The sequence below is a fragment of the Emys orbicularis genome, chromosome 3 (genome assembly GCF_028017835.1).
Source record: "Emys orbicularis isolate rEmyOrb1 chromosome 3, rEmyOrb1.hap1, whole genome shotgun sequence".
NCBI lineage: Eukaryota > Metazoa > Chordata > Testudines > Emydidae > Emys > Emys orbicularis.
The window spans coordinates 103,579,229-103,716,518 of record NC_088685.1 but is presented as its reverse complement, the minus strand read 5'-3'; the positions used below and the strand labels follow the sequence as shown (position 1 = coordinate 103,716,518).

The window sequence follows — 137,290 nt, the reverse complement described above, 5'->3', positions numbered from 1 at the left end:
CCAGCCCTCAAGTCATTGCAACTCTGCCTACTGAGTGGTCCTGAATGAGAATACTGGGAAAGACTGAATGTCTTGAGAACCTGGAGTTGGGGTGCAGGGAGGTAAACAGCTGATTAGCTTGAGCTGCTGGGTAGCTCTATGGGTAGCAATGCCAGCAAAGTATTATTGAAATAGCTTTCATAGGCGGTTGAGATTTTCTCTATCTGTTGCTTCCCAGGGCTTCTGCAGCTCCCAATGCCAAGGATATCTTGAGATGGGTTGGGCCCTTAAGAGTTTTTGCTTAATCTTTTTCCAATATTTTTCTTTTTCTTTGATGTATACATGACTGTATGTGACAGGAATTGCTTCCCATACAGTGTTTAGCCTCTCTTAAAATTCCAGCTTCAGCAAAAGATGAAACTTGTTTTGACTAGCTTGGGGATTTTGCGTTATACAACTTTTGGATTGTTAAAGATTTAAAGAGGCCAATTTAAGTGGAGTGTTATGTATTGGAGGGAAGAGCTATCTGGGGAATTTGTACCAATTTAGTTTGTAAAACACTCTGGAGGTTCTCCCCCATATCCAGATAAAACTCCAGAGTATTAATACTTGAATGGAAACTAGACCTCAAAACTTATTCTTCCCCTCCCCCTGCAACTTTTATAATAACTCTAGTTGATTTAAAGGAATTTGAAAGATCCAGGCAGAACATATTTCAGAAGGAAAAAGGTAGAAGATTAATTTTGTGCTTCACCCACTTACAAAGACAGTGTTAGATTAAAATGTTTAAATAATATTTTTAAACCATATGCCTAAACTAGGAGGGCTCTGAAACCCCAGACATATTCAATAAAGACCACAAGACTAAATAAAAGAGGACAACTATTTTTTGGGGGGAGGGGCAGGAGGGAGGGAGGAAGCAATCTTCTGGTAGTTTTTGTTTGTTTCCACTTTCCTTTAAAATAGAAAGTGTCTAGAAACTGCATGTGGCTCCAGAAGCTCCCATATAACACTATGGGATGTTGATTAGTGCACAGAACAGTGACTGAATGTTGTCCATTAGATATGAATCAAATGTTGAAAATTACCCTTTCTGAATGGTCTTGAAAGGCCACCCTTTTCTGCAGCCAGAAAATATACTTGAAGTTGTATTTTTATGGTCCAGGGAGGAAACCACAATAGCATTTCTGCATATTGTATTTCATGTGTATCCGAAAAGGCTTTAGTTTTCTTGTGTAATCATTTCTGTTATGATCCCAGAAGAAGGCTCAGTTCCCTGAACTCTTCCTGACTTCTCTTGCTTATGTCCTTGCTGTATGACAGACATACCTTCTAATCGAAAAGATTAAAATGTTATAAGGACTTAAATTGTGGTAGAGGCATGTGGCAGCATTAAGAGGACTGGGCTAATGGCAACCACTTCAACTCCAAGAAACCAATTTATTTCAGAGTCTGCTTACCCAATGAATGAACATAAGGTAAAATATATTAGTCCCAAAATCCATTTATTTAACCTAACCAAATTACATCAAATCAAAAACATCATGGACCTTTTATTTAAGCTCTGACAGCATCATTGGTGTGTGGACCAAGACATGGAAGTATTGGTTTGTACGCCTTTATTTTTGTTGTTCTCTTGTTTCTTAATCACTTTTCTTGTATCTCAGTCTTGGCCCTCCAATTCTGCCTCTGTCTCTCTTTCCACAAGTGATTATCAGAAGGGCTTGATGAAGGAAATTGACTGAACCTGTTCCTGTCCTGTTCATATGTGCTTTCCTTGTGTTATTGTAATCACAGTTTTTACACTGTAGCATCCTGCTGTGACTGCCCAGAAGGGTAGGGTAAATCAGCGTCACATGGTGCCATAGTAGTCTGCTGGCCATTGAAGGTTTACTTTAGGATACAGATGAGATTTTTCTTCCCGAACAAAATGTCCTGAGCTTAATTCCCCACTTAGTCACAAAGTGTCTAATTAGTGGAAGTAAAAGAACAGCATTATCAAACACCATTGGCTAGAAAATATTGCTTAATTCCTGACCAGGGCTCTGGAAAATAATTTGAGTCTTGCAAATTCCAAATTGAGAATGCAAATTCACAGGGAAGTTTTCAACATAGCTATTTTAGGAGTTACTCTGGGTAATCAGAATTAAACTCTTCTCTATGAATTTGTATTAAGGAATAACTTCATACTGTTCTGAACAGTACTATAAGAGCTTGCAAGTTGTTAAAGTACTAATAATACTAATTTGCTCTTAATAGATGCTAGAGTGTATGCTGTGAGCAATGGAATAAAATACACAAACTAACTGGGTAAAGCAAAGATGTGAACCAGTCTGGGTTGGTGTGCAGGTGTCATGGCAGTAGAGTGCCAGTTGGCCAAAGCTGCAGCCCAAAAACACCACTCCTTCCAAGGTGGGGGAAAACCTTCTCTACTGAAACAATTAAAGTACCAGTGCCCAACTTGAGCAACCAACTGGTATCTGCTCTGGAGTGGGGCGGGGGGGAGAAATCTATCTAGTCCTTCTTTTTCCTCAGGGAGAGCTGGACAGTCTGTCCCACTCACCAAATGGTCAGTCTGTTGATGGACCCTTCCATTCTCCATGAAAGCATCTTGTCCCGCTTGCTGACTCTAGTCCCCAGGCCTTTGAATCAAACACTCTCTCTAGTGATGTGTGTTCCCAGGGATAGGGCAGCCATCTCCAAGGCTTGCCTTTCTGCCTTCCTGTTTACTAACTGCAGCTGGGTAGACCTTCCTCCAGGACTGACACTTCTGGTAGGTGTTGTAGGATAAACCACCTGTAGTAAGTACCTCGGTGAAATCCTTGTCCCACGGAAATCAGTGGCAAAACTCCCATTTCTTTCAATGGGGCCAAGAATTTACCCTCCTGTCTCTAAGCTGTTACCTCCTCCTGCACTGGCCCAGTGTAGGGTCTGTGCACGCCCTTGCAACTCGTTTCTAAATGCTGTAGCTTAGGGAAGCTGATTCACAGCATGAGATAAATGACAGATTCTACTCTGTCCACAGTGTACTGCATGAACTACTTTACTTACAGAGTCTGTTGTCTCCAAGATACTTCACAAGCTATATTATCACACTTGGCCAATGAAATGCAGCCTCTCTGGACTGTAAACAGGCTTGGAAGGATTGGATTTTTATCTGTAAATGTTGATAAATGTAATTTTCACCCCCCTACAAACAAATCAACAAAAAATATTTCCATCAATTACCTAAATTTGCAGACAGGCCAAGTTTAAAAAAAAATATTAGAGTTTGAATTAAGGATATTTACTTGGTATATTTTGACATGTGATATTGACAATTCATGTTTTAATAGTTTAAAGCTTTAACTTTTGGAATCTCAACATCTATAGTAATTAAATTGTCTCTCCTCCCCCTCCCTCCCCCATTTCCCATAACTGAGAATATCAATAAAAAAAATCTTTAAAAATCTTTAATAAACATCAATATTACCTGAATGCAGTGGTGGTGTAGCTGTGTCGGTCCCAGGATAATAGTGAGACAAGGTGGCTGAGGTAATAGCTTTTATTGGACCAACTTCTGTTGGTGTGAGAGACAAACTTTCAAGCTCTTTTATTGGACCAACTGAAGAGCTCTGTGTAAGCCTGAAAACTTCTCTCTCTCCTACAGAAGTCGGTCCAGTTAAAAAATGTTCTCACCCACCTTGTCTCATCAATATCTGTGACAATTATCAAAAAATCAAACTCTGCCAAGCCTGGGTGTAAGCTAAAAAAGTGAAAACACTATGTGGGAGTGAGAGAAGCAGACAGTTTGGTCAAGGACAGTGGAAAGCCCCTTTGCAGAAAATTTCATACAGTTTTTAGGGATCTTTTTTAAAAGTGGATAGAGGACCACTTACACGTACCCACTTTTTTTTGCATTTTCATGCTTACATTTGCATGCACAATGGATACTTTGAAATTGAAATACCTGTTTGCGTATGCAGCTGTAGTAATTGTGCATGCAGCTGCACATGCATTCTTCAGAGTGCCTCTCTGAAGCTTCTGGCTGTGTAAAGGGAGCAGTTCACTACTTTGTAGGATGCAGATTCTTTCCATTGCAAGGAGGGCCTGCTCTGCTGGCAGGTGCACAGAGGGAAGTGGATGGGAACCATATGCCTCATGTGTATCTCGCTCTCATTTTTGCGGTGCTGGGAGATAGCTGTTCCTGCACTGCCCTAAGCAAGGACAGTCCCCACACTCGATCCTTGTGTAAGAGTGGGAGTGGAGAGGCTTCTTGTTTCCTTTGTCTCAGCCTCCATTACCAACCATGTAGGAACCACTCAGACTCTGACCCGAAGCCATAACTTCTTGAGACGCATTTTTAAAAAGAAATGTCCTCTTGGAAAATAAATGTTCAATCTTTATTTTTTATTTGTTGGCTTCTTATATAAAAGAAGTGTGGGCTCTGGCACTTCTAAGTCAATTCTGTTCTGGGAAGAGGTGGTTCTTTCCCCACAACCTTGCAGGGTTTTGGCAAAATGAGGTATCTCTGTTAATGTTATGACTAATATATGAAGAATTTAAAGCCTTGGTTACAGCAGCAGCCAGCAAAATAGTCAATTTCCTCTTTCCTTCCCCCTGCAATTCTCTGTGGTTAGTCATCTGATGGGTTATACAATGGACATGGATCTAAATCAATTCACATCTCCACCACAAAGTATTAAATATGGGCTCAACTCAGCACTCCCTACAAAAATAAGTATCCCCAGATGGATTTCAATAGGCATATGCACTGTTGTTGTAGCTGTGTCAGTCCCAGAATATTGGAGACACAAGGTGGGTGAGGTAACATCTCTTATTTTACCAACTTCTGTGGGTGAGAGAGACAAGCTTTCAAGCCACACAACAGAGCTCCATTCAGGTCAGACCTGAAGTTGGTCCAATAAAAGATATTGCCTTACCCACCTTGTCTCTTCAATAGGTATAGTCAGATAGGGAAGGATTACCTGGGTGAGGGTTGCAAGATTCTACCCAACAGTTAAACCAGAAAATCTGTCACATGCTGAAAATTGAAATAGCATGTATTCATGCTTTGGACTGGTATTGTGTGCCTACAAGCAATCATTTGTTTAGTTTTGCTGGGAAGATTCTGGCTTTACCTAAGCCCTGACTGGAAAACATTTGTGCTTGTGAACATTAAAGATGTACAACTGCCTCCTCAGTGCTCTTATTGCAACATTAGACAGCTGCTTTTCCTCTGATATTAGAAAAATGTTGTCACAGCCCTGGTCAAGCTTCCCCTGTTGGACACGCACCAGGCTGCTGTTTGGATTCATGTGGGGTCCAGGTACTTTTGTTTTTTGTTTTGTTTTTTTAAAAGCTCCCCTCCACCTCACTAGGCTCCAGGCACTGTCATTGGCTTTTCCGAGACACTTCTTGGGCACAGATTCTGCCCAGTGTCCCTTTTTGGAAGTTGGACCCCTCGATCCGAAGACTAGTGCTGAGCTTCCTAAAAGCTTAAACATACCCTTTCCCAGAGCCCCACCATTGTGGGCACTCTGGTTTATAGTTTATTTTAGGGGGAGGGATAGCTCAGTGGTTTGAGCATTGGCCTGCTAAACCCAGGGTTGAGTTCAATCCTTGAGGGGGCCATTTAGGGATCTGGGGCAAAAATCTGTACTTGGTCCTGCTAGTGAAGGCAGGGGGCTGGACTTGACCTTTTGGGGTCCCTTCCAGTTCTATGAGATAGGTATATCTTCATATGTTATATTCTATTATATCCCTTCAAGGACATGTGATAATTGAAGTAAATAGACAAAGATTTTGCAAATAGATTTCTAAAACAATCACTTTTTACTTTATACGGCATGAGATGTATAGATCCATGCAAAATGAACACCTGTACCCATTTCCCTGCTTCCGTTTCCTCACCACTCTTGAATGTTCTTTGGGATTTGGTCAGAGTCCTCCAGCGAGTCCAGGATCCTTCTTCTACCCCTTCTCCTCTAGAACATGGAGTCTTCTCTCTGAGCCCTGCAGCCAAGTGTCCTTCAGCCCAGATAATCCAGCGTTCAGAAAGGTTCCTTCTCCCTCAGGAACGTGCCCCTTTTTATTCCTCCCCCAAACTTCTCAGCCTCTGTGGGTCTAAAGGGCTGTATGAGTACCAGTTCCTTTGTTCCCCTCTTGGGGATTTTCCACATTTCCTCTACAGATGAAGAAAGATCCAGTTTCAAGTAGGCTGCAGCCTTCTTATTGTTCTGTCAGAGCCCAGCCTGTTGACTTGTTAATAGTCCTTAATGACTTTCAAAGATAGACACTTGGGTGCCACTCCCTGGTCTTAGCACAAGGAGCCTCTGTGGAAAAGAGAGGGGTAAACTGAGTCACTCTTTTTCATAAAATATATAATTTTCCCCTATTCTCCACAAATGTCTAAATTTTGTTTAGATTTTTGTTTAATTTTCCTGATAGTGTTTCAGATCATTCTCTGCACAGCATCTCCCTTAATATTCTTTCTACAGGATCTTAAAATATTATATAAATTCTTAAAACAGTGTATACAAATTTGTCAGTACACTTATCAAAATTGTAGCATAAAATATTAAGAATAAAAACATATCACCAATATTTGTGTTCGGTCCTTCTGTGCCACCCTAAATGAGATTGGAGCCCTCTCTCAATCACATGGTGAGAACAGTCCCTGTGCTGAGGAGCTTACAGTCTAAACAAACAAAACAGATAAAGGGTGGGAGAGGAGAGAGAGAAAGGGACTTGGCTATGATCACACAGCAGGTGAGGGCAGAGCTGGTAGTAGAATGCAGGCCTCCTGCCTCTTTAGTCAGTGCCCTACCCCCTATACTACAGTGTCTTCCTCCTAGGAAAATGTAATCTAAACTAGTGAAGTGTAAATTGACAATTGCTGTATTGTTAAACTTGTTTTGTAACGATGAAGTTGATGTACCAATTTGCAATCAGCTTTCAGTTAAAGATTCTGAATTAAATATTGAAGTCTTCATATCATTCACAGATTTAAAGGCCAGAAGGGACTATGAGAGCCATAGACTACCGCCCATTAATTCCTACATCTAGCCCACAACTTCTGACTCTGAACTAGTTTTGAACTGTATCGCTTTAGTTTCTAGCCATTGGATTTTGTTATGTCTTTGCCAGAGTAAAGAGCACTGCACTATCAGAAATTTTCTTCCCTTGTAGGTATTTACAGCCTATGATCAACTCCTCTTTTATTGGCAAAATAGACTGAGCTTCCTAAGCCTGTCATCATAGTTTCTTTAGTCTCTTAGTAGAAGATTTTTACCGAACTTGAATAATTCTTGTTTCTGAACTTTCTTCCAGTTTTTCAACATCCTTTTTAAAGTATGGACACAGTGCTCCAGTAATGGTCTCACTCATAATGCTTTGTACACATTAGTAACACCACCTCCCTGCTTCTACTTTATTTTTGTGTGTTGCTACATCCAAAGATTGTGTTGGCTCGCTTTGCTGACACCTTACCAGGGGGAGGGATAACTCAGTGGTTTGAGCATTGGCCTGCTAAACCCAGGGTTGTGAGTTCAATCCTTGAGGGGGCCAATTAGGGATCTGGGGCAAAATCAGTACTTGGTAGTGCTAGTGAAGGCAGGGGGCTGGACTCAATGACCTTTGAGGTCCCTTCCAGTTCTAGGAGATAGGATATCTCCATTAATTTATTTAGGAGCTCATGTTTAGTTGCTTACCTGTCACAATCCCTAAGTCCCTTTGAGTCACTGCTTTCCAGGATGCAGTCCCTATCTGCCTACATTATTTTTCCTTTTAGATGTATGACCTCACGTTTAGTTATATTAAAATGCATGTTGTTCAGATGAGCCCAGTTTACCAGTCCTGAAGTTAGAGACGTCATTTATGTCAATCAGTGTCAACAGGTGGTCACTTTTTTTTATTTCATTTTAGGCATTTTAACTTGTTTGGTTTCTTCTTTTGCCTTATTTTTACCATTTTAATAGTCATGCTTAGCATTTTAATCTTCCAAGTGCTAATGAAACCTCTCTGCAGTTCCAGCTCTCTGAGGCCAGTTACTAATATCATCCCCATTTTATAAATGGGGAAACTGAAGTAGGAAGGAGAAGTGAGTTCCCCAGCTTCACAGAAGGGCCAGTGTCAGATCCAGAATCTGTAGACACCTCCAGCCATTCACTCATTTTCTTTCTCTCTTGTTATCTTTTGTTGCTCAAACACCCTATTTTCCTTCTTGCATTGGTAGGTTTGCCTGCTTTCTGCTTAGATTCTCTTGTTCTTTAGTTTCTAACTCTTTAGAACCCGGTGTCACTTTTAGTGTTTCTCTTGCAGAGGTGGGTGAACAATTTGGCTTGAAACGGGAACCTGTCAGAACCACCTATGACCATGTGCCTCCTGAATATTTCAAGTTACTGCAAGTACTTGGGATAGTGAAAGTTGACTTTTTAGGGATGACCACTGCATGTTGGCCTATAAAACCTTTTGAATATGTTAAAGTAAGCATGCCTTCAAGCCAGCAGACAAATGTCTCTCATGAACATGTATGCAGTTCCTATATTCTTCTTCTTTTCACACATATTTCCTTCCTTCCTTCCATAAATGCAATCTGTCCCCCAATTGTCCTTTTATCAAGAAGGCAAAATGTACTGTATAAATACAGTTTTGGAGGAAAAACAAGTGCTTAGTGCAACAGATACTGAAAGTTTAAAAAAAAAAAAAATCTTCTAGAATGTTGCCGTCCTCAGAGATAAAAGGAAGTTCCATACTTGCTTACACTGAAAGGTTTACCATTGATCCAATGTACCTTCTTTTAAAATATTCTGGAAACTTTTATGTGACAGACTAATTACATGTTAGTCTTCTTAACTTGTCAGTAAGACAGGTGCTGCCAGTGTTGTCCAAGGGATGCAATAACTTATGATTCCTCCTTTCAAACAAAAGCTCTTGCGTGATAAAGCATATAATCTCCTCTGGCTTCTCCAGAAGAGTGTATATCCCTAAATTCAACCTCCCTTACTGTTTGTTTAACCTTACTAATTCTAGTGTGTAAATAAGACATGGAAACTCAAATCCAGAGGAAATCTGTAGCTACCTGTCCATATGTTTTTTTATTAGTAAACACAAGAATCACTGTCCATTTTTTTTAAAAAAGTAGATGTACATAAAACCGTGTGAAGGCCACATCCTGAAAGGATGTCCTCCAACATCACCTTAAAGTTACACACCTTCATGTTCAGTAAAGCCATTCACCAATTAACTGCAGTACAGCATTGTCAGAGAGCACTGGGGAAGACTTGTGACAACTGCTGTCTTGGGCCTTGAGCTATCAAAGTATTTAAGCACGGTTTACGCGCTTTGCTGGATTGAGACCTTGGCCAGCAACCTGTAGAGTAAACATCTGAAGAAGACAAGGAGTGTGAACAACTCTTAAGGCAGTAGCTTTCTCTGTAGGCACAAGCCCACAATCTTTCTGGGTTCAATAACATGCCCAAGGTGATCCTGGATTTGGTCTTTGCTCATCTAACAATGTCTCTGCTGGTTCCTACCACCAGGAGAGGGGAAGAAATGGTGTCTAACAAATGGACCTTACTTCTGATCTAGCTTTCCAACTTGATCTCAGATAAACTAGATATCCTGCCTGCCCAAGGAATAAACTATGCCTCTATCATGAGTCTGACTACAACCAACCTGCATTTTTAGGAAAATAAAGACAGAGGTTTTAATATTGTGTAGTTAGTAAGCAGTTAAAGCCTTAGATTATGAGCAAATCTTAAAGGACAGCACTACCTGTGAGCAGCAATAAATAACATTTAATGAATCATGACAAGCTATGGTGATTTGGCTCCCCTCTCTCCCCAGTCTCATTTTGGGGAAAACCTACCTGGCTCCCAACTCTTCTTCCTATCCTGCCTGGCTTTCTTTACTCAGAATTTTATGTTGAAAATGAACATCTCTCACTGCACAGAAGTGACAGTATGGGGACCCAATTTTATATGTAGGAATGGAACAATGGCAGGGACATCTTCATAGCATTTCACCCAGAGATTAAGCATTCTCCATGGATGTTTTTATTGCTACTTAAAATTATGTGGCCTACACTTTCAAACGTGCCTAGTGATTTTGGGTACACAACTTACAGCGGTCTAAATTTTCAGAAAGCACCGAGTCACCCTATAAAATCAGTTGCATGCCCCAAAATTGAGGTACCCAGAATCACTAGTTACTTTTGAAAATTTAAAGCATGTGATTCTAACTTTAAAATATAGGCATGACGAGTGCGGTGAAAATTTTCACTTAATTGAATATTTTAGAAATTTCCTCTAAACTGCAAACTACTTTCAGTTCCTTTTATATGAATCATAGAAATGTAGGGCTGGCAGGGACCTTGAGAGGTCATTTAATCCAGCCACCTGCGCCGAGGCAGGACCAAGTGTACCCAGACCATCTCTGATAGGTATTTGTCTAACCTGCTCTTAAAGACCTCCAATTATGGGGATTCCACAACCCAGCTTGGAAGCCTATTTCATGACTTCACTATTCTTTTAATTGGAAAGGTTTTTTTCCTCATATCTAACCTAAATTTCCCTTGCTACAGATTAATCCCATTACTTCTTGTCCTATTGTCAGCGAACATGGAGAACAATTATCCCTTTATATAACAGCCCTTAACCTATTTAAGACTATAATCAGGCCTCTCCTCAGCCTTCTTTTCTCAAGACTAAACATGCCCAGTTTTTTAAATCTTTCCTCATAGGTCAGGTTTTCTAAACCTTTTGTCATTTTTCCTACTCTCCAATTTGCCCATATCTTTCTCAAAAGTGTGCCACCCTGAATTGGACACAGTATTCCAGCTGAAGCCTCACCAATGCTGAGTACAGCAGAACAGTTATCTCCTCTTACATATGACACTCCTGATAATATGAAGTTTTCGTTAACCTTAGGTGTTGCAGCTGCCAAGGCTGGATTTAGGGGCCGGTGACCCAGGAGACCGCTTGGGGTGCTAGGCTTGGGGGGTTGCTGGGCTCGGGATGCTGTTTTTGTTAACGACAAAAGGGAAAATAGAATGTTTGAAGTAAAATGTTTCAGGTATTCCATATGTGGATTCATTTTTCACTAACCTCTTAGAATGTTCTGGACCTCTGTAGAATCTCATGGAACCTTCCAGACTTTAAGAACTACATTTTCCTCAAACCTCCTAGAATGTTCTCAGCCATGCCCTCGCCAGTCAGTCCATGAGATATAAGAATGAACTGAAATGAAGTGAAAACGCAGCTGCACATTGTGATCCTTGTTTTACTGTGTAATTGTGAAAGTATACTTGTGTTTTAAGACTTGAAGGTGAGAAAAGCTACTTTTCGAACCAAAAGACTAGGGCTAACATTCTAAGGTTGTAGGGTTACCATATTTCAGCAAGCAAAAAAGAGGACGGGAGGAGCCCCGCCCTAGCCCCGCCCCCATCCTGCCCTAGCCTCGCCCCTGCCTCTCCCACTTCCCGCCCCCTCAGAACCCCCAACCCTCCCCCCCGCTCCTTGTCCCCTGACTGCCCCTTCCTGAGACCCTCCCCCCATCCTAACTGCCCCCCTAGGACCCTACCCCCTACCTGTACCCTGACTGCTCCAACCCTTATCCACACCCCCACCCCCAGACAGACCCCTGGGACTCCCACGCCCCATCCAACCACTCCCCACCCCCTGACAGCCCCCCCCAGAACTCCCGACCCATCTAAACCCCTCTGCTCCCTGTCCCATTGACTGCTCCGATCCCTCTCCCCACTCCTGCCCCCTGACAGCCCCGCCCCCAGAACTCCCAACCCCCCCCCTCCTTATCCCCTGACTACCCCTTCTGGGACCCCTGCTCCTAACTGCCCTCCAGAACCCCACCCCCTACCTAAGCCTCCCTGTTCCTTATCCCCTAACTGCCCCCTCCTAAGACCCCCCCCTAACTGCCCCCCAGGACCCTACCCCCTACCTGTACCCTGACTGCCCAAAACCTTATCCACACCCTCCCCCAGAAAGCCCCCCCCAAACTCCCGACCCCCCCCCCCCCGTCTCTTGACTGCCCCATCCAAAACCTCCCTGCCCCTTCTCCGACCCCCTGGCCCCCTTGTTGTTGGCCTTCGCCTAATGTCTCTGTGAACTTGCTCAGGAACAGCCTGAGCCGTTTGTCCCGGCAGGCTGGGCAGCAGGGCAGGAGGAGCTCCAGACTGCCGGAGGCGATCTGCGAATGCAGGGAGGGAGGGGCTCTCTCTGGCTGTCAGAGCCTCATGTAAGTGGCACCATCCGGCCGGCTGCCCTGTTAGCCGCGCACGCTCTGCATGGCGGGGGGGGGGAGTCCGGACATTTACAAATTCCCCCCGGACGCTATTTTTAGCTCAAAAATCCAGACATGTCCGGGGGAATCCGGACCTACTGTAACACTATTTAATACTGGTCCACCCAATGTTGATGCACAGTTCAATGATGTTAGTACATTTCAGTTATTCTTAGAATTAAAAAGTTTCTATAAGCTAGAGGGAACAATTTTTTTATGATTATATACGGCATGAATAAATACAGATTTACAGATCCTAGCAAATTTATCATCTTATATGAAAAGGATAAATCATGCATGCAAATTGTGCATCGAAATGGTGAAATGGGCTACAAATGCAATAAAAAAAAATAAGGTATTCAGAAGTTTAACAAATGGAGAGGGGGTGCCATTTGGTCTAGGGCTGGCCCTGGCAGCTGCCATACATAAACTAAATTTGGCAAATCTTTAGTGCTGTGTGGAATACTTCCTGGAATATTTTAATTTCGTTTTAACAGTTAATATGAAACTTTGAAAAATAAATAAAACTCTTCCAACTTTGGTGCTAGCTGTTTTACATGCTAATGGGCACATGCTGGCTGCTCTTGTATGTTGTTACAAAAGGGGGAGAGGATGCACTGATATCTTCCCTCCCTGCTCAGTTACAGAGAGGACAGCTAGAACTCTGGTGCTTGAGTATCCTGACTACAAGGTACATGGGAGTCATAATGCTGTTTGGAGCAGTAGTGTGCTCCAAGGAGCGGTGGCTGGATGTACTTAAGTGAAGTCACGGCAGTGACAGGGTGGTCTGCTCCTTTAAGGGTCAGGGGGCCTGTGGCCAGCCAGTCCTGTTTGAATATTAGACCTAGCTGGGAAGAGGTCAGGCGATCCCTATAACTCACTGAGACCCCTCAGAGGGGAACTGCAGGTGCAAGTTTGACTCCTATAACTGGCCTTGGAGCAGACACAGAGGTGGGGGTCTGGGCAGCCAGCCTGTCTCTGTAGCCTGTGTTGGTGAGGGTAATGTATTTGTTTTGTGTAACTTTGGAGTTTTTTTGTTTCAATTAATAAACCTTGCACTAGGGGTAGTGCCTGAAAGAGATCTGGGGGTGGTGTTTAATCCTTCCTGGGCTGGGGGAAAAGGCCCGGAGCCCTATCACCTCATTTTCTGCATTCTGCACTATCTTGGACTCTGAGGTACCCTTTTAATAAGTATAGCACTTGCCTAGGCTTCCACAGCAACACTGGATGCATTTCATTTGCCTCTCTCCTCAGGCAGAATGCCTCCAACTGCTGCCACTGGTCTGATGGCCCTCCATGCACATACCACTGCTTGCACTGCAGTAGCTGGTACAGCCACAAGCTAGCTATAATATACACATAGACACACATATTATCATGAATAGTTCAAGAAAAATAAAAAATAGAAGCACATTGATTTAACCAAATAACTGTATTGCTCTAGCAGTAATGTGTCTAGATTATTAGGGTAAACTTTTTTCAAAATACTATATTACACCTTTCATTACCCTTTTAACTTTATACACTTAGTCTCCCCCAACAAAATTAGCTATATCAAGACAGATTTTGATGCTTGTGAACCACTTGGTGATGCAAAGGGGATAAAAAACCATCTTAAAAATCCCGCTGGATATTTATGTTGCACAGAGGAGTCCCTAGCTGGAGTAAAGCCACCATAGCTAACTCTATCATACTTACTCCTGGCCCTCACCAACATAAAGGAGCTGCCAAGGATATCAGAAGAGGAGGAAGGGATGTGGGTGGACATAGCTCTACTTTCCAACAATGCTGGGCCAGCAGGAAGTCTCCTCGAGGCTGTTACTACCAGCATAAATTAGAGGAGCCCTAAGACCATTTTAGTTTACACCATCACCAAACTAGCTCCCAGCTGCCTTGGGAATAGGAAGTAGGAAATTTGCCAGAAAATTGTTTAAGCTATTTAATATTAAAGAAAATCTCCTGCAGTTTGGAACAACTTACCAAAAAATTCTGCCTGGCTGGAGGAATGGAAAAGGGTGTGACATTGATTTATAACAGAGCTTATTAAAACTAAACATGGAAAAACTACATTGCCACATTATTATATGTTGTATGCAATCAACTTTATTTATATATATTACATTCCCATTAGCTGCTACCCTTGTTCTGAAGAGGGAAAACAGGCACTGACTAGCTCTCTGAGAGGAGAAATATTTGGCTTCTTTAAGTTTGTGGAGAAAAGATTCCATCTAAAAGCAGAAACAGCAATGTACTTGAGATACAGGATCCCATAAATTTAATTTGTTAATCTGTTTTGTTTTAAATTTGCTCTGCTGTTTCATCTTTTAGCCTCTGATGATGGTTTATAGTCTGTTTCCCCCCCCCCCCTCCCACAGGTAAATGTAAATAGGCTCCCACCCCCAATCTTACATTGGAAAAGTCTTACAATTTGATTTATCCCTGTGGAGAGAAATGTTTCCACTTTCAAAATATGAAAAGACTTCAAAGAATGGCTAATATGAAGGATTGGGGGGGGGGGGGGATTTTATTGACTGTTTTTTGTCAAAAAATATTTGGCACTTCTATAGGGCCTGATCCAAAGCCTATTTAACCAGTTGAAAGAGTCATTGGGTTTTGGATCAGGCCCATAGTGCCTTCTATCCAATGATCTTGAAGTGCTTTACTAACATTAGACAAGGTGGTGAGGTAAAGTCTTTTACTGGACCAATTTCTGTTGGTCAGAGAGACAAGCTTTTGAGCTACACAGAACTCTTCTTAATGTTATCACATTAACTAATCACAATACTACGGGGTAGTGGAAAAACAATGTTATACTTAATGTACAGACCCTAATTTACCTAATTATTCTATTTTGTTTGTTTGAATTAGTTTATGACTGAGTTTAGATAGCTGTAAAATCATGACTGGTGTGGAGAAAGTAAATAAGGAAGTGTTATTTACTCCTCGTAACACAAGAACTAGGGGTCACCAAATGAAATGAATAGGTAGAAGGTATAAAACAAACAAAAGGAAGTATTTCTTCACACAACGCACAACCTGTGGAACTCTTTGCCAGAAGATGTTGTGAAGGCCAAGACTATAACAGGGTTCAAAAAAGAACTAGATACATTCATGAAGGATTGATCTATCAGTGGCTATTAGCCAGGTAGGCAGGGATGGTGTCCCTAGCCTCTGTTTGCCAGAAGCTGGGAATGAGTGACAGAGAATAGATCACTTGATGATTACCTGCTCTGTTCATTCCCTCTGGGGCACCTGGCATTGGCCACTGTTGGAAGACAGGATACTGGGCTAGATGGACCTTTGGTCTGACCCAATATGGCCGTTCTTGTTCTTATGAGTTTGGGCATTTTGTCTGAGGTTCCAGATGCTGCAGCAGTGTTGGCTGAGTATTGAAATGATCTGAGAGGGCCCAGTTCTTGGGTTCAGTGGAGTTGTGATGAGTATTGTGACTGTTTTCATATGTTCTGGCCTGATTGGGGAGTCAAACAGAGGTGTAGATACTGATTTCATGTTTTCTACAGCCATGTGATTGTACATGGAGCTTTGTATAGAGATTCTAAGAGCCCAGTCCTGTTCCCATTAAAGTCAGTGTCTATACTCACATTGACTTCAAGATCTGACCCCTAAACATCTGAAAAGGGATTCCCACATTTCACTGGTTGTCTAAAAAGATTTGGAAACCTTACATATACTCACTGTGTTGCGTAGGATTACCTGTACTGTCTTATGTCTCTCTATAGTAATATCCTGTCCTCTGTTCTGGGTTTTTAAGAATTTCAGACATTTTCAGGTCTCAATCTTGCTTTATGGAAACAGGATTAAGATATTAAGGTCTAATATAGTTTGCAGGTTTATTTTTTTTAATTATTGCTTTGCATTCTTGGGTTCCAAGCACTAATAAAATCGGACTGTGAGAATCTTTAATGTGTCTTTGGCAGTCCTTTGCGACTGAATGATAGTTATTTCTTCTACCATTTGTTTGTCTTTCTTTGTGTCACTAGAGCTGATGCAGGATGTTAGTGACTCCCAGAGTGTTCACATAGCTGTAGTTTTAAGCATCTGTCAATGTTTCTTTGCTATACGTGCTTAAAGGGGGTCCAAATGATTCAGCTAGGAACATTGACAAATTAGGTGGAATCTCCTCCTTTGGTCTATCCTACCCTTCCATGCTCTCTCCCCACCCGATATCTGTTTGGCTGTTTTTAAGATCTCTTGGGCTGTGAGAGCCTAATCCTAAGAGGTTCTGAGCACCTGCAATTTCTGTTTAAGTTAATGGCTGTTGTAGGTGTTCAGCACCTGTTAGAAACAGGATCTAAACATTAATCATTTCACTTTTCTCTTTACATGACTTGCTATCCAGGCACCTGATCTTGAATCACTGAAGTCAATGGGAGTTTTAGTATTGATGTCAATGGGAGCAGGAACAGACCCCAAGGGCTCTCTTCTTTATTTCTGTTTTAAATTATTTTGATTTGATTGATATTTAGATAATTCACTTTCAATTATTTTTTTCACTCATTACATTTTATTTTATTATTACTGCTTTTTTTATCTTCCTCTTTTCTAGAATTGTTCTGCTGGTTTGTATCCCACACATCAGCAATTCACAATATATGGAGTTATTCTGGAAGCTCTATGTTGATGCTAGTGGAATGTTTTTGCTATACATAAGGGCCGGTCATGGTTGAATTAATGGACAGTTCATTTGAGTCTAAAGACAAGACGTTGCTAATTTGCTAAATGTACGTGGTTGATTGGTTTTCATAAAATTAATATACCATTTCATCTGACTGGCAGACAGTTATCTAAACTCAGATACAAACTAATTCAAACAAACAAAATAGAATAATTCAATTTTTAAATTTATTTTCTATCAACAGAAAATTAAAGGCCAGATGAGACTATTTGGGTGACTAAGACCTGGTCTACACTAAAAAGTTAAGTCTACCACTTATGTCACTCAGGGGTGTGAAAAATCCACACCTCTGAGCTACATAGGGAAATTTACCTAATCCCCAGTGTAGACAGCACTACCGCCTATTAGGGAGGTGGATTACTTATGCTGAGGGGAGAACCCATTTGCCATATCTGACCTTTCCCCCCCCCCCCTTTTCTATTTAATTCTACCTTTATGTGGGTGTAACACCTCTTAAAGAGAAATGTAGACTTTGCAGGGATGGAGAGTTGATCTACCAGTACTGTATGAAATGTAACTCTATTCTGATTGCAATTTGTGGAGTAATTAAAGCATTTTTACTGTTCACTTGACAGGGTTGGGATTGGGATTTTTATTAGGGAGGAAGGATGGCTTTGTGGATAAGGTCCTGGCCTGGGATTCAAAATATTGGGGTTCAGTTTCTGGCTCTGCCACAGACTTTCAGTTTTACCTTGGGCAAGTCACACAATCTCTGTGCCTCATCAGTTAAATGGGGATAATGATGCATCCAGGTGTGCTGTATGGATAAATCCAGTAATATACGTGTAAGCTTCACAGATACTAGCCAATGGAGAGTAATGGCATGAAAGTAGAATATAGTTATCTTTTCTTAATTTTTTTTTTTAACTACTGTCCATCATCCTGGTATCTGAGCTCTTAGAATCTTTAAAATCAATAGCAGTAGTGAAGTCCCTAGTGAACCTCATGGAGTCTCAGGCTCTTCTCCCTTTTTGGAGTAAAACTGGGGCAGGGTTTGTTGTCAGACGCTCCCGGTGTGGTGCTCTGCTCTGTTCAATGTTGATATCAATTGGCTGCGTGCGTGTGTTCCCTCTGTGTGCTGCCCCAGCTCTGCGCAGATAGCTGACACAGCAGATCCCAAGAGAACCCCCAATGACCACAGACTCTAGTAAGGTACGAAGGCACGTCGGCCAGGTTTATTGTCAAATGAAGCACAATAATAGTTCCCTCTAGACTTTACTCTACAGGACATACTACGAATATGTGCCCCCTGGCAATGGACTCAGCTCAGTCAGTGGTGGGACTTTCCACTGCCCCCTAGGCTGGACAAAGACATCCACTCAGGGGTGCATTCTTATACACAGGTACAAACAAGTTACACATCACTCCTGACGTATTGAGGTGCAACCCCTCTACATAGCAAGGTACAACCCCACTACGTAGCAAGGTGCCGCCTCTCACCTTGTACATGTTGGTTCGAACAAAACAACTCTATCCATCATATTACCCCTTTGGCCCTGTCAGTGGGATGGGTCAGCTTGTTCCTTGTTATCTGTGTGGAGTGTACAAGTATGCAAATGTTCTGATATCTGGTGTCCAGTACCTTGTAGGTATGTCTCTTTTTGCAGCATCAGCCCTTTCCTTGCCAGCTTCTGTGAGCAGGGCCTGCCTCTGGCTCACAGCTTAACTTTGGTTTATGTTAGCAAAAGTCTTGACCATTACTTTAGTTCAGACCTTAGGCCTCATACCAGGCCTCTGATACCAAGGTTTATATCTCAGGGCCTCTTCTTACTACAGGGATATTTTTTATTTTATTTTATTTTTTAATTGATTTTCTTTGTTATTGTCTGGTTGGTATGGGTACTCTGGTGTTTATATAACACCCATGACTTGACTACCCAGGGTATATCTTCCCAACACCTCTCAAGTGAATGGATCTGGAATGTTGCTGAGGAAAGACAGAAGAAAAGGATAAAACACTGAGAATCAATAAGTATATTACCTTCCTGTACTAGCATGCCAGCCCAGTTCTGATGCGATCTTTCAATTTTTCCCTCCCCCTACGGCCTGAAATGACCAGTCTCCTCTTTTAAGAGGTCTTTTCACCCCATCTCTGGGTACTTTTCTGCATAGTCATGCTAATTGACTTCCAAATGAATTAACACACATGGCCAGGGAAGGATATGTAGTTTTAAAAGTGAGCGCAAGCCTGGTAGCTTGGAGGCAATGCTCTTCGCAGCCTCATGGGACTTCCCTTTGAGAACATCTGCCCTGTGTGGTGAACCTACCAGAAGCCATGAGAAAAGGAAGCCTGCACTATCGCTTTCAGATAAAGAACGCTGAAGATGAGCTGCCCTGGAACAGGAACGTTTCCTATATGTGGATATGTATTTGGGAAGCTTTTTTAAAACAAGAAGAACTAAAACATTTAGTGCGTTAAAGGAACACACGAAAACGTGACTTCAGGCATTCCTATTGCTCATGCCTCATTTTAGCAATATACAAGGAAGGGGCATAATAAGGTGTGGGTGGGGTGGCGGGGTTAGGTCCCAGGCACTTTCCCTGTAAGAGTACCCACCGATTTCTTCCCCGGTGAAAAAGAACTATTTCTCTGCTTCTGCCACTTCGTCAAGTCATGATATTATTCAACCTGCGCACCTTTCCAAGGGCATGTTACTTAAGGTTTTCTTGACGAATTAGGCATCAAATGTGTACAGGGCGTAGCTTCGCGGGGCGCCGTTAGAGTTCACCTTCCTCCCAGCTGCTCAGTCACTCTGTCACAGCCCTAAGACGTGACCAGTACGCCCCCGATCTCTAACGAGGGAAATGCAGTGTTCCCATTTACACGAGGTGGTGCCTTACTGGAGTCCCGGCAGTGACTGGAGGTTCACTGCGGTTGCCCTATGTGTCAGATGAGGTTACCCACAAGCTATTAGCAGGAGCAGGGCAAAGTGTGTGGCCGGCCAGGGGCTGCTCTGAGGCTGGGACTGTGTAAAGCAGGAGGGTTTCAAGCTGAGAGCGTGTCTCTTGGTAAATGACAGAGCAAACCCTCACAGCGTCACCCATCCAGCCCAGGCGCCAGGGCTGAGGGAGGCTGGGAGCTGTCCTGTCAGGCCGGGGCTGGTGGCTAGCCGGGCAGGGCGGTTCACGCAGCTGTGGTGCCTGCGGGCTGCCCCGGCACTGGAAGGAGTGTCTTGGCCGCCGGGCGTCCGGCCAGGGGCTCGCGGGGCGACGGAGCGGGGGTTGGGGCTCCTGACTCACCGAACCAAAGGGGGGGGGGAGGACAAAACCCCACGTGGGCCCCCAGCTTCTCCCCTGAACCCCTCTCGCCCCCATTCCTGTTCTCCAGGACCCTTACCTTTCCCCCGAGTGCCGCCCCCTCCCTTTCCTGACCCCTTCCCCCCGGCCCTGCCTCTTACCCCTGCGTCCCGCCCCCACAACCCCACCTTCCTCCCCTCAGTGACCCGCCTCCGCCCCCCGCCCCATCACCTCGCCGCCCCGAGGGGGGAACAAAGCCAGCCCCCTGCTCCCCCTGCTCCCAGCCGGGGCTGGCCGCGCTGGTGCCGCCCGCAGCGGAGGCGGGCTGAGCAGGACACCCCCCCCCCCAGTGCAGTGGGCGGCGGCGGCTGCAGCAGCAGAGCCCAGCGCCGGTTGAGAGGTGCAGGCTGGAGCCCGGCGACGTCTCCGCACCGAGCCTCTCAGTGCCTGAGCGAGCGGCGCCCGGGAAGGATGCGCCGCTGGCCGCTGCTCCTGTGGGGGCTGCTGCTCCCCGCCGCCACCGCGGCCGCCGGGCGCTACCCGCACAGCGCCGTGCTGGACGGGGCGGCCGGATACCGGCTCCTGTGGGGCCACCAGGGCAGCAGCATCTCCTTCCGCCTGGAGGTGCGCACCCAGGGCTACGTGGGCTTCGGGCTCTCCCCCACCGGGGCCATGGCGTCCGCGGACATCGTGGTGGGAGGCGTGGCCAGGGGCAAGCCCTATCTGCAGGTAAGAACCGCGCCGCCCCCAGCACCTGGCCGACGACCCCCGCTCCAGCCAGGCTACGAGCTGCACCGCCGCCAGCTGCTGCGCCGCTGGGAACAGCCCGAGGCAGCGGGAGAGGACGGAGCGCTGGGGACCAAGTCACGCTCTGCCCTTGCGTGTGCCCGCTCTAGTTCTCTCGCCTCTGCGTCTCTCCTTTTCCCTCCGCACACCCTGCTTGCCTTGCTGTGCCCTGCCTGCTCTGCGAGCCTCTGCCCTTCCCTTCGCTAAGCTCTCTTCCCGCTCGGTCTTTCCCTGCCCTTTCCAGCCTTTCCTTTCGCTAGAACTTTCTTTCTTTCTTCTTTCTTTCTTGTGTATGTGACCCTTCTTCTGTCCCTCTGCCCACTTTTCCTTTATTAAAGCTGTCACGGTGCTCCCCTCCCCCTCCCCCACCCCAGGATCAAGAATAGATAACAACCTTTTTCTCTCCCCCTTCCCCGCTTTCTCCGCGTTGCGTTTCGGGACTGAGCTCTGTGCCCGGAGAAGTGAAGCGCAAAAGCGGAGCCTCTTCCAGCGGCATGCGCCTTCCTTGGCACACTGCTGCCTATGAACAGTTAACTACGCTTCCCGCGGGTGGCGCAGGCTTCGTGTATTATAATCTTCCTGCCCTTGGAGTTTCTCCTTTCTAGCCAATCTAGGGGACCCTACCGACATTATGATCGCCTTATAATCGGGATGTAACTTCCCCAACTTTTAGCCCCAGATCCAGCCTCATCAACTGGAGCATAAACTGTCTCTGCCCATCTCTGTTCAAGCCATTATGTACTGGAAGCAGACAGTAGTAGTTTGACCTTGTTCTCACAAGGGGGTTCAACAGCAGCAACTTTATGTTATGTGAGTACAGTATTTGTACTTGCAAAATGTACCTCCTGGTAAGACAAGCTCCCAGGATGGTTTCAGTGAAACTCTCCAGGCCACTTGTTTTAATATAAGCCTGGCGGAAACATTTGCTAGGTAATGCTAAGAGGCCTGGCTTTGAAACAGGAGTCCAGAACCACATCCCCCTAACTTAATTGGTGTTGTAGAAGTGTATAAAAATTATTAGAAATTGATCAGATGCCCGTTTTGCCATGGGAACAGCAATCCATTCATAACAGTGTAAATCTGAAGGAACTATTTTGAACCCAATGAAGTTAGATGATGTAAAATTGGTGTGAGAGGAGAATCAAGCCTGGTATCTACAAATGATGAACCAGATTCTGCCACTCTTACTTGCCTTGAATAGTAATTTATTCTCCCAGTAACTCCGCTGATTTTAAAGGGGCTACTCATGGAGTAAAGTAGTAGCCAAAGCAAATAGGGGTGGAAAAAATCAAGCCCTATAATATACTCCTGAGGGCATCCTGTGCCAAAAAAATTAAAAATGCTGTGCACAATATTTTAAAATTCTGCACATTTTGTTTTTCAAATAAATGTGGAGGCTCCAGCATGGCATTGAGGAAATACAGGTCACTGGCTGCACAGAGGTGGGAGAACACTGTGCAGTTCCCTTCCTCCCCCCCAGGCATGGACTCAGCAGTGAGGCTGCACCCAACCCTGACACACTGCAAGGACTGGGCCTGCCCCAGAAACATCCAAAGGCCCTGCCCCTCTATGCCAGGTGCACCTGATGTGGGCAGGCAGGCTCAGCAAGGCAGGATCCAAGTGTGGAGGGGCTTAGTGTGGGGGGATCCAGGTGTGGGTTGAGAGGGTTCTGTGTGGAGCAATCTGGGTGCGGACAGCTCAGTGGGGGATTTGGGTGCGGAGGGGATGTGGATGCAGAAGGGATTGTTGGGGTTTTTTTTGGATGCAATGGTAATGGGACTCTGCAGGGGGGTCCAGGTGAAGGTGGTTGGGACTCAGCAGGGGGAGGGGGTCTGGGTGTGGGGGGGACCAGATGCTGGGGGAGTGGGACTCAGTGGGGTGGGGATCCAGGTGCAACTGGTTGGGGCTCAGTGGGGTGAGGATCCGGGTGCGGGTGGCTCATCAGGGTGGTCCAGGTGCAGGGGGAGTGGGGCTCCTTGGGAGGGGGGTTCTGAGTGTGTGTGGGGGTGAGGCTCAGTGGGAGGGTCTGAGTATGAGGGGGTCTGGATGCACGGGGGTTGGGCGATGGGGGAGCAGCTCTCTGTACAGGGATCCCTCCCCCTGCAGCTGAGGAGCGATGGGTGCAGGAAGCAGTGGGGGAGGGGGAAGTTTGCAGAGCTTCCTGCAGCTGGGGAAGAAATCTGGGGATGAGTCTGATCCAGCGCTGGATATTGTGCAGGGGAAGAAGAAATCCCATCCTCCCCAGCCCAGAGTAGCAGCTGAGCCCGGCACAGGCTAGGAGCCACCAGCCAGGTCTTCCACAGTCTTGCCTCCTGCCCCACAGTGCTTTGCCTTTCTGCCGGCTGCCCTGTGCACCCAAAACATACTGCTGGGGAGGGTCACATGACCACTCTTGTGGCTTCCCTTTGCTTCCCTGTCAGAAAGTCATTTTCTGCGGGGAAGCAAAAAATCTACGGGGGACATAAATTCTGCTCATGTGCAGTGGTGCAGAATTCCCCCGAAAGTAATAACACTGCTCTACAGCCAAAATGCTTCTGAAATAAATGTAGTCAAACTTTACTAATTCTGGGTCACTGAGAACGAAAATGATGCTTAAAATTGTTGATTGGCTCTAGTTTTCAAGATATGCTATTGGGTCAGTATATACGACCCTTGACTTGGGAATGGCGGAGGATAAGTGAGTTATAAAGGGAAGGGATCTCAATTTAAACCAGAAATGACTAAACCACATCTTTGACTGGATCTATGAATAAATCTATGACTGGGTTTGGACAGTACTTGCTTTTTAGGCAAAACAATGAATGATGCAATCTGAAGCTGGTATTGCGTCATACATGATATGAATTTCATCATGTTATTCCTAGAAGTCATGGATGATGCAATCATAACGAAGCTTACATCACTCTGCTGAACAAATTGCCCTATATCAGCTCTAGAAATCATACAGTGTCGTGCTCTCTTATTTGTCAGTGTTTGATTTTGCAAAGGGACACATTTCTGTTTAGCCAGAGTGAGCAGAGATGCCTCGTACTTGTGTGAACAGTGCAGATAACTTCTGCTATGTTTGTGGTGAAGTGACTTTTGCATCACAAAAGCGCAGTATAACCACTATGGTTAAGAAAGCCTGTCACCTTTATTTTGGCTGCAAAATTGGAGTTCAGGACAAGAGGTGGGCCCCACACATATGCTGCAACACTTGTGCAACAAATCTTCACCAGTGGTTGAACAGGAAAAGGAAATCTATGCCTTTTGCAGTGCCAATGATTTGGAGAGAGCCAACAGATCATACCAGCAATTGTTACTTCTGCATGGTGCCTCCAGTTGGGAAAGGTGTGTCAAAGAAGAAAAAGTGGACTGTGCATTATCCAAACATTCCATCAGCTATACGCCCAGTACCCCACGGAGAAGGACTGCCGGTTCCTGATGCACCAGAATCATTCTCACTTGAGTCAGACGAGGAAGAGGATGAAACTTCTGGTCCTGAACCATCAATGTCACAGGACCCACATTTTCTCCCATCCTCCTCCTGTGAACCACACCTCATAACACAAGGTGAATTGAATGACCTTGTCAGGGATTTGGAACTACTCAAGAGTAAGGCAGAGCTGTTGGGCTCCAGACTACAGCAGTGGAATCTCCTGGCAGGTGAGGTTAGGGTTTCCATGTTCCGTGACCGTCAAAAGGATCTTGTCCCATTCTTCTTCATGGAAGGTGATCTTGTAGCCTGCAACAACATCAATGGTGTGATGGCAGCCCTCAACATCGTTCACGATCCAGATGAGTGGAGACTGTTCATTGATTCATCGAAGACAAGTCTTAAAGCTGTTTTACTGCATAATGGCAATGTTTTGCCATCAATTCCAGTTGGTCATGCAGTCCATATGAAGGAAACCTATGACAACATGAAACAACTTTTGAGGTGCATAAACTATGACCAACATCAGTGGCAGCTTTGTGGCGATTTGAAGGTTGTTGCTCTCTTGCTTGGTCTGCAGACTGGATACACAAAGTACTGCTGTTTTCTCTGCGAATGGGATAGTCGTGCAAGAGATTCCCACTACATCAAGAAAGATTGGCCACTCCGACAGTCATTGGAGCCTGGGAGGAAAAGTGTTCAGCATCCACCACTTGTTGAATCAAGGAAGATTTTGTTACCACCCTTACACATCAAGCTGGGTCTGATGAAGAACTTTGTCAAGGCCATTGACAAAACACAAGCAGCTTTCAAGTACCTCCGTGGAAAATTTCCAAGGTTAAGTGAAGCTAAGCTAAAGGAAGGTGTCTTTGTTGGTCCTCAGATTCGTGAACTTCTTCGAGATGATGCATTTGACCATGCACTGCGTGGCAAGGAAAAGACGGCCTGGAAAGCCTTCCAGTTAGTGGCAATAAATTTTCTCGGAAACAACAAGGCAGACAACTACAGGTTGTTGGTGGAAAACCTCCTCAAGGCATATAAAAGCCTTGGTTGCAATTTGTCACTAAAGATACATTTTTTGCACTCTCATCTAGATTTTTTTCCACCGAACTGCGGAGCAGTGAGCGACGAGCACGGCGAGCGATTTCACCAGGACATTGCAACAATGGAGAAACGCTATCAGGGCAAATGGAGCCCATCAATGCTTGCAGACTATTGCTGGACAGTGACAAGAGATGCTTCATTTAATGAATACAAGAGACAAGCCAAGAAGCGCCGAGTAGACACTCAATAGGACTAAACTATGTACATAATAGTTTTTTGCCTTTTGTTTCATAATAAATTTTATTTATATAACCCTTTTGCTGATTTTTAAAGTGTTACATAAACAGGACAGGTGAAATATTATCATGTAAAGCAACCATAAACACACGAAAAGACCTAGGTTTACAATTTATGATTAAAACTCTACTATCTACACAATATACATAGACATAAAATGTAAAAACTTAAATATCTTAGAAACGGTAGCCAATCAGTTGTTTTAATTGTCATATTTGAATTCAGCACATCAAAATACATAATAAATAGCACATTTTATCTCTGAAGCAGACGACTTCTCAAAAATTGTAGACCAGTGTAATTGTAGCCTTTCTTTTCTCCTCCAGGATTTACTAGAAGTATTTGATCATTGAAACGACTTCATACAAATTGGAGGTGCTTTTATTTTAAGCATATGACATCTCTAAAACTTCAGCAGTAGAAACCAAATTCTAAAATTTCTCTGTTGCATCAACTCAATAATCAAATAATCAATAATCAGATTTTCTAAAATAAACTAATTTTGGAATACTAGTAACATGTTTAACATTTGGAATACTTTGTTATTTTACTGCATGAAGTACAGGCATATATTAACTGATAATTTCAGGTAAAAAGGGATTTTCTTTGATCTTTCAAACTGAAGATAGATTTACAGAAAATCTGTCTTTGAATAAAACACAAAACCAAAAGAGACCAGTTTAGTTATCTGGAAATGTATGTCCTAGATTCATAGAGTTTAAGGCCAGAAGGGACCACTGGATCATCAAGACAGACCTGTATAACTCAGGCCATTAAATTTCATCCAGTTGCCCCGAATTGAATTTGTGTTTGACTAAAGCATATCTTGTGACTTGTGTTTGTCTAAAGCATATCTTCCAGAAAGGCATCCAGTCTTGATTTCAAGACCACTTCCCTTCGTAGTCTGTTCCAATGGTTAATAATCCTCCCTGTTAAAAATGTGTGCTTTATTTTTACTTTGAATTTGTCAGGCTTCAGTTTTCAGTCAGTGGTTCTTGTTATATCTTTCTTTAGTAGATTAAAGAGCCTTTTAGTACCAGGTATCAGAGGGGTAGCCGTGTTAGTCTGAATCTGTAAAAAGCAACAGAGGGTCCTGTGGCACTTTTAAGACTAACAGAAGTATTGGGAGCATAAGCTTTCGTGGGTAAGAACCTCACTTCTTCAGATGCAAGTAGTCAAGTAGTACTTGCATCTGAAGAAGTGAGGTTCTTACCCACGAAAGCTTATGCTCCCAATACTTCTGTTAGTCTTAAAAGTGCCACAGGACCCTCTGTTGCTTTTAGTACCAGGTATTTTCTCCCCAGGAAGGTGTTTATATACTGTTATCAAGTAATTGCTCAATCTTCTTTCTGATAGGCTAAACAGATCAAGGTCTTCAAGTCTTTAACTGTAAGGCATTTTCTCCAGTTTTGAAATAATTTATGTGGCTCTTTTCTACACCCTTTCTAATTTTTCAACATCCATTTTAAAACTCTATGCAGTATTCCAGTAACCTTAAAAGATTGTGTTCACTGTCATGCACAATAAATTACAACTGAGATGAAAAAGTGATATTAGCAACTTCCTACTATTTTTCGGAACTGCACATTTTATTCATAAACCTATGCTATGCCAAGTGGAATGACTTATTCTGTTGCAGTATGAAATAGAGTCTTGCTGAAATGCCAGTATCTATTCAGCTTGCTGACAGCATCTCTTTTTCTCCATCATCCTTTCCCCAGTGCTGCATCCTAAAACCTTTCTGTAAAATGGGGCAGAGTCTTATATAAGAACGGCCATACTGGGTCAGACCAAAGGTCCATTTAGCCCAGTATCCTGTCTTCCGACAGTGGCCAATGCCAGGTGCTTTACAAGGAATGAACAGAATAGGGCGATTATTGCGTGATCCATTCCATGTCGCCCAGCACCAGGATCCAACTGTTGGAGGCTTTGGGGCACCCAGGGCATAGGATTGCATCCCTGGCTAATAGCCATTAATGAACTTTTCCTCCATGAATTTATCTAATTCTTTTTTTCAATCCATTTATGGTTTTGGCCTTCACAACAACCCCTGACAATGAGTTCTTCAGGTTGACTGTCTTTTGTGTGAAGAAGCACTTCCTTATGATTGTTTAAAACTTGCTTCCTATTAATTTCATTGGGTGACTCTGGTTCTTGTGTTCTGTGAAGGGGTAAATAGCACTTCCTTATTCACTTTCTCCACACCATTCATGATTTTATAAACCTCTATTAGATCCTCCCTGAGTCATTTCTTTTTGAAGCTGAACAGACCCAGTCTAAATCTTTCCTCATATGGAAGCTGGTCCATCCCCCTAATCATTTTTGTTGCCCTTTTCTGTACTTTTTTCCAATTCTAATATATATATTTTTTAGGTGAGGCAACCAGAACCGCATGTAGTATTCAAGGTGTGGGCGTACCATAAATTTACATATTAGTATTATTATGATATTGTCTGTCTTATTATCTATACGTTTCCTAACAGTCTGTTCGATTTTTTGACTGCTCAGGCCCATTGAGTGGATGTTATCAAAGAACTACCCTGATGACTCCAAGATCTCTTTCTTGAGTGATAACACCTAATTTAGTTCCCATCATTTTGTATTGTGATGGGGCAAGGCCAGATGGCTATAGTAAAGTAATGGGAGACAGATATATTAGCCACAGGCTAAACAAATCTCTGTTACCAGGATAAGCAAATGGCAGCTGCTCTAGGTCAATTAAGACACCTGGGACCAATTAAGATCTTTCCAGAAGGCAGGGAGGACAGCTAGGTTGATTGGGACACTTGAAGCCAATCAGGGGCTGCCTGAAACTAGTTAAAAGCCTCTGAGTTAGTCAGGTGGGCACGCGTGTCAGGAGCTGTAGGAGGAAGTCACGCTGTTGGAGAGACTGAGCAGTACAAACCATATCAGGCACAAGGAAGGAGGCCCTGAGGTAAGGGTGAAGTGGATCTTGAGGAAGTGGGGGCTGCTGTGGGGAAGTGGCCCAGGGAATTGTACACATCCTATTTCTAAAAGGTCAGCTACCATAGCTGATACTATTAGGGTCCCTGGGCTGTAGCCTGGAGTAGAGGGTGGGCCCGGGCTCCCCCCTTTGCCCCCTATTAATCACTGAGCCTTGGAGACAACAGAGACTGTGCAAGGGAGGGTAGCTTCTCCTCACCTCCCTTGCTGGCTTATGATGAAAATGGCTCAGTGGGCTGTGACCCTTGCCTCTAGAGAGAGAAGGGCTACGTGGAGGGTCACAGTGAGACTCTGAGGCTAGCGAAATCTGCCAGGAAATGCGGGACCCACGGAGACCAGGCCAGAGCTTTGTCACAGGATGTATAGTGAGGATTATGTTTTCCAATGTGCATTACTTAGCATGTATCAACACCAAATTTCATCTACCATTTTCTTGCCCAGTCACTCTGTTTTGTGTGGCTCTTCACAGTCAGCACTGAACTTAACTACCTTGAGTAATTTTGCATCATCTTCAGACTTTGTCACTTCATTGTTTACCTCCTTTTTCATATCATTTATGAATATGTTGAACAGCACTGGTACCAGTTCAAATAATTTTGGGGTGCCTGCTATTCACCTCTCTCCACTGTGAAAACTGGACATTTTTTCCTACCCTTTGTTTCTTATCTTTTAACTAATTATTGATCCATGAGAGGACTTTCCCTCTAATCCCAGGACAGCTTACTTTGCTTAAGAGCCTTTGGTAAGGGACCTGGTCAAAGGCTGTCTGAAAGTCTGAGTACACTATATTCACTGGATCATCCTTGTCCACATGCTTGTTGACTCCCTCAAAGAATTCTAATAGATTGATGAGGCATGATTTCCCTTTACAAAAGCCAGGTTGACTCTTCCCCAACATATTGGGGTCATCTCTGTGTCTGATAATTCCGTTCTTTACAACAGTTTCAACCAATTTGCCTGACACTGAAGTTAGGCTTACCAGCCTGTAATTGCCAGGATCACCTCTGGAGCTTTTAAAAAAAATATCATTTCATTAGCTGTCCTCCAGTCCTCTGGTAAAGAGGCTGATTTAAGCAATGGGTTATGTACCATAGTTAGTAGTGCTGCAATCTCATATTTGAGTTCCTTCAGAACTTTTGAGTGAATACCATCCGGTCCTGGTGATTTATTACTGGTTTATTTATCAATTTGTTCCAAAATCTCCTCCACTGACATCTCAGTTTAGGGCAGTTCCTCAAATTCAAAGTGGGCACTCAGAATCACTGGTCCCTTGTGACAGTTTTGGCGCTTATCTTTTTTTCCCCTTAACCCTCTTTGCCCTCCCTTCTATTTTTAAAGAAAGTGTTACAGGAAGAGAGAGGTCATTGTTTGAGAACAGACATTATAAGCATAGCAAAACTACTTCAGTCAATAATTGTAAAACCAGGTTCTGTTTATTACCCTGTGAAAGATCAGTTCATTGGGGTGGAAGAAAACTGCAGAGGGTTTCCAGAGAGCAGAAAAAAATCTTTTGCCTGGCAAACACTCTTCATCCCTACATGTGCACTCCACAGTCACCACCCCACCACCAGGAAGCATTTTCCTTAAATATATATATATATATATATTAAAATAGCATTTCAAATCCTGGCTATTCAACATAGATTTTACTTTGTATATTTTTAAATATCGCTTGGACTTTGATGTTGCAACTTTTGTTTCACCTGAGCCTTAATGCAACAGAAGGGATTTCTGGTGGGGTAGCGCTAAAAGGACTTGAAAGACAATTCTGTTAACTCTCTCCAAGTACTGTAGATCAATCAGGCTGAAGAGTATAATTATATCATAGAAGGCAACATGATTTTAAAAAGTGTGGCTAAGTGATTTGAATGATGGGGCAATAATACATTAGTGGCCAAGCATTTCAGGAGTTCAGCTATTGGAGTGGCAGCCTAGTAAACAATTTTGGGAGGGTGCAGAGAACAAGTCCTATGGCATGGTCACTTTAGAATACTCAATAGTATACTTGTATGAGGGGCTGGAAAACTAGAAAGGGGAGAGAGAGACAGATAAAGCAGGAGAAGAGGCGGGGAACTGTGGTCATCAGTAAGAATGCTACAGCCAAGTATTCTGCCATGTTGCAGAGAGCATTGCAGTGGCATAGCTGCAGATTGCACAGGACTACAATGAACATGCTTGTTTTAAAAAACAGCAAACAGTGAAACAAAGCAATGGTGCCTGATGTAGGAGGGCTGGGAGCTCCTTATGATTCCATTAGAGAAACTGTTGAACAGCTCATGCGTGTAAAAATGTTACCCCTGTAATATTGCCAAGTTCACTTTCAACCTGGATTACATGCCATGAAAGTGCTTGGGGCAACCTTAACTTTTGCATCTAGCTATATTTTAAAAAACCGCCTCTCTCATTTGTGCTCATGAATTGACACAGCATGCATTTTCATGCTAAATCCAAGCCTTCTCCTTTGGTCTCCACCCCTGTCTGGAACTGTGCATCCTGACCCACAGCACGTAGCAGTTTAGAGACCCATTTTGAGTAATCCTCCTTGATGAATGCCTATTTTATATACAAGAGGGTTGCATTGTAAGATTCATCTGTTGAACTTACACAAAAATAGTCCTTACTCAGGGTGTAAATCATTAGTGAATAGGGGCTGTGTGTCACTAAAAAGTACTTCATTATTCATTACAGACTTGCTTGTTAACTCTCACCCAAACTAAAGAATATCTGTTATCAAATGTATCCCATAGAGTTAGCTTATTTGCTTATAGGAAAGTGCTTGGAATGGATTTTAAAAGACATAAAACAGTGAGCATTCTCTGTGCTTGACGATATGCTGCTTTTAAGTGCACTCATGCCAACAGCAACAAAAAAGTGTTTAGAAAACAAGTTGAAAGGTAGCAAAAGAGGAGATGCAAAATGTGTACCACCCTGACATATTTCAGTTGGTGCTTTGTTGGAAGTATTTCTTGCAATGTGGAAAAATCTCCAGATGACTATTAAGCCCCTCTTAGCTTGAGTTTGGGACATAAGGTAACACTGCAGCATAATTAGCCAGGCCAAAAAATAATTTGAAGAGCAACTAGCAAAAGACACAAAATCCAACAGCAAAGAAAAAAAAAATTAAATACATCCGAAACATGAAGCCTACCAAACAGTCAGTGGGGCCACTGGACGATCGAGGTGCTAAAGGAGCACTCAAGAAAGATTGGGCCATGGTGGAAAAGCTACATGAATTCTTTGCATCAGTCTTCACTGCAGAGGATGAGGGAGATTCCCACACCTGGGCCATTCTTTTTAGGTGACAAATCTGAGGAACTGTCCCAGATTGATGTGTCAATAGTGGAGGTTTTGGAACAAATTGATAAATTAAAGAGTAGTAAATCACCAGGACCAGACAGTATTCACCCAGGAGTTCTGAAGGAACTGAAATATAAAATTGCAGCACTACTAACTGTGGTATGTAATCAATCATTTAAATCAGCTTCTGTACCAGATGACTAGGGGACAGCTAATGTGACACCATTTTTTAAAAAAAGGGTCCAGAGGCAATCCTGGCCTGTAAACCTAACTTCAGGGCCAGGAAATTTTTTGAAAGAACAGGATTATCAGACACATAGATGAACACAATTTGTTGGGGAAGAGTCAACAAGGGAAATCACGCCTCACCAATCTATTAGAATTCTTTGAGGGGTCAACAAACATGTGGGCAAGGGTGATCCAGTGGATATAGTGTACTGGACTTTCAGAAAACCTTTGACAAGGTCCCATACCAAAGGCTCTTAAGTAAAGTAAGCAGTCATGGATTAAGGGATCAGTAACTGATTAAGACAGGAAACAAATGGTAGGAATAAATGGTCAGTTTTCAGAATGGCAAGAGTTAAATAGAGGTGTTCCTCAGGGATCTGTACTGGGACCAGTGCTGTTCAAGATATTCATAAATAATCTGGAAAAGGGATAAACAGTGAAGTGGCAAAATTTGCAGATAATAGAAAATTACTCAGGATAGTTAAATCTGAAGCAGACTGCAAGGATTTACAAAGGGATCTCATAAAACTGGGTGACTGGGCAAGAAAATGACAATTGAAATTCAAAGTTGATAAATGCAAAGTAATGAACATTGGAAAACATAATCCCAACTATACACACAAAATTATGGGGGCTAAATTAGCTGTTACTTCTCAGGAAATGGATCTTGGAATAATTGTGAATAGTTCTCAGAAAACATCTGCTCAATGTGCAGCAGCAGTTAAAAAAGCTAACAGAATGTTAGGAACAAGATAGATAATAAGACAGTAGATATCATAATGCGACTATATAAATCCACGGCATGCCCACATCTTGAATACTGCATGCAGATCTGGTTGCCCCATCTCAAAGAAGATATATTGGAATTGCAAAAGGTACAGAGCGGGGCAACAAAAATGATTAGGGGTATGGAACAGCTTCCATACAAGGAGAGATTAAAAAGACTTGGACGTTTCAGCTTGGAAAAGAGACAACTGAGGGGCAGGGGATATGACAGAGGTCTATAAAATCATGAATAACTGGAGAAAGTGAATAATGAAGTGTTTTTTACTCCTTTAAGAACCAGCAGTCACCCAATGAAATTAATAGGCAGCAGCTTTAAAACAAAGAAAAAGAAGTACTACTTCACACAAGTATCAGAGGGGTAGCTGTGTTAGTCTGAATCTGTAAAAAGCAACAGAGGGTCCTGTGGCACCTTTAAGACTAACAGAAGTATTGGGAGCATAAGCTTTCGTGGGTAAGAACCTCGCTTCTTCAGATGCAAGTAATGGAAATCTCCAGAGACAGGTATAAATCAGTACGGAGATAATGAGGTTAGTTCAATCAGGGAGGGTGAGGTGCTCTGCTAGCAGTTGAGGTGTGAACACCAAGGGAGGAGAAACTGCTTCTGTAGTTGGATAGCCATTCACAGTCTTTGTTTAATCCTGATCTGATGGTGTCAAATTTGCAAATGAACTGGAGCTCAGCAGTTTCTCTTTGGAGTCTGGTCCTGAAGTTTTTTTGCTGTAAGATGGCTACCTTTACATCTGCTATTGTGTGGCCAGGAAGGTTGAAGTGTTCTCCCACAGGTTTTTGTATATTGCCATTCCTGATACCTGACTTGTGCCCATTTATCCTCTTGCGTAGTGACTGTCCAGTTTGGCCAATGTACATAGCAGAGTGGCATTGCTGGCACATGATGGCATATATAACATTGGTGGTCGTGCAGGTGAATGAGCCGGTGATGTTGTAGCTGATCTGGTTAGGTCCTGTGATGGTGTTGCTGGTGTAGATATGTGGGCAGAGTTGGCATCGAGGTTTGTTGCATGGGTTGGTTCCTGAGTTAGAGTTGTTATGGTGCGGTGCGTGGTTGCTGGTGAAAATATGCTTAAGGTTGGCGGGTTGTCTGTGGGCGAGGACTGGCCTGCCTCCCAAGCTCTGTGAAAGTGAGGGATCATTGTCCAGGATGGGTTGTAGATCACTGATGATGCGTTGGAGAGGTTTAAGCTGAGGACTGTAGGTGATGGCCAGTGGAGTTCTGTTGGTTTCTTTTTTGGGCCTGTCTTGTAGCAGGAGGCTTCTGGGTACACGTCTGGCTCTGTTGATTTGTTTATTTCCTTGTGTGGGTATCGTAGTTTTGAGAATGCTTGGTGAAGATCTTGTAGGCGTTGGTCTCTGTCTGAGGGGTTGGAGCAGATGCGGTTGTACCTCAGTGCTTGGCTGTAGACGATGGATCGTGTGTCCGGGGTGGAAGCTGGAGGCATGAAGGTAGGCATAGCGGTCGGTGGGTTTTCGGTATAGGGTGGTGTTAATGTGGCCATCGCTTATTTGTACTGTGGTGTCTAGGAAGTGGACCTCCCATGTAGATTGGTCCAGGCTGAGGTTGATGGTGGGGTGGAAGCTGTTGAAATCATGGTGGAATTCTTCCAGGGTCTCCTTCCCATGGGTCCAGATGATGAAGATGTCATCAATGTAGTGTAGGTAGAGAAGGGGCGTGAGTGGACGAGAGCTGAGGAAGCGTTGTTCCAGGTCAGCCATAAAAATGTTGGCATATTGTGGGGCCATGCGGGTGCCCATAGCGGTGCCACTGGTCTGGAGGTATACATTGTCACCAAATTTGAAATAATTGTGTGTGAGGATAAAGTCACAGAGCTCAGCAATAAGTTGTGCTGTGTCATCATCAGGGATACTGTTCCTGACAGCTTGTATTCCATCTGTGTGTGGGATGTTTGTGTAGAGAGCATCTATATCCATGGTGGCTAGGATGGTGTTTTCTGGGAGGTCACCAATGCATTGTAGTTTTCTCAGGAAATCTGTGGTGTCACGGAGATAGCTGGGAGTGCTGGTGGCATAGGGTCTGAGTAGGGAGTCCACATATCCAGACAGTCCTTCAGTGAGAGTGCCAATGCCCGAGATGATGGGGCGTCCAGGATTTCCAGGTTTGTGGATCTTGGGTAGTAGATAGAATAACCCCAGTCGGGGCTCTAAGGGTATGTTGATTTGTTCCTGTGTTAGTGTAGGGAGTGTCCTGAGTAGATGGTGCAGTTTCTTAGTGTATTCCTCAGTGGGATCTGAGGAAAGTAGCCTGTAGAATTTGGTATTGGAGAGTTGTCTGGCAGCCTCCTTCTGGTAGTCAGACCTGTTCATGATGACAACAGCACATCCTTTATCAGCCTCTTTGATGATAATGTCAGGGTGGTTTCTGAGGCTGTGGATGTCATAGCGTTCTGCACGACTTAGGTTATGAGGCAAGCAATGTTGTTTTTCCACAATTTCTGCCTGTGCACGTCGGCGGAAGCATTCTATGTATAGGTCCAGACTGTCATTTCGACCCTCAGGAGGAGTCCATGTGGAGTTCTTCTTCCTGTGTTGTTGGTGGGAGGGTATCTGTGTATCAGTGCGCTGTTCAGTGTTATCTTGAAAGTATTCTTTGAGTCGGAGGTGGCGAAAGTAGGCTTCCAGATCACCGCAGAACTGTATCATGTTCGTGGGGGTTCTGGGGCAAAAAGAGAGTCCCCGAGATAGGACAGACTCTTCTGCTGGGTTGAGTGTGTAGCTGGATAAATTGACGATATTGCTGGGTGAGTTAGGGGTACTTCACACAACACACAGTCAACCTGTGGAACTCATTGCCAGGGATGTTGTGATGGCCAAAACTATAAGTGGATTAAAAAAAAGAACTAGGTAAATTCATGGAGGATGCATCCATCAATGGCTATTAAGCAAGATGGTCAGGGATGCAACCCCATTCTCTTGGTGTCCCTATTCTCTGACTGCCAGAAGCTGGGAGAGGATGACAGGACTACTAAACAAATATTATTATTGGTAGCTGCTTTTGGTTTCAATGGATAGCTTGTTCTTAGCAAATTTCACGTTGGATTATTCTCCTAGGGGTAACTATATTAACCTGGCTTGCTTAGAAATGAATCAAGAGACTCAATCATTGTAGCTCCTTCAAACTACTACAGAATAGATGCCTTGGTTTAGGGGCCTTTTTAGAACTCAAATGCTGAACACTTCATTCTCTTGATAACTGCCATGTTCTGTTCATTCACTCTGAAGCACCTGGCATTGGCTACTGTTGGAAAACATGAGACTAAACTAGATAGACCATTGGTCTGACCCAATATGGTGGTTCTTATGTTCTTATCTCACTGGCTGGATGCTACTAGATTTCCTTCCCAGAACTACAGCTGATAGGGTGAGGAGGAGAAAAGCCAAGTGCAAAAGCAGAGATTAGTTCAGTAGCCCTTCTTCCTTGCAGACCTAGATTATTTTGTTATTTATAATTAAGGGTAAGATTCTGTCATGGGTATTTTTAGTGAAAGTCAGGGACAGATCGCGGGCAATAAACAAAAACTGATGGAAGCCTGCTGACTTTTAGTAAAAACACGGGGGCGTGGAGGGGGGGGGGGGAAGAGGGAGAAGAGGGCTAACAACCACAGTGCTGCCAGGGGCTGACCTCCGGCAGCTGCTCCACGATTGCTGCTGCTCCTGCAGCAGGGGCTGACCCAACCCGACTTGCTGCTTCACCCTGAGGTCACTGATCCAGTGGCCCGGGGACCACTACTCCAGCAGTCAGCCTACTGGCCAGCTGCTCCAGCAGCCCTAAGCACCACTGCTCCGGCGGCCCCAGGGCTGACCCCCAGCCATCTGCTCCGGCGGCCCCGGGGCTGATCGCTTGCAGTCGCTCCAGCCCCACCACTGCTCCTGCGGCAGGGGCTGACCAAGACTGCTATAATCCCAGAGAGGGCTGACCTAACCTCAGCCGCAGCTTCAGCCTTGGGGCTGCTGCTTGGGGCTGATCCGGGGCTGACAGCTGCTTCAGTCCTTCCGCTGTGGAAGAAGTCCCAGAGATCCTGGAAAGTCACAGAATCAGTGACCTCCATATCTGCCATGATCAAATCATATCCTTATTTATAGTACTTTTGTTGTCTTTATGAAACAAGGAGAAGATGAGCTTTTTCTTACAGTTCTTCATTAACCCATACAGTTTCATATATAGGACACAATGTGAACAAAAACACTTAAGTGGGAACACAAGAAATATAGTTATGATATGATATCATATATATAATATAATTTAGTTATCTAAAATCCTTATTTTTAATGCTATATGGGGGAGATTTTTCCAAAGCACCTAAGGAATTTTGGAGCACAAGTCTCATTGACAGCTGTGCTCCAAAATCCCTTAGGTGCTTTTGAAAGTCTTCCTCATAATAATTTCAAGAAATTAAAAACAAAATAACATCTACCTTATAAATCTGGATCCAGAATGAGGGATGTTCCTAATGATAAGGAACAGCTGAGAGGTATGCATAAATCTCCAACATTAAGTCCACCTGAAAGATAGTCACTTCAGATGCCATTTGACTAGCATTTACTTCATCTGCAGACTAAAGAATCCTAGGTTGTCGTGCACCCCCACGCAGTGAAGTTTTTCCCCCTAAAGCATATTGTCACATGCTTTGTGTAGTCTAGTTTTTTTTAATGACAGTCCTGCATCTAGCTCTATAACTTACGGTTGAACAAGATCATATCTTTTAGACAGATAGCTAATCATGATGTAAAGATTCCAGGTGGTGGAGAATTTACCAAATACCTTGGGAACCTGTTCTGGTGGTTATTTATCCTCAATGTTAAAAAACTGTCTTATTTCAACTTCCAAACACTGGATCTTATTATGCCTTTGTATGCTAAATCAAAGAGCCCTCCAGTATCCAATATCTTCCCTCTGTGTAGGTAATAATCAAAATATCTAAGGGTATGTCTACACTACGAAATTAGGTCGATTTTATAGAAGTCGATCTTTAGAAATTGATTTTATACAGTCAATTGTGTTTGTCCCCACTAAGCGCATTATTAGTGGGGGACAAACACAATTGACTGTATAAAATCAGTGCGTCCTCAGTACCGTGGCTAGCATTGACTCACAGAGTGGTGCACTGTGGGTAGCTATCCCACAGTTCCCTCAGTCTCCGCTGCCCATTGGAATTCTGGGTTAAGCTCCCAATGCCTGATGGGGCAAAAACATTGTCGCGGGTGGTTTTGGGTACATGTCGTCAGTCTCCCCTCCCTCGCTCCCTCCCTCTGTGAAAGCAACTGCAGACAATCATTTTGCGCCTTTTTTCCTGGTTTACCCATGCAGACGCCATAGCGTGGCAAACATGGAGCCCACTCAGCTCACCGCTGCTGTTTTGAGCATTGTAAACACCTCGCGCATTATACTGCAGTATGTGCAGAACCTGGCTAAGATACGGCAACATGAGGATGATTGTGAGGAGGACATGGACACAGACGTTCCTAAAAGCACAGGATGTGGCAATTGGGACATCATGGCAGCATTGGGGCTGGTTGATACAGTGGAACGCCGATTCTGGGCCCGGCAAACAAGCACAGACTGGTGGGACCGCATAGTGTTGCAGGTATGGGATGATTCCCAGTGGCTGTGAAATTTTCGCATGCATAAGGCCACTTTCCTGGAACTCTGTGAGTTGCTTTCCCCCGCCCTGAAGCGCAGGAATACCAAGATGAGAGCTGCCCTGACAGTTGAGAAGTGAGTGGCGATAGCCCTGTGGAAGCTTGCAATGCCTGACTGCTACCCATCAGTCGGGAATCAATTTGGAGTGGGCAAATCTACTGTGGGGACTGCTGTGATTCAAGTAGCTAATGCAATCACTGACGTTCTGCTATCAAGAGTAGTGACTCTGGGAAATGTGCAGGCCATAGTGGATGGCTTTGCTGCAATGGGTTTCCCTAACTGTGGTGGGGCGATAGATGGAACGCATATCCCTATCTTGGCATCAGCCCACCTTGCCAACCAGTACATAAACCACAAGCGGTACTTCTCAATGGTGCTGCAAGCACTGGTGTATCACAAAGGACGTTTCACCGACATCAACGTGGGATGGCTGGGAAAGGTGCATGACGCTCGCTTCTTTAGGAACTCTAGGCTGTTTGAACAGCTGCAAGAAGGGACTTACTTCCCAGACCAGAAAATTACTGTGGGAGATGTTGAAATACCAATAGTTATCCTTGGGGACCCAGCCTACCCCTTGCTCCCATGGCTCATGAAGCCAGACACAGGCAGCCTGGACAGTAGTAAGGAGCAGTTCAACCAGAGGCTGAGCAAGTGCAGAATGGTGGTAGAATGTGCCTTTGGATGTTTAAAAGCTTGCTTGCGCTGTTTGCTGACTAGGTTAGACCTCATCGCAACCAATTTTCCCATTGTTATTGCTGCTTGCTGTGTGCTCCATAATATCTGTGACAGTAAGGGGGAGATGTTTATGGCGGGGTGGGAGCTTGAGACAAATCGCCTGGAGGCCGATTTTGAGCAGCCAGACACCAAGGCGATTAGAAGACCACAGCTAGGTGTGCTGCACATCAGAAAGGCTTTGAAAACCAGTTTCATGACTGGCCAGGCTACTGTGTGAGAGTTGTGTGTGTTTCTCCTTGATGCAAATCCGCTCCCTTTGTTGATTTTAATTCCCTGTAAGCCAACCACCCTCCCCCCTTCGATCACAGCTGGCAAAGGAAATAAAGTCACTATTGTTTTGAAACCATGCATTCTTTCTTTCTTTATTTTTTTTAAAAAGTGAGAACTGACAATGTAGCCTGAGTGGCGTGGGGGGAGGAGAGAAGGACAAGGCCACATTGCTTATTGTAGCCACACTACAAATCAAAACTGTTTGAATGACAGCCTTCTGTGGCTTGGGCCATCCTCTGTGAGGAGTGGCTGGGTGCCCAGAGCCTCTCCCCCTGCGTTCTTGGGCATCTGGGTGAGGAGGATATGGAACTTGGGGAGGAGGGCAGGGGGTTATACAGTGGACGCAGCGGTGGTCTGTGCTCTTGTTGACTTTCCTGCAACTCCACTAGACGCCTGAGCATGTCCGTTTGCTCCCCCATTAGCCTCAGCATTGCATCCTGCCTCTTCTCATTGCGCTCACTTAATGCTTTCCTGGACTCTGCCACTTAAATGCCTCCATGCATTCAGCTGTGCCCTATCAGTGCGGGAGGACTGCATGAGCTCGGAAAACATGTCATCGCGAGTGCGTTTTTTTTCACCTTCTAATCTGCGATAACCTCAGGGATGGAGATGATAGGGGTAGCATAGAAATATTTGCACCTGATAAAAAGGGAGAGTAAAATTTAAGATGATACATTTCTGAGAACAAAAGGGAGACTCTTTCACAGTGAATCAAGCATTTCACAGCAGATAGCACATGTGCTTTAGGTACAAGGTCACATTTTGCCATTTATATTGAGCACCTGCTGGTATGGTGACACATCACACACGGCTGGGCAACAGAATTTGGTTTCCAGGCACCCATAGTAAGCCAAAGGGTACGTGGGGTTGGCTTCTAATGCCTTCATAATATGTGGGAATGGTTTCGAACTGCAGCACTCTCCTTTCCCATAACAAACAATGCTGGTTGGTTTTGCCATTTAAAAGGAGGGGCTGCAGTTTTTGGATGGATGTGCAGCACACCCCACCCCCTCACCCCACCGCGTGGCTATTCTCTGGGATGATCCCTTTTAGTCAAGTGCAAACAGTCCAGCATGACCGGGGTCCTTTTACTGTTCCCTTACAAAAATTCCCCTATTTCAACCAGGTGACCATGAATGATATCACTCTCCTGAGGCTAACACAGAAAGATATAGACCGAATGTTGCTTGAATGCGACCAAAATCCAGGACCATTCGCTGCCATGCTTTGTGTTGCAATGATTCCAGACTACTTGCTACTGGCTTGGTGTGGTAAAGTGTACTACCGTGGAGGACGAGATAAGGCAGCCCTCCCCAGAAACGTTCTGCAAAGGCTTTCAGAGTACCTCCAGGAGAGCTTCATGGAGATGTCCTTGGAGGATTCCCGCTCCATCCCAGACACGTTAACAGACTTTTCCAGTAGCTGTACTGGCCACAAATGCATCCCAAGTCTTCAGGGCAAATCAAACATTAAACACTATTGCTTTTAAACCCTGTACTGTAGTTACAAATGTTCGCTCACCAGAGGTGCCTTCTCCGCCTTCAGGGTCGGGGATCCCGCCTTGGGAGGGTATTGGCTCCAGGGTGATGAAAAGGTCCTGGCTGCCGGGGAAAACAGATTCACCGCTTCCCTGCTGCGCATTCTCCTCCTTCTCTTCCTCATCCACAAAATCCTCCTCCGTGTTGCATGAGACTCCCCCCTTGCAGGTGTCCACGGACAGTGGTGGGGTAATGGTAGGGTCCCCCCCTAGAATGCCATGCAGCTGATCATAGAAGCAGCATGTATGGGGCTCTGACATGGAGCGACTGTTTGCCTCCTTTGTCTTTTGGTAGGCTTGCCTGAGCTCCTTAACTTTCACGCGGCACTGCTGTGTGTCCCTGTTGTAGCCTCTGTCCATCATGCCCTGTGCGATTTTGGCATATATATTAGCATTTCTTCTTTTTGATCGGAGTTGTGCCTAAGCCAGCAATCAGATCCAGTGTCTCCCATTTGGTCCATGCTGGAGCTCGTTTGCGATTCTGGGGGGACTGCATGGTCACCTATACTGCTGAGCTCGCCACGCTGACCAAACAGGAAATGAAATTCAAAATTTCCTGGGGCTTTTCCTGTGTACCTGGCTAGTGCATCGGAGTTGAAAGTGCTGTCAAATTTGACCCAGCAAGGTCAATTTTAGCGCTACTCCCCTCGCCGGGGAGGAGTACAGAAGTCGATTTTAAGAGCCCTTTAGGTCGATGGAACTGGGTTGGTTGTGTATTATAAAATCGACCTAATGTGGCTAAATTCGACCTAACCCCATAGTGTAGACCAGGGCTTAGTCTGATGCAAAATTTCATCAACTGCCACAGGGTTCCACAGAAACCAAGGGGTGTCTGCAGAATTTAGGCCTGTCTTGCTGCAGAATATACAGATCCCTGACAGAACTTACCTGGATAAAAGAAATTGGATTTAGAATGAAAATTATTGGCACCTTCCAGTTTGTAGGTTTATTTGACATATAAGAATGGTTTGTTTATATTCTATTTGTGTCTGTGTGTACACACACACACACACACATACATATTATAAACAAATCCTTCTAATATGTCAAATAACCCTAAAAACTGGAAGAAGTGCATGTATCTCTTTCTCTCTCTTTCTTAAAAATATATATATATATTTTGGGGAAAATCCTCTCCTTACTCAAATGACAGTTCTGCTGAAGTAAGTGGGCCACATTCACCTTGGTGTACTTCCACTAACTTAATCAGAGTTATACCAGTAATGAATGTAGCCTGCTGGGACTGCTCATATGAATAAGATTTGGCTTTTGTAGCAGTGAAGCATAGTTTATTTAATCTAGTGTTTATGTAAACAGCCATAGATAATTAATTCTGAACGAACTGGTTATAGGTGGCAAATGAATTGGCTATTGGACAGTTACTTTGTACACCTCCTGCAGTTGCTTGATTGTTGTCAGTCTATGCTTTCTATAGAATATTATTTTTCATTTGGGACCCGTTACATCATTATCAGTCAACCAGAATGATCTCATAATGTTCTTACTGTGACACCGTTATTGAGGCTTGCAGACTTTTCCTTCTTGTTAGTTCTCTGTTGGTCACTCTACTTTATTTTTAATAAAATAAGAACTGAGTAAAGTCATTGTTCTAAATTCAAGCTGGAATTCATTTATTGAAAAAAGTTTGTTTTGCTTATTTGTAATATTATGTTCTATATGGTTCCTGTCAGATACCACGTGAAAACAGCTTTTCTTGTGATATTATCCAGTGGCTGCTGGAATCAAGAACTGCAGGATTCCATTTGAATGAAAAATAATATTAATAGTAATTAATAATAAAAAGGTTAACCACGTGATTTAGAATTCCAAATAAAGGGTTGGTTTGTTGCAGATTTCAGACAAAAGTTTTGGTCAGTTCTTTCGTTTTCTGGAGCAGTTTATCCTTCCTAGATATTCCGAGCCAGATTCTGTGCTGTGCTTACTTCCTGCTAGGTTATAGCTCCCTGCTTCTCTGCCCAGCTCATCTCCAACTCTGTCCCAAGCTAAAGCAATCTCAGGGCTGGTCTAACCTCCACTAACGAACAATGGTCTTTAAACTGGGAATAGCTGGAGTGCATCTAGCTCTGTCCATGCCTCTTCCCTATCGTTTGACCCTGACATGCCCCCCCTACACTAATCTAATTAGCACTGAAATTTGGTGATCTCTGAGGAAGAACATGGCAACTTTTATAAATCTTGCAGTCTGCTCACACATTGAACCTGTGGATAGGGCCATAGTCTGTAAATTACTTTATGATCCTTTGGGTTGAAAGATGCTATGTAAAACTTATTATAGGAAATGGATATCATAAACAAAACAGTCGTAGACATCGTAAAGATGTTGAGGGTTGCTTTTTTCTCTATAAACACCTGTTCAAGTGTGTGATGACAGCTGGTAATATTTTTTTTTTCAAGATTCCTTGTGCAGCTGTGCTTACATTCTTCAAGGATAAAACAGCCTATTTACAGCTTTTATTACATCTATAAGAAATTACTCTCCATGCTGTTTTGTATAGTGCCAATCAGAAACATGTCCATTGCAAAGCTCTTATATGAAAGTGATACAGGTCAATAGAATGTGAGAACCAATTTAACATCATTGCCTTCATCTGTTGTAAATGATACACAACAACTTGTATAATCTGTGTGATTGTTAACTTTCCATATGCTGTTTTAATTTCTAAACAGCATATTGTGATAATGCTATCTAAGTATTCGACTGATGTAAAGTCTGTGCTAAGGTTTGCTAAGACTGATTTATGCAATATTACTATAGAAAATGCAGAAGAATTGTGTTATATTTAAGATACTTTAAATTATTTTCAAAGGGTGTAAAATATCCCAAAGAAGAAAAAGTCTGTGCTATCATGTGTCAAGACTAATAATATTTACTTCCAAAGGATTAATCTATAGTACTGCAAGTTTTCAACAGAAATTCTACAAACAACCAAAACTTGGTTTACCATTGGGCAAGAGAGCTAGATTTCACAGAAGAAAGAAAGGGCCTGATTCTCCACTTGCTTCCTCCTTCTGTAATCATTTACACCAGTGTAAAGTGGGTATAAAACACTACCAGTCTGATTTGATAGTGTTTTTATATGCACTTTGCACTTATTTTGCATGGCAATATCCCCAGAGGTGCAAAGAAATAGAGACTCGGACCTTAAGCCCTTATTATAATGGATGAATAGTAAGTGCAGAATCAGCAAACCAGACCATATTTTTTCCGTGCTGTTAAGATTGATACAGAAATCTTATACTGAGGGCTTCATTCTGACCACAGATCTGTGCTTCATCTCTCTAAAATTTAGAATAGCATGTACCACTATGGGCTTGTCAACAATAGAAAGTTTAGCTGCTTTAACTATATCTGTATAGTTTAAGTGGTAAAACCCCGCTACTGTGGACACAATTATACTGGCATAAAATAGGGTTACCATACGTCCGGTTTTTCCCGGACATGTCCGGCTTTTCGGCAATCAAACCCCCGTCTGGGGGGAATTGCCAAAAAGCCGAACATGTCCGGGAAAAATACCGGCCGGGCACTTCCTCTCCCGCGGCTGCTCTGCTCCTCCCCTGACTCAGACTTTGGCTCTGTTTAAGAGCCAAGCTGCCCGAGCCAGCGCTACCGGCTTCGGGCAGCCCTCGTGCCTCCGGACCCCAGCCGCCGGAGCAGAGCAGCTGGAGCCGGGGAGGAGAAGTGCCCGGCCGGCGGCTGGGGTCCGGAGGCACGGGGGCTGCCCGAAGCCGGTAGCGCTGGCTCGGGCAGCTTGGCTCTTAAACAGAGCCGAAGTCTGAGTCCGGGGAGGAGCAAAGCAGCTGGAGCCGGGGAGGAGAAGTGCCCGGCCGGGGGCGCAGGGTCCGGAGGCATAGGGGCTGCCCGAAGCCCGAGTGCTACCGGCTTCATGGTTTGCCGGGCAGCCTCCAGACCCTACACCCCCGGCTGGGCGCTTCCCCTCCTGGGCTCCAGCTGCGCTGGGGAAGCGCCGGCTGGGGGCGCAGGGTCTGGAGGCTGCCCGGCAAACCGTAAAGCCAGTAGCGCTCGGGCAGCCCTTTTCGCGTGGCTGGGAGGGAGGAGGGGGAGTTAGGGTGGGGACTTTGGGGAAGGGGCGGGGAAAGGGTGGAGTTGGGGCGGGGCCGGGGGTGGGAAAGGGGCGGGGCCAGGGCCCGTGAAGTGTCCTCTTTTTTTATTTTTTAAATATGGTAACCCTACATAAAAGTACTTATATTGGTATACGGCATCCTTATACAACTATAATTGTGTCCACACCAGGGGTAGGTAAAAATCACGCCCCTAACTGACATAGTTGTACCAGTAAACTTATAAGTGTGGACAAGTCCTGTGCTAGGGAGCAGCCTCCACACTAGTAACCTGAGAAGCCAGTGGGAAGTTTGATTCTATCAGTAATGTGGGAACAGGCCCTACATTGTTTATTCTTATTCTCCCACCCCAAAGAGGTGTATCTCCAGATCCATATGTCCTCCATGTTTGTGATGGCAGATCTTCCAAAGACAAAAGGAATGACTAAAACAGTGGTTTTCAACCAGGGGTACATGAACCTCGGGGGGTACACAGAGATCTTCTGGGGGGTACATCACTTCCTAGATATTTGACTAGTTTTACAAGAGGCTACATAAAAAGCACTAGCAAAGTCAGTACAAACTAACATTTCATATAGACAATGACTTGTTTATACTGCTCTATATACCTATACACTGAAATGTATGTACACTATTTATATTCCAATTGGTTTATTTTATAATTATATGGTAAAATGAGAAAGTAAGCAATTTTTCATTAATATTGTGCTGTGACACTTGTATTTTTATGTCTGATTTTGTAAGCAAGTAGTTTTTAAGTGAAGTGAAACTTGGGGATATGCAAGACAAATCAGACTCCTGAAAGGGGTACAGTAGTCTGGAAAGGTGAGAGCCACGGGACTAAAAGATTTAGCCAAAAATATAAATTTCTCCCAAGCTAATGGCTGGATACATTTGTTTAATAAATACTGGGCTTTTTACATGCCAAAAATGGTAAATGAGTGAATGGATTTGTACAGGTAATGACTGAATCCAGCTTTTCTCACCTTTGCTAGATGCTGAAAAACACATCGATATGGTGATATTTCCCAAACACCATTCCCTTATAGAATCAAACTGAGACATCACTCACTGTAAATTGTGCAGATGTGTGACCGTCCCTCTCCATTCATATAGGATGAATGAAATAGTTATGTTGACATTTGTATTATTATCATCAGTTATCCTTATTGGCATATTTTATGCCTAATTCAGTGATGCAGAGGACAGGATTTTAATATTTGGATGGGACTCAAGCAAAACTTGGAAGTGGGTCCTCCACCCCACTGCAAATCCATCTAATCCCTTGCAACTATCTGAATGGAAAAAAGTCCATAGTTTCAACTCAAAAAAAATATATTTATCACTGAACACAACACCCCAGTTCCTCAAGCAAACCTCCACTCAACACCCATCCACCCATATGTTCCCCCAATACAGACCCCAAAGCAGCTCCGTTAATTCCACCTGGTAAAACAAATCCAGCAATTCTGTCCCACCACACAATCCAACCCAACCCAACCCATCCATCTATTCCCTTCCTCTCAGCACACATACATAGGCCCCAGATCTCTCAGCTGCTTCCTCTGCTCCTCTTCTCAGCTCACAATCCTGCTGATTCTGTGACTTTTCTCATCCACACACACTCACATACCCGTTTTTGCATGTATACTCATACCTAGCCATGCATAGGGCTGTCCAGAAAACAATTATTTCATTTTGTGACAACGTATGAGGTTTTAAAATTTGTTTTTATTGTGGCTTGTACCCTGGCCTCATTCAGTGCACAGGATGGACAGTGGTCGATGAAGGAGCAGCTATTCCATAATTTGTGTTTTCCTCATTGTTCAATGTGTGGCCCCAGGCCTTATTACTGCACACTATTCAAACCTTGCTCTGCAAACAGAACTGTGAATTTCTTCATGGGCTTATCTGTGGTGCTCATCACTATAGTATCCGAGTGCTTTCCAAACATTAATTAATTAATTTATCTTCACAATGCCCCTGTGAGGTAAGGGAACATTATTATCTCCATTATCAAACACTTTAATTTGAAAGCACAGCTATGCTGACTTCAGTTGCAATTGCAAGTTGTCAACCTCAGGGACTCAAATTGGACACCATAAAATAAAAACCAAACAGTGTCCATGTGTGAATAGTTTGATGTAAGTGACTTGCCAAGCATCACATGGAAACTCTGTGGCACGTGCAAGGAGAGAATCCAGTTCTCCAGGGCAGATTCAACTTCCTTAACCAAGAGACCATCCTTTCTCTTCCTGCTGCCCTCTGCCACATTTGCTATACACCATCCAACTTCTGTAGCAAATGAAGCAGGGTTCCTACAAGCAACACTATGCAGGCTTGATTCATCCCCATAACATAGTCCATCCTGTGCACTGGATGAGGCAGGGGTCCTGTGGAAAAAATATGCTCCTGTAATTAATATCATAGTGCATATACAGAAGAGGGACCAGTTAAGTTTTCACAGGCAACATTAAATCTGGCATGTCCTAACTTTTGAGTGCTCCACATTCAAGATATATAGATGCATACATATTTATGCATATCAATCTATAACATGCATAATGAGCCAAATTCCACTCTCAGATTCTATGGTGATAATGAGAGAGAAAAAGGGACACTTCAGAAATGAGTGGTGAAATCCTGGCCTCATTAATTAAATGTGAGTTTTTCTGAGGCCAAGATTTCACCTAAGATTTTGATTTAGTTGCTGTTGACCAGGAGCCAGATTTTCAAAGAGATTTCAGTTCAGCCTCAAATTTTGCATTGAATATAATTTCTAAACACTTGCATGTGCACTTTTAAAACTCTCTCAATTGCATATTCAGGTGAGAGATTCTCTCTCTCTGGAGACTGGAGCATGCAAGTCATAGAAACCACATAAAACACATTTAGCCCCAGAAGCACATCTACTAGTTAAAAAATTCTGCTTCAAACAAAATCCTTTGGTAACAGAGAGAACACTAGCATGTGCTGGGAAAGCAGTTTTCTCTTGATGTTTTCCTAACCACAGGCCAGCTGCTCCCCTCCAAGGTTCAGTGCACAGAGTAGCGAAAAACAAAAAATCTGCACAGAAAAGGCCTAAAACTCAAAGAAGGGCAACTAAGACTATGCTGCTCCCTTGTCTCTGAGCCTACGGAAGGCCTTTTTTTTTTTTATGAACACCACATGGTTGGGGCTCTGTCAATATGAGAGGATGTGTCATCTTGAGGGAATGAGGCACAGCTAGCAAGCAGCTGCACATGGCAGCAAAGAATTCAAGGGTGAAGAGGTTAATGATGTGACATTATTGAAGTCTGCAATTATATGATATGTCTGCTACACTGAAGACTGATCTTTCTTTTAAAAAATACACTGAAAACATTTGAGTGGGCTTTTTAAACTGATAGATGTGTAAACAAGACTATGCCATCGTAAGATGAATTTTGCCGTTTAATGGTAATTTAAAAAAAAAAACAGTAGTTAAAGCTAGAGTGGCTGGTTTGTTTAGATTTTTAGATTTCTTTTAGATTTTTCCCCCCAATTTTTTCATGAGAAAAAATAGTAAAGACTAAAATGTGGGGAGAGAGGAAGAGGAAGTGCTTTTGATATAAACATTAAGTGAAATCAATTCTTGCTGTTCTGAAATCAGTAAAGTTACAGTAAAGATGAATTTGCTCATTATCTTTTAAGTATTCTATTTGTTTTTTCTAGGTGTCTAGGCAGAAGCAGTAAATTTATACTATTGTTAAAGAAGGATCTGCTTTAAGTTCCTGAGCCTCAGCTGTTTACTAGTAAGGTTCACCTGCTGGAAAAAGACTTAGGCCTGGTCTACACTAACCCCCCAATTCGAACTAAGGTACGCAACTTCAGCTACGTGAATAACGTAGCTGAAGTCGACGTACCTTAGTTCGAACTTCGCGCGGTCCAGACGCGGCAGGCAGGCTCCCCCATCGACTCCGCGTACTCCTCGCGCCGAGCAGGATTACCGGAGTCGACGGCGAGCACTTCTGGGTTCGATTTATTGCGTCCAGACAAGACGCGATAAATCAAACCCAGAAGTTAGATTGCCTGCCGCCAAACCAGCGCGTAAGTATAGACAAGCCCTTAGATGACTTTTTACCCAGAGAATTATCCAATCTCATCTACAGTAAATCCTTTAACAAACAATTGTTGTAGTTTCAATATTTTACATAAAGATATGTTTTGGATTTAATACCAGAGATCATTTTATAATGAATTACAGCAAGTTGTTTTTATTTTGTATTTTCAACAGGATTATTTTACAGATGCAAACAGAGCATTGAAGAGAGATTCTCAACAGGATTACCATCTTGAGTATGCCATGGAAAATAGTACACACACAATATTGGCTTTTAGCAGAGAGCTACACACTTGTGACACAAATGATAAGAGTATAACGGTAAGGTGTTCTGCTTTTATATAGACAGATACATATAGATCAAGTACATAAAAATGTACCATGATGTTGAAGCCAGTTATCAAAAACTCCTCAGATTAAAAAAAGAAAAAGAACTACAGAAATTCAACTACCAAATGTGTTTATCCAGCTATATGCACAAACTTTCCAAAAATTCCATTTTAGGGCTTAGATTAATCATGTAAAATTTCAATATTTGGATGTATTTTAGTAGGCATGGCCAGTTAAAGTCAAATTCCAACTTCTTTCCCTCCCATTCTGTTTCTCAGACCTTTCTCAAATTTCTTTCATACTGAGTCTTACATGCTTGACCTCAGTACAAAAAACTGAGTTTCTGGAAAATTTGTGCATATAGCAGGAAAAACATACTTTATATTTTAATTTCTGTATTTTCTCTTTTTTTAAACAGAGCAGTTTTTTAAAATATGTTTACTGTCCATGTTAAGTTCTTTTATTTACTGCTTAGTGGCTGCGATAGACTATTTATTTCTTTTTATGCACTTTTAAAATATGTACTCACTGACAATAGCATTAAAGATGACTGAACAAGCAGAAAGACTTGCATCAAGTCATTCATTTTGGTATGTTAATCTTCAAACTTTAGAAAGTTCGCTATGATAGGAAATTTTTTTTTTAATCAGTGTTGTAGAGTTTAAGGCCAGAAGGGACCATGGGATCATCTAGTCTGACCTTATATATCATAGACCACTAAACACCACCCAATCATCCCCACACTGAGCCCAACAGAATTAGAACAAAGTATTACAGCCTTCAGGACACTAAATTATTGTGTGCCACAAGCAGATAACAGAAGGGACCGAGATGCATTGTCTGGGTATACTGAAAGAAGGACAGGAGACACTTAATATGGATTTTAATCAGGCTGCAACTTTATTATATAGATGTCTGGGACTACCTGGAAGATAAAGTGTACAGTGCAGGCAAATCCATGTTTATTAAAATCATTACCTGGGACTTCCACCAGCCCCCCTTCATTTTCCATCCAGGGCCCCCGAACCAACCCATGGCTTGGACCTTACCATCCACCCCTAATAGGAGGGTTAAGGTGGCTATGAGAAGGGGGGGAGGGGTTTGGCTCCCTGCCGTACCAATCATAGGAGTCCTCCAACCATCCTCCCCTGTTCTGTTCCTTTGTCCAGCACCTCCTTTTAAGTCCTTTACCAGGCCATTTATCTGGTCATTGGATGCTTTCCCTATGGAGTACCTGCACTGGACGTCTGCCCCACACTTACAAAATAAATTGCAACATATAGCCTACCCCCTTTTCTTCTTACCAGAAAAGGTCATCCCTGACACCCGCTGTGGGGAAGGCGAAAAAACCTGACTCCACCAAAGCCAATCTGGTGGTGCGGGGAAAAATTCCTTCACAGCCCCACTTAAAAAGGAGTGACTAGCACAATTCCCACAGCAGGTCCTAACCCACCTGATATTTGCCTCCACTGGGGGGGTGGGATGGGGAGGGTGGCTGGGTGCTGCCTTGCCTGCTGCGTGGAACAAAGGGGCTTCCCACACCCAGGGCTTGCACCTTTATGGCCTTCAGACCTTACATTCCTGGGGGGTGAGTCAGCTCCGCAAAGCTGACCACCATTCACATTTTGCAGCAGTTTCTGACCTCACTCCCCCTCCCCATCCCAGGCCATAGAGCACAGCTGCCCTTCTTCGGCAATAGAGTGACCAGACAGCAAGTGTGAAAAATCGGGATGGGGGTGGGAGGTAATAGGAGCCTATATAAGAAAAAGACCCAAAAATCGGGACTGTCCCTATAAAATCAGGACACTTGGTCACCCTATTCGACAAGCCCAGCCAACGTTTGCCCCGCTTTAAGTGTGGTGCAGTCATTCTCATTCTAGCAGCTGATCATAGGAGAAGCACTGGTAACCCCTCTAAAAAAAGACTTGCCTTATTTGCTATTTAAGGATCTATTCTGCTTCCTATGGCTGTGCATAAAACTGACTAACATTCGTGGGAAAGACACACATACCTTGATGACACACAGTTCTCAGTGGCAGAATAAACCTCCAGCTGAGACCAGCTGAGCCCTGCAAAGAGATCTCTGTAAAACATGGTTGGAGGATAATCATTGTAGAAAGATGAGGGTGGATTATAAAAACAGGGAAAGAGTGGCTCCAGCGGAGCAATGACAAGTCACTACAGCTCTGGATCTGCCTTGGGAATGTTGTGAACTAAACTGTGAGGAAGGACTTCTTCCTATACCTAATCAGAAAAGATTTTGTTTTCAAGGAGAGCACAGTAAGGGTGATATGGGCCTATCACCACAAAGACATGGGAGAAGCAGGTCAAAATTATCATGGATCAAATCGCGGCTCAAAGAGTCTACGTTTACTGAACCCTGAGAAAAAGAATGTTATATCTGCCTCTTTGGCATACTTTGACTTGACAAACCAAGACGTAAGTTACTTTGGGCTTTGTTTTTATTTGGAGATAGGGTAGAGGTGGGGGCAAGAGGTGGGGATTGAAGAAACATGAAAAAAGTTTGACTTTTATATTAGTGTTTTCTTTCCCTTTTTATTAAGACAGGTGCCTATACCAGACAAAGACACAACATATTGGTGCCAAATGTTTAAGATACCTATACATCATGAAAAGCATCATGTGATAAAGGTATGTGACTCAGTCTGAAGAGTCCAATTTATACCCTCATGTTTAGAGATGTCCAGAGGACAGCAATTCTGTTTCACAGCAACTTTCAAGGTTTTCAAATTTGTTTTTGTTCTGCATGGGGACAAAAAACAAACAAAGAAGATCTTTCAAATGTTTTTGTGAAACAAGGAGGGGGAGAGGGATAGCTCCATGGTTTGAGCATTGGCCTGCTAAACCCAGGGTTATGAGTTCAATCCTTGAGGGGGCCATTTAGGGATCTGGGGCAAAAATCCATCTGGGGAATGGTCATGCTTTGAGCAGGGGGTTGGACTAGATGACCTTATGAGGCCCCTTCCAACTCTGATATTCCATGATTCGTGGGGTGTGTGTATGAGAAAATGGGTAAAGAAAACAAAAAACCACAGGCTTTTTTACAAAGCTCAGAGCAAATTCAAACTGGTTTCAAAACTGCAACCAGTTAGCATTATTCCTTATATTACATATATTTTTAGCCTCTGTAACTTCTGGTTCAGGATGGACCCAGAAGCACAAAAACACTGTGAGAAAGATGGTGCTTACACTCTTCCTCACAAAAGAGCCCATTCTCACAATAATTCTGTCCCACTTTAGCAGACCAAAGTGAAGTAGATAGTTCAAATAAATATCCATACATTTGGGTACTTATCTGAATCAACACACATTTTTAGATTCAATCCTTATTAATTTCAGGTGTGTAATATATAATCAAAATTATTGTACCAGTGTGAATAGATGTTAAAAGAACAAAATAAGAATTATTTGAGATAAATTTTAGTCTTGGGGAAACAAAATTAGATGGTGCTAGTTAAAAGGAGCATGATCCTGCAGTTAGCAGTCCTTGACTTGAGTGGTACTATACAATTATTATGTATGAATAAGGGTTGCAGGATCAGGCACAAGATTTTAATTTTTCCTAAAACCCATTGATGTTTCAAGTAAAAACATGAAGATGTTACTACTATTGTTGGGCTTCTCTGTTATGTTCATGCATCTCCAATAACTTTGATGAGATTGCAAGAGTCTAAAAACAAAAGGTACGTCTACACTGCAAAAAACACCCCCAGCAGAGAATCTCGAGCCCAAGTCAGTTGACTCAGGCTCTGGGGCTTGCGCTTCAGGGCTAAAAATAACAGTGTAGACATTCCTGCTTTGGCTGGAGCCCAGGCTCTGAAACCCAGCGACAGGGGTGGATCTCAGAGTGTAGGCTCCATCCCAAGGCAGAATGTCTACACTTCCATTTTTAGCTTGGTAACGCAATCCCAAGTAAGTTGACCTGGGTTCAGAGACTTGCTGCTGTTGGGTTCTTTTACAGTGTAGACATACGCTAAGAGAGCTTGACCCATTATCTCTAATGGGTATATGAGACATGGTTATTCTGTGGTACCATGGGTTTAATCAATTTTCCAGTGTTGTATTACTGATAAATTGTTAGGTCCAAATGATGCCCCAGTTACTTACATGTAAACCCCATTGAAGTCAGTGGTAACCAGTCATACAAGGGTATATGTAAAACAGAATTTGACCTACAATATTAATGTGTGAAAACTCTTTGCTATCTGTTTTCAAAAGATATAGGCTCAGAATATTAAGCACCTATGCATGTCTTTCAATGCTGATCTTAATAGCAACTGTACACATGTATGCTTCCCTGAAAAGACTCTGTGTAACTTGCCATAAGATGCTTTGCATGACAGCTACTATAGGTGTACCATATGAATGTAATATGTGGCCAGATGAAGCTGGAGAACTTAAGCTGAAATTTACTTATTGATTTTTTTTTCCCCACAGAAGTGTGGTATTTCATATTCTTTACTTATGCTGTGATTTATAATGAATATTAGAATCTTATAAACTTTGAAAGTCTCCTGTTTGATATTTTATTATAAATAGCTGAGAATTTTAATATTATTTTCAATGCTTTCTTCCCCAAGTCAGAAAAACAATGTTGTAATTTAAATGGTGTAGTACTCACTGACAGCTAAACTGATTACAGAGAGAAGGAGAGAAAAGGAATTGTGAAAACCCTGTTTTAGCATTTCTTTCTAAAGGGTAGAACTTGAATTTTCAGATATGTCACACAGCTATATAGCTGACTTATGCAGGCTTGTTGTGGATTTATACAGATGTATTCTTGCAAACACATTGTACATTTCCAAATGCTTATTGATTACACAATGGAATGGGATTATGGATCTCCAAAAAGGACATGGGCCATGCAAACAAAGATAGAAATGGACAAAGGACAAGCCAAATGCATTATCTGCTTTCAACAAACTGATTGGGCTATTTGGATACATAAGTAGATGTTGTTTCATGGTTTCTTCTGTTGTATACATTCAACACAAATGAGGCATCCCACTTTTAGAGAGAGAAAAAGCAGTGATTTAGACAAAATGGCCAAAATTTGTCCCTGGTATAATTCTAATGCATCCATAAGGATACAGCTGCACTGAATTTGGCCCATTTCTACTCTTGTGTAGGCCTTGATGCAGCAAAACATTTAAGCCATGTGCATAACTTTAAATACATAAGCAGTCTCATCAACTTCAGTAGGACTAAACAATTAGTTATGCACAAATGCTTAAGAACTGTAGTGGTTTAAGCCCTTAAGCTGGTCCAACTCCAAATGAAGTAGAATTTGGTTCATATAGCACACCTTTTCTCTCTCTTTTTCATTTCTTTTTGTTAATTATTATTATCCTCTGACTAATTTATTTTCAGATATATTAATTTTCATTGTAAAGTACAATATTTTCTCTAGACGAGACCTTAGGGAAATAGAGAGAAAAGTAAAGCTAGACAGTGAAGAAGGAGGTGAAGAAACGGAAGTGATGATTTTTGTAAAAAAAACTGTGAAACCTGGGGTGTGATTCTAGTCACCCACAGTAGGAGACCTCAGCCCCCTGTTCCCACACATAGAGCTGTCCAACTCTGCTGGTGGGGAGCAGGCTCCACCTTTCTAAAAGATGCAGTGTTCATTCTCCCTGCATTAGGTGCTGTTTTGGAGACTTGCGTGTTAAGGAAGTTAGGGCCCAATCCTACAAACCTTTACTCATCCAAGTAGTCCATTGAAGCCAGTGGGACTGTTTGCCTGGGTAAGGTTTTGCAGGATTGGCCCATTATTCCTACCACAAGGTAGGGTAATGATATGACATATGTTAGTAAACTAACAGTTCTTTCTATTCGTTCAGGATTTCACACACAATGTATTATAATCAGGGTAAAATGCCACCTGCACTATTTTCATTATCTGGTACCAGGCCATATGTAGGAAAAAACCCCATAACATTCACTTTGTTTTCTGTGGGCCAGATCCTCAGCTGGTGTAAATCAGCATTTCTCCACTGCCTCTTTATCCTAGAACAAGATGCACCAGGTGACAGGTAAATTACGTGAGAGACAAGGTTGGTGAGGTAAATATCTTTTATTGGACCATCTTCTGTTGGTGAGAAAGACAAGCTTTCGAGCTACACAGAACATTTCTTCGGGTCTGGGAAAGGTACTCCGAGTGTCACAGCTAAATGCAAGGTGGAACAGATTTAGCATAAGTAGCTAGCACATATCTTAAGGGACCATTCAAGGTAGAGTGACCTGTTAACACCTCTGCAGTCATAGGAAAAAAAGAGGGAGTTAGTGGGTTACGGATTGTTGTAATAAGCCATAAATCCAGTTTCAGTCCTTGATTTTTAGCGTCTAGCAGAGTTATGAATTTAAGCTCCCAGGAATTGACCTGGCTACAACTGCACTGCATACAACAGGTAAATTATGTAGCAGATAAGACTACTTCTGTATTCAACCCATAGCTACAATGAGGACAGGAGCAAGTAACTATGCCTTACACCATATCCACTAACAGAGAACAGAGCATAAGTACAATAATGGGACACTGAATCAGGGTTATGATTTCTCATTTTAATTTTCCTTTGTGTTATATTTCTTGAAACTTTAAGTTCCTTGGAATAGGGACAGTGTCTGCCTATATATTTGTGCAGGCTCTACTAAACCCTCCTGTTTGAGGGCTGTAGGAGCTACTGCAATACAAATAATTTATTATTATTATATTATCACTTTATCTGTCATAAATACAAAGTATACTTTCAACAACATAGAGAAGAAACTATTTGAACCAGAGTCAGTACCAGGCACTGAACTGTTTTTGTATACAGCTTCAAACAGTAGAACAGTATCTCCTCCTCTTGTTTCACTAAACTTCTAAGGGTTTGTTCAGCCTTCCTCTACACCCTCTTAATCCCATTATGAACGTTCTGTCTGCAGAACTAAACATCAGTGCGAGTGTGCGACAGGCCAATTTTAAAAATAGCAATAGGTAGAACTGAAAAAGGTGACATGTTGGGGATAGAGTATGTCAGGCATCATCTAATCCACACGCTGGACCTGCAAGATGGCTGTACAGTAGCTCTGAAACCCCAAGATGAAACTGGCTTTGTATATCGGAGCAGGGTACATCACCTCCTGCGTGCAAAAACCTCCCACAGCTAGATGTGCACTTGCCTGTCTTGCTGCTTGCAGCTCCAGGATGTAGCCTATGCTTGGGGCTTGCTACCATGCAGTACGTTTTTATTTTTCCTATACATAGAAATTAGCCCTGAGTTTTTTCAAATGTAGGGGCTCAGGCTCTGTGTTGTATTTGTTACTCAAGACTTCCTAAAATATAAGTTTAAGTCTATTGATTATTCAGATTCTTGCCCTGCTCTATACAATTATTAACTAGCCATTCTTGAAAATGAAAGTTTGTCTCACTTCTTTTTCTAAACGTGCTTTTATTGAAATAAGTATACAAAGTGTATCATATGCATAAGACAAAGTCCTCTGCACCACATAAGCTTCTCACAGGGAATGACTGGAGGGTCTGCTGACAGGGTAGTCACACGGGGGTGCCTATGCACTCCTAACCCCCATGAAAAGGTCTCTGCATCGATCTTGCATAAGCCACATTGAGCATGGATTTTGTGTGAATGGATAATTGGTATAGAGGGGCCACTGGTGCTATGCCAACCCTTAGGTTGGGATAGGAGCTATGTCAGTAAGAGAGAGAGAGCAGCTCCACACCGCCAATTGCTCTGTACGCCACCTGCCTGCAGCCTGAATACTCAGGTTTTCTGCAGGTAATGAAAGGGTTAGTTTAGGTGATGTCATTTTATCTGGTCAAGGATTATGTTTTAAAAAAAATATTTTTATTATTTCTCATTCTATGTAAGAGTTCTCCCCTGGAGGCACATTGAAACTTCTGAAATCCATTTAAGTACCATCATGTACTCTGATTTCCATTGCTTTTCTACATCGTGTGACAACACATCTCTTTTGTCACGTCAGGTCTCAGCATTTCTCCAAGTGATGTTCAGGAGGCCTGGGGTAAAACAGGCTGACACTGGAGGTTTAATACTTCACATCCGTTTATTTACAATATTTACAGGGTTGGCCCCAAAGCATCTTTAAACAAAAACAAAAAAATTAAATTTCCTAACACCAGCTGGAGTACTGCCCCTTTTTATGTCACTACCAATTGCCAGCCACCCTCTCTAACCCTCTCTGGGTCCAGCTATGTTGAGAACCAAGGCCTCCTCCCCAAACAAAAATAAAAAAAAGATTTCCGCTTATAGGGAAAAACAGCTCTTCGCCTAGGAGAAATCTTTCCCCCTCACTGCACGCAACCCTTCTGCAGCTTGTTTTTCAGCCATCCTCTCTTATCCCTCTCACTGGAAGAACTTTTTAAAGGTCACTGGCTGGCCTTCATTAAACACAGGTGTCGACAATTAACTTCAGGGTAACCTCTTTCAGTTCATAGGAAAAAGTGCTTTAATCATTTTAAGACTAATACACCTACCTTCAACCACCCTTCCAGAACTGCCAGGTCTGACTTGTCACAATATATAAAAATGGCACCAGATCGCTTTCACTATTAATGCTTCGCATATCTATTAATTTCTTTTGTCTTATTTTTCAATTTATCTGGTGACCTTATTCCTTCATTTTTTCTGAGCTTGCACCATACAGATGTTTGCCATACAGATGTCATGAAAATGACAGTTTCAAATTCATTAGAAACACTTCCACAGAAACTATATTTTTGAAGCTTGTTTTAGTCCTTTTATCTCTTTCTGTTCATGATTCTTCAGTAACATTTTTTTTTACTGTTTTTAGCTTAGGCCTCAGTGCTTTCTTTCTCCCTAAGACTTATTTTAATTGGATTACTTACTAATTTAACTGCATCAGCCAAAATTATATTATTAATTACTTTGGCCCTGTGCTTCTTAAGTATAAATGCTGACCTCAGATCTCCCAAATGTAGCACTGTATTTCTCACTGCAATTACAAACTTAAATACAGTATTACCTGCTTTATTCACATGTTCTCCCACCACACCTGACACACCTCTGTTTCCCTTTACATACTTGAGTGGTGTGTACACACTTCTGAGAATTTATAACGTCTGTTGATGAAAGAATGTATGTTTTAGAAGCCAGGAACTCCATAATCGCTTTGCTTGAAGGTTTTTCAGCACTAACTGTAACACGACCATACTAGTTTCAACACCCAATCAATTTTTCCTTCTTATTTTCTTAACCTCCTTAAAGTATCTTTTTTTTTAATTTGTGGAACGAATCTTGCAACCCCTAGTAATAATCATCTCTAAATGAATAGTAGTAATAGGCAGAAAAAAGTTGTCTGAGACTGAATATTGGTATTAAGGATATCTTCCATGGTTTGCAGTGTTGTAGTCACGTTGGTACCTGGATATTAGGGAGACAAGGTGGGTGAGGTAATATTTTATTGGACCAACTTCAGTTGGTAAAAGAGACAAGCTTACAAAGTTGGTCCAATAAAAGATATTACCTCACCCACCTTGTCTCTCTAGTATTAAGAATAGTCAAAGCAGATTGTATAAAATAAGAACAAACCTACCCAGAATTTGGAACCTTCACCCAGAACTTTGAACCAGCCTTGCTGAAGATACAAAGAAATCAGCCATTGTGTCTGGGACCAGAAGCAGAATAGCCAAAATACTGGAAGAAAGGCTTAACTATTTCCATGACCAAATGGAACCAGAAAGTACTACAAATCCCATCAGAGAGCCTGTTTTTATGAGATTTTCAGCACAATTTTGCAGACTCTGCAGAGGTTCAGAGAGTATGGATGATGTTTGGATACATACTCAAACCATCCCTTTCATGTATCTCCATTCATTGTGCACTATCACTCATGAGAATGGAGCAAACATGTTGACCAATGATGGAATGGGAGAATGTACAATGTTTAGGGTTTATATGGGTGGACACATAAGACACAATCAAAAATACATCTCGTTGGTCAAATATCAAGTACTGTATATATTGATAAATATATACTTGATATTTGTATAGTATAAATATCTGAGTGTCTCAGGTACAATAAAACAAATAGATAGCATATTGACACAAATAAACTTTTTTCATCATTATTAATATGTTGGGTGACAGAGAAGGTAGTGATAAAGTATTTTTAACTCTAATTTCTTAGGGAAGTAAATCACTTTGAGTCCCGTTGATTTATCCTACATCAAAAGAAAAAAAAACTGTTTTTAAAAAAAAAGTCTGATTTGAGGAGGTTTGAAAATTTTTGCATAGGCAATTATTTTTGCTTTTAATCATCAAAAGATGAGTGAGAGAATAATCAAATCAGGCCATATATTTCACCAGGAAAAGCCTAGTTATCGAACATTGAAAAATGTTGAAGTACACTTGTGCATAACATATTTTTCCACTTGTGCGTAACCATTTTTCCAATACTGGTCTTGCAACAAGAAGGGAGTGCCTTTTAAACCAAGATTTATCTGCATTGGAGCAGGCTAGCAGCTGCTGGTTAAACTTCATTTTCAGATTCATAGTAATCTCTTATTAGAAAGCAGAGTCCCTCAAAAATCTTGTTGCCAAGGGAGACTCGGCTTTTGGACATGGGAATGCTTTAGTAATACCAAAGACTCTAGTGTGAAAAACACAAAGGGACTCCAGTTTAAGAGACTGATTGATTAAAAGCCAGAGAGGCGGCTTGTAGCCTTTGGTACCTAAATGGGGGCACTGATTTTTATGTTGAATGATACCAGACAGTAACTTCTTGTTGTTCTCGGGCCCGAACGTTTACGTTTGGCATAACTCTGGCAAATTGCATCAGACAGTCTGAAACAAAAAAAGTTCTGTATTTTACATGTACATTGCATGTGCAGAACAATTTCAACCCTATAAAATTAGATTGTCTGCAATGTGTTCATCATGTGCCACAAAGCTTGCAAGCTATCTGGCCTTTGATCTGGTGGGCTCTCGCTTCATTGCAAGCCTGAACAGGCACATTAGATTATGCAATGTCAAAAATCACTCCACTGAACTGGCAGGAGTGTGTCGGGTTGGGTCACAGAAACCCCTTTGGGACTGCTACCTGATGTGCTGGAACTACCTCTGAGCCCGTTTTCCCTGCCAGCTTGGGACTTCAGTACCTTGCCTGGTTTGAGCCAGACACACTTGCCTGCTGCAAACACAGATCCAAGTCTGAACCACTTCCCCCACAAGCTGCAGGCTTAACTGAAAACAGCTTAAGAAGCTAAATGCAGGTAAATCTCACCCTCAGAGATGTTCCAATAAGCTTCTTTGACAGACTAGCCTCCTTCTAGTCTGGGTCCAGCAATCACTCACACCCCTGTAGTTACTGTCCTTTATTCCAGTTTCTTTCAGGCATCTCTTTGGGGTGGAGAGGCTATCTCTTGAGCTAGTTGAAGACAAAATGGAGGGGTTTTTCCAGGGGCATATATAGTCTCTCTCTTGTGGGTGGAAACCCCTCTCTTCCCATGTGTAGAATCCAGCTACAAAATGGAGTTTTGGAGTCACATGGGCAAGTCAGATGTCTATGCATGACTCAGTTTTCTACAGGACGTTCCCAGGAAAGTTCAGATGTGGATTGGCATCTATCAAGGTCCATTGTTAGTTTAAGTGTTTCTTGATCGGGCACTTACTGAGAATAGTTTTTTCTCAAGAAGCTGACCGAATGCTTCACTGAGGCTACTTAAAATCAAACAAGTACATAGCCAATATTCATAACTTCGAATACAAAAATGATACATGCATACAAATAGGATGAATGCTCAATAGATCATAACCTTTGCAGAGATGTGTTATATGGCATATCTAGCATAAAACATATTCCAGTTTTGTCATTGTGACGGGTCAAATCACAGAATCCCCCTTGGGAGCTGCCACCTGATGTTTCAAGACTACCTCTACCCCTGCCTTCCTTGCCAGCTCGGGGCCCCAGCACCCTGTCTTGCTGAGCCAGACATGTCCGTCTGCTCCAACAAAGACCCAGGGTCTGAATTACTTGCCCCAAAGCTGCAGGTTTACCTGAAAGCAGCTAACAGAAGTGTTCCTGTCTTTAACACTCAGATGCCCAACTCCCAAAGGGGTCTAAACCCAAATAAATCCGTTTTACCCTGTATAAAGCTTATGAAGGGTAAACTCATAAATTGTTCGCCCTCTATAACATTGATAGAGAGATATGCATGGCTGTTTGCTCCCACAGGTATTAATACATACTCTGAGTCAATTAATAAGTAAAAAGTGATTTTATTAAATACAGAAAGTAGGATTTAAGTGGTTCCAAGTAGTAACAGACAGAATAAAGTAAGTCACCAAGCAAAATAAAATAAAACGCGCAAATCTATGTCTAATCAAACTGAATACAGATAAGATCCTCACCAGTTCTAGAATGCTACCTTTTACAGACTAATCTCCTTTTAGCCTGGGTCCAGCAATCACTCACACCCCTTGCACACTTTCTTTTGTTCCAGTTTCTTTCAAGTATTCTGGGGGGTGGAGAGGACTCTCTCTTTAGCCAGCTCAAGACAAAATGGAGGGGTCTCCCAGGGGTTTAAATAGACTTTCTCTTGTGGGTGGAGATCTCCTCCTTACTCCTATGCAAAGTCCAGCTCCAAGATGGAGTTTAGGAGTCACCTGGGCAAGTCACATGTCCATGTATGACTCACAGTTTTTACAGGTAACATCCGTTGTTTACATGCTACCTTGAACGTCCTCAAGTAGCCTTCTTATGTGGATTGGAGCATTCCAAGATCCATTGTCCTTTAAGTGTTTCTTGATTAGGTACTTAATTTCAACATTCCTTTCTCCAGGAACTGACCAAATGCTCTACCAAGGTTATTTAGAAATCAAGCCAGTACACAGCCAACATTCATAACATTCATAACTTTGAATACAAAAATGATACATGCATACAAATAGGATTAATGCATTCAGTAGATCATAACCTTTACGGAGATATGTTACATGGCATATGTAGCATAAAACACATTCTAAGCATATTTCCATAAAGCCTTATGGGAGGTACCATCACAGTCATATTTACACTCATAGGTATATTTCTATAAAGCATTATGGGGTGCAACATCACAAGGAGATTCAAACTTTTCCAAGAAAAACCCCTTAAATGTACACCTTGCACATTTCAAGCACTGTCTATTCATGACGTAGGTGTTTGTGTGCCTCAAACTTGTGAGCAAAAATGGCAGCATCTATAGCCACATCAGAGTTGGTTGTGTGGCCAAACTCCACACTTCTCAGTGGAGTGTGATCCTCCCCTGAAGTTTTTTCTGTATTCCTTTCTAATAAGAAATATGTAAAGGGTGCAGCTCCTTCTATGTAGCCCCATATTATGATATCCCATTCCATGTGGCCAGCTGCAGAACATGAACATCTGTATTCACCCGATCCTATCACCTTGGTTTCTTTTATAACTAATGATCGCCCAAACTCGATACTGGTGCACTCACAATGTCATCATGCAGTAGGCAATTACATACTCTATACAGGCCTTCCGGTTTACATGGATGACAACTTCTTATTAAGAGAATGACCAGTATCATAACTTAAACTTTTTCTAAAAATCCAGCATAGTGAAGGGACACAAGTGTGGGTCCCCTGATCCTCTGGGATTCAGCTCCCTAATCCCCAAATCCTCTAACTGCCCCATTCCATGCTGGAAGAATTGGTCTGCCTTGTGGGGTCATCTTCTATCTATGCTTGATATTTAGGCCCCATTACCACAATTAATTTCTACCCCATCTCTTCCCCCCCGCCCCTCACTCTCTGTTCTGTGTATGGTTTTGGGGATATGGTAGTGACTAACCAATGCAGTAGTGTAGCTGAGGGTAAACAGAATTTACCCACTTCTTACTGGGGGAATATGGAGTTTAGTTTAGGAGTTTACCCACTTCTTTTTTTACTGCTACACCTCTGAACCAATGCACCAAAGATGCAAGGAAATCCTGTTATAGGAATGTCTGCAATTAGTCTGACTATTCTCTCCATCATGGTAGGTAATAAAATATTCCTGTAACCATAAATATATATCAGCCAAAACTATGGTCAGTGGACAGGTGTATACCACTTTTTGTGTAAATACCAGCGTAGCTAGCCTATAGGTAGGTAATAAAATAAAAATGAATGAGACAGTACTGGTTTTTGGATCTGAAACATAAGAAGTTAAATATTCCTTTATTGCTTCATTATTTTCACAGAGTAGTAATGGTGTTCCTGATTACTTCAGATTAATTTTGTGTGGTGTGTGAGAGCTGCACTGAGATCTGAGATTCTGTGGTCGTACTGTCTGTGTATCACAGCTGCCATTCCAATATGCCTCATGCTTGAGAGAGAAATGACAGGACAGCAGTGTAAGATAACTGAATGAAACATGTATTTTCTTGACCCAAACATTTTATCAGTTTACTCCTCAGGGTTGCATTTTTTACTCTGTTACTGCAATCTGTTATCTTAACAGGCTGAGGACATACCTGAGGGGGAAACAAGTCTCTGTGAATGCTCATTGTGATGTATGTTTCTTTTGGATTGAGATGACTTTTAAATTCTGGAACTCTTTCTAGGTAGTAAGTTCAAACTGGTTAGTTGGAAATAAAAGCAGGAATTTAGGAGTGGACTGGGTAACAGTTGTAATTGTTGTCCACCTGTACTCATTTTGAAATCTTTGCTGTTACTATTTTGTTTTTGTTTTTTTCTTCTTACCCTATTAGTCATTTAGTTTATGGTTGCATGGCTGCTTATTGGGTATATGGAGGCATAACAGTAATCATTAGGATTTTGTACTTTAATTATGATGATTTGGGGGGGATTGCATGAATTTAGAATCATTTAATTTAATTATGATAACCTTTGAGGAAATGGGGGGAAAACAGCATGAATTTAGAAATGCAAAAAACAGAGCAGCATTTAGCTGCAACTGCATATTTATTCCAGTGAAAATCCTACAGTTTCAAGCTACAGTACAGTAATCAAGTCTTAATGAGGTATAATAGTGAAATTTAAATAAGAGTCTCTTATTACATTAAGCAGCATGGTCAATCGGCAAACAAATGTCCCTTTTTTTAACCATAAACAGGAAATGTCAATGCTCTGAATAACATTTTCCATTCAGATGGTAAGGACATTGTTCCCCACATTGATGACAGAATTTGTGTTCAGTAATCTTGCTAGATGGTTTAAATTACCTTCAGAAGCAGTTAAACCCAGACTCCAACAACACAGTTTATAAAATAAATAAACAAAACAACACTGTTATTTCAATTCAAGATTATATTCTTAATTTGAAACTGTCACAGAATACACTCCACATGTACTAAGAAGGAATCATCCAAGTTTAAATGTCTGGAGTTGTGTGGAGCTTCCGCGGTTGGTATGTAGTTTCCCATCCTCCAAGAGAAATTTACCTAATCTAATCATTTGGTTCTTTCTCCTGCAGCCTGGGCCTTTTCCCATTTAAGCGATCTTTGAATTAATTTGTTGTAAGAAGCAATTTACTTCAGTAACAACAAAATGTAATTGATATTTTCCCCACATCCAGGGTATGGCTAATGTAAGAAAATATTTTAGAGGGAACCTTGTTTTAATCTGAAAAAATATCAAGATACATAGTGGTGCTCAGTGTCATATATAAATAGTTGTGAGTGGAACTACAACAGTGACTTTGTTATGCTTAGCACAGTAGACTCCAAAAATCACACGCTTTTTAAAGATGCATATATATTTGGTACAGCATAAATTCTGGAACTCTTTCTGGAGGGCAGAGTTCAAAACTGATTAGTGAGAAATAAGGACTGAATTTAATGTGGACTGCATGACAGTGTCACCAAAACATATGCACATGCTTAACTTTACACACAGTGATTAATCCATTGAACTACTCACAGTGTGTAAAATTAAGCATGTGTTGTAAGACTATGCAGAATTCAGACCTATGTAAAAATTCAGTATTTGAAGCATGTTTTTCAGCATACCACATGGGAGATGGACAGATGCCTTGGCTATTCTGTGAGTTTAATTTCACAGCTTCTGACAAATGCTCTCCACAGGGTGGAGGTGTTTCCAGGGCTACAATGGGGACAAGTGTGTGGTCCCCAAACTCCTTGGATTCCTATGAAAATAGATTTCAGGGGTGAAATCCTGGCCCCATTGAAATCAATGGCAAAACTCCCATTGACTTCAGTAGAGTCAGGATTCCATCCCAGCTCTGCGGGTCCAGCTACATAGGGCTTCTGCTCATTTGACCTGCCCTGGCTTGCACAGTGCTTTACATATGTGTATAAGAAGTGGAGCTGATTAGAAAATGAGGACGGGGTGTTGTTCAGAAAAAATTACACCAAAATGACAAAATAAATTTCATCACATTTTCAGCAGAAAATGTCGACTTTTTGTCGAACCCCCCCTAAAACATTTCAGTTTACAGCGAATATTTTCAGTTTTTAATTTTCTGAAGAAAAATCTAGAACTTTTAAGTGAAGCAGATACTTTCCATCAAAATTATTGTTTAGTTAAAGCCCAATTTTTGGTTGAAAAAAGTTTCAACAAAAATATCTTCAATCAACTCTAATGAGAAAACATGGACCTTACCTTGAGGAGTTTATCATCTAAATTGGACAGGCAGATCAACAGATAATGAAAAAAATATTGTTGATATATGGGAAGGTAAAAGTAAACAAGAAGGTAATACTACATGTCAAAAGCAAGAGGAGAGCAAAACATCTGTATGTCTGTCATTGAAACTGTCTGGTGAAAATTAGCCAGAGCTCATTTTCAAAAAGCATTCATAGGTTTGGTGAACCTGATTAGATAAAATAACTATCCTAAACCATCCTGAACACCAACAGTCAATACACAAAATCTCATGTCACTTTTTCTAATCCATTTTTTCAGACCATAGAATAGTATTCTGGACTGCTGAGCTGATCACTATGGGCAGCTGATGGTATCACATTCAAATGACTGTACCTATCCACTGCATAGCTTTTGTGTAAGGCCATTGCCTTGCTAAGTGGCATTTACCATGGAGAGTATATCCTCCTATAGTGACTTGCTAGCAGTGGAGCACTCACAGGAGGTTCTGGGTACTACATGGTTTAATGAGATGTGGGTGACTTAGACGGCCATGTACTCCATGGAGTAATGGGTCTCTTGTCAGTCTTGATGCTGTGGAGGGACAGTTACTCCAGGGAATGACCTGGATTCATTTTTCTGCATTGAAGCACTGCTGTACACACTTGCACTATGGTGCCTGGTTCATAAGACACAGGACACACCTACACTGTGCAAGTGTGGCAGGGTGCTGGTTGAGAAGCCCTTCATCAGCTCCTGCCACTCTAGCCCCAATCAAGGGGAATAGATTGGGGCTGGGTGAATAGCCCTGTGCCTGCCTGGTAACTGGCCACACCTGCCAGTTGTAATAGCCCAGAGCTATAAAGGCTGGGAGGAAGCCAGAGAAAGAGAGGAAGGTAAAGAGAAAGGTCAGGTATAGAAGGAGGCGGGAGCTACCTAGTCTGTTGCTGGCCAAGTAGCTGTGAAGCCTCTATATAGTTGTGAACTGGTGGTGGGAAACTTTTAGAGAATAAAGAGCATGGGTGTTGCACCAGACTGAAGTGTCCCTGACTCATTGAGGAGGGAGGTGCAGGGGTTGAATACTCAGGGGTGCAGAGTGCACCCTGTTACAGCAAGAAAAGCCCCTTTTTTGCAGCCTGCATTGTGAAGATCACTTGCTTCAGTGCAGGGAGTGTGGAGGTGCTTTTGTATCTGGCTAATGAATGTGGTGTCCCATGCAAGCCTGGTGCTTTAGCAACACTACTACTGCACTACTACATTTTAGGAATTTCTCATCTGTAAACAGGTACAGAATTGGGCCACAAGTGACTACAGAAATATGCAATAATCACAACTCCATTTTATTTGAAGAATTTAAAACATAAAAATTAAATGGAAACCAGCTTTTGAATCTGAACAAATGAATAGACTAGCTTTAGTTTTTGTTGATGTTGTTTTCATTTTAGTGGAAAAACAACACTGGAACAAAAACAAAAACTGATTGGCATTTCTTTACACAACAAAGAAATCCAAAAATTGTTTTGCTAAATTTGGTTGACCAGATTTGCTAGTGAGATATTTCTGAGGTGGAGGATGGGATACAGTTTGCTGGCTTGGATCATTTGGAGAAACAGCCATTAATAACAAGCTACAGCTGTAACTTCAAGGAAGCAAAGCAAACAAAAAGAGACAGAAAATAGTTATAAACAAAAGTAAGCTTTCTGATGAGATTTCTTCCTAGCAGGAGTCCTGACATCTTGGCACATTAGATTAGATTAATTTGAAATTTCATCCTGTTTAATGTTAATCCCATCAGTACCTTGAAGCTGGTTTGCAACAGAGTTGAGTGCAAAACCCCTGTTAATAATGCTATGTTAAAAAAAAAAAAAGATCAGTATATATAAAGAAAAACAGTATGGTTGTGTTTGTGTAATAGGTGAATGAATAATATGCAAAAGAGAACAAGAATTTAGCTGAATAATTATTGGGCACTGATGAGTGGAAAATCAAAGGCCAGATTCTGGTCTCAGTTATTCCTTTGTAAACATGGAGTAACTCTATTGACTTTAATTAAGTTACTGTGGATTTACACAGGTCTGATTGAGGTCAGAATCTGGCCCAAAATTCTAGTTTGATATTACACTGACAGTTCTTTGGAGTTAGACTTGTGGCCATTGCTAAGAGGATACATTATGATGAAAGATGGTATAAAGGGGTGTAATGGCTCCCAAATTAAAGAAGTTTGCTACTAGAGGAGGTTTCTAAGGGGTTTGAAGTGAATTATTAAATCCTGTAACAAAGATGGACTTTCACAAAGTTCAGATGTGTGGCTATGTGAACAATTTAAAAAACTTAATTTACCCAATCAAGACAGGTTATGCAGGTCAAACATCATAATCCAACTATTTAGAGTCAAAAAAGGCATATTCTTGCTTTGCCCTGGGCATTCACTTGAAAAACTGTAATCTTCAAGCCTTGATCATCCCACAAAGAAGCTCCCAAGGAAGAGAAAAGCCCTTCTCTCTCCTCTCCCCTCCCCCCCCCCCCCCCCGTATAAACAAAATTTGCTACAAACAGTTATCAGGAGGTTTTTGTGAAATGTTGAAAATGTGAGATTCGGAAAAGATACCTTGTGGCATGTAAAGAGATCACCACTAAAACATCTTTTTGAAGCTTAATGTAAATATACTGATATGTAGTATATATTTTTCTGAAGATGTATTGATTTACAGTAGTAGCTGGCATAAATTCATTCCAGAGCCTTAAACTCTCCATGGTTTATTGTAGAAAAAAACAAAACAATTGAAAAACCATTGCAATATCAAATAATATTTGTAATGGATGGTAAAAAGAAGCACTTAATTGTGTATATATACTTACTATTTTGTATAAAGTTAACGATTTTTTGAAAATCTCCTTCTTTCATTTGTGTGTATGTATGTGTGTGTGGGGGGGGTGTTACATATCCCTCCAATGAAAGGAATTCCTTCCATGTAAGGTAGTGGGGTATAAAACATGTACATGGGTATTTGTGTGGTCATTCAGAAAAATCTTGTGCCCAAACTTTCATGTTATAGAGGGAGTACTGTAGAAAGGAAGTGAGCAAGAACTAGTGGCAGCAATAAGGAAGTGGCAGTTGATTATATATATATTTAAAATTCTTGTAAAAGTAGGCGCAATTAGGGACTTTTTAAATACTTTTTACACTCCTAAGGGTTTTAGGCATTTTGATTTGGGGTAGATGTGGGGCTCTCATTCCCCAGTCCATTGGTGGTAGGGTATGTGAAGCAGAAAATTCCTCTGCCTTGGGGGAGAGAACTGACTGACATGCTCTGATAGTACAATATCTCCTGTGGGCTTATTCATGACACAGTTTACAGATCAACTCTGACAGCTGATTCTCACTTGCATTTCAGCAACTGCTTAAATACCACACATAAACAACTAAAGAATTAGGCAAAGTGGGGATGGTAACATTGTAGGTAACTATAAATGAATTCCCCCTCCATCTTGTCTTTCTCTTTCAATAATAGTGACTAATGGATGACCAAATCTTGCTACAAGAATTGGGTAAGAATCAGCAAGGAAAGGTGAAGGAACCAAATAGCCAAGTCAAGAGTTGTGCCTAAAATGTTACAAATAAATGCCCGGAGTCTCATTTATGCTACAGTCCCTTCATGTGGCTCTGGCAGTACATATGTACCAGGAAGTGGGGCATAAATGCAATTTTAAGGCTCATTTACACTGTGAGAGCAGTGTAAAGGGACTTTTGTGTAAATGAAAATCAGATCTAAAATGAATTAGTGACATAGGTCTGCAAAGATTGTTTAGTCAACACAGAATATGTCTGACTTTTCATAAGTTTTCCCAGGACTTTACTCCCCTACCCGACTTTACTATGACAAATTAAAACCTTTTTTTCCTAAATTATTCCAAAGTTTGGCTTTCTCCTTTCTCCTATTCACCATAATGAATTAGTAGTTTTCAACACTCATGAGCATAACACTTTTGCTGGAATAATTGGTTTGTTTCTGTGACTGGTGTTTTGTAAAGGTAGAACTGAACCTAAGTAGCTTAGTTTCAGGTTCTTTGGCTTTTGGATTAAAAGGCATAGAACCAAATTTTAACTTTGCACTTTAAAAAGTTCAAATAATTGGGAAATCAGAATTTATAAATTAATTGGTCCAAAGATTCAAGTTTGGGTGCCTAAAATTAGGCATTATAGAAAAAGCATATAATAAGAAAAGCATATAATTATCATTGCACTGACACTTTTAACAATGTACAGTATATTCATAATTCTGTCTGAAGAGTATAAAACCTCTCACAAAATGCATTGCAGAGACACAACTGAAGGATTTTAAAATAGTTTTTAAAAGACTTTAAAAAAAGCTCAAAGAAAGCTGAACCAAAATATTTATTTGAAATAATGTTATTGTTTAGATAACAAGATGTCAATGACAGGATGTAGATTTCTAACTTTAGTGATTTCCTATTGCTTTGAAGGGAAATAGTTTTTGAAGTAGTGAGTGTAAGCACAGCTGGTGCTGGGATCCTGCAGCAGCAGGCGGACGTATCACATGTTTGGACAAGTACCCTTATTTCCATGGCATATACAGAGAAAACATTTCCCATAACCTTTTCACTGAATCCATTCATAATTTACATAGAGATTCTGAATGCTGGGGGCATCTACTCCTATGTAACTTCTGAGCCACGGCGGTGTGGGCGGTTTTTGGTTTTTGCACTTCTTGACAGATATGCAGGTACTCTGCATGGAGCTGAGTCAGGGAAACATCAGGTTGAGGTGGAATTCTCATAATGGAATCAGCATTAGTCCTGGAAAGATAATGGTGGAAATCTCATCACTGTGGGAAAACTGCTTGCATTACTGTAGCTCCTTTTCCAATAAATACATTTTGTATTTGTACAGTGGTTTGGGGAAGTGGCAAAGTGGAGGAAAATGGGGAAAATAATGCAGAAGATGCTTCCACCAGGAAGACTTTAAGACTTGCCATCAATAGTAAACTCTGATACACTACCTGAAGATCTGGTGTAAATCAGTATAGTGCCATTGACTTCAATAGAACTATGCTAATTTACATCAACTGGGGACTTGGCTTTGGTGTGTGCAGACTCTGTGTGGCATGGTTTGTATGCATTCATTTCGATAGTTTGAAAAAGGTCCAGTGACATAAATTTCTGGAGACTGGTAATGTGCTCCCAATATTTTAACAAGAGGCTCTGACAAAAAGTGTTCTCACCAGTTATGAGCCAGCTGTAACAGGGAAGGTGAAAATGCAGGACTTGGGAATGTGTTCACTTGTTTTCCCATTTAAAGAAAAAAAGTATTCTCATAACATTAAAAGGAGACAACACTACTAGGCAAAGAAACATATTAAGCGCTACATGCCAGAAGTGATTATATTTTTGCCCCTGAAATATATGCAGTATATTGATAGCATAGCACAGGGCTTCTCTTGTGTAATTTGAAGAAGGCTTGAATGGAGTGGAGTGCAGACCTTGAAAGGGTAGTGAGGGGGAGGTTCTCTCCCTTTGAATATTTTTGGATAGCCTGACTTTTAGTGGAATCTGGTCTATTCAAAAAGCAAAAAAAATTGCTCTTCAGAAACATTCATGTTTGCCCCAAGGATGTCATCTCTGACAGGGATGATTTAATAGCACCCAGATAGAGGAAGAACTCCATTAGACAGCAGTGAAATCACTCCAGCCTTCTCTTAAGTTCAGTGGCAGAATTTTAACCAGGGGCTCCCAGGCACTCCTGAGAACCCTCCAGCACATCACTACAGCAAACATACTACAGCATCTATTCTGTGATGGGTGACTTCATGTAAAACATTCTGGGTAATATAGTTTGTAAAATTAATTCTGTTTCCTTACAAATGCCATGGTAACCAGAAAGTGTTTGTTTACACACTGAAAGAGGTTGGGTTTATTTCATGGTAATCAGCTTTCAGACTCTCACTCTAGAAGTGTGCAAATTATGGAAGATTCTGTATCAAAACTGACCAATCATGGGTCTAGTGTCCCATGGATACTGTTGAGTGATCATGTTCTTTATCCTACCAGCAGTGCCTCTTGGAGTTGCACAGCACTGAAGTAGCTCTTCAAACACTATAACCAGGCTATATTTTATGACAAAGCCTTCTGCATTAAAATAAGAACCCTCTATATTTTTGGGTGCAGTCTACATATCTATATTAGTTGTTTTCTGTGACTTAAAATGATTCTATCCAAGATGTCAGCTTTTTTGTGTGTGTGTGTTAACAGGTCGAACCATTGATACAGAAGGGCCATGGGAATCTGGTGCACCATATCCTACTTTATCAGTGTAGCAGCAGTTTGAATGACAGTGTGTTGGACTACGGCCATGAATGCTACCACCCCAACATGCCAGATGCTTTTCTCACATGTGAGACAGTCATTTTTGCTTGGGCCATTGGAGGAGAGGTAGGATGAATGGCTACCTGGGATGATTTATCAATAAAGCTTTAAAGGAATGTGCGTCACAGTGAAGGTTTTTCCATACTGCCAATTAGTAAATTGGATTTCATGCTACAGAATTTTGGTCACTAGGACTTTTACCATATTTGAAAACTGTTTGAGATTGTGTTCTGCCATTACACACCTGCACAGTGGTGTAATAGGGAGTGAGAACTTGTGCTCTCCCCTTACATGCAGTGCAGCCTTGGGACTCAAGGATGTGCAGGGGCTTTGCCTTGAATGCCACCTCCAGGAAGCAACTGGTAGAGAGTGGGGATTAGGTGGAGTCATGGCTCTCTCTTGGGAGCAGCTGTTGGGAGAGTGGGGATGGGGAGCAGGCGGAAACATGGCTCTGTCATTGTCATAAAATGATTGTTGTAAACAACACCCCCCCACAACAAAACATGAGTCCTTGGGTTCTTATTTTGATAGCCAAGATGTAAATATAGTTTTTCAGGAAGAAGTTACATATTATCTTAGCTGGTCACTTAGGCCTAAAACTACAAAGGTACTTAGGATCCTCCCCACCTAGAGTGCTGGCTTTTGTGGAGCCCATTCTTACTCACCTATCTCTCTCCATGCATTGGATAGGGCGTATAAGCACCTAACTCAGGCTTTGTGGATTGCAGTGCATTCCAGTGATTTTCTAGGCACCCTAAAAGTTAGGTGTTGCAACGCTCAGTGTCAGAAGGCCTAAGTCCCTGTGTGGATCCAGGCCTTAAGCTCTTTTCTTTAAATCATATATAGCCACAATAGCTAAGTGTCTCACCATACAATGTTAAATTTTATTGACCTTTTCTGTATAAAACGTGATAGGGATATTAAGTGCCAAGTTAAAAGTAGTGGAAAATAATGTAGAAAGTGCCGACACTTGTGGAAAAAATGACTTGGGAACATTGGCTTTGCCATATCAGACTGCCCCATCTAATCTGGAATCCTGTCTCCAGCAATGGCCAGCACCTGGTGCTTCAGAAGAAGATGGAAAAAAACAAACAGCCCATAGTTAGTGATGAAAACTAGGTAAGGACAGGAGGGTTCTCTCCAAATAAAGACAGAGATTGATTTCACACTGGCACAGATCCTTGTGTGCATTGCTGTTACTTTGCACCACGTGGCAGGTGTAATTTGGCAGTAATTCTGGTATAGCCAGACCAGGGAGTATCACCCCCACGGAGAGGGTGATCCTGCACTAGTGTAGAGCCAAGAGAGGGGTTTATATGCCACACACCTTTCCTGCTGCAAGCATACTGGTCATGTTTAGTCTTGAGAAAAAAGAGGGAAGGGACACCTGTACCATTTTTCAGATATGTTAAGGGCTGTTCTAAAGAGGATAGTGATCAGTTCTCCATGTCCACTGAAGGTAGGACAAGAAGTAATTGGCTTAATCTGCAGCAAGGGAGATTTAGGTTAGATATTAGGAAAAACTTTCTTACTATAAGGTTAGTTAAATACTGGCATAGGCTTCCAAAGGAGGTTATGGAATCCCCATCATTGGAGGTTTTTGGACAAACACCTGTCAGGAATAGTCTAGGTTTACCTGGTTCTGCCTCAGAGCAGGGGGCTGGACTTGGTGACCTATAATACCTGTGGAAATTGGCTGTGACTTTTCAGCTTGGAAAAGAGATGACTAAGGGGGGATATGATAGAGGTCTATAAAATCTTGACAGGTGTGGAGAAAGTGAATAAGGAAACGTAATTTACTCCTTTACCTAACCCAAAAACTAGCATTCACCCAATGAAATTAATAGGCAGCAGGTTTAAAACAAACATAAGGAAGTACTTCTTCACACAATGCACAACCTATGGAACTGATGTTGTGAAGGCCAAAACTATAACAGGGTTCAGAAAAAGAACTAGATAAGTTCATGGAGGATACGTTCATCAATGGCTATTAGCCAGGATGTGTAGAGATGCAACATCATACTCTGAGTGTCCCTAGCCTCTGTTGGCCAGAAGCTGGGAGTGAACGACGGGGGATGGATTACTTGAGGATTGCCTGTTCTGTTCATTATCTCTGGGGCACCTGGAATTGGCCACTATCGGAAGACAGGATACTGGGCTAGATGGACCATTAGTCTGACCCAGTATGGCCGTTCATTTGTTCTTATGACTATGGAAAAGAGGACACAATCCTGATGGCATGCCAATCCTAGGCTATGTTTTCAGCCCCTTGCAAATGTTAAAGTTAGGGCAGTCTTAATGGTACTGTCACACTGTGCAGCTGGAACTTCCAAGCACAGTCAAGCACCAGAATCAGGGTAGTCCAATGGACAACTTTAGGCTACTTTTGCACATCACTCCTGAGGTGCTTTGTGCATTTTGGCCATAACTCTACACTCTGGTCTCATATTTGTAACTTTCCTCTACCTTGGTTCAAGTGACGTAAGAAGCCCATATAAATAAAATCTGGTTTAACAAAGCAACAGAGGGTCCTGTGGCACCTTGAAGACTAACAGAAGTATTGGGAGCATAAGCTTTCGTGGGTAAGAACCTCACTTCTTCACATCTTGCATCTGAAGAAGTGAGGTTCTTACCCACGAAAGCTTATGCTCCCAATACTTCTGTTAGTCTTAAAGGTGCCACAGGACCCTCTGTTGCTTTTTACAGATTCAGACTAACACGGCTACCCCTCTGGTTTAACGAAGTTTATCACAGTCTTTGCAAGGATAATCCTGTTGTTAATGCACTAGAGTAGGAAAGGGAAGATCTGGGTTCTATTCTAGCTTTGCCACTGAACCCCTTAGTGCCTCAATTTCCTCATATGCAACATAAGGATGATAATATTTATTGCTTCCCATAGAAGTGTTGTGAGATTTAATTCATTAATGTAAACCACTAGAATGCTGGGATCCTAGAATACAAAGTGAAAAAATACTATTTGTATCTGGGAAACAGTGTAACTTGGTTTCCGAAAGGTCTGAAGTTTGATAAATGACCTCTTTTAGTAGATGTAGGATCACTTTTGAGGCTCAAATAATTTTACTGAGAATGCAACAGTTTGTCTAAGAACAGTCTAAACTCATATAACCAGCATATTATCTGGAAATTGTTGCTTTTAAAAATTAGTAACATTTTTACTTTAGATTCAAATGTTCATAAAAAAAAGTATTTTCCAACTAACCCACTTGATGATGCAATACTGACACTTTTTTTATTTAATTTCCTTTTGCAGCTCAGTCACCAAATGTAGGATGAATATTCTGTTAGCGAGCAGCAGAGCTGAATATTTTATATAGGTTTAGTGGTTTGGTTTATGCATTCATTATTATTTAATGGGATATATCATTCCATGATGCCATGTCCAGTAAGTTTTAAATAGAATTGTTGTTTGTCCATAGTTCACATAATTCTTATTTACATTGTTATATCACTGTTTTAAAATCAGTAGGTATATTGATCAAAACAAAACTGACATGTGGTCAGAACAGGAACCCTATTAACCAGATGTGCATGTTTCAAATTACAGGCCTTTACATATCCTCCTCATGTTGGTTTATCCATTGGCACATCAACAGACCCTCAGTATGTGCTTATGGAAGTCCATTATGACAATCCATCATATCTAGAAGGTATGTTCATTCATCCTAACCATAATATTCAGGATTTCAGAATGTACTGCATGCTGATGTATCTCATCCTTTCACCAGAACAGGTGAACCAAATTAACAGCAAAATAGAAGTCCATTTTCCTCTGATATTGTCCCTATTCATTATCAGAGCCAATCCTTCATTCCTTGCACACCAGAAGACTCGATTGAAATTAATGGAAGTTTTGGATGCACAAAGAATTCTGGATCAGGCCCATCATGAGCAATGAATAACTGTTTTATCACTAAATACTTCATATTGTGTCTGTTTGTATCCTGTTCCTTACACTGATAAGTTTTAGCCTTGCTGAAAGATGACTAGCATTAATTAGCTTACATCAAGTGACCTTGAAGCATACATAATGTAAAAACAAACAAAAATTCAGTAAAAAGAACAAGGAGTACTTGTGGCACCTTAGAGACTAACACATTTATTTGAGCATAAGCTTAATACGGCTACCACTCTGAAAAAAATTCAGTAGAGGAATCAGGGAACAAGATTAAACTAAGAATAAGTAAGCTACCACAATTGAGGGCAGTTTCTGAAAACTGATTACTCAGGATGCTAGACAAATCACAGATTAAAGGATGCATATCTTGAAAGATTTACTCTCCTTTTGTAATATTATTTTTTGTATTTTTATCAAAAAGTTGAAGAAAGTTACTTAAGTTAAATAGAAGCAAAAGGAATTTTTGCTGTGAAACCAGAGACATCCCAGAATAATCTAAGACATTTCAAAGCTGACTTCTGAAAAGATTAGTAATTCATTTTGGATCTTAAACAAATATGTGCTGAGTTACCTGAGAATTTACTGTTATCTGGCAAAATGCTAGCTGGGTAAAATGTACCACAGGCCCTTTTAATTCTCACTTAAGATGAATCTATCATCATTAGTAAACTCATGTCCATATTAAATCCTCTGTTCATAGCTTAAGAGACCCTATCTCTCTCCTATTTTTATATTAGTACAATCAAGTCCACCTAAAATACATTTATTTAATTGAGCACTTTCTCCAGTCTGCAAACCTCTGTAAGTTTCTCAGATATTGTCAAAACCAGTTTGCACTAAATACAAGAGTCCCCATTAATATCACTGACATTTAATGATTTTCCATGAAATATCAGCTGAAAATCAGAGATTTCAGGCTCCAAGGAGAGCACTTAATGTTAATTATCCTCACAGAACCATTATTTTGTTTTAATTAACCACACTGTATAATTTTATGGTTTTATTCTAAATGACTTGTAAAAAAAAAAAAAAAAAGAAGGACATGGGCAGACTGGAATGATGATTTAACTTTGGAAGCCATGGGAAGGATTTTGCCTCCTGCTCTGGCCCCCATATGTTGCCATAAACAGCCAGCAAGGGACAAGGGAAAATGTGCCCAGTGGAGGCACAGTATGGATACCACCAAAGGTGGCCCTATGCTGCCACCCCCCACTCCCCATCACTACTGCATGCCCTGCTGCAGGAGGCATGCAAAGAGCAAAGGGGTGAGGGCCTATAGTGCACAATGCTATGGGAAGGATGCTGTCAATTATTAGAACAACTCCTGGCTACTGGACCAGACTAGAATCTTGAGGGCACAGAGTTGTCATAAAGTCACATCTGTCCTCCCTCTTTCTATACTATATCTTTCGTGCGGTTCCTGCTGGCATTGCAGAACAGAATCTTAGCCAATGCCTCCACTGAGTGATTGAGGGTAACATTTTCAAAAATGATTTAGGAGCCTAAGAATAATTGACTTACTTACGCTCCTAAGTGCCTAAACCACTTTTAAAAATGGGACTCCTAAGTAGGGTTGCCAACTTTGGTTGGATGAATTCCTGGAGCTTTCATCACATGACATTATCTTTAATTAAAGATTAATCTTTTGTCCTGGAGTCTCCAGGAATTATCCTGGAGGGTTGGCAAATCTACTAAGTCACTTAGGCAATTGTGAAAATGTTACCCTTAATTTTTGTGTTGAGGAAGGTTTTGTTTGAAAATCTCATTGGAAACTGTCAGATATTGCCTGAAAAAGGTTTGTCATTTTGACATTGACAATAAAGAGGCTTGACTGTACAAAATACCGTATTCTGGAGCAATGAGGTCATAGAGGTTAAAGCTAGAAGGGATCACCAGATCATCTATTCTGATCTCCTGCTACCACAAGCCATCAGCCACCACCTAGCACCTCCACACTAAACTAAACAACCAAAATTAGACCGAAGTATTACAGTCCACACAACACTAAGTTATTATTTGCCACAGGCAGAGAATACGAGGGAACAAGGTACATCAATGCCTGAGGCCCCTGCAGTGGCAGGGAAATGATTAACTGAGATATACCCAGATAATCCTGCCAAGTGACTTGCACTTCATGCTGCAAAGGAAGGCAACCTGCCCCTCCCCCCCCCCCCCCCCCCCCAGGTCACTGCCAATTTGACTTGGGGAGAAAATTCCTTCCCGTCCCCACATATGGCAATTAGTTAGACCCTGAGCATGGGATCAAGAACCAACCAGCTAAGCCCCTGAGAGAGAGAATGCTGAGACCCACCTCAGAGCATTGGGCCACCCTATCCAGTGTCCCATTTCCAGCCGTAGCCATCTCTGATGCTTCAGAAGAAGACCAAAAAACCCCACCCAAACTCAGAATACATTGGTGCTCCAAAGAGATGAGATCCTACAAGGAGCTCAGAAAAAAAAGTCAATTTAGAGTCCCAAGTACTACAAGTATTAAAAATCAATATGTTGCTGGCTCCCTTGTCACCTCTGAAGAGGTTGTAAGTCATGCACTGTACTGTAGATCAACAATAGTAACTGGTCATGTATAGCATAGACATGGAAAAATCAGGACATATCTTACATTCAGTTTGCCAACTCAAACTTGTAAAAACTGGTGCCCAAGATGATAATCCAGGTCCCCAAATAATTACACAGTTTAGATCTTGCATACTTTGAATGGGCACTTTAGAAAAACTATTGGTAGATAGGGAAAGATCTGTCTTAACATATCCAGCTAATAATATTGTATTGATGTAATATATGGTTGCAGGCATCATGTTTGTTTGTTTCTTAGAAGAACTGTACAAGTCACTGGAAAGTTTCTTGCCTTCTTTGACATTCTTGTTAATTTACTTGCATTTTTAATTTTCCAAGGCAAATATTTTAAAAGGGGGGAGAAATCAAAGAAGGAAGTGACAGAAATGATCATAAAAAATTAACACATAAGGAAGGCATATTCTTTTCTATGATATCCTGTCTAATAAGAATACTTAATACAAAGATAAATAATCAGAGGCACTAAATTGACTTTTGACTGGAATGAATTGTGATGAGGTAAATAAATACATAAACGTGACTATACATTTTGATGTATGAAATGGTCTTGGACAAATATCAGTTTGACTCCTATAAATTGTCAGTCTTTATACATAAGGCTTAGCTTCCTTCAGTGACTTCATATTAATGTAGACATGTGTCAGGCTAGAAAAACAACATGTCCCTAGCACTTCCACAGGAAGCTCAACACCCATAGTACATTGACCACCACAAAACAATGGTGTGCACAGAGTATAGCAAAAATCTAGAGATGTCCCTGATTGTAGCACCAAAATATCCTTATCTAGTTCTCCCTCCTCTCTCTGGGATTTATACAGTGAATAATCATGTTCATCATTAAAGGCTCCTGGAGCTGACAGGGAACAAAGAAGTTGCAAAAGAGGCTTGCTTTGTCTCCAGTGACATGCTGCAATCAGGAGCGCCGCCAGCTTTTCTGCCACCCTAGGTGGCAGAAGGTCCTGCCCCGAAATGCCGCCCCCCACAGAGGTGGCGGAAGGTCCCGCTGCCGAAATACCGCCGCGGTCGCCGCCCCCCAAATTGTAGCACCCTAGGCGACTGCCTAGGTCGCCTAATGGGTTGCGCCAGCCCTGGCTGCAATCTAAAAGGCTTCTTTACAGTCAAGCCAACAGAGAGGAAATATACCACAGGTGTTACGAAGGGATAAAGAAACTTACAACTGGATGAAAATAGATGTCTATTACCTAAAAACCCCCAAAATGCGTTGAGCTGCTTTTCAAATATTTTATTTTAAAATCACACATTCTGCCTTTTGAGATTTTATTATTCACTTTCAAAGATTGCCCATAATCTGCTTTTGTACCCTTCAATTTCCATGTAAATGACTAAGAGGAGTATGACAAACATTTTTCATACAGGTTAATGTGATTCAGATATCAACATACCTTATTTGACCACTTTCTTGTGAGTTACCTTTATTTATTGCTTCTCTGATTCCTGTAAAATATTTAACCCATTTCCAATTTAAAACCTCCCTTGCATGATTTTCATGTAAAAATTTATGAACAAATCTGAGAGAAACTCTGTGATTGGATTTTTTTTATCCTGATTTTTAGCCACAGTTGACAATGCTCTTTTGTTGCAGGTTTGATAGATAACTCTGGACTGAGGCTATTTTATACTACAGATTTACGGAAATATGATGCTGGGGTTATTGAAGCTGGTGTCTGGGTTAGCCTCTTCCACAATATCCCACCAGGCATGCCTGAATTCATGTCAGAAGGTCACTGCACTCTGGAATGTCTGGAAGAAGTATGTGTCCTGTCTAATGCTATTAGGTTTCGGTCTCAGTATTAATTTGTGATGGCATTTTTAAATTAACTTCTTGGGAAGAATAACAAATATTAGTTAAAGTCACTTGAGCAAAGGCATTTGCCACTTACTAGATACCAAAACTTTGGATCTTTCTGGATATAAGTACCTCCTTTTCAAACAATAGAATTTTTAGTATTTTTTAAATTATGATTTTCTCTGTGCTGAGATTATTCTATGACGTTGAATTTGTAGTATTCAGTATTTCAGTTGTAAATATTGATACCATATAATGAAGTATTATATAAAATATTAAAATATTTTATACACTTTTTAATATAATACTAGATAAAACATTTCACTCTGCAGAGCAAAGACATCATTGTATAGAAAGCTAACCACGAAGACTTGTGGACAGAGATTAACTAAGATCTATGCAAAAGCTAAAGGTTCTATGTGTTGAAGTCACAGTCTGAAAAACAGTGTTAGATCGATCAATGAAGACTGGTTAAGATACAGGTACTGAGGTTTTGCTGTGTCCCAAAGTATTAAATTGTACAGTCTCAGTTTCATTAAAAGACCTTTAATGTAGTTTTGAGGAGAGGATTCTGTTCCACTTTGTGTTATTGAGATATGGTATGAAACCAGTGATCAAGATACTATATAATACTCTCGTTGATATTTTGTCCTATCTAGAGTTGGGACAAGTTTGAATGTATAGTTAATTTAAGCTATGGTTTGGGTTTAAGGCCAAACTAGAGCGAGGATTTGGGTGTGCAACTGACAGTACCAAGATGGTGGTGTTGGTGGTTGTAGCAAATTTCAGCCTAAAAACGATAAGATCTGTTCTTGTGAGGTTGCTGCCATCTAAGGCCACATGTGAAACGAATCTGGAAAACATGTGCTTTCCAGTTTTCGATCTAAACAGAAATCAGAACCCCAGGGTACGTTTGGATCTGTGTTTGAAACACTCACACCATTTGGAATTTGGGGATGTGTGTGCCAGATTGGTAAAATCTGATTCAGTCCTATCTTCTGTGCTAATCTGTCAAAAAATACTTTAAAATTGTTTTGGCCTGGAATGAAAACTTTAGACTTAATTCTGCAGTATTCTGGTATCAGCTCACCTGCAGTTGGGCAGAAGAACATTTTAAACAGTAATTCCAAACTTTCATCTTAAACTGCCTGTCTTTGCATGTGCTTTCTAGTAATGTGGTAACACACTGAAAATCATTTGTCACAATAAAGACACACTCATATGCAGCCTGTAGCTATGAAATTAACATACCATTTTAAAAACTGTATTTTTAAAGGTCAGATTCTATTGGATGTGTACTGGGAATGTGGCATTCCAATTAATTTTAATGAGAGCTACATATGCGCATCAAAGACTAATAAATACCACTTAAATAATTGTTTTTATTGTACAATGGCAATTCAGTTTTCATTTGGTGTTTTATATTTGCTGTTTCACCATATTGCACACTGCTTATATTACTATAAACTGAGGAAACATACAGTGCATTTATATATTTAACATTCTCACTCATCTGTTTACCTTTTGTGCTTGTGATGTACTGACAGTTTTGTTGGTTTCCCTTTGTCAGGCCTTGGATGCTGAGAGGCCAAGTGGGATTCGTGTGTTTGCTGTTCTTCTCCATGCCCATCTTGCTGGCAGAGCCATCAGGATGCGTCACTTCCGCAAGGGTGAAGAACAGAAACTGCTTGCTTATGACGATGAGTTTGACTTCAATTTTCAGGAATTTCAGTATCTAAAGGAAGAAAGAACTATCTTGCCTGTATGAATCTCTTAATTCTTCCCCTTACCATAGTTTGTGAGCCACAGTGACTAATATTTTGTTCATAGTTAGGACTAATTTTGCTTGTGAAATGACTTTTCTGTCTTACTCACTTTCCTGCCTTTCATAAAACCACCATCACATTAGAGTTGGGAAAATACCCTAAACAATATCCCATTAATATTTACCTACATTTTAAAATAATTTTCTTTGACCATGTTCTGATCTCTTTTGTGTTTGGTTTCTACAAACATTTGAGCAATTGAGTTTTATTGTCACAAATGTTTGTGGAAAGCACATTTTAAACTCTCATATGTGAGTGTGCCAATTTTTTTGTGCATTCATCCAGTCAGGGAAAGGAAACAACACCATATGGCTTTTCTGACCAATTGTAACTAACACAACACATCTTGACTATCAAGTACTTGCAAAGAGTTGTTTATGTTCAACCTCACACACAGACAGGAAATCAGTCAACTAAGTCTTCCATTTATTTTAAATTTTTTATTTATTGCTAAAGGGGAAAAACTTCATTACTCCATCATGCTCTGCATTGACCTTCACTGAGTAACTGAATCTCCTTGGGGCAAGAAATCATGATGTCTTATTTTCACTGAGGCACTTAGCACACTCCTGAACATTGTAAAATAAATAAATAATATAATGCACAATTTAAAAAAATACAAAAATCTTCAACACTTTTTATTAACAAATAAATTCAATTCAATCACCATCTATTTGCAGACATTCCATGAGAAGAAAGAGTCTAAATTCATTACAGATTATTCACTCAGCTCATGTTAGCTCCGACTGGCAACTTTTTCGCAGTCTTGGCAGAGAGGCTACAGACTGAGGGCTCGATTCTGCAGGGCTCTGAGCATTCCAGTCATGATCCAGCAAAGCAGTTCATCATGTGCTTATCTTCATGCAGGGGGAGCAGTCCCGTTGACTTCAATGGGATGACACATATGGGTAAAGTTAAGCACCTGGTAATTTTTTCAGAATTGGGGCCTATAACAGAAAGTGAGTTGAAAGTTACAAGAAAAGGCCTCCAGAGTGACTGAATGTTAGCTTAAAACCGTCAGTCTTCCCCTCACAATCCCCTTCATCTCTAACTCTCCTCCCCCATACCAGGTTCCTTTGATACTTGCCCTTCTAAGGTAAGAAACTGAAATGGGAACCTTTAACTAGCTTCCAATTCAAAGCCTGGCCACTTCTCAGGTGCAGCTGTGCTTGCAGGGGAGAGCAGTATTTTCTTTTTGAAGTCTGACTGCTAACCATCTAGTGGGACTTCAAAAGAGAAAGCACTGCTTCCACCTCCAGAGAAGAGGTGCAGGGGTTTGGGAAGGAGAAAGTGGGGGCTGGGAGAGGATTAGAAGTTTGAATACCTTTATAGAAAAAGCCTGTATGCAAATTATAGAGAAAAGTCCCTTTTAGATTAAAGAATAAACAGAAATATATAGAAAAGAGACTGAAAAGCACATTTGCTTGAGTATATTATGAGCAACTCAAAAAGAGAGGGCTAGAATGGAAGTTGGAATTCAACCTTCTTTAAAGTGGCCCTGGCCTATGCCTGCTATAATATGAATCACCAGCATCTAAATTATCATAATTTACTACCCAATGATTCCAATATTACTGCTACCACAATACATATAAATAATAATAATAATAATAATTAATAATATTGCTTATTGACAGTATGGTAGAACAATTAATTCAAAGTATTCTCAGACATTCCTATCAGTCTCTCTGTCTGTTCCTGCATGTGCTGTTCCTTGGAGTTGTTGAGTTCATACTATTTGTTCTCTGCAAGTATTAGAAGCTTATGATGCATTTGAAACTGGAAGAGCTAATCACCAACCAAAGAAAGCTTTGCTGGATATTCTATAACTACCAGTACTCAAAGGGCCAGGTACTCAGCTAGTGTAAATCAGCATAGTTCCACTGACATCAATGGAGCTTTGCCAATTTCCATTATCCAAGTCATTAATGAAAATGGTGAATAGTACTGGACCGAGGACTGACCCTTGCAGGACCCCACTAGATATACCCTCCCAGTTTAACAACAAACCATTGACAATTATTCTTTGAATAGGGCTTTTTAACCAGTTGTGCACCCACCATATAGTAAATTCATGTAATAATTTCACATTTCCCTAGTTTGTTTAAGAGACTGTCATGTGGGACTGTATCAAAAGTCTTACTAAAATCAAGATATATCATGTCCACTGCTTCCCCCTTATCCACTAGGCCAAAGAAGGAAATTAGGTTGGTTTGGCATGCTTTGTTCTTGACAAATCCATTTTCCCTATTCCTTATCACCTTATTATCATCTAGGAACTCATAAATTGTTTGTTTAATAATTTGTACCAATATCTCTCCAAGTATCAGAGTTAGACTGACTGGTCTATAATTCCCTGGGTTACCTTTGTTCCCCACTTTAAAGATAGGTACTATCTTTGCCCTTCTCTAGTTTTCACTTATCCTCCAGTTCTCCATGATAATTGTTAATGGTTCTGAGATTGCTTCAGCTAGTTCCTTAAGTACCCTAAGATGAATTTCATCAGGTCCTGCAAACTTGAATACATCTAACTCATCTAAATATTCTTTAACCTGTTCTTTCCCTATTTTGACTTGCATTCCTTCCCCCTTGCTGTTAATATTAATTGTGATAAGTATCTGGTCATATTAACATTTTAGTGAAGATTGAAGCAAAATAGGCATTTAACATCTCAGCTTTTTTTGTGTCATCAATTATTAACTCTTCTTCCCCACTAAGAGAAGACTTACACTTTCCTTCATCTTTCTCTTGCTCCTAATGTATTGAAAGAACCTCTTCTTATTGACTTTTACTTCCCTTGTTAGGTGTATAACTCATTTTGTGCCTTAGCCTTTCTGATTTTGTTCCTACATACTTGTGCTGTTCTTTTGTACTCCTTCTTAGCAATTTGTCCATCTTTCCACTTTTTGTAGGATTTCTTTATGATTTTCAGGTCATTAAAGAGCTCCTGATGGAGCCATATTGGCCTCTTACTATTCTTTCTGTCTTTTCTTCACATCAGGATAGCTTGCAGTTATTGTCTCTTTGAGAAACTGCCAGCTTTCCTGAACTCCTTTTTCCCTTAGATTTTCTTCCCATGAGACCTTACCTACCAGTTCTCTTGAATTTGTTAAAGTGGTCTTTTTTGAAGTCAGTTGTCCTTGTTCTGCTACTCTCACTCTTTCCTTTCCTTAGAACCATGAAATCTATAATTTCCTGATCACTTTCACCCAAATTGCCTTCCACCTTCAGGTTTGCTACCAATTCCTCCTTGTTGGTCAGAATCAAGTCTAAAATGGCTGTCCTCCTTGTTACTTCCTCCACTTTCTGGAATACAAAGTTCTCCCCAATACATTCCCAAGAATTTATTGGAAATATTGTGTTTTGCCCTATTACTTTTCCAGCAGATGCCTGGGTAGTTAAAGTCCCCCATTACTACCAGGTCTTGTGTTTTGGATATTTCTGTTGTTTGTTCTAGAAATGCCTCATCCACCTCCTCTTCCTGATTTGATGGTCTATAGCAAATCCCTACCATGACGTCACCCCTATTTTTTACCCTTTACTCAGAGACTCTCTACTAGTCTGCCTCCCACCTCCTTCTTGACCTTGTTCTTAGGTCCAGAAGGAGGTGGGAGGCAGACCTGTATATATATATATCTTCTTCAAAGAGTCAGAGTTTAGTTAGGATGATGACTGCTCCTAGAACCAATAAGTCCACTTTATCCATTTCACAACTAATTACATAATTTAATTACAAAGCTGTAAAGGTATTCACACTATCAGAATGACATAGGCAGAGGTGGATTCAGACCTTCTGGTAGGTAATCTCCTGACCATTTCAAGAGAAATTAAATCAGCAGATAAGGGCTAAATAACTCAGCTATCCATATGCAAATAAACATTAAAATCCCCAGAACTGGTGTGTTCTGAAATTCCCCAAAGTATCATATTTCTAGTTCTATCCTGTTCTCTCCTTCCACTTACAGGGAAAGTTGTAGGCTTTTGTTGTTGTTGTTTTGTTTTTTAAATTGCTAAGGCCAGAAGAGGAATTTTCTAAATCCATGATTCTATTACCCAACCCTTTCAGTTTCCCCTCCTTTTGGGGGGGGGGGAGGGGTTATTGGTGGCTAACAAAATACACCTTTTTTAAGTAGCAGGCCTATGCCCTGTAGCACTGAATTCTTCAGATCTTAGGACTACTTTGTGAGGGGCAGTGGCTGCAGACACTCTGGCACCATCTTCTTTAAGGGATAAAAAATATTCCTCAGAAAAAGTAGGTTTCCCTCTTTTTAGTAATCATTTAACAACTCAGTCAATGAATAAACAAGCACGTGAGAGCCCTGAACTCCTCTAATTAAAGGTTAGACAAGAATTTCCCACAAGGCTAATACAAATGTGTCCAGTCAGTACTTCTGCACCCCTCCTAAGTCCGGTGTTATAATTTCTGATCCATATTGCTTTGCATAGGGACATGTAGACTGCATTTGATTTTGTATAGAAGATTAGTTATTCTGTGAGCTACTGCTTTTTTATTATTTAAAAACACGGTAGAGCAATTTAGTTGTCATGAAAATGAAGAATTAATTGAACATACTAAAGACAGAAAATGTGCAATCTTTTCCAAATAAATCTGTCAATTCATTTCAATCATTAGCTCACCACACCTCCTGCCATACCAAGCTCAGGATTCTCTTGAGGTGAGACTGCCAATCATGGCAAACAATATGGTGCTTTTATGACAGGGAAAATCTTTTCCTTATTCACACGGGTAGTCCCATTGAAATTGGTGAGAGGATTTACCACAAACAAAATATCCATACTCATAGATTGTAAGGAATTTGTAACAAGAACCACATCTTCCTATGTGTGAGGGCCTTGGTCATGACTGGAGCTTTTGGGTGCTACTGCAGTACAAATAATGGACTAGATTCTCAGCTGGTGTAAATTGACATACCTTCATTTAAGTCAATGGAGCTACACTAATTTACACCCGCTAAGGATAATGAATAATGAATTAACTAAGCCACCAAAGTTTTAGTCTGGGCTAATGTACTCATCCTCTGCTCCTTCAAAAATTCAAATCCCTGGATTCCAGTGTTCTGACCATTATTTGTTAAACTTTTGCAATAGTAAATCATCATCTGAACCAAATGTTATTAAACTTCATAACTGTGAACTTCTTATATTTTGTGTTTCAGGGGGATAATTTAATCACGGAATGTCGCTACAGCACTGTAGATCGAATACGTATGACATGGGTAAGGAAACCTTCAAATGGGTTGACACCGAAGGCATATTTCTTTGAAATAAATACATAAGTGATATGTTCTCATTTGGAAGCAAAAATAATTTGATATTATGAAGAGTAAAGCATTATTAACTGATAGCACCAAGGCTACTTATGGATTTATGCAGAAATTACTATATATCATTTAACGTTCTCTAATTGTAACTGTATAGCATCCAAGTAAGGCACCAGTCTTCCCTTTGGAAGTTTGATCTTTCATGAGACAATGCTTGTTCTGGCTCTTTTTTATTCCTCATTAAAATAAGAAACAATTAATGCTCTTATTAAATCTATTCCCAGGCAAAACATCCATATATCAGCACAACTGGATGATATTTACATCAATTTGTCTCCTCCATATAATACAAAAGTGGGAAATTTGGGGGATTGGCATAATATTTTATTACTAGGTTAAGCAGTAAATATAGAATCAAAATATGCAATCCTAACTACCAAGTCTATTTAGTGCTTGAAAATATGTGAGCTCTCAACTGCCTAATTAATGTGAGTCAAATTCTGGAATCCTTACTTAGTCTGTCCTCAGACAAAAAACCCATTGATTTCATCTGGATGTTTTGCCTAATAAAAAGACTGAATAGGGACTCCAAAGCCAGTGTCTGACTCATAGTAATTAGACAATTAAATGTGTATGTATGTTTAGGCACTACATAGTCTTGGTAGTTAGACTGTTGTATTTTGAGTCTGTGTTTACTGCTCAACCTAATCATAAAGAATCATCCTAGGCTCAAATATGCACTATATGGAGGGGAGTGAAAGCATGCAAATACCAGCCAAGGATCTAATTCTGCAAAGACTCACGCATATGATTAATTTTACACATTGTAAATAATCCTATTGACCTAAGCACCCGAGTAAGTCTTTGCAGGATTGGGGTCCAAATGTGGCCAATGCATGCAAAAGTGGGGAGCACCACCTAGGCAACCTTTTCCTGCAGAGCCTGTGGAAACTCCTACATGAGACTACTGTGTAGATGGGAGGGGGATGAATTTTTGAGACATGTTGGGTCATGGAGGTTGAGCTCAAAGAGCAGCTACTCCAGAGGGCATGCTGCCTTCCAAATCCAAAAGATTTTCCAGCAGTGAAGGTCTCCCTGTGCTTTGTGAGTCTCATCAGAGGAGGGTCCCAGAACATAGCGTGGCAGGGAAATCATTGGCAAGATGAAGGAAGTGTGGGGCCTGGAGTTGTGCCAGAGGGGCTTAAGATCTTCAGCATTAGGACTGAAACTACTCACAGATTCTCAGGTACCAACCTCTGATCTTTTCTGCTCTGGCACTGGCCCCTCCCCCTGAGGATAAAGTAAGTCAGAAATTCCTAGAGTTGAAACCTGAGGAGCTGCATGTCTGTGTGTAGAGCGGGATAATTAGGAACCTAGTTAGGGCACTCCAGACAGTACATAGGTATTAGGCTATTGAATTATGGTTTACCGTTACAAGTGAAATATATATATTTCAGGAGAAAGATAAGTAAACAAAAAATGAGAATTGCATCTTTTACAAAGATTTCTTTAATTTTTGATGCATTGCCTATATCTTAGTTGAGCCATATATCTACCATCCAAGCTTAGAAAACTTTAACAGTAGTAATGAGTCACTCTGTTACCTATTCCTTGGTTATGCACTCTTAACTCAGAAGGTGTTTAATAATTAAACTGTGCTCTCTGGTACTAACATACCTTTTGTGGTGAGAAAATATATCATTAGATTGAATACTGCAATTTTATTTTACATTCTGTTCTTCCACCCTATTATGTCACAGAGTAAGATAGTAATAATTCATACCTGGAGCTATATGAAATGGAATGCCAGTATGGAATTACACAACTTGAATTTGTTTTAGCAAAACATGGCTTAAGGCTTTAAGATTAGGAAAAACAAAAAAAAGTCAAATGGAAAAATTACCAAACCATTGTTAATCTTTGTACAGAATTGAATCTGTCAGTATCTTGTTGTTGTTTATCAGTTGTAGGCAACCAATCAGGATTAAATTATTCACCTAGGACATATTTTTAGGTTTGTCTTCATGTACCAGTTTTAGGACCAGTTCCTGTTTACCTCAGTCCCAGGTGTACTTTCACTGAAGTCTGGATACTCTTTTAAGTCTTTTCCACCTCTAGCGTCTGTGATTCCGTGAAATCAGTGGGAGTGCTTGCAAGCAGCATTTGACATTTAGTTATTCCAAGTAGATTTTGCTTGTTGCTGAGTTCAATTCCAGCTTTGATAGGGATTTCCAGTATGACCTTCAGCAAGTCATTTGAAGTTAGATTGTGGTGTCCCTTACATGGCTGCATAGTGGGGTGGGAGGGAATAAGGCACACCCTGCCCTCCCTTGAATGGACAGGGTAAGGGCTGATCAGAATTGCAGTGAATGAACTTAGGATGCACAGAGGCTACTATCAAGATGGTCCCTTCAGTAGATCTTGGCAGAAAAAGTACAGGAGGAAGGTAGATGGAACCGGGGCTTTGCCCCCTCTTATACACTGGACAGAAGATCTGGCCGGCCAGGCTATAGGGGAGTATTTTGCAGCCATTAAAGATGTGTTGCTTGTTTGGTTTTGTACTCCTCCTGAGAAGAAAATAAAAAAAATTAAAAAAAAAATTAAAGGGGTAACACATTATTATTGTGCTCCCGGCTGCCACTTCAGTGCAACTGAGACTGAATGTCTTCTGGTGGTCCCCCTGTGTGGTACAGTTCTGCACTGTCCCAAGCCAAAGCTGGGGATAAATGCCACACTTGAGTTACTGATCTCTCTGTATCTCAATTCTGTCTGTGTCTGAAAATGGGGATAATACTACTGCCCTACCTCACAGGGGTGTTTTAAGGATAGATCTTCAAATACTTGGGAGGTGCTCAGATACTACTGTAAGGGGGACCATATATATATATATATAGAGAGAGAGAGAGAGACTCTTGACCATTCTTTTCAAATGTAGTAAAGTCTTTTAGAATGGAAGTACTCTTGGGTCTTTTATAATTTTAAGTTAGTGGTTGGATATGACAGTGCCACATGGGAGCACTTGCAGTTTGGAGCAAATTCAAGTTGGAGTAAACCTAAACTAAGTGCTGGCAACTTCCATGTAAGTCTCTGGGCCAAACTCTATGATGCAAAAGGTTACAGAAATAGTCTTCTTCGTCTTTGCCTTCTCCCATCAATCAGGGTCAGCAGCTCTTGTTCTTTGCCTCTAAGCGCTCTTGTTGAGTGCCTCTTCCAAGCAGACACCAGCCTTCTTCATGTCCTACTTCAGCATCTCAAACCACTTTTCTTCTAGGTCTTCCTTGTGGTCTTTGTCCTGTGACTACTATAGCTCTTGTACTCTCTGGCCAACATATCCCACATCTCATTGTCTCATGTGACCCAACCATCTCAGTCGATACTCCCTCTTCTTTTCCAGAAGGGTGACTTCCTGCATCCTGGCTCATACTGTTTCAATAAGTAGCCTATCAGCTCTCATCTTACACAGTGTCCATCTGCACATTCTCATTTCAGCAGTGTTAAGTAGGTGTTCTTCTCTCTTCCTTGTTGGCCAGCATTCTGACCCATATGCCATAGCTGGCTTAATCATGATCTTACACACATTGCTTTTAGTTTGTGTCATATTCTTATCGCAGAGAATTCCCATCAACTCCCTCCATTTACATAAAGTGTTCTTCATGCAGCTCCCAACATCTACATCCACATTCCCATCATGGCTCAACAATGAACCAAGGTATTTAATTGTATATTGCTAACGCTGTTGCAAGCATCACAAGGCATTTTAAAAAGGGTTAAAAATATAAATATAAAATAAAAAATTCCTTTGCAGGTTGCAAAAAGGCAAAAAAAAAAAAAAAGGCAAAAAACAAGTTAACTCAACACTTCAGCTAGCTCAGTCTAAAAATAAAACGCTGGCCCCGGTCCAAGGTCACAGCAAAAAGTCTGCAGCTGCATTCATATCTTATCCAACCCTAGCCAGCCATAAAAAACCAACAAACTAAGCTAAGCAAAACTGCAAAAACAAGCAAAACAGAAAAAGCCAACAAAAAAAACAACAAAATTTTGCATCCCTAAAGTCGGTGTGTTTTAAAAAAACTTAAAAGGCCACAAAAAGCCGGTTTAAACTAGCACAAAAAGCACCAAAAGCAAAGGTCCTTAAACAAAACACCCCCCCAAAAACCCAAAACTTAAAAACCCTCCCAAAAACCAAAGCAAGTCAAAAATCCACAGCAAACCCTAAACAACCTGTGCACAAAACAAAAACTCCCATCCACCCCTCCCCCTCTTAAGTTACACCCAGGCTTGGCCAGCCTCGGTTAGTGCGGGTGTAAGTATAAAAGTGGGCTAGGGCTTGGGGCACTAACTCTTTCTTCCTTCCTCTAAATAACGGAAAAAAACCCAGCACTCTCCGCTGTTATTTTATTATTTTATTAATAAAGCTTTAAAACTTAAACACTTGGTGTGCTCCGTCATCTCCTCCCCTAAAAATCCTTCGGCCTCAGCCTAATTACCTAACGCCCTGAGCAAATTGGTAACATAAATCTGTCATAACAGCCTTTAACTTTTTTACCATCTAATTTTATTGGCTTCTCGTTGTGCTTCTTAATGAAGCATCACACATATTCTATCTTTCATCAACTGATTCAGAAGCCATTTTCTTCTAATGCAGCCTCTTATCGTTCTAGATTCTTTTCTAATTCATATTTATCGTAATGGTGCAATATAATGTTATTGGCGAAAAGCATGCTCCATGGAGCATCTCCCCTAGTCTCCCGCATCAAGATGTGAGACAGAGGCCCTTTGGTTCCAGCTGGCAAAGGGTTCCCTATTCTGTGTCAGCAACTCCTATCAAGGTTGACAAACTCACTACACCTACTGCTGTCATAGTATCTATCCATAGAGTGTCATGTAAGATCTTAAATGAAAGCCAGGATCATGCTGGCCATTAATGTAATTGTGGAATGCACATATTGATCATATTTAAAAAGTTATGTCTATATACTGAATATATCCTTATATTTTGTATCAAGTTGATATTCCCCAGCAGAGGTGAGAAACTGATAAACATCTCTGGTCTGGCAGGAAATCAATCTGTCTGTTGAACTGCAAATTGAGCATTGTTTCATTCACAATCACCAACCTGAGCTAAATGCAGATTTAACAAGAAGAAGAGAACAGTAGGGGGGAACGACTTGTTTGGGGGTGCACTTCAAAGGTTTACTGGGACTATAACCTGGGGACATGGATAACACCCTGTCATCCTGCACTTAAGGAATTAGTTGGGCAGCACAATTATATTCATGAAAATGGGATCCTAAGTTGACCTGTTGGAAATACTGGAAGGAAAACACGGCTACCCCTCTGATGCTTTAGACAAGGAATTTAACCTGTCAAAGTTAAGTTTAGCCTCTAAGATGCAAGTTATACTTTTCTTTTGTTTTATATCTAATCATTTCTGTTTCCATTATCATTACTCACTATCTCTTACATCTTAATCTTTGATGATAAATTTATGATTGTTTCACTATAACTATATCTCCATGCTGTGGTGGTATAAAGGATATGATCCTGAGTTGTATCAATGAAGCTGTGTGTGTACTGTTTCCTTGAGAATAGCAGACCTGCTAATTACTGTGAGTGTTCAGTGACAGGGGCTGGACACTAGTGGGGTACACTTCAGAGGAGCTCAGGGACTGGAATACACCAAGTATTAAACTGCAAGGCAAAGTAAGGACTGGCAAAGCCCTGTTGAGATTGTATGTGTGAGTAAAAGACTGGGGATTGGAGATTGTGTGTGTGAGTAAAAGACTGGGGATGTCAGGGAGCTGACACTTAATTTAGCACCAGCAAGTCTCTCTCTAGCTGAGGCAGTGGGGGTAACATGATGATTCAGTTTTGGGCACCCCGAGAAAGTGTCACATGGTGTCCATAGGTCCATCAGCCCTCACAGAGAGCACCGATCACAATATGTCATTCGTGTTGTTCTAGCCAGTCCTTCAGTCACCTGCTGGCGAGGCTGTTAGTGGCACTGGACACCTGATCGGCAAAGCGCACCGCAACCCAGAATCCCTGAGCAATCCGCCAGCTTCAGCCTCCCAAGTAGCTGGGATTACAGGTGTGCCACCGCGCCCAACCCCAAGATGTCCATTACAGACACAAAGAGGAAAGGGCTTAAGGCTGATCTTTGATGTAGACTTACCCTCACTGTAGCCACAGCTGCATCCTAACAGGTCCATGATCATCTGAAAATATATCTGTAGCAGACTGTGTGACTGTAGGCACCAACATAACAATTCTTTAGGCACTCTGTCCTAACTCTTCTCAAAATCCACAAACACTAAGTGCAATTCTCTGCATTTCTCCCTGTTCTTCTGCAATATTTGGGCTGCAAACACTGCATCCATTGCTGGCCTTCCTGGTATAAACCCAAATTGGTTGTCGCTTATATGAGCTTGAGCTCCTCACAAACTATTTTCTCGATAATTCCTTCCATCCATTTCATCATGTGACTCATTAATTTGATCGGGCTGTAATTACTACATTCTTGCACATCTCTTTTATGCTTGAAAATAGAGACTGATGTGCTCTTCTTCCACTCATTGGGCATTTTTCTGATACTGAGAATTAAGTTGAAAAAATTCATCATCATAACCACTTCTTCATGGCCTAATACTTTAAATGCCTCTGTTGGTACACAGTCTGGTCCCGCTGCCCTCCTGCAGTTCATCATCTTTAGTGCTGTCTGCATCGCCACCATGACGATAGGTTTTGTGAGGTTGTTTGCGCATACTGTCCTCAACAGTTTCTTCACGTTCTCTTCATTGAGTAGTTTCCTATAAAACTGCTGCCAACTCCTAATGATTTCACTGTCTTCCACCAGTACTCTTCCATTTTCATCTTTGACACACTTCTACAGCTCCCAAGTCTTCTATGTTTCTTTGCCTAATCTTGGCTAATCTATATATTCCCTTTCCCCTTCTTTTGTTAGAAGTCCTGTGTCTTGCATCTGAGGCTTTAAATGCTTGATGCTTAGCTTCTGCAACCATTCTTTGTACTGTTTTCTTGTATCCCTCATCACTTTGTTCCATTCTGACTTTCTGCCATTGCTTAAGCCTTTCCTTCTTCTTTGCTGCCTCCTGCACATCACTAGACCACCACCACCATCACCACGTCTCCTTGCCATACAATTTCCCTCTTTTTGTTTGGCCACAAGCAGCTTGTGCACTTTCTGTGATATCTTTGGCTATTTCCCCCAACATCTTATTAGTATCATTGTGGTAGGTTTGGTCATAGTCCAATCTCTGTAGAAACTCATCCTTAAATCACAGACTAACTTCCCATCCATAAGCCTCCATCAGTTTATCCTTTGTTCCTCAACTCATATTTTGTCCCCCACTAGTCTTTTCACCCAGAGGTCCATTACAAGCTCCTCAATTTGCTCTCCCAGGATCACTTTACAGTCTCTCATGTTTTTTTAAATCTCTTCTTCTTGTCAGGATGTAATCGATCTGGGACCTGCTGGCACCAAGCTTGTATGTAATTAAGTGCCCCTTCCTCTTTACAAAGTATATATTGGCAACCATAGGTGCTGACTCCGTGGCTGCTCCAGGGCTGGAGCACGCACGGGGAAAAACTGGTAGGTGCTGAGCACCCACTGGCAGCCCCCCTATCAAACTCCCCCTCCATCTCCCAGTGCCTTCCTCCCGCCGGTGGGCCCCACCAATCAGCACCTTCCCCTCTCTTCCTGCACCTCCCTTCCACCATGATCAGCTGTTTCGTGGCATGCAGGAGACTCTGGGGGGGAGAGGGCATGGGCGAGGATGCAGCGCCCTCGGGGGAGGGCGCGGAATGGGGCAGGAAGAGGTGGGGTGTGGGCGGGAAGAGGTGGAGCAGGGTTGGGGATTTGGGGGAAGGGGTGGAGTCGGGATGGGGCCTAGGGCAGAGCCGGGGGTCGAGCACCCCCAAGGACATTGGAAAGTTGGCGCCTGTGTTGACAACAATCAGGCCATGGGCTCTGGCTACCTTTAATATATCCTCTCCAGCTTCAATTCTGGTTCCAAAGCCTCATCCTCCATGACAATTGTAGCCGTCACTGCATTCTCCCACATGTTCATTCAGATCCGCTCCAATAATCAAGTACTCAGCTTATGGTACTTCACTTATTACTTGATCTAGCACTACCTGGAATTCTTCCTTCTCTGAATTGTACAACCAACCTGTGGTACATATCCACATATAACATTAAATATTTGTTCTCTGCTCACTGCTATTCTAACTTTCATCAGCGGGTCACTCTTCTTTAGAATGTCTAGGTACCTTATCCTGTAATATTTCTGCTACCATTATCCCCACTCCATTCCTCTTAGCTACTGATTCATGATATACTATCTTGTAACCCTCACATTGTAAATAATCCTATTGACCTAAGCACCCGAGTAAGTCTTTGCAGGATTGGGGTCCAAATGTGGCCAATGCATGCAAAAGTGGGGAGCACCACTTAGGCAACCTTTTCCTGCAGAGCCTGTGGAAACTCCTACATGAGACTACTGTGTAGATGGGAGGGGGATGAATTTTTGAGACATGTTGGGTCATGGAGGTTGAGCTCCTGATTCATGATATACTATCTTGTAACCCTCACTGATGTTCATGGATTTCAACCCCTTCCATTTTGTCTCCTGTATTCAGGCAATATGCACTCTCTATTTCAACATCTTGATTACTTCTCTTGATTTCCCGGTTACAGAAATAGTATGGGAAGGAAAAGGAAGCAAGTGCTATGCTATAACTGTAGTTCCACTGACTTGGCATTCAATGGTTGAGTATAACAAGTGTGACCTACATGTCAGTGAGCTAGAAGTGGTCTACAATGGGAAAAGCAACTAATGGGCGGGTGTTACAATAAAATACCCACAGCTGCACTTGAATCATCCCCATTGCCAACTGCTTCTTCCTGGTGCAGCGGGGTTCACAGCACCCCAGTGTGAATTTACCCTACCTCACTTTGGAAAATAGTGTCAAAACAAGAGTTCATGAAAGATTACAAAGATGTAAAATAGCAGGAAGGTTATTCCGACTTCACTGTCAGTAACATACTGATAGCTGCTTTTGCTGACATTTATTTTTATACCCGATAAGAGTAATGAGTGGGCTTTTAATGTATTTTGTTACAAAAGGACTACTGACTTTTGTTCCTTGATAACTGAATATGCAGAATAACCTTGCCATATTGGTCCATTTTTTTCTTTTCTCATATACGGTTCACTAGCTAACATATTAATTATCATCACTGTCTTTTTCTGAGAAATCATAAACTTATATTGCTAAAACATCTTCATCTTCAGGGGGGTCTGAGCACCAGAAATGAAATGTGCCTGTCTTACCTACTGTACTACCCGAGAATCAATCTTACCCGATGTGCAAGTATTCCAGACATAATGGAGCAACTCCAGTTTATTGGAGTGAAGGAAATATATAGACCAGTCAGGTAAGTAGGGGAAATATAACAGGGTGTGCACCTTGTATTCATTCATTAATTCATTTTTGTCTGTGGGATTATTGCACACACACATCATATGATTTTTTAACCCCTTGTAATAACATAGTATATTGTCTCATCTAGCATCACTGGCACTACTTGAATTAAACACAAGAAATGCTAGTAAGTGTTTCCAGCATCTGATGTCTCATAATTGTTGCACTTCTTCTAAGGTATGTTTACAGTAGAAAAAATGACACATTGCTGACCATGCTTGTCAGTCATGAGGCACCTCCTCCACTGGTATTGAAAAAGGTTTGATGGGTAGTATAGACAGAACAAAATCATTTTCACTGTCATTACAAAAAGCCTAATGGAACCATGTTACACTTAATTCAATGGTAAGATCAGTTATCACTATCAGGTAAAATGTTTTCAACACTAGCTGAGAAGGGGTTGAGAGTCAACTTTTGCTGACAAACATTAAAACACAGGTCATTTTCACAGTGTTTAGGGGCCCTAGTGTTAGGCATTGGGGATCTGATTGTCCTCTTATTAAATCAGAAGACAAGTTAAACTGAAGTCAGTTGAGTTGCAGAGGAGACTCAGGCCCTAGAACTGCTGCTGGCATCCAAAAGCTAAGAACAATTTGGAAATAATGACAAGAAAGGGTGATGATAGAAAAGGTAATAAGGTAGAAAGGGTGGTACATAGCAGGGGACAAAATGGAGATGGAAAGAGATGTGGAGAGAAGGTAGAGACTCAGGAGGGCAGGACAGTAGCAAGTACACCTCTACCCCGATATAACGCGACCCGATATAACACGAATTCGGATATAAAGCAGTGCTCCAGGGGGGCGGGGCTGCGCACTCCGGCGGATCAAAGCAAGTGCGATATAACAGGGTTTCACCTATAACGCAGTAAGATTTTTTGGCGCCCGAGGACAGCGTTATATCGGGGTAGAGGTGTAGTAAGAGGAAGTGCAGGGGAAGTAGTGATGAAAAGGGTAGAGAAAAAGAGATCAGAGACAGCAGGAAGAGAATGAAACAAAATAGCACACAGGAGAGGTAGAAACAAAAAAAGCAACATTTTTTTTTATCCCAGTAGAGAAAGTGCCTCTTGAGATAGACAGCCAAGTGGCACTGTCTCTAGAACAGCCCACTCAGGTATTAGGAAGTTTAGGAGCAAAAGGAGGAGACAAATCAAGTGACGTAAGACAAAATATTGCTTCCAAGAATCTTGCCTTTTGTCACTGGTGTGTATTGTTCCACTTCAAACCATTTCTGAAATGAAACTTGCTTGGGTGTGCATTGCATATACTGTGCCTTGATTTACCAAAATGCACACTTAGAGTTGCAAAGCAAAAATGTTTGTAGGGAAAAAATAGAGATTAAAAAAAAAGAAAAAAAGAAAAGGTTATTTTTGGCAAGTTGCCAATAACGTTTTCCCTAAGAAACAATTTGTTACTGTTATGCTGTTATGTACACCACCACATTGAAGCTGCTGGAAGTAGTAGCTGCCTTCAATTCAGGCTAAATAAGGGAACAACTAAATGCCCCTTTGTTTAGTGACATTTGAAACAATGGAAAATCATCACCCAAGATCTAGACCGCATGCAAACCTGGGCAGTGGCTGAACCATGCAGTGCAGGGAGTTAAGACGAGGAAACAGCAAGAACAACCACTGGGAATATAGCCCTGAGACAAAGCCTAGAGAGAGAGCTTTTTGGCTGAAAGAGGCTTGTAACAGTGAGCAAAGAAACTGTTCCCTGATGTTTGATTCATACTGTGTTCAGGGAAACAGGCCTCTGCATATATTCTTTGTAAATAAACAAGGATTGAACCAAAGAAATACCTGACATGAACTGAAATCAGTCTCTCCTCCTAACAGAAACAACCTGCAAGGCCCTAAATATTGGCTACCTGCTCAGGTCAAAAGGGGTAACCTTGTTTTATTGTGGGTTCTAACCACTTTGGTGCTCTACAGATATTCAGCATACCCTCATAAAAGTGTCACCCTTTTAGCAACTAAGGATCTCTGTCAAACATCCTGACATTCCACGGAATACTCAGCTGGAATGTGGGTGTGGGGTAATCCACCTGACCCATGAATTTGCAGTGGGTGTGGCACTCATAAGGTTAAATGATGTATTGTGGATTGGCCATTAAGATGGCAGGGCCCTTACTGGCTTCACTATGACTGTATCAGAGAAAGCAAAAGTTTCACAACATATTGTTAGTTTTGGGAAGAAATTCTCTATACACAGCCTTTCATCATCATGACTAAGCTTCTACATTACTTTTAAATTGAAATAAAAATAGTCATTTTTAAAAATCCCATTGGACCTGACTTCTACAGCTTTTGATTTCAATGGGACAACTTGCAAGATAAAGCATTGTTCTCTAGGAGTAAGGTAAAATTGGGCAGAAATTAAAGTTATAATGTTTTCCAGCACAATACAACATTTAGGTTTTGGTAATTAAAAGAAGAGGGAAGGAAGGTTCCTAGAAATACTATGAATAGATTTTTTTAAAAATTAATAAACAGGTTTTTTAACATTTAAACGTTCCTTGTGGTGCTGTGAATCCGAAAAGCAAAATTGAAGGTCAGAAATTGAAAGTGATTATAAACCAAAAGTGAAAATGGTCCAGTCTAGTTACACTGCCCAAGTTGAGTGAATTATAGTAAAGTAAACAAATAATGAAATGGTGAAAAATAAATTACCATTATTAAAAAATAGTTCCAATAACCTAAGATACAGGTAAGGATTTTAAAATATGATTAATAACCTAACAGTCAAGTATCAGAGGGGTAGCCATGTTAGTCTGGATCTGTAAAAAGCAACAAAGAGTCCTGTGGCACCTTATAGACTAACAGAAAAAGATAACGAGGTTAGTTCAATCAGGGAGGGTGAGGCCCTCTTCTAGCAGTTGAGGTGTGAACACCAAGAGAGGAGAAACTGCGTTTATAGTTGGCTAGCCATTCACAGTCTTTGTTTAATCCTGAGCTGATGGTGTCAAATTTGCAAATGAACTGAAGCTCAGCAGTTTCTCATTGAAGTCTGGTCCTGAAGTTTTTTTGCTGCAGGATGGCTATCTTAAAATCTGCTATTGTGTGGCCAGGAAGGTTGAAGTGTTCTCCTACAGGTTTTTGTATATTGCCATTCCTAATATCTGCCTTGTGTCCATTTATCCTTTTACATAGGGACTGTCCAGTTTGGCCGATGTACATAGCAGAGGGGCAATGCTGGCACATGATGGCGTACATAACATTGGTGGATGTGCAGGTGAATGAACCGGTAATGTTGTAGCTGATCTGGTTAGGTCCTGTGATGGTGTCGTTGGTGTAGATATGTGGGCAGAGTTGGCATCGAGGTTTGTTGCATGGATTGGTTCCTGAGATAGAGTTGTTATGGTGCGTTGCATGGTTGCTGGTGAGAATTTTCTTAAGGTTGGCGGGTTGTCTGTGGGCGAGGACTGGCCTGCCTCCCAAGGTCTGTGAAAGTGAGGGATCATTGTCCAGGATGGGTTGTAGATCACTGATGATGCGTTGGAGAGGTTTAAGGTGAAGACTGTAGGTGATGGCCAGTGGAGTTCTGTTGGTTTGTTTCTTGGGCTTGTCTTGCAGCAGGAGGCTTCTGGGTATACGTCTGGCTCTGTTGATTCGTTTCCTTATTTCCTCATGCGGGTATCGTAGTTTTGAGGATGCTTGGTGAAGATTTTGTAGGTGTTGGTCTCTGTCTGAGGGGTTGGAGCAGATGCGGTTGTACCTCAGTGCTTGGCTGTAGATGATGGATCGTGTGGTGTGTCCGGGATGGAAGCTGGAGGCATGAAGGTAGGCATAGCGGTCGGTGGGTTTTCGGTATGGTGTTAGGGTGGTGTTAACGTGACCGTCACTTATTTGTACTGTGGTGTCTAGGAAGTGGACCTCCCGTGTAGATTGGTCCAGGCTGAGGTTGATGGTGGGGTGGAAGCTGTTGAAATCGTGGTGGAATTCTTCTAGAATCTCCTTTCCATGGGTCCAGATGATGAAGATGTCATCAATGTAGCGTAGGTAGAGAAGGGGCGTGAGTGGACGAGAGCTGAGGAAGCGTTGTTCCAGGTCAGCCATAAAAATGTTGGCATATTGTGGGGCCATGCGGGTGCCCATAGCGGTGCCACTGGTCTGGAGGTATATATTGTCACCAAATTTGAAATAATTGTGTGTGAGGATAAAGTCACAGAGCTCAGCAACCAGTTGTGCTGTGTCATCATCAGGGATACTGTTCCTGACAGCTTGTATTCCATCTGTGTGTGGGATATTTGTGTAGAGAGCCTCTACATCCATGGTGGCTAGGATGGTGTTTTCTGGGAGGTCACCAATGCATTGTAGTTTTCTCAGGAAATCAGTGGTGTCATGGAGGTAGCTGGGAGTGCTGGTGGCGTAGGGTCTGAGTAGAGAGTCCACATATCCGGATAGTCCTTCAGTGAGAGTGCCAATGCCCGAGATGATGGGGCATCCAGGATTTCCAGGTTTGTGGATCTTGGGATAGATAGATAGTAGATAGAATAACCCCGGTCGGGGCTCTAAGGGTATGTTGATTTGTTCCTGTGTTAGTGTAGGGAGTGTCCTGAGTAGGTGGTGCATTTTCTTAGTATATTCCTTAGTGGTATCTGAGGAAAATGGCCTGTAGAATTTGGTACTGGAGAATGTCCTTTTAACTTTACATTTTAAAATTTGTGATCTCAGCATATATAAAGTATCCAGTAAACGCTCACAAAGGCTTTTAAGACTATTGTTCCAGAGAGCTTTGATGTACAAAATCACTGATCCCAGTTCTAAACTCTGTCAGATGCACAGGAATAAGAAGAACCTCACAGTACAATACCTGCTGCTGCTCTTATGCTGTCAGTATTCACAATCTCCCTTGACAGCTAAACAAACACATTTTCTAATTTAGTGCTAGCACAACCAGCTTTCTGATCTCATGAACAAAATATTCTAATATCTTGAGTGTTCATTCATAATCACTGTTCTTAACAAGAAAATGTGCATTTGGCCTGAGGAAAGAAAGATGTTTTGAATAGAGTAAGTAGGCAGACTGTCTGCCTGAGATGGAACAGTCATTAAAAGAAGAGATTATTAATGCTCCTAGTATTCATGACCTAATCTACAGTTCTTATTGCATTAAGAATTGCCAGCCTAAGAGTATGTGGCCTGATGCTGATCTCACTTAAACCAGTATTACACTAGTATAACTCCATTTACTTGGTTAAGTTACTCCTGACTTACACCAGTGAAGCTGAGATCAGAATCAAGCCTCTGATGGCTCAGATTAGAACTCTTTGTCCCTAACGTGGTGTAAATCAGGAGGGGTTCCAGTGAAATCAGCTGTTACACTGTTGTAAAACAGGTGTGAGAGCAGAATCACACCCTTCCATCTATGGCAGTGGGGTGCGAGTATGGCAGAGGAGGCAGTACAGTATTGATAACAAATGGGATATCGCTTTATTGTAGAAGGCGCAGGTCTGATTAAAATATTTTAAACAGATGAAATCATGCCTTCATCCAAAGAACTAATAGGATTTAAATCTGTGTAAAATAAAGTTTAATCACAATCAGTTCTCCACTAACAAAATTCAGATTTCTGTTTAAAAGTATACCATACACCATATATGACTTTCCATCCCCCTCATTCTGTCTCAGCACCAGGGATCGTATCCCTTTAAAGAAGGCTAAAGTTATAGAAAATGTTTTCCTTATGCCTACTTCCTAGTTCCTTATACCCTGTCTCTCTCTTCCTTAGAAGAGTCACAGAAGATCCAGTTTGACTGGGCCAAATTTTCTATCCTACTCTATCCCTTTGCATATCTCAGACTGTGCACAGAGGACAGAATCAGGCCCTTCTCTCCTGTTGGGGATCCCCCTGGCATGGAAGAGTCCTCAGAGGGCATAGAGCCAGTGTAGCAAACTTCTGTGCCATCCTTTCCCACAGTCCTTGGAGCAGAGTGCGTGCTGGGGGTCTTCTTGGAACATATCAGGAGCAGGGCCGGCTCCAGGCACCAGCGAAGGAAGCAGGTGCCTGGGGCGGCCAATAGAAAGGGGCGGCACTCCATCTGTTATTGGGGCAGCACGTTCCGGTCGTCGTCGTCGGCACTTCAGCGGCAGCTCAATCGGTCCGCTTTAGTCTGCGGCGGCAGCTCAGCGGCGGGTACTTCACTCCCTGTCTTCCTCTTCGGCGGCACTTCGGCGGCAGCTCAATGGGGTTTTTCTTTTTCTTCTTTTTTTTTTTGCCGCTTGGGGCGCCAAAAAAGCTGGAGCCGGCCCTGATCAGGAGCAAGAAGGGAAAAGTGTCTAGAACACACGATGCTCTGAGTGTCCTCATTTGGGCCCTTTGGCACATGTTAGATCAGCCCCCATGCAGCTCCAACTTCCTCTGAGGCTGGGAATAGGATGAAAATCAGGGAGCTGTAACTAGCTTTTTGACAGCACACATCCTCTTCTCTGTGCCAAGTGTCTGCTCCATGCAGCAGAAAATGTGACCCATTGTCTTTTGAGAAATTAGAGGGGAAAGATTTGCACTGGATTTGTTTTCTCCTTTTTTTCAGTTTGCAGATATTTTATCTAGAAGCTGTGGTGATTTTCTTTTTGTTTTTTACTTTAGAAAAATTCCTTCCCTTTACCAAAGCCTGATGGGGCAGATCCTCAACTGCTATAAACTGTCATAGCTCTATTGAAGTCAATGGAGCTATGAGAATTTACATTATCTGAGGATCTGTTCCCACATGTCTACAGGTAACATAATACAGTGGTGCAGTAGCACTACTATAGTTAAAGTTGTATCCTGACTTCTGTTTAAAAGTTGACCTTTCTAAATCCTCTAAAATCCACATTCTTAGTCAGATTCCTTTGAAATTTGGTGTGCCTGAGGAGGATGCAGAGTAGGATTAATGACCCAAATTAGGGGTCAAAGCTAGGGAACTGCAGAGATATAACATCTGAAGAAACAGCCATTCTTCAAAAAGTTTCTAGGTATTTTTTGTTGCCTAGAGCTAGAGATAAAACTGTTGATGTGACGCAGGTCAACATGGTCTCAATCTGTCGAGTTTAACCAATGTACTGCATGGCGCCCACTAAATCTTTGGGGGACCCAAATTGAGAATGGTATTTAAGAAAACATACATTTTTGTAGTGTGCATGTCAGTGGCGGATTTAGAGTTAGTGGGGCCCTGTGCGCAGCTTCACTTTAGCCCGTCTTCCCCCTCGGGACCCAGCCAAGTAAAAGAACATTCTCTCTTATCTCCCCTGTGTTTTTCATTCTTTTTTTCTTCATCCTCCTCCTATATTATAAGTAATGGGGAGTAAATGAAAATTAAAGTGTGGTACCTTGATTGGGGCAGGGGGGTGGGGTGCAGGAGGGGATGCGGGGGTCGGGCTCTGGGCTGGGGCAGGGGGTTGGGGTGTGGGAGGGGGTGCGGGGGTTGGGCTCTGGGCTGGGGCAGGGGGTTGGGGTGCGGGAGGGGAGTGGGCTCTGGGAGGAAGTTTGGGTGCGGGCTCTGGGCTGGGGCAGGGGGTTGGGGTGCGGGAGGGGGGCAGGGGGGCGGTGCTTACCTGGGGCGGCGCGGCTCCCAAAGTGACTGGCACACACACTCGTCTGGCAGCGGCTCCTAGGTGGGGGGGGGGGCAGGGGGTCTCTGCATGCTGCTGCCCTCAGGTGCCGCCCCCACAGCTTCCATTGGCCACAGTTCCCAGCCAATGGGAGCTGTGGAATCGGCGCTTGGGGCAGGGGCAGCATGTGGAGACACCCCCCCCCCCCCCAGGGGCCGCAGGGACATGCCGGCCACTTCCGGGAGTGGCACAGAGGGAGGGAGGCAGAGTAAGCAGGGAGCCACCTTAGCCCTGGTGCTGGCACGTCTCTGCATGCCCCTTGGGGGAAGGGGGGCAGCGTGTCTCTGTGCGCTGCCTGTGGTAGGAGCAGCGTGCGGAGCCGCCTCCCCCCCACCAGGGCATGCAGAGACGTGCCAGCAGCTGGCCACTTCCGGGAGCGGTGTGGGGCCACTGGCAATGGCATGCAGGCAGCCTGCTTGCCTGAGCCCTGCTGCGCTGCTGGCCAGGACTTGGGGGAAGGTTGTCAGATGAGATTTGCCCTGCATTTTGGGAGCCCTGTGCCACCACACAGTTTGTTTCATGATAAATCTATTACTGGTGCATGTGCCAAATACAGAAAAATGGCTGGAGGGTTTTCATTTTGTTCTAGAGCAAGGAGAACACCGTGACGTGGCTGATTTGGGGTACGGAGGTGGCCTCTGTTGGCATAATGTTTTGCCTACTCTGCAGCATCTAACCCGGGGTGGACAAATTTTTTGGGCCGAGGGCCACATCTGGGTGGGGAAATTGTATGCAGGGCGGGGGCAGGGGGTTGGGGTGTGGGAGGGAGTGCAGGGTATGGGAGGGGTGTGGTGTGCAGGAAGGGGCTCAGGGCAAGGGATTGGGGTGCAGGAGGGGTGCGGACTGTGGGAGGGGGCTCAGGGCAGGGGGTTGGGGTGCACAAGGGGTGAGGCAGGGGGCTCAGGGCAGGGGGTTGGGGTGCAGGAGGGGTGCGGGGTGTACAAGGGGGCTCAGGGCAGGGAGTTGGGGTGCAGGCAGGGTACGAGGTGCAGGCAGGGGGCTTAGGGCAGGGAGTTGGGGGGCAGGGTTTAGGAGGGGTTCGGGCTCCAGCCTGGCCCTGCTTACCTAAAGCGTCTCCATGGTGGCAGCGATGGGCACCAGGGCCAGGGCAGGCTCCCTGCATGCCTGCCCTGGCCCCAACCCCGACCCCGGCCCCAGTTCCGGTCCCCTCCAGGAAGTGCTGCGGCCCCTGGGGGATGGGGGGTGGAGAGCTCCGCGCGCGATGCCCTTGTCGCACATCCAGGTTCCTCCCCCGAAGCTCCCATTGGCCGCGGTTCCCTGTTCCCGGCCAATGGGAGCTGCAGGGGGCGGTGCCTGGATGCAAGGGCAATGCACGGAGTCCTCTGCCCCCCCTGCCAGGGGTCTGCAGGGATGTGGTGTCGGCCGCTTCTGAGAGCGGCGCGGGGCCCACGGCGCCACGGGGGGCAATCCCCCGGGCCGGATCCAAAGCCCTGAGGTGCTAGATCCGGCCCGTGGGCTGTAGTTTGCCCACCCCTGATCTAACCAGTGATTTAAGAGGTTGTTATCTGCTGGACATTGTGGTTATTCGCTTGGATGGAAAAGTTCCTGGCCTTATTCCTGGTGTATATTTCATACAATGTCTGAAAGCAGGATTGGGCCACATCAATTTGTGCCCAGGAGCTGATACTTTTCTCTGATTTGGCTAAGCATCTGAATATTGACTACAGTAACAATGTGAAAGCTATTAATGTGTTTTGGAAGAACATTAATTGGGAAATTGGAGAGTTCATGGCTGACCAGAAAATTTGCCCTGTATGGCTTAGAAACACTTCAAGTTCTGACACCTCTCTGTTTCTCGGAGATGGGGTACAACAGGGCTCAGAGCATCTTTCTCTCAGACATAAAACTGTCAGTAATTTGGAACAGAAACCCTGTCTGGGATTTCTCTCCCTAGCTCTGCCACAAACTCCATCTTCCAAGCATTCTGAAACACAATTGGCAACACCACGCCACTGTAACATCATTGTCCTTCCCTCCCGGCATAGTATGCGAGTCAGGTTATAGGAGTGGGAGGGAAGTGACAGCAATGGGAAATGTTTGTATACTAGGGATTGAAGACTTCAGGAAAATGCATTCCCTGTTTGTAGTGGGGAGGTCCTAGGTACAGTAGTAGGGAGTGGCCAGGTTAGAGGTGGTAGGCAGTGACTGAGCCAAGGCATGGCTGGAGAGGCGTGTTGAAGCAGTGCTGATTGGGCACAGTTGGTGTGTGTGTGTGTGGGGGGGGGGGGTGACTTTGTGTGCAAATTACAGGACATGATATGTACAACTGCCTAAATGACTACTAACTCCTACCAACAACATTTCTTTTCCTGTTCAGAAACCTAGGAAATTCAATGGCAAAAAACCTACTTTATCGCAGATTTAAGATTGCTTGGTGATATGTCGTCCCCTTGCAGGACACTGAGTTCAGCAAAACTCAAACTTCTGAAAACCAGGAAATGCACAGACCAGATGTCCAGTACAACCTTAACTCTGCCTCTTTCAGCAGTGCCCCAATATGCTCCATTAATACACACATCCCTTTACTCTGCCAACCTCACAGTTACTGAAACGTACAAGCTCTTCACCTCCTTTTACAGCCCATTCACTCTCACTCACAGAATTCCATCTAACACTACTAAAGGACAAAAAGAAAAAGGTGCCTATGCCATGTTCCCTCTGTTCCCCTGGAGCTGGCATTAGCCAATGGGAATTATTTGCATACACACTAGGTGCAGTCAGAGTGTTAGGTATACCCACACTAAATGGTGGAGACAGTAGTTGGACCTGCTTGGTAAAGGTGTGTTTTTGATATGAGGACATGTGTGAATTACTCTGAGTAGTGTGACAGAGCTGTGATTATGCTGTGAGGAGAGCTGTGATTTGCACCTGCTTGTGTGTGAGGAAAGGGAAGAGATGTGTTTGTACCTTCAGGATGCAGGATGCATTATTTTTATGCAGAATTGTGTAGGCTACATCAGTAATAGGTAATAGGGCTTCTATTACAAAGGATATTGTCAGCATTGAGGTGGAATACGAGAGCATCCTAATGCTTTAATGATGGTTAAGTGAAAGGTTGAGATGGTATCCTGTGAGCAAGTGTAAGGGAGTTGTAAAAGGCTGGGAAATAGTTATTAAATTGTACACATGTGGTAGGTATTCCTTCTGGGGAGTTGGCTAAATGTGTGAGTGTATCCTGAATCCTACAATGAATGAAGTTCCTGAGTGTATCCTGAATCCTACAATGTCAAGGGCCAGTGAGTATGTGCTGTGTGCATATTGAGGCATTGCCCAAAGAGAGAGAGGGAAGGCAACCTTTTTATTTTTTATTTTTATCCTTTAGTAGTATTAGATGGAATCATGTGGCTAAGACTGAATGGTTAGTAAAAGGAAGTGAAGGAGGTGAAGAACTCGTAGACACAATATATATTGATTTTAGTAAGGCTTTTGACACAGTCTCATAAGCAATGCAATCTACATGAAATTACTATAAGGTGGGTGCACAAGTGGTTGAAAGACCGTGCTCAAAGAAAAAACAACGAGGAGTCCTTGTGACTAGTCTCTAAGGTGCCACAAGGACTCCTCATTGTTTTTGCTGATACAGACTAATACGGCTACCACTCTGAAACCGTACTCAAAGAGTAGTTATCAATGGGTCTCTGTCAAACTGGGAGGGCGTGTCTAGTGAGGTTCTGCAGGGGTCAGTCTTGGGTCTGGGACTATTCAATATTTTCTTTAATGAATTGGATAATGGAGTGGAGAGCATGCTTGTAAAATCTGCAGATGACACCAAGTTGGGTGAGTTTGCAAGCATGTTGGAGGGTAGAATTAGAATTCAAAATGATCTTGACAAATTGGTCTGAATTCAACAAGATGAAATTCAGTCAAGACAAGTGCAAAGTACCTCACTTAGGAAGGAAAAATCAAATGCACAACTACAAAATGGGGGAATAACTGGGTGCATGGTAATACTTCTGAGAAGTGGGCTATAGTGGATCACAAATTGAATATGAGTCAACAATGTGATGCAGTTTCCCAAAAAAGCTAATATCGTTCTGGAATGTATTAATAGGAGTATTGTATGTAAGACACAGGAGGTAATTTTCCCACTATACTCAGCACTGCTGAGGCTTCAGCTGGAATATTGTGTCCAATTCTGGGCATCACACTTTGGGGAACATGTGGACAAACTGGAAAGAGTCCAATGGAGAGCGCAAAATGATAAAAGGGTTAGAAAGCCTAATCTATGAGGCAAGATTGTGTGGGCAACCTTAACTGAGTTTCATGGTTTTCAAAAGTTTTGAATTTTGCTGAACTCAACATTCTGCAGGGGGATGACATACCAGCAAGCAACCTTAACTCTGTGCTAATGTAGTTTTCTGCCATTGAGTATAAATTGAGTATTAGTCACATTCAAAATTAAATAAAAATAATGATAGCATAAAGGGTTAATAATCAATTTGCCTTTGTAAGAAGAGTATTGTATATACCTTTGCTTATGAATGTTAATAACTTAGTGGGGAATTTTTCTTTTATTCAGGACATGGCCTTTCATTATCAAGAGTCCAAAGCAATATAAAAATCTCTCTTTCATGGATGCGATGAACAAATTTAAATGGTCCAGATCAGCAGGTCTCTCCTACAATGAGCTTGTTCTTAGACTGCCAGTGAATGTGAGATGCTCAAAGACTGACAATGCAGAATGGTCGGTAAGTCTAATCCTGCATTAGCTGTCCAAGTGCTATTGAAGACCTAACAATACTATGAATACAATGGGGTCCTCTCTGAAGAAAACGGGAGTTACTGTGCTTGAATTGATGGGGAATAAGTAGTTGGTTATATGCGTTTCCCTCCACTTCTCATGGCTGTTGAAAAACGGTTGAAAAGGTTTGGAAAAGTTGGAATATATTATCACTATTTTCCTTCCTTGAGCACTGACAGGATATTAAACGACTGAAAAATCAGTACCCTAGCCAGTCCATGGAATTAGTAATAGAATAAGGAGCCTTTCATCACCTCTGGGCCATAGGTCATGGAGTCTACATCTCTCACCCTAGGAGTTGGTCTCCTAGCTCAGTGATGAGGTGTGTTAGTAGGCCAGGAAAGGGAAATTCACATTGTTTGCCATATTTTCTCTGTGTCCGGTTGCAGGATTTCAGTCTCCAAGGATATTCCTTTCTGATTCTCCCTGAGCACTAAATTCACTTTGAAATGTAAAGTAAATAGTAATCCTCCACTGAGCTCTAAATGTCTATTGACATTTTAACAGTCCCTCTGGGAAAAAATGAATGGCATGGCTATTGAACTTGCATTGACAAAGCACCATTAGAATACCAATGTAGTATCAGTGGAGGAGACATTGAAAAAATAAATGTGCATTGACACTCTATTGCATATTTGACTCCATTATAAACAGATTCATGCATCAATTCTCCTCTGTATCTGACCTCTGCTGAGCATGAGAGGGGAGTGCATCATGGACCCAGTTATGTGCTTGATTCTGTGCTTACCCAGCATGGGCATGAGCTAGAGAAGCCTAGATGCAGTTCTATGTCATTGGTGATATGATCTGTAAGCACACAGCTGTCAGTGGTGGTCTGGCAAAGCAGCACTCTCGTCCCAACCCTGAATAGCTCCCTCCATCTCCCACACCAATAAGAGTGGGGCCTACTGGCACAGGAGATTTATGCCATTGGGGGAGTTTCCATCCTCCAGGGGAATTCTCTACTCACTAAAATCCAACCCCCTTATACCTCTTGAGAGTTTCAAAAGGGCAGGAGTATAATGCAGAATCTGGCCTTCAATGTCCCTAGAATTCTTAGAGTTGTCATATTCATACATTATAAGAGAATCTAACATTGACCAGATTGGCATGTCTTTGGGATGGACCTGAAATAATTCGTGGTTCACCATCAGTACAGGTCTAACTATGCATAGTATGATACTCACCTTCATTGAAATTGTATAGTGTGTGAGAGATTTTTATGAGATGTTTGTAAAATAGTTCTGATTTCATTCTAATGCTTGCTATACTACTGAAATTCTATGAAAAGTAATTACGGACACTACATGCAAAATGATCACTCAAAATGATCATGGTTAAATAGCTTGGCTGCTTTAATCTACTTAAAACAATAGTGAACACAAAATGCACAGCCAACATAATTTCATTATTTATTTTTTCGGGGTTCTAGCTAAGAGGCTGGAAATCATATATGGAAATTATATCAGATATGGGGAGGATTTTCTATTTTCTCTACTCTTCACTTATTAGACAGCACTGTTCCTTTATATTCCAGAATACAGTAGCAATATTTGCAGCATTACAGACCCAAGGCAGGTATGATCTCAGTAGGAGCTGAGGGTGATTGGCTCTATGTTTTTATCATTAGTTTCTTTTTCCATCAGGTTACGTCCATTAAAGCTAAGAGCAGGATTTATTTTCTTTCTTTCTTCCTTTCTTTCTTCCTTTCTTTCTTCCTTTCTTTCTTTCTTTCTTTCTTTCTTTCTTTCTTTCTTTCTTTCTTTCTTTCTTTCTTTCTTTCTTTCTTTCTTTCTTTCTTTCTCATAACCAGTATTGCAGTTAGCCATCCTTCAACAAGATTAAGATAAGAGCTCCATACTGGGTCAGACCAATGGTCCATCTATCCCAGTATCTTGTCTCTGACAGTAACCCATACCTGAACTTCATGGGGACTGTACAGAACAGGGCAGCTGGAGTGATCCATCCCTTTCTTCCTCCTATGGCTTCTGGTAGTCAGAGGTTTATGGTCTCCCCAAGCATGGAGCTGCAGCCATACCCATCTTGGTTAATAGCCATTTAACATCTCTAGTTCTTTTTTTGAATCCAGTTATACTTTTGGCCATCTCAACATTGCATGGCAGGGAGTTACACAGGTTAATTGTGAAGTGTGTGAAAAAATACTTCCTCTTGTTTATATTAAACATGCTGCATATTAATTTCATTGGGTAACCCCCTGGTTTTTGTATTGTGGGAAAAGGTAAATAACACTTCTCTATTCACTTTTTCCACACCATTCATGATTTTATATCACATCCCCCCTTAGTCATCTATTTTCTAAGATGAAGAGCCCTAATCTTTTTAGTCTCTCCTCATATGGAGCCGTTCCATACCCTTGATCATAGAATCATGAAGTGTAAGACTGGAAGGGACCTCAATTTGTCATCTAATCAAGTCCCCTGAATTCAAGGCAGGGCTACGTAATAACTAGGCCATTCCTGACTGGTGTTTTTCTAACCTGTTCTTAAAAACCTCCACAACCTACATAGGCAATTTGTTCCACTGCTTAACTACCCTGACAGTTAGGAAGTTAAATAAAGTTTTTCCTAATGTCCAAACCTAAACCTCCCTTTCTGCAATTTAACCCATTGCTTCTTATCCTATCCTCAGAGGTTAAGGAGAATAGTTTTTCACCTCCTCCTTATAACAACCTTTAAAGTACTTGAAAACTGTTATGTCCCCACCTCTACCCTTCTCTTCTCCAGACTAAACAAACCCAGTTTTTTCAATCTTCCTTCATAGGTCATGTTTTCTAGACCTTTAATCATTTTTGTTGCTCTCCTCTGGACTTTCTCCAATTTGTCCACTTCTTTCCTAACTATATTCGTTTTGAGTTGGAGTGACCAGAACTGGACACAGTATTCAAGGTGTTGGTGTATTATGGATTTATATAGTTGCATTATGATATTTTCTGTCTTATTTTCTATCCCCTGCCTGATAGTTCCTAACATTCTGTTAGCTTTTTGACCACTGCTGCTCATTGAGCTGAAGTTGTCAGAGAACTACCCATGATGACTCCAAGATCTCTTTCTTGAGTGGTAACAGCTAATTTAGAACCCATCGTTATATATGTATAGTTGGGATTGTGTTTGCCAACATGCATTACTTTGCACTTATCAGTGTTGAATTTCATCTGCTTTTTATTGCCTACTCACCCAGTTTTGTGAGATCCCCTGTAACTCCTCGCAGTCATCTCTGGATTTAACTGTCTTGAATAATTTTGTATCATCTACAAACTTTGTCACTTCATTGTTTGCTCCCTTTTCCAGATCATTAAAGAATACATTGAACAGCACAGGTCCTAGTACAGATCCTAGAGGGAGCCCGCTGTTTACCTCGCTCCATTGTGAAAACTGACCATTGGTTCCTACCCATTGGTTCCTATCTTTCATCCAGATACTGATCCATGAGAGGACCTTCCCTGTTATTCCATGACTACTTAGTTTCATCAAGAGCCTTTGGCAAGGGAGCTTGTCAAAGACTTTCTGAAAATCCAAGTACACTGTATCAACTGGATCACCCATAGCCACGTGCTCATTGACTCCCTCAAAGAATTCTAATAGATGGGTGAAGCATGATTTCCCTTTACAAAAGCAGTGTTGACTCTTTCCCACAAATCATGTTATCTGTGTGCCTGATCATTCTGTTCTTTACTATAGTTTCTACCAATTTTCCCAGTACTGAAGTTAGGCTTATTGCCAGGATTCTGTATGGAGCCCTTTATATAAAAATGGTGTTACATTAGCTACCTTCCAGTCACCTGGTACAGAGGCTCATTTCAGTGATAGGTTACGTACTACAGTTAGTAGTTCTGCAATTTCATATTTGAGTTCCTTCAGAACTCTTAGGTGAATGCCATCTTCTCCTGGTGACTTCTTATGGTTTAATTTATCAATTTGTTCTAAAACTTCTTCTATTGACTCATCAATATGGGACAGTACTTCAGATTTCTCACCCAAACAGGGTAGCTCTGATGTGGATATCTCCCCCTCATCCTCTGCAGTGAAGACTGATGAAAAGAGTTCATTTAGCTTCCTTGCAAAGACCTTGTCTTCCTTTAACACCCTGGTCATCCAGAGGCCTTACTGCTTATTTGGTAGGCTTCACGCTTCTGATATATTTACAAACATTCTTACGGTTAGTTTTTGCATCTTTAGCAATTTGCTTCTCAAATTCTTTCTTGGCCTGCCTTATTTTACTTTTATTTTTCACTTGCCAGAGTTTGCACACCTATCCTATTATCCTTATTTAGAAGGATTTGAGTCCTAAATTTTAAATTATGCCTTTTTTCCCCTCTAACAATCTCCATTACTCTACTGTTTAGCAATGATGGCATTCGTTTGGTCCTCTTATTGTCTTCTCTGATTTGGGGTATACATTTAGTGCAGGGGTTCCCAAACTTGGTTCGTGGCTTGTTCAGGGTAAGCTCCTGGTGGGCCGTGAGATGCTTTGTTTACCTGAGCGTCCACAGGTACAGCCACTCGCAGCTCCCAGTGGCCGCGGTTTGCCGTTCCCGGGTAAGGGGTGCTGCGGGAAGCTCTGTGGCTCTGTGGATGAGGGGAAAGCAGTGGACGTGTTATTCCTTGACTTTAGCAAAGCTTTTGATACGGTCTCCCACAGTATTCTTGTCAGCAAGTTAAAGAAGCATTGGCTGGATGAATGGATTATAACGTGGATAGAAAGCTGGCTAGATCATCGGGCTCAACGGGTAGTGATCAATGGCTTCATATCTAGTTGGCAGCTGGTATCAAGCGGAGTGCCCCAAGGGTTGGTCCTGGGGCTGGTTTTGTTCAATATCTTCATTAATGTGGATGGCGTGGATTGCACCCTCACCAAGTTTGCAGATGACAATAAACTGGGAGGAGTGGTAGATGTGCTGGAGGGTAGGGATAGGATACAGAGGGACCTAGACAAATTAGAGGATTGGGCCAAAAGAAATCTTATGAGGTTCAACAAGGACAAGTGCAGAGTCCTGCACTTAGGATGGAAGAATCCCATGTACCGCTACAGACTAGGGACGGAGTGGCTAGGCAGCAGTTCTGCAGAAAAGGACCTAGGGGTTACAGTGGATGAGAAGCTGGATATGAGTCAACAGTGCACCCTTGTTGCCAAGAAGGCTAATAGCATTTTGTGCTGTATAAGTAAGAGAATTGACAGCAGATCGAGGGACGTGATCATTCCCCTCTATTTGACATTGGTGAGGCCTCATCTGGAGTACTGTGTCCAGTTTTGGGCCCCACACTACAAGAAGGATGTGGAAAAATTGGAAAGAGTCCAGCGGAGGGCAACAAAAATGATTAGGGGGCTGGAGCACATGCCTTATGAGGAGACGCTGAGGGAACTGGGATTATTTGGTCTGCAGAAGGGAAAAATGAGGGGGTATTTGATAGCTGCTTTCAACTACCCGAAAGGCCGTTCCAAAGAGGATGGATCTAGACTGTTCTCAGTGGTAGCAGATGACAGAACAAGAAGTAATGGTCTCAAGTTGCAATGGGGGAGGTTTAGGTTGGATATTAGGAAAACTTTTTCACTAGGAGGGTGGTAAAGCACTGGAATGGGTTATCTAGGGAGGTGGTGGAATCTCCTTCCTTAGAGGTTTTTAAGGTCAGGCTTGACAAAGCCCTGGCTGGGATGATTTAGTTGGGGATTGGTCCTGCTTTGAGCAGGAGGTTGGACTTGATGACCTCCTGAGGTCCCTTCCAACCCTGATATTCTATGATTCTATGTGACTGTTTATTTTCAGTACTGTAAGGGGAGAGCAACTTCAAAAAAGGCCCATCAAGCCACAAGTCCATCTGTTGCATTTTCAAAGGCTAAAAAAATGTGTGTCCTAAGCTACTGGATTCTCATTTTTCATGGAACTCCCTTATTTATCTCAAACATATTCATGTTTCTTTTTCATTCAAGTTGTTGCTCATCTTAATGGGGAGTCCACAGCAGGAAACACACACCCAAACAGTGTACACCAGTCCCCTCTTATGTCAAAGCAGGGGCAGACGGGGGGTTGTGGGAGCTGCATCACAATGACATTGAGGTCACAAGGAGGACTCTCTGAAGGTTATATTCCATCATCATTATTGTGTGCGATAGTCCCTTCCATTTCACTCTTTGAGGGGGATGTGCAGAGGAAACTGCAAGTGAGGACAACATGAAAGCAGCTGCTCCTGAAGAAACCATGCGCTAGATCCACAAGGGGACTTAGGCACCTAAAGCCCAGTTTTAAGCACCACTGCCAATCTACAAAGCCCCCACTCAGCTGCCACCTAACTCATTTTGTGCCTAATTTTTTTGCTGTGGAAGTTCCCAAGATACCTAAGTTTCTGCCTCTGGGCATGCGCACAGCTGCCTCACTCAAGGTACCTGGATGCCTATCTTCCACCTGAGCCCCAATGTGATCCATGAATCAGTAAAAGATCAACATCCTTCTGCCTATAGGGCCCAGTCCAGTAGGCATGCTCAGAGGCTATCTAGCACTATACAAAACAAGTCAGGGGCGGAGAAGGGGTAGTGGTAAAGGAGGCCCTTCCCTCATCACCTTTAGCCCAGTGATTAGGGTGCTCACCTAGGATGTGGGAGATGCCCAGTTCAAGTGCCCCCTCTGCCCAATGAGAAGAAGGGATTTAAACTGGGATCTGCCACCTCTCAGGTGAGTGCTTTAACCATTGGGCTATATATAGAGAGACTCATTCTTTCTCTGGCCCAATTAATATGTAATTAAAGTGGAACAACTTCAACAGGAGAGATCGAGAAAGACCTACATCAGAATATCCCCACCCCCAGCCCTTCTGTGTGGAGTTGCCCTTAATGGACTGACTGCAAAGGAGCTATGCTGACTTATACCAGCTGAGAATCTGATCCAGAATATATTGATGTGCTGATTGAGTCTGACAACTACAGATGCACTACCATAGTATAAATGTTAAATAATAATGTTTCTGATGGAAACATTCGACTACTTAGGTAGTTTCTATTTTATAATCTTATATGATAGAAAATCTGATCATTTTCAATATTTTTTTAATTGTAGATCCAAGGCATGACAGCTATACCTCCTGAAATTGAGAGACCATACAGGACAGAGCCAGTAATATGTATCTCATCTTCCTATTTACATTGCAGTCTATTCCTTAATCTGTTATTCATTGCATGTGTCACAGTCAGTACCCTCAGGAACAGTTGGCCCTTTGTATAATAATTTAATTGTTTTCATGTATGTTCTGTATGCCATGCAACTCCAGATATGTTTGCACTGTTGCTATTGTAGATTTATTTTTTTACATATTAATAAAGTAAATTTACTAGTTCAAAATAAAATGTTTAAGTCTTCTGAAAACTCTGTTTATTTTGTTTTTTTAATGTACAGTATGTGTAAAGAACAGTAGGTACATTGCTACGTTACATTATCAAAATTGTTTCCCCTACAGTTTTGTTACAGCTTATCCTGGCTTTTCACACAGTGTTTCTAGAAACAGATCTGTATCCAGATAAAATTAATAAACTAAAATTTAAGTAGTTCACCTTAATCAACATGGAGTGTGCTGTATTATTTTGTCTTGGTTCTTGAGACATGTAAGTGATGAAGACTACTGATATAGGGCTTGATCCTGCAAACGCTTATGTACCTGAATAACTATACACACGTTGGGATGGCTCTCCCCCTGCTGCAGTAGAATTCCCAAGAGAGGGCTTTTGGGGAAGGAATTTCGGCAGGAAATCCCTTGCAGATTCTCTCCATCATAGTCCCTTTGAGGGGAGGCAGGGTGCAGGGTTTGTCCTCCATGGAAAATGGTGCAGGGCAGAACCCCAGGGATCATTGTAGAGGCCAGAACTATCCATGCAGAGACACTTTGTCTTTGCATGGGCTCTGGCCCCAGGAACCCTCCTTCCCAGCTTCTGGGCAATGGAGTGTAGTTTCTCCCCTGAGGTGTAGCACAAGCCTCCTCTCTGAGCTTGCTAATCAGAGTGGCTTTTCCCTGCCAGCATGGATTGGGTCCTGAGTTCTTCGTTGCAATGCCTGGTGCCTCCACCAAGGTGCCTCTTCTCTGTGCCTGGGATACAAGGGGTGTTGTTTCAGGGAAACAACTAAGGGATATCTGCACTAAACTTGTATCCTAACTGATTGGGAGCTTCTGGAACAAATCACAAAGACCCAGTATATCATTTTAAAGTAAGATTCCACAGACCACTGGTTTCCATGGGCACCTCACCTAATGATATCTTAACAAGTGTTGTTGCCAACCAGTATGTTATGCTATGATATAAAATGAAGCGGCCTAGGAAGGGATGTTTGTGAGAAGTAACTGCCAGTACACCAGGCAGCAAGAGCTTCCATAAGCTCTTACGGATCGTTTCTGCTTGGCCTGCCTCTGCTTTTAAATGTCTAGAAGGGATAGCAATGGAAAGTCTGTTTTACTGGTAAATAAAACATGGGCGAGCGATACAGATTCAGCATACTTCCGGCAAAAAGAAATGGGAGCAAATATGCATATGTTGTATTACAAACTAGATTTGCAACGGAGAAAAAAAGCTGGGTGTCTGGATGGAGACTGCCAAAAATCAAAACAAAAACATGGACAAAAAGTACCAGAAGTGAACACCATGGCATTGAGAAGGTAAAGATAGGAAAAGTATACGCAGCAGCGGCTAAGATGTTTTGGCCTTGTACACAAACAGCTTTCAAAAAGGAAGGTACAGTTTTAATTTCTATGGTTTGCTGCACTATTACCTTCTACTGAAGCATATACGTTTGCAATATACAGCTACTTGGAAGTTTTAGTGTAGTTGTAGTTAAATGAGAAATGCAGTAAATATTGTACTTAAAACATTCTCTGTGGGGGTGGAGGGAAAGTGTGTGAAGAGGATATACTGAATGATTGACAAAAGTGGAATGTAGACAATGAACAGAAAACTTATTGGCTAAATCTATTTCTCACTCAAATGAAGTTGCCATCAAAATAATCCTGTGTGATAATTAATGATTGGAGAACTTCAGAAATTTCGGGAGCAGACTGTAAATCTCTGCCAGCTCTGTATCTGTAAACAGCTCTGTATCTAATACTTCAGTGTGCAAACATTTATGTTTTGGAAAAGAATATAAAAACTCTCTCCTTCATCAGAACCCATGTGAAATATATATCAGCTGCACTCCACCTGCATCCTCAAAATGAAATATTATCAATTTCTGTTATGCTCTTTAATCATAATAAAGCTTGCAAGTAATGAAAATGTGGCTCATCTTAAACATCTGGGATACTCAGATCCACAGATGTCTAGAATTCTTATTTGAAAGATTGTTTTTCACTTTGTCAGAATATAACAATGTCAAAAAGGTGGCAGTCAGTGTTTATATAACACTTCAATTTCTACCCCTATTAAGAAGTCTGTCATTCCCCATTCCTACTTCTTCATTGCAAGGGCCTGTTATGTGATACAGATGCAATCCACTTGTGATTAAATCACAGTGACATCCATGCAAATTGCCTGTGTTGAGTGAGGACCCTGTATGGCCCATAGTTGAAGCCAACTGGTATGGTTTGGTAGGCTTAAACCCCCTTCCCTTGGGAGGGTTGTCCATTTTTAATTAACCAGACTGGCTGTTTTACATTTCCATTTTTTAAAATAGAGATGATCTATTATAATCAAAATGTCCAAAGGCTTAAAGGATTTATCAAATAATAGAATCTGAGGCCAATATTTATTTTAACATTCCCTCACTCCTTTCTCCCACACTCCCCTATAACCTAGAATGTGACGAGACATACGTTGAGACTGATGACATTAACTACAGAACATATGAAAATCTCCATTCCTCTTCCCATGCTCACCACATGAGAGCATTTTGATGTTAGTATCAGGACCGGCTCTAGGCACCAGCAAACCAAGCACGTGCTTGGGGCGGCACAATTCCAGGGGCGGCATTCCGGACACCTTTTTTTTTTTTTTTTTTGCTTGGGGCAGCAAAAAACCTAGAGCCGGCCCTGGTTAGTATATTGCTTGAAAGGGACAGCATGCTAATCCTGTCAGACGGGCTGTGTGTTTGTTGTAGCTCTTTAATGGAGAGGGAGCAGGAAATGCTGAGAGAGAGAGTAGAGAGGCTGGAGTTGGCTCTCAGGAAGAGTAGCCTAGGTTCCTGCTGGCTTGCTCATCTGTCAAGATGGAGGACTGCCTGAACACCAGCGACTATCTGATGATTAATAAGCCCTAGCTCTTATGTGGAGTTTTCCATCAGCAGATCTCAAAGGAGGTCAGTATTATTATAACATAACAGTGCCTTAATGTGCTATGGGTGTCTATTATGCCCAAATCTCACTGGATTCTGAATTGGAGCCATTTCTGGGCGAGGGGCCTCCTGCAATAAAACACAGGCAGCTCAGGAAATTTTCCTCCTTGAGGCCCCCTTTGCTGCAGGTAGCTGTATCAGCTTCCTGCTGTACTGGGGTCGGACTCCCAGCAGTCCTTGTGTGGTCTGAAGAGGCAAGTGTAGAACAGCGGAGCTGCCCCCTCCCCACCAAGCTTGGCAGCAGCGGCAGCTGGGTTCACATAGCCTCCCCTAGTGCACAAAGGGGGATTAATGAATAGTAGGAGCCCTGGGAAAGACCTTTTCCTGTAGGCTGGAGACAGCCATGAGTTGGGGGATGGGCGGGCCTATTGGGGGAACAAGGGGCTGTGGGAGCTTGCCAGTGTGGAGGATGCTAGGTGAGGTGGGGAGGGGCTGGGGATCAGGAACCTGCAATTTGGTGTGCATAATTTATGCATTTAAGGTTGAATTTTCACTTATAAATGGTGCACATGAGAGATGGGCAGGGGAGTTAAAAAACCAGAAGGTGGTACAAAATCCATAATTTGAGAAAATCATGATTTTGGGGGCTATGACGCAATTTCTGAACGCTTAAGATTGGCAAGAGTGTAGGTAAGATGTGTGGGAGGAACGCTGTAAATGGTGAATCTGCAAACTAGTTACCTGTTTGTTTTCATCTTGGATATCCCCGTGGCTCACCGATTCATCCACATGCTAAGACCATTCATCTTGTTTATTCTTATTTTATTCATTGATTTTCATAGCATACCTCAAATCATTTTACAGACACATACAAAGTCCAGCCCCTGCCAAAGAGATTGCAATCTAAAAGAGTTTTTTTTTTAAATAAAGAGGGAGAAGGAAAGGAATACATGATTTGACCCCAAGCCTCATTGTCATATGATTGTTTAACTGCCTGTCTAATGATCTTTTGATGTTGTTCCTCATAGTTAATGCTTGTTTTATGTTAACCAGGGCCGGCTCCAGGCACCAGCTTAACAAGCAGGTGCTTGGGGCGGCACCTGCGGCAATTCGGGGGTGGCAGGTCCCTCACTTCCTCTAGGAGCAAAGGACCTGCCGCTGAACTGCTGCCGCCAATCGCGGCTTTTTTTTTTTTTTTTTTGCTTGGGGCGGCAGCTGGAGCCGGCCCTGATGTTAACCCTGCCTGTTTTCTCCTTTTCAGTTTGTATACGTTTGATCCCATGTCTGTTGTTTTTAATGTTTCCTCAGCCCATACTTTTATAGCTCTTAACATTATTTATGAAACCTGGTCTAAACTTTTCATTTTATTTATACTCTTGCCTATTTTACGCCCCTTCCTGTTTTGTTTTAATTCTCTCTCCCAATACCAACGCCCCAAACTCCCCTTCCCTTTATGTGGTGTGTTCACCTCACTCCCTCCTGACAGACAGCTCTTCCCTTTTGTCACATTTCCCCTGCAGAAGTAAGGAAGTTCACTGTAGATGAAGAATGAATCCATTTTGGGGAGTGGAGTGGGGCAGTTGCCCCACACCAGGAAGAGGAAGGGTTAAAGCAGGCCAGAGGGGGCCTGCGCAGAACCCTCCAATTAGAGGAGGGCTCACCAATTAGAGGAGAGCCAATCAAGAGGTGACTTGTTGCAGCGGCCAATCAGGGCCAGCAGGGGCCATATATAAAGGGCTGCTCAAGAGAGCAAAGGGCAGCCTAGGGAGAAGGACTGGCTGCCTAGGAGCATTAGGGCTTGAGTAGTGTTGTGTGGGGTAGCAGAGCAGAAGGAGCTTATGGCTGACTGCTGCCAGACTGAGGCCCTGGAGGAAGGATAGATAAGGTGCTAGGGCTGCCTCCACTTACCCTGAGGGAAGTGGCCAACACAGACTGCAGTTTGCCACTGGAGCAAGGGACTAGCCTAGTGACTGCAGCAGGCAGCTGAGTTGAGTGGCTGTACTATAGACTACTGGTTCCCCCAAAAGTGGGGGAGACAGCAGGGCACGGCCAGAGAGCTGTGCCCAGAAGAGGAGGCTGTGGTCTGGGCAGTGATGCAGGTCCCAGAGTGTTGGAGATAGCAAAGTGTGAATAATGGTGTGTGAGACACCATGGGAGGAGGCTGCCCTGCAGAAGGACTTGAGCTAACTCCAGAATGGCCATCAGGAGGTGCCTCGGCGGTGAGTCCCACACTGCTACAAGGAGGAACTGGCCCTGTGCTCATAGGGAAGGTTCTGTAGCACTCATTGTACTGCACCATGCCCACAAGCAATGGGATTGCAGCATGCACAGGCCAGGTAATGCTGGAACAGAGCTGCCTGTATTGCCAAGCTGAAGTGTTCAAAATGGGTTTATTGTTCCTCTCTGCTTGCTGCATGACTAGGCAAGTCACTTAGGGTCAGATTTTCAAAGACATTTCATTTCATTAGAAGATGGGTGCCTAAACTACTTAAGCACTTTTGAAAATCCCACTATATACATCTTTAGGGGCCTAATACCTTTGGCAGTTTTGCCCTTAGCCTCTGTGTGCCTCCAATGGGAATAATAGCACATCTCGATCTCACATGGATATTATAGACGCATTAAAAATTTTGTGCTTCACAGATACTACGACAAAGGAGACCAAGGTAGAGGAAGCCCCTCAAAATCTATGGAATCTTTCCTTCTCCATCAACTCTCTTCCCCCTCTCTCTTCCTACCTTGCACTCTGCTGATTTCCCGCCCCCCCCCCCCCCCCCACTGTTGCAAACACATGCTTTTATTGTGAGTCTTGCAATATTTGGTGGGTTTTTAAAAGCTCTGGTTTCTGGAATGAGAGGATGTATGTGGAAAATCTCAACTTTTATTATAACAGTCAGTTTTCAAGCCATGTGGTTTGGCAGAAAAGCATGAAGACATGACCCAGTATACCCTAAAAGCTCACAAACTGGAAGAGAAATTAAAACACCCCAAAATATTTTTAAAAATATAAGTCAAATTTAAGCCAATTTCTTGATTTTTGGGGGGGTCCTGACCTAAGATTTTTGTGTTGCTTAGGGTTAGTAATATTATATCCCTCACGTTCCCCCTGCGTACTCCAGTCCACCTCATTTTTTTCTTCCCTTTTCCACCATAGCCTCTTGACCCTCAGTTTCTCTCCCTGCTCCTTAGTCTACCATCCTGTCTCCATTTCCCTGTTTTTTTCTACTTCTCTCAGCCTCCATCTTTCCTTCTCTCACATTTCCCTCTCCCCCACAATCTTTCTCTGTTCCCACAGTCTCCAACTCATCCCTTTCCCCACAACAGTCCCTTGTCCACTCACTGTCTCCTAAAACACAAGGGGTAGCCTGTCTTCTGTCTCACTGACAGTCAGTGACATTGAAACAATTTGTATGGTGGGGATGCTGAAAGCCATTAAACAAAACTGTAAACGCTGTACATGATGGAAACCACTTCAAGCCAAGGGGTGCTGCTGCCCTTGTGAATAAGGGCAAATGCTGGTAATAGAGCTGGTCAGGACTTTCTGATATATATTTTTTAAAGTCAGAAGGTTTCCCATACCCCAGCTGAGTGCCCTAAACACTTGGCTACAGAGTCAGTCTGACCCACCGCTGGCTTTGTTCTATTCTGGATGAATATTCACTGGGCAAGAGAGACTGAGTGTCTAACCTGATGCTTATGTCCCCACCTGGAATGTGGGAAACCTGGGTTCAAGTGCTTGCTCCAAGTCAGGTAGAGTACAGACTTGGACGTGGGTCTCCCACATCCCCACATGACTACCGGGACCACCCAAGCTATTATTTGGGCAGGTTCTCAGTTACCTGTTCTTCTTCTCTCATGTCTCTCACACCAAAAATTCAAAAGGGTTCAGTTTCATTCTGCACTGGAATGAAAACACATTTTGAACCTCACATTTTTTACGTGGAATTCTTGATTGCTGGCCAGCCTTAGTTAGGGTGACCAGATGTCCGGATTTTTTAGGGACAGTCCTGATATTTGGGGCTTTTTCTTATATAGGCACCTATTACCCTCCCACCCCCACCACAATTTTTCACACTTGCTATCTGGTCACCCTAGCCCTAGTTGGCAAGAATGTGTCAAGACCTCATGAGAAGCCTTAAAATAATCCTCTAAAAATATGTGCAAGACTCATAATCATAGTGCAAGAGCTGGCAACTGTCTGCTCTTACGCTGGCAACTGTCTGCAGTTTAGCCAAAATCATGTCTCTTCCTCCCTGCCTATGTGAAGACCAAGACACGCTAAAATCATGATTAAATTCCAAGAGCTGACATGCCACTTCTTCTGAGCAAGGATTAACTAGAATCACACTGGCATATCCCACATAATCAACTTCAGGTCATCCCATTACCTGCCTTAGTTTGTATTTTATATGTTGCTTTGGTATTTAGAGTTATTTTTAGTTTCGCTGAGTTATTTATAGATACAAATGTTTCTCTTCTAGATTCATAATTGTTTCTCCATTCCATCCGGTCTTTTTCAAGGTAAGATAAATCTATAGTCAATGCATAAGTGAGAGATCTCATGGAGGACCCTATTCACTATTGCCCTGTTCCTGTGTAGTCTTTACACTTGTGAAAGGTGAGTGAAAAATGCTACCATTCTGACAGTAGTATTTAAATCCAATTTGCACTGGTGTAAATGATCACAGAAGGTGCAGGGCAATAGTGAATCAGACTCAGAGTATCTAAGGCAATAAGTTGCACTGGCAGACATATCTCTCTACTACATTTCACAGCTTGACAAAACACACTAGTCCATAATGAGTATAAAGCTTTCTTGGACAAGTGTGGGGATCAGTAACATCAACTTCTGCAGAACCCAAGCTGTCGTTTAAAATTAAATTTCGAGTCCTTATGGCCTTGAAGATTACCTTCTAAATGTAAAGCTAGTGTTGTCATCTTAAGTCTGTAGGCAGACAGCCTCTGCTGCTGCTTATAACTTTGCCAAGGGGTCGCAGAGTTAAAACTGACCAGATTCTTGTCAGTTTTCATTGATGCTGTGCAAAATTCTGTAGGCCTCAATGAAAATGGCAAGAATTGGGTCAGATTCTCTTTTTTGTTTTTTAAAGATTGTGTTCTAAAACTCCACATGGACTTTACACTGAAACAGATTGTATTGCTACATTGACAAAGTATTGCAGGGATTTTAACTGTGATTCCTATTGAATTTAATGGGAACTGCATGGCTGAAACCATTGTGTGGCTTCTTTGAAATGTAAGAGGCTACTGTGCAGGCCACACTATAAACTAATCAAATGCTTTTTATAATGAAGGCTATTAGAGCTGCATTATGGGCACAATCTTGGTTCCATTGAAGCCAGTGGGAATTTTGCCATTGACTATGCTTCCTAGATGATGATGATGATGAAAGGAGTTTTTGTAGGTGACTGGCTGGCTTGAACTCTCGCTGAAGTAATTATTTAATGCTGTTTTCTTGGAATTGTATTAGTAGTGTGTGTCAGGGCACTGAAAGCCATGGATAGGTGTCTTTTAGTTATTTTTAAAAATCTAAATAAATAAAGGGCCTTAAAAGGAGCGGGGCCAAAGTCTGTGATGTCTTGGGATTTATAACCAACATAATTAAAGTCAAATGGCAACACTCCTGAATCAGATGTAAGGAAACAATGATAGAGCTTCATTTTCAATGAAACCATTGTGCAGTGAATTCATGGGTTGGTTGCTTGACTAGAGGTTTTCAAAGTAGACAAGAAGGGTATAAATAGATGCGGTTTACAAATACTAAAAAGGAAACAGCCCCTCAGCTCATCAGTTTTATCTGAATCAGGATGTCTGTTTAATTAGCCATTTATTTTGTTTTGTTTTTAATTGTTTAAATTCTGAATCTGATAATATTGTTACGACCAGCTATTCTTGCCTTTGTGACATCCGATAGATAAATAATGTAGCCTTTTTGAGCTTGCAAAACTATACTTTCTTTTTGGTATCCTCACCTTGACTGCATTGATTCTGTCCATATTGAAATACCATTACTTTTTTAATACTTTTAAAATAATTTTAATCATTTCTCTATTTGAAGGGATGTTGGATGTGGAATATATTTGTCATTCAGATCTTTTAATAGCAGCTGCTTCCTGTATTTTAACCCTCTGGTACCTTTTATAATTCACATCTTTGTATTTAGGATTATATTAGTTACAGTAGGCCTGCTTTTTTCACAGGTGCTATGCACTTCCACAGCCCATTGAATTCAATTAGATGATGTGGGGGCTCATCTCTTGAAATTGGGCCCAGTGGGTTTTTTTCTCTCCACTTTCAGTCCATCTCAGGCTCTGTATTGTAATCGCCCTCTTTATAGCGGAGGAGGATTGGACAGAACACAGCTCCTTTGGAAGACACAGTTGTTCTTCAAAAGGCAATTCCATACCAGGGAACACTTGAATTAAATGTTTGTGTTTCTGTTTTGGTGTTTTCTCCATGACTTTCTTTGTCATCTTTGCTAATTATCATCAATGTTTGCTTTTAAACAAATGTCGTCTTGTACAGTCCACCCTCCCATTTTTCCTTGCCAGGAAGTCATATAATGCTGAATTTGGGACATCACATTCATTTCCATGGTATCAGATTGTGATTTCATGAACACAGGGTTTCACTGTAGGACTGAGGTGGGCTGTGAGGGAGAGAACTCTGAAACACATACAATACCCTTAAAAATAGCCCTGGGGATTCAGAGAGTTACTGCAAAGTGAATTGCCTTTTTTTGTAAATGTTCCCTCCTTTTCATATCTCCCATGGGGTTAAGTATATCACCTGGTAAATGCTTCCAGCCACTTCCATCCTAGTGAGTAAGACCTGGTCTACACTAGGTTGACGCAAGGCAGTGTATGTCGATCTAGCTATGGATGAGTCTACAATTAAATTTCCCTCCCGCTAATGTAACTGCCCTACTACCACCTCCCTAAGCAGTGCAGAGTCAGGGTCGATGTAGTTAGGTTGACAGTGTCAGTGTAGACACTGCATTTCTTATGCCAGCTGTGGTTACCACTGTGAACTTCACTGGCAAGGTGGACAGGAAGCCGCCCTTCCCCTTGAAAGCCCCATGAATTTTTGAAATTCCTTTTCCTGGTTGCCCAGCTCAGCAAACACACCTAGCAGCTCTCCATTGTTGAGTGTAACTGCCCAGCTGACCATGGCTACATGCTGCAGATGCGCTCCTGCCTGGAGTACATAAGTGGTGTTGGATCTTCTGGGTCTGTGGGGAGAAGAGGCTGTGCAGGCATAGCTCCGATCCAGCCGTAGAAACACGGACATCTGTCTGTTACCATGTGTCTGTATTTTCCCAGACATGACCTCTTTGGGTCCTCTGATCTGTCTGGATGGATTTTTGAAAACTGACCAAATGTCCATGATTTTGAGCTGGGTGACCAGAGAGCAGCAGCTGTTGGCTGGGCGCCCAGCTCTGAAGGCAGCGCTGAAGTAAGGGTGGCATGGTATGGTATTGCCACCCTGACTTCTGCACTGCCTCTGGCAGCAGTGCTGCCTTCAGAGCTGGGCAGCTGGAGAGCAGCGGCTACTGTGCCCCCAGCTTTCCCTTCTCTCCCCTGGTAGTGTCTTCTATTTGGGAACTTGAAATATGGTAACCCTACATCTATGAGCAGATTGCTCAGGGGATGCAGGAGAAGGGCTAAAACAGGGACTAGCCCCATTGCCACATAAAAGCCAAGGAGCTGCAGCAGGCATACCAGAAGGCCAAGGAGGCCAACATTAGATTTGGTGTGGAGCTGCAGACCTGCTGCTTTTTACAAAGAGCTGCAATCTGGTTCCTTCACTAATTAACCACTAGGCCAGCCTCAATCCAGGTGTTTTCCAATTCCCCTAAAAAGAGCAGCACAGTTGATATCCCGCCGCCCCCACTATGCAGCTATGGGTCTTAGTTTTATTGACATTGAGCAATCATTTTCTCAGCACACTGTCAGAACTTAACTGTTAAAAATAACTGAGAACAGGAAAATCAGTTAAGACTAATACAGTGCTTTTCACCCGCAATCTCAAATCCTATTGAAATGAACATTTACTTAGCCCTGATAATGATCCTCTCAAGCAAATCTTTCTCTGCCATTGCGTACAAGCCTGTCTGCCAGTGCCAGTACTCTGAACAAAGACATGGGAAGATAAAAAAAGGTAGAACTTTATATAATTTAGTGAACAATTCACTCTTTCTAAGGAGTTATTAGTGACAGGAGAACTTCAAATGGTTTGCAGGCTACTCAGGCTTATTTCAGCTCAGATAAGTGCTCAGCAATTTGGATGCTTATATGAAGCCTAGATTATCTAAATTTCTTGCTATCAGGAGAAATCTTTAGATCTGTAACTGGATGTGATTAAAAACTTCTTCATAAGCCTTTGCTAGCTGTAATGCCTATTGCAGAACATCTCTGGAATGCAGCAAACCCCCATAAAGATGTGCATTATTTGTTTTGATCAACTTACCTTTTTTTTAAAAAAAAGATGAGGCCTTTAGGAATGATGCAAAGAGTTGCTGATATCCTTAGCAGATGCAGAACCATTGTTAAAATAGCTCTCTCAGACTCAAGTGCTGTTAAACATTGATGCATTGAGCAACCCAGTAAAAACACACTTTGTCTGACATTACGTTTGTCTTTGTCACAAATGGTTTGCAGGAGATATTATTGTTGGAACGTTGCACCATATTCGGCATTCCCAGCACTAATTCTGTCATCAGGACTTCAATTGTCCCTGCTTCTTCCTGGAAACCTTTAATAAATAAAAAAAAAAACGAAAAAAGAAAAAAAAACAACTGTGAGTTAATACAGTGCTAGTGAAAGCAAAGTAATTGCATTTCAATTCTGATTTGTACCTATCCTTGTTTCAGCCTGGGACTCCCAATCATGTGAGAAGTTAGAAATATGGGCAGGAAATAATTAAATGCGATTCTATTTCAAAAGTGCACACTTGTGCCTCTGAGGAAAGTTACTGGGGATGTAGTTACCTAATGGGAGAGACAGGTCCTGTAAGTTAGTAATAGTACAAGAGACCTAGAGATGCAGTTGGACACAATTACAAATTTGCGATGTGCTAAAGCCATAAAAGCTGTTAAGTTTTGGTAATAAGTAATAAATCTGGGTGATGCTATTCCCAGACATTGCAGTTCTGGCGAGATGGAAACTGGAATACTGACCCCATACTGCATTTTTAGACATGGTGGGCCAAATTATCTGCTGGTGTAAATCAGCACTATGGCGCTATACCAATTTACATCTGCAGAGAATTTGGCCCGTCAACACCCACAAGATGTAGACAAATTGGAAGGAGTTCAGAGAGAGGATGGAGGAATTACTGTGTGAGGAAAGGTTTGAAAATCAAAATGGCTATATCTTAGCTAAGCAGTGACTCGAAGGGGTGGAAGGTTAGGGGATACGTAATGAAGCCTCTACATAACTTGCAAGGTGTAAAAGAGAGGAAGGCTGGTGTTACAGTTGAGGCCCTGCATTGGGACTAAAGAGCTCTGGCTTCAATTCCCAGCTCTGCTAAAAACTTCCTGTGTGATGCTGGGCAAATTGCTCATCTTTCTCTCCAAAGCTGGGATGATGATAATCTCCCTGCCTCACAGGCTGGGGGGAGGATACATCTGCTAATGTGTGTGAGGGATTTGGATTCCACAGTGATGAGAAATATATTTTAGATGCACATTTTTCTATAACACTGGGGGAGGAGAAGGCATTATTCACAGAGCAATGGTATAAAGTGCAACTATGGAAGAGTGAAGCTGAATATTACACACAAATTTCCCGATGGTGAGATCTCTTGACTAGTCTCAGAAGGAAAGCTGTGGGAGCTCCGTGGCCTGGGATATGTACCATTAGACTTGACGAAATCCTAGAAAATCTGTTTTATGGAATAATCCCACGTGGGCCAAGGGGATGAGCAAGGTGACCAAATAAGTCTCTTTCCTTTCTAATTTCTGTAGTATATCTGCAAGCATTTCACTCGCAACCAGAGCTGGGTGACAGGACTTGTTTCTCTGTGGGGAATATAGATTTACCAGAGCTGATATTTATGAAAGATTTCATGAAAAGTCAGACTCCAGATTTTTTTAAAAAATTACAGCTTGAGCATTTGTATCAGGTTTTCATGGCAGAAAGGTGGAATTTGCAAAATGGGGGGAAAAAAGTATCACCGTTATTTTTTCAATAAAAATCATAGGGTGAAATCCTGGCCCTACTGCAGTCAGTGGGAGTTTTGCTATTGACTTCAGTGGAGCTGCTATTTCACCCAAAATATTTTGTCCGTGTGCTCCCAACCTAGATAGGAGACAGGAATCTGAGTGAGAGTTGGGGGTGACAGAGAGGGGAAAGTGGCCTTTCATTTCAATATTAAAGGAATGATTTATTTAAACTCATTTTGTGGTCTTCAGGTGCACATGCAAGGACAGAATTTGGTTTGGGTTTTTTTGCTTTTTTTGCCATCTTCTCAATTACGTTTACTAAGGGGATACATTTTAAACTATAAAATAGAGGGGAAATTTGGTGATATATTTAAGCCGCAGGCCTGGGAATCAGGAGATCTGAGTTTGATTTCTTCCATGATTTCCTGTGTGGCCTTGGACAAGTCACTTAGCCTCTCTGTCCCTCAGTTCCCCATCTGTAAAATGGGGTTTATAATATTTTCCTTCTCCCATTCTTTGTCTGTCTTTGCTATTTAGATTGCAAACTCTTAAGGGCAGAAACTGCCTCTTGCAATGAGTATGCAAAACCCCTTGTACAATGGGGCCCTCAAATCAGTTGGGGCAAAGTGCTAATGTAATATTGCTACTAACAACATTTTGAAATTTAGTTTTTAAATTTCATTGGTATTAAAATTTTACAGGGTTAAAAAAGCAACAACATAAAGCAGAAAAGGAATACACATCTATGAAATATTCTATCTTTGTCAAAGGTAATTCACAGTAAATGCCATGTAGATTTGACTAATCCTGGTGATGGTAAGGGGAAGAATGGTGGAAAGAAAGTTTTCCCCTTCCTCAGAGAAGAGGGCAGCATCTTTCTAATATCTAGCATCAGAGCTGCTAAACTTCCAAATCATCATAAACAGGAAAAGGAGAATTCTCCCCTCAAATACTTGGATTCTGGGTTAACTCTGGTAACATCGGCTTTGTTTATACAGCTGATTGCTTGCTCCCTTCCAGCAACTTCATCACTCCCTTTTTAGCCTGCTGTGCTTCCCTCCCAGCCAATCATCCTGCTGTGTTCCTGACCTATCTCCTAACAACTGGTCACCCTTCTTCCCTTATTCCTGCACTGTAATCTTATAATTCCCCTGTTCCCATCCACCTGATGACACTGTAGCTAACTTGCCATCCTGCTGACCTCCCTCTGACTGCTACTTCTCCTCTCCTGCTGTTTCACTCACTGATGCTTCTCTCCCCACCCCACACTCTCTAGCTTTTCATCTTTCTTCTAGGGATTCCCTGCCCTCAGATTCTCTCTAGCTCCCCTTATCCACCCATCCACACCTTCTACAGTTTTCCCCTCTTCCCACAGCTAAGTGTTTTTTTTTTAAATTACAAAACTAGAGTTTAAAAAAGTAACTAAAAATGTCTCAAGTACTTAAAAATGAGGATTTTTCTGAGCCTCATTGGGCTGACTCCATAGTCTTCTGCAGGTTTCTGGTGGTAGTTATATCCTGAGGTCTAATTGGCAAATTGTCCTCTCTAAGAGGAAAACCCAAATCCTTTATTCAAATAGGGCACATAAAATGGTTATCCAGGCAGCTAGGGGCCTAATCCAATGCCTGGGAAGACTCCCATAGACCTTGATTTAAAGTTCCTTGAAGTCAAAATGACCACTTGGCTGGATTTGGGCACACAGCGTAGTTGCTCGGGTATGGAAAACATGTTCCACAGACTGCACAGTGAGCTAAAACACTGTTAATTTCTCTTTAGGTCCTATAACTGTTTAAATGCTGACTGGCCACTAGAATCTGGTTGGTAGAGGTTGGAGGGCACTCAATACAGATAGAGTCCGCTGATGATGATGATGATGATGATGATGATGATGATTATTATTATTAATTGTAGTTTTTCTTTGTACTTCATCCTTTTATGGAAATCTAGCAAATAATAGCGGAAATCTAGCAAATAATAGCTTAGGGAACAGTGCTCTCTGCTGGCTTGTGGAAAATTAAAATTCAGTTGTGACATTGGAATCAGACAAATTGGGTGAGGTAATTAATATATTTTATTGGAACAACTTTTCTTGGTGAAAGAGACAAACTCTTGAGCTCCACAGAGATCTTCAGGTCTGGGAAAGAGATCGTCTCTTGGAAAAATCAGAATTTAAACTTGCTAAACAAATTTACAAAGAAATTGATAATGACTAACTGCTTTGAATGAAGGAGCTGCCATCTAATGGTATCAGGAGAGTATTACGGCCTAGCAAAGAGCAACACACTGTTGGATAGATCATTCCAAGAAGTTAATTTTAATCCATCTTCAGAATGATTTGCTTCATCTCAGTCCCAAATAAGCAGGTTTGCTGAAACATTTGGTTCACAACCGTTTGGAAAAACACATTAAGCTTGCTCTGTTGGCACAGGAGCAATTCTCTTAATATCAACAACTCCTCATGTCCAAGTTAGAGAGAAGGGTGCCCTCCTGTGGTATTGAATTTGCTGCAAAAGGAGAGGGGGGGAATCCATCCCTCCTAACATTATATAGGACAAAATTTACTTACTATGAATATTTGAAGTCATTGACAGCACCAAGTGAGAGCGTAATTGGGAGAGGAGGCAGGAAAGAGTAAAAAGATTTAAATACTGTAAGTTCATTACTTCCTTGATGGGCGCTCTTAAAAGTTTTCTGCCTTTGAGTTATGTCTTATAAAGTGCCTGCTATCAGTTTTGTGAATTAGTTACATGCAGTGTTGCCAATTTAGTGATTGGAAATTTGAATTGAAATTGAAACATTAATACATATTTTAAAAGCACGTAAAGTGTATGATAAAATACATGTATCTGAAAAAGTATAATAGATTTGAAAAGTATGAATATAGACTAGCTTCCTTATACAGCTTTTGTTTTTATGACAATGTCAGTGCATTCATTTCGGTGATGTTGGCCAAATGATGATTTGTAAGCAAAGTCTAAATGAGCTCTCCCTGACAGCTAGTGATGAGCTGGGGGGAAAGGCTTCAGAACCAGATTGTATTTACAGTCACACCTAATCTACCTCGGTATCCAGCAAACAGAGCTGTGTTGCCCAAGTAATAGATTTTGGCTGGGGTTGGGTTACAAATCACTTGAATGCGGGGGGAGCGGGGGATGAAATGTTGTTGTTCTTATTGTATGAGTAAAGGGCAGTAGAACTGTAATTAGCCTGTGCTGATTGAGGGCATCAAGAGAGAGGGTGGGGACAGATGCTTTGCTTGATGGTCTGCCTGAGTCACAAGTACTATTTGACCTAGGGTGACCAGATGTCCCGATTTTATAGGGTTTTATAGATTTTTGGGTCTTTTTCTTATATAGGCTCCTATTACCCCCCCCCCCCAATCCCCTGTCCTGATTTTTCACAATTGCTGTCTGGTCACTCTAATTTGACCTGCCCCTCTCCACTGTTTAAAGACAGAGCTGATTAGGCTCCATAGATAGTCTTTTGTTTTCTTAAGTGACCACTACAGCTGAAATCACTGATAATCAGGTCTAAGTGGAAGAGAGGGCCCAGGCTGCACTAGCAGCAAGGTTCCCCCACTGAGAGCTCCGCTGAAATCACTGTGGGCTGGGTGGAACCTCAAGAGACATGCCAACAAACATGGGTGTGGCATCATACTTTCTATTTAAGCAAGAGATACCACACACTACAAACTGGAGGCCAATGTTAAGTGCATTGTCACTTGTTCATCCTGAAGTTGAACACTGGTTCCGAATAAGACCAGCAAATGCTCACTATCTTTCTGCAAGAAACTCAACTGACTGGCTAGAAGCATATGGTGCAACAGTGAAAGACTCAACAGTTGAAAAAGTGAAGACCTCTCTCACCACATTCAAAAAATTTGCATACATGGCTGATGAATGCACCGATGCAAATGGGCAAGTATTAAGTCATTGTGTACTTGATGTCAGTGGTAGGTCAGTAGATGCATTTCTAGATGTTCAAGTTATAGAAGACATCTATGACAACCCGCATCTTAGAAGAGTTAAATGCTTGTCAATTGGACCCCAAACAGATGGTTGCTTGTGCATTTGATGGAGCTGCAAACTTCTCTGGAAGACATGGTTGAGTACAAGCTTTGCTCAGAGAAAAGTGTAACCCTAATCTCTCCTATACACACTGCAGAGGCCATCTACTCCAACTAGCGCTAGTACAAGCTGCAGACTCTTCAAAAGACATTTAAAAAGCTATAAATTTAATGTCTTCATTATATTATTTTTTTCAGCCAGAGTCCAAAAAGACTGAATATCTTGGAAAATATAGAAGATACACTGGGACTGAAGTTCAAATTAGTCCAGCCTGGGAAAACCCTCTGGCTTTCTCATGAGCGGTCCTTGGCTGTTGTCTTAAAATTACTCCAGCCATTATTACTGACTTTGGAAAGTATATACCAAGATGGGATGGATCTAAGTAGCGAGGCTGGTGGATTACTTTTGCTACTACGTTCAGAGAAGACTATTGCCATTCTCTCTCTTGTAAGTCTACTGTTGAAACCACTTGGGTCATTAAACAATGCTATCCAGGCATCTGCTACAACAGTAGTAGATCTTTGTCCAGCAATAGAAGCTACATTTGGATCAATCAGAGAGCTATCCATTGAAAAAGTACTGGAAGAAGCAAAGCCTTCAGTCCAGAAGTTGACTAATGAAGGCATTTATATTGAATCCTTAAGTGAAGAGAACAAGAAGTGTTTAAGACAACTGAAAAAGTACACAGACTTTATTCTTAAAAATCTACAACAGCAACTTCTAGATTCTACTCAACCTCTACGTAACTTTTACAGATCCCTGTCCTATAAAACACTGACAGTTGAGTGAAGTGAGGCACTACCAGCAATGGGGCTGCCATGTGCTCAGGACAGAATAGAAAATTTGAACACAGAGTGGAATATCATATGACGAATGAATGAAGATTTGACTTCAGCTTCTTTTTTATCATCACTAGTGGCGCGACCTGATCTTTATGCTATGTTTCCTGGGATGAAAGAAGTAGGAATTCATCTCTTGCTACTCCCAGTCACAACCGCTACAGTTGAGCGTTCTTTTTCATCATTGAATAGAATTTTGTGTTCTGAAAGAAGTCGCCTTCTGCCTGATCATGTGAATGAACTAATGAGCATATCAATTGAAGGAATGGAAGTACTGGACACACGAGAAGCCACCAACAATGAATGCGTTGCATTCAAGAAGTTCATTAACAGAGTTGTGCAAAATTATAACAAGAAACCAAGAAGGATGTAGATGTAATGCTTCATAGAATGCTTGAGTAGCCAACTTTAATTTGTGTGATGATTTCAAAACATGAGTTAAATCTAACAAAATGGTCATGAAACAGTTTTTACTATGGTGCCATACAGCCCACCTTCACCCTCACGGCCTCATCCCTCATCAGCCCTGACCCCTCCCCCCCTGTAAACTCAAACACCCCCCCCCCCAATTTCAATTCCTGGGGAAAACACTGCCTGCTATTACACCTATATCTTCTTGTGAGCACAGGCAACATTATTTCTGACATTTCTTAACTGTTGAGTGCTTGGCTTTAGTAACCTTAATGTTCTTTTAATATTGTTTGTGCACTTTCCTAGGCTTTTAAAAAAAGAAACTAAAAAAGGTGGCATAATATTGACACCTACACGGTTCACCAGCAGGACTGGAACTTCTAGAGCTGCCTCACAGACCTCTGCCTTGGAACCTTTAGGGCAGGTCTACACCACGGGCTAAATCGATCCAACTTTCGTCACTCAGGGGTGTGAAAAAGCCCTCTCCCTGAGCGACAAGTTTTGCGCTGTCCACACTGGTGCTATGTTGGTGGGAAACACTCTCCCGCTGACATAGCTTATGCTTCTCACCAAGGTGGAGTAATTATGCCGATGGGAGAATGCTCTCCCGTCGGCATAGCGTGTCTTCACTAGACGCACTACAGTGGCTCAACTGCGTTGGTGCAGCTACGCCATTGTAGCGCTGTAGTGTAGACTTACCCTAAATCCACCTCACAGACATGTCTTTGCTACAGACCTTGAGCTAACAGAGTAACTGATAGCAGTAGTAAGTTGTAATCTTCTATGTGGACCATCAGTAGAGGGGTGGGGGGAGGATGAGACATACTTTTTGCCCGTGGGTTTCACATCTGTTTTCTGACAGCAGAAGATTCTGAAACTTGAGAATCGTGTATTCCATTTCAGACTCTGCAGGGAAGTATATATTACTGCCTGCTCCTCCCCACCCAAGCTAGACTGCTTCTGTCCTGCCCACTCCAACCTGTCCCCAGCCTGGTTTCTCATGCCAGTCCCATTATCTTCTCTTAGTTAATCAGCACTCTCCATTCCTCAGGCCTCTCATCCCAGTCTCTTTGCCAGCCAGTCCCATTCTCCTCCCCATCTCCTCATCTGATCAGTCTTCTCCCTCCACCCCCCATTCTAGTCCCCCCAGGCAATTTTCTTCCCTAGCTCCCAGTCCTAGTCTCCTTGCCCAGCCAGTCCCATGCTCCATTACCACACCAACTCCCAATCCCAATCTCCCTCTCCCTTTGCAATCATATGTCCTACATTACTTTTATTCCAATGTAAGTTTAGAGTCTGAAATATAAGCACCTGAAAAAATATCAGATAACTAAGCCACTGTTAGTTGGTCCATTTTGACTCCTGTTCGTTTTTACTGTTTTGTACATTCATTTTATTCAAGAAGGGGACAAATGCCAGTAATCTACAATCTTCTCCTGTTTAAAAAAATTGTAGGAGGGAAAAGCTCACTTCAAAAATAGTGCATAGAGTTTCTAATGTACCACTTCTCCCTGGG

General features: G+C 42.1%; 1 protein-coding gene across 1 annotated transcript; it reads left to right on the top strand.

Annotated features, from left to right (window-relative positions):
* The first annotated feature begins 20,662 nt into the window (after positions 1-20,662).
* MOXD1 (monooxygenase DBH like 1) lies at positions 20,663-117,247 on the top strand. Its single transcript, XM_065401999.1, has 12 exons — positions 20,663-20,920; positions 49,581-49,727; positions 52,008-52,175; positions 52,305-52,388; positions 72,617-72,796; positions 76,296-76,398; positions 80,845-81,011; positions 82,619-82,810; positions 88,052-88,111; positions 97,474-97,616; positions 109,795-109,963; positions 117,083-117,247. The coding sequence occupies exons 1-12, from the start codon at positions 20,663-20,665 to the stop codon at positions 117,245-117,247; spliced, it is 1,836 nt and encodes a 611-aa protein (XP_065258071.1).
* Positions 117,248-137,290: the final 20,043 nt, after the last annotated feature.

What these genes read in the sequence shown, in the direction of transcription:
- MOXD1 (XM_065401999.1), top strand. Translation starts at nt 20,663, where the DNA reads ATGCGCCGCTGGCCGCTGCTCCTGTGGGGGCTGCTGCTCCCCGCCGCC. An exon ending in CAAATGATAAGAGTATAACG is followed by an intron (nt 49,728 to 52,007) that starts GTAAGGTGTTCT and finishes TTTGTTTTCAAG; the next exon opens with GAGAGCACAGTAAGGGTGAT. An exon ending in CTCTGGAATGTCTGGAAGAA is followed by an intron (nt 81,012 to 82,618) that starts GTATGTGTCCTG and finishes TCCCTTTGTCAG; the next exon opens with GCCTTGGATGCTGAGAGGCC.